Source organism: Aquarana catesbeiana, linkage group LG08, assembly GCF_042186555.1.
Source record: "Aquarana catesbeiana isolate 2022-GZ linkage group LG08, ASM4218655v1, whole genome shotgun sequence".
NCBI lineage: Eukaryota > Metazoa > Chordata > Amphibia > Anura > Ranidae > Aquarana > Aquarana catesbeiana.
Genome location: NC_133331.1, coordinates 270,174,829 through 270,315,163, shown reverse-complemented (window position 1 = coordinate 270,315,163; position 140,335 = coordinate 270,174,829). Strand labels below are relative to the sequence as shown.

General features: G+C 44.8%; 2 long non-coding RNA genes across 2 annotated transcripts; both read left to right on the top strand.

The window, feature by feature from the left end:
- The first annotated feature begins 19,568 nt into the window (after positions 1-19,568).
- Positions 19,569-86,563, top strand: LOC141106476 (uncharacterized). The gene is made up of 4 exons (XR_012235721.1): positions 19,569-19,797; positions 37,230-37,308; positions 73,995-74,077; positions 86,344-86,563. It is a non-coding gene; the product is annotated as an uncharacterized lncRNA (long non-coding RNA).
- Positions 86,564-115,766: 29,203 nt separating this feature from the next.
- On the top strand, positions 115,767-120,100 carry LOC141106479 (uncharacterized). The gene is made up of 3 exons (XR_012235724.1): positions 115,767-115,801; positions 116,650-116,728; positions 120,005-120,100. It is a non-coding gene; the product is annotated as an uncharacterized lncRNA (long non-coding RNA).
- The last annotated feature ends 20,235 nt before the right edge of the window (positions 120,101-140,335 follow it).

Sequence of the window (140,335 nt, the reverse complement as noted above, 5' to 3'; positions counted from 1 at the left end):
TAAAAATTAATCAGTCTTGGATCACCAGCTACCAAGCACCTACCTGATGCTGATGTAACTGATTGATTTTTTTTTAACGTGAGATCCCTTCAAGATTGCCTATGATGATGCTGAGTGACTATCCTGTTATGCTGAGTGACAATCCTCTTCCTCCTCAATTTTCATGCTGATAGCTTGTAAGAACATTTTTGGTTCTGGGCACCGCCACCAGTGGCCAAGGCCCAATTTTTCTTCCCCTGTTTAACAGGTGCGTGTAATTACAATTTTTGATGCAATACTTTGCAGCAGGGCTCATTTCTGCACTCCAACTATAGTATCTGTGAGGGGTTGCAGTGTTGTGGCACCAGCACCAGTGCCCAAGGCCCAATTTTTCAGCCCCCAAACAGGGGTGTATAATTACAATTTTTGATGCAATACTTTGCAGCAGGGCTCATTCCTGCTTTCCAACTATAGCATCTCTGAGGGGTTGCAGTGTTGTGGCAATTTTTCTGCCCCTGTTTAACAGGGGCGTGTAATTACAATTCTTGATCTAATATTTCACAGCAGGGCCCGTTCCTGCGCCCACCAAGAGTAACTGTGAGGGCTTTCAGTGTTGTGGCAACACCAACACTTGAGGCCCCAATTTCTGCAAAGTATATAGGGCAGGCCCATACTTTCAAACATCCAACTTACAAACGACTCCTGCTTGAAAATGGAAGGAGACAACAGGAAGTGAGATGAAATCTACCCCTAGGAAGGGAAATTCTCTCCTGTAAGAGTTAGTATGGGAAAAACGTGTCTCCTCTTCACTGATGCTTTATCACCAATCCTTGTTTCACTAAAAACCCCAAATTTTCCAAAAACATTTGTCATTGGGAGAGAAAGTGAGGTGAAATCTTCTGAAGAGGTGCACAGACAGCAAAACAAATGTTACAGGGGTGATAACCCTTCCCTATGTTTTCCAAAAAGCTTAAAAATAGATTTTTTTTTTGGCTGGAGCTACACTTTAAAAATGTACCAGTTCAAAATTACAAACAGATTCTAAAAAACAAACCTACAGTCCCTGTCTTGTTTGCACCGCCTGTATACTGCTGTTCAGAGTATATAGGGCCTGGGGGCACCACGCCTTTCCTTTTTTTAATTTGGGTGTGGGGTTCCCCTTAATATCCATACAAGACCCAAAGGGCCTTGTAATGGACTGGGGGGGGGGTACCCATGCCTTTTGTCTCACTGATTTTCATCCATATTGCTGGGACCCGACATTACATTAAAGCCGCAAACAGTTTTAAATGACTTTTATTCCTTTAAAAATGTCATTTTGTGCAGGGACTGTTCTAAGCACGGGAAACATGCGCCACTTTACAGGCATACTATAGACACCCCCCAGGTACGATATTTCCGGGAATATTTCACTTTTTTTTCACTTTAAGCATTATTAAAATCACTGCTCCGAAAAAACAGATGTTTTTAAAACTTCTTTTTTGCATTGATACATGTCCCCTGGTGCAGGACCCGGGTCCCCAAACCCTTCTTAGGACAATAACTTGCATATTAGCCTTTAAAATTAGCACTTTTGATTTCAAACGTTCGAGTCCCATAGACTTTAATGGGGTTCTAAAGTTTGCGCGAACTTTCGGTCCGTTCGCAGGTTCTTGTGCGAACCGAACCGGGGGTTGTTCGGCTCATCCCTATTCAACAGTATCCTCAATAAACGGATCCTCAACTTCCTGACACAACACGATGTCCTCAGCAGAAGTCAGGCAGGGTTCATGCCAAACCATCGCACCACAGACCACATTTACACCCTGCACAGCCTCATCAAGAACCATGTGCACAACACAAAACATGGAAAAATATTCGCTTTTTTTGGACTTTAAGAAGGCATTTGACTCCGTGTGGCACTCAGGCAGGGCCGGACTTACCATTGGGCTTGACTGGGCTCAAGCCGAGAGCCACCGAAAGCCAACGAAAGCCAACGAAATACACAGGACATCCCGCTCTGTATCTCGGCGGCGCCATTTTTAAACTGAAAGGCTGCAATGACAAGGTAGCAATGACACTGGAGCAAGGCTACACTGACAAATCTGCAAATGACACTGGGGCAAGGCTACACTGACAAGGCTACACTGATTGACACTGATAAGGCTGCATTGATGGGCATTTAAATGTAAGTTTTTTTCCTTAAACTTCCCTCCTTAAAGTTTTTTTCCTTAAAATTCCCTCCTAAACTTGGGGTGCTTGTTATACACCGATAAATAGGTAATTATCGTTTTATCCATTTTTATTGCTTTTATTAATCGTGGACCCAGGACGAATATCGGTACAGTATCCCCCACTTATACGCTTATATATTATCTACTTTTGTGAGTAGCCATTTGGCTGTTTTGTCTTGTCCAATTAAACAGAAGTTCTTTAATATTGCACAAAGTCTGGCACACCTTGTCATTTTCTATTTCTGTTTTATAGAGCTGTGCATGTGTATAGAAGGTAGGGCCCGAAAGTGACTCAAGCCCAGGGGCCCCCACCACCCTAAGTCCTGCCCTGCACCCAGGCCTGTTCCTCAAACTATTAGAGAGTAGAATAGGAGGGAAAACATATGAGGTTATCAAGAGTTTATACACTGAGAACAGCTGCAGTGTAAAGGTGAATGGGAAAAGAACCAAACACTTCCGGCAGGCCCAAGGAGTCAGACAGGGCTGCAGCCTAAGTCCAACCCTCTTCAACATCTACATCAATGAACTGGCTGCAGCTCTAGAATCCTCCGCAGCACCAGGACTGACTCTACATGACACTGAGGTGAAGTTCCTGCTGTATGGGGATGACCTCCTACTTCTGTCACCAACAGAGAAAGGCCTACAAGACAGCCTGGAAGTGCTGGAGAAATACAGTGCCACATGGGCACTACCAATCAACTCAAGTAAAACAAAAATCATGGTGTTTCAAAAGAAAAATACTAAACAAACAAAGAGCCCTTCCTTTACATTAAACAACTGCACTGTTGATGAAACTAACAGCTACACATACCTCGGCTTAGAAATTAACAAATCAGGAAGTTTCAAGCCAGCCATAGAGGCACTAAAAGACAAGGCCAAGAGCCTTCTATGCCATCAGGAGACAGCTGTACCACCTAAAACCACCAGTGAGGGTCTGGATCAGCCCTGATCTCCTGTAATCTCCTCACAGGCAGCGTCCATTGCATGGAGCAGGGACCTCTGATCTTGAGCCTGATGCTCATACACTCTCCACCTCCAAGCAGACAAAAACTCCTCAACAGGATTGCGGAAAGGAGAGTAAGGTGGTAGAAACACCATATCCATCCTTGGATGAGCAGTGAACCAGGCCCTGATAAGCGGGCCACGGTGGAAATTCACATTGTCCCATACAATTATATATTGTGGTAGGTGAGGCCCTATGAGACCTCTCTCATTTTCAGTGATCAAATCCAAATGAAGGCGGTCCAAGAAGATGAGGAGCTTCTGTGTATTGTATGGGCCAAGACTGGGGATCTGAGTGGCCACATCATTCTCAGAAATGGCAGCACACATAGTTATATTGCCCCCTCGCTGGCCTGGGACATCCACCCTGGCCCGGTGGCCAATAAAATTATGGCCACGTCTTTGGCCCTTGACCAGGTTGAAGCCAGCCTCATCCACATACACGAATATGTGAGAGGTCTTGTTTCCTTCCAATGCCATTATTCTCTACAATAGAGTAAAAAAAGAAAACATCAAATCAGTCATACAGAAGAGTCATACACTACAGTTACAGACAGTTACATAGGAATGTTCTATGTTCTACACAAGTTCAATATACTACTGGCCAGTATTCCAGTGGTTCCAAACTTGGGGTACATGTACCCTATGCAGAGGTACTACAGGGGGTATTTGACAGAAGGGGGAGGGGAAAATTATCAATGAGTAGACTTACTGAAATGTTACAGAAAAATCCACAGTATTAGATAGATTTACATGGGAGGCACTACTGTAATTGCAGCTCTTTGACCCTTTTCTTACTGTATTGTATGTTATATTCTTCAAAATAAGGATTATAATGATAATTGCATCATACAGTAAGCTGCAGTTTTTAGGCAAAATGTTTAAAAATCAGATACCTAAATCAAATACTTTCATACCTGGATTACCTGGATTCAGAAATCAGGTAAAGTGGGTACTGAAACCAATACATTTTGGGAACCATTGCTTACGGTAATTGTAAAAAGGTTATCTTGATGGACAACCAGTGACTGACTTACATGTACATACTGGTACCGCAGCTCTTTCACTCTGTCAGAGTTCCTCTCAAATGATACCCTGTAAATTTGCTTCATTGTCATCTGATGCTTTTTCAATATGCGGGCTATTGTGGAGATGCTTATAGAGTTGACATTTTGGAATATGGCATTGTCTTGTAGGATTGCAGTGTGGATCTGTCTCAATGTGATGGCATTATTTGCAAACATCATGTTACAGATCTCTTGTTCTTGTTGTTCATTGAGAATTTCCTCGGCCACCCGTGCCAGGTTGTCGTCCAATCCTAGACATAGAATTCAAAGGACAATACTCCATTCGTAATTTATACCTTATGTATTCCCTACAGAATGAGATACCAATGTAATCGTATTGTTGTTTTACTTACAGTAACTTTACCACAATTCTAATGCATCACTGCACAGTGACTGGAATATTACTGTAAACTGTATCATCAATATTGTAGAAAATAAACTATTCCATACTATTCCATAGTTCCAAGATACTGTAATACTGTAGGCCTATCTCTCACACACACACACACACACACACACACACACACTATATGAATACATAAATGAGTAAATAAACATATTTGTTGCTCTATGCACAGTGTCCTGTCCTATACATTATATAATGCCATCATTGACTGACTACATACCTGTTTTCCCTGTGAGAGGTTTGGATGATAGAGGAGACTGTAGATCGAGGCACATTAGGCTGTACTCGGCCACCTGCCTCCGCCATTGTGAGGCCATGGTTGATGACATGGTCTATAATTGTGGCCCAAATTTCATCAGGGACAGCATGGTGTCTTCATGCTCCTTGGCCTCTTCCCCCTATTCCACCACCATACACCCTTACTCCTCCTCTTCTTCTTCCTCTTCCTCGAGCAGGCAGTTGCCCTTGTTCATTTACTTGGCCAGGTGCCTCCATGTTCAGAAATTGTACTGGTCCTGCATGGTCAAGCTCTATATATACATGTTTGGCAGCATCTACAATCATGGACAGCACCTGACTGTCAATTGCTGTAGTCATTTTATCAAATGTTCCAAGAGATTCATATATGGTATTCATGGTATTATGTTCCTGAATAATTTTGACAATTGAACAGACTATTGTGCATGTGATGACTTAAACAATGAAATGACACTGACACGTTTTGGAAAGAACAACAATTAGACTGAGAATTGACAATCAGTTTAGATCAACAAGATCTATTCAATTGTGCTAAATGTAGGCTACTTGTACTTAATCATTTGAAACATGTACTGAGACATTTGCAATTTGATGAAATGAATGAGAAATTCAATTCAGTTGTGAACAATTGCCAAGTGGTTTGGAGATTTGTCCATGTTGTTTTCAGAATGTCATTTCTGTTTCAAGAAATGAACCAAAACAATGGAGAAAAACTGCAATAGCCGGCACTAGCGCTAGCACTTTTAAATTACTTTCTTTTCCTTTAGAAATGTCATTTTGCTCTCGGACTGTTATAAACATGGGAAACGTGCACTACTTTACAGGCATACTATGGACACCCCCCAAGTACGAAATTTAAAGGAATATTTAAAGGAAGTTAAAGGAATATTTCACTTATTATATTATATTATATTATATTATATTATATTATATTATATTATATTATATTATATTACTTATATTGTTTCACTTTAAGCATTATTAAAATCACTGCTCCCAAAAAAAATGGCGTTTTTTAAAAACTTTTTTTTGCATTGATACATGTCCCCTAGGGCAGGACCCAGGTCCCCAAACACTTTTTATGAAAATAACTTGCATATTACCCTATTAGCTATTAGCTATTAGCACTTTAGATTTCTCCCATAGACTTTTAAATGGTGTTCCGCGGCTTTTCAAATTTGCCGCGAACACCCCAAATTTTTTGCTGTTTGGCTAACGGGGCGAACAAACAATGTTCGAGTCAAACTCATGTTCGACTCAAACAGATAGCCCATCCCTAATACAGAGATAGAGAGAGAGATAGATAGATAGATAGATAGATAGATAGATAGATAGATAGATAGATAGATAGATAGATAGATAGATAGATAGAGATAGAGTGGGAGATAGATAGAGTGGGAGAGAGAGAGAGAGAGAGAGAGAGAGAGAGAGAGAGAGAAAATGGGAGATAGATAGAGTGGGAGATAGAGAGAGATAGAGAGAGACAGAGTGGGAGATAGATAGAGAGAGGGACATAGAGAGAGAGAGAGAAAGAGAGAGAGAGAGAGAGAGAGAGAGAGAGAGGTAGAGAGATAGAGAGATAGATAAAGAGAGATAGATAGAGAGATAGAGATTTATATATATATTTTTTAAACATAACATGTCTGAGCTCATCGTTACCCTGAGTGGAGAAGAGAAGATATATATATTATATATCATCATATATTGTCATCAATGTTATGAAATGAATAGTATGCCGTTTGAAATAAACTTTGCATTAAATATTTAATTTTGCATTTAATTTCAATGGTTCAAAAAAAGTCAGGCAAAATGGTCGGCCCTCGTGCATGTTCACTTCATGAAATCTGGCCCTCTTTGAAAAAAGTTTGGACACCCCTGCCTTAGAGCGAGGAACATTGGCATATGTCGATGACATCCTCATCAAAAGTACTGATATGACCAAGCACCTTACAGAACTCCAACATATCTTGGGCCAGTTAAGGACGGCCGGAGTAAAGTTATCCCTTCAGAAAGCACAGTGGTGTCGCACCCGGGTAAATTTCTTAGGCCATGAAGTTACCTCAGAAGGTTTAAATCTCCAGAAGAAAAAGGTTGAGGCAGTACTCAACTGTAAGGTCCCTACTAATCTTAAAGAATTAAGATAATTTCTAGGAATGCTTAACTGTTTGCGTAAGTTCATCGACAATTACGCCGATATTAGAAAACTGCTACTGCATCTGCTGAAGAAAGATGCTGAATGGTCATGGGGCAAGGAACAAGTAGACGCTGTGAAGGAACTGAAGGTACGACTCACACAGGCCCACTGCCTTGCGTATCCAGAAGGAGGTAAACCCTTTTTTCTTGAGACAGGGTACATCAGGTGAGTATGAGTTCCGTTCTTTACCAAAAACAAGAGAATGTCAGTAAGATTATCGTCTACACCAGTAAAACATTGTCCTCAGTAGAGATTACTTTTCTGACTGCGAAAAAGCTTTATTGTCCACTGTCTGGGCATTACAGAATTTCCGCAGTTATATTCAAGTTGAAAGAATTATTGTTGAGATAACAGCCTTTACAGTATTTACAGAGTGAACGTATCAGGGACGGAAATGTGTCTAATAGCCGCATCACTGCTTGCACTTTGTCCTTGCAAGGGTGGCCCCTGGAAATTCTATACAAACAGAACCACAAAAGTCCAGTCGCCCAGGGCCTTGCTGAGCTGCATGATTGTTCCACCCCCGATCGCTGCATGGGGACCACGGACGCTGACTTTTTAGAAGAACAACTGTTGTCTCCCTACAAGGTTTATGATGATGAATACTGTAAACAGTTGCCGTGTGTATATGTAGATGGCTGTGCTTATCATCATAAGGACAAACAACAGCTCCAACTAGTGGCTGGTATCGGGATTATATGGACCTAAGGTGTAGCCCCAATCTCTGTGGGATACAAGCTTGGGCCAAGAAGCAGCGAAGTTGCTGAACTCGCTGCACTCGTCTTAAAGAGTTCGCCATCATCACCAATTCAAACTTTGTCAGGAATGGTTTTGTTGAGTATCTTCCATAAACCATAAACCTGTCAAACATGGTAAGTTGTTTTGTTAAATGGGCCAATTGGTAAGGGAACACAAGATCACTCTGTATTTTAAGAAAACCAAAGGCCACTCCAAAGTCCTAGGTGAAGAAAAGGAATGATGAGGCTGATTCCCTAGCCAAAAAAGGGGCCCTAACAGGTGAGTTGCTAGGTATAGATAATCTCAGGTTCAGTACAGTTAGAAGCTGTCACTAGACAACAAGCTAGGATGACTGATGGTTCAAATGTATTGCAATGGTGTCATGAAAACCCCAGTGAAGATTTAATCACAGCCCAAAAAGAAGACCCAATAATTGGCTTATTTTATAACCATTTAGAACGCCCAAACCAGAATCCCCTTGGTCAAGAAAATTATACTTGCAAGGAAGACGTACGTATATTAATGGAATCCAAATTCCAGTTTATGCTGCATCAGAGATTGTTGATCTGCACCTCAAAAGGGGTATCCAACATTGGGTAGTCCCACTTAAATGCAGAGGTTTAATGCTACAGCATGCCCATGACGCTGGGCACCGCGGAGACAAGATCACCTATGAGATCCTTTGGGATTACACCTACTGGCCTCATATGCTGCGTGATGTGAAGGCTGCTTAATATGTCCTCAATTTCAACCAGCTTTGCCAACCCATAGGGCATCCCTTTAGAAAAGGGGGATCTGCATGCCTTGGTCAGACCTTCAAATGGATTTAATTGGACCTGTAACTAAATTGTCACGAGGGAATAGATATATGTTAACCGTGACATGTTTATTCACCAAGTATGTTGAGTGTATTGCAGCTCCAAATAACAGTTCCGACACGTGTGCTGCTCTATTGATCAATCATATTTTTTCATGCTTCGGCCTTCCCCAGAGAATAGAGTCTGATAGGGGTACACATTTCACTAGTGAAGTAATGACTAAACTGTGGAAAATATTAGGCGTAAAAAGGAAATTACACATCGCCTGTCGGCCCGCCTCTAGTGGTGGAGTAGAATGATACAATCAGACAATTGTAAACATACTCAAGAAATTTGTCAAGGAAACAGGCAAGGACTGGGATGTAAAGCTTCCCTTAGTCTTGAGAGCAACCCCTGAACACGGTCACGAAAATGTCACCCTTTGAACTCATGACCGGAAGGAGGATGGTCCTGCCCCAACACTTCTTGTACCACACCACTGACCATAATTTGGTCAATGCCACCACCACTCACCAATATATAGAAGATTTACGGAAACACTTACGAAATGTGTTCTCCTTCGCCCAGAGAAATATTGAAAGAGACTTGAAACTAGACATACTATGATCTTAAGACCACCAAGAAGGGGTATGGAATTGGGGACAAGGTATATCTCTACAATTTCGCAAGGAACCAGGTAAAGGAATGGAAATTCCTGCCATCCTGGAAAGGTCAATTTAACATTGTTGACAGGATCTCCCCTGTGGCATATAAATTGCATATTCCATGGAATGGTGAAATCAGTGAGAGATGGGTGCACATCAATCAATTACGTGCTTGGCATCCCGTCCCAATTACAGTTGTTGGAGGACTAACCCTCCTACCCCTCCTTGGTAATCGAAAGGTCATGATTGGCGACCTTTAAATTAAAGATCAATTAAAAAGGTTACCTCACCAGAATATCAATATCTTTCTATAGCTATGTGATACTCAAACTGTCTATTTCCTTGCAGTATGTGTGAGCACAATAAGGTCCCGAAAGCGGTAATGACCAGGCACTAAAAAGGGGGTCCTCTCCAAGTCAGGCCGGTCTTATCGCCCGACATGACCTTCCTCTAAAATCTTCATCCCCCAAAATAGACATGGAATCATCTGAAATGACTTACAGAAAAGGCCCCAGATTCCTACAAAGTTGCCACCTATCAGTAGAGGCTACAAACAAATTTCTGATCATCGCCATGTTATGGAATGAATTCCATGCACGTTTCCCTTACATACCTGGAATGCAAAGGGGGATTTTGTCATGGCCAGGAGACATTAAAAAAAATTCATAACTCATGAAACACTTAGCCAAGGAGTCGTCATTCCAGGAGAGCATCCCCCCCAACAGAAAAGGTTGATCAATATACAAACATTATGTCGAAACAAAGTCACCTGAACAATAGTGCCCTTTTCACAAAAACAAAAGATAATTACCAATTTTGTTCTCCTCTTGAAACCACTTAAGACAAGAATAGAGAGAAACTGGTTCTTCAGACAATCAACTCATTGGGAAGCAGAAACCAAAGATGTTTACCTGTCCTTGTTGGGTAGATAAAAGACCCACATGCTGACATACACCCTCTGGACGAACACAAATTTGGTAATAAGCGACCACTCCCCATCTCGTTGGACATTGCTGCTAGGACAAATCAAATATACATCCTTTCCTTTAAACAGTGGTGAGATACTGACCATATAATTATTGATAATATTTTCTCTTCCCAAAATCATAGGAATTGTATCTTACTGTATACATTGCATCTTATCCAATACTGTGTGAAGGGAAAATTATAGGAATCGTATTTTACTGTTTACATTTTATCTTATCCAATACTGTGTGAAGGGTAGTTTAGTATTTAATAATTGTCCCATGTTATTGGCCTTGTGTTGAAGCCGCTTGTGGGTGAAATCAAGATCAAACTGTATTACAACAAATTTGGTTACTGTGGTCCCAGGGAAATTATTTATCACCCCATTCAATCTGGTCGCTCTGTTAAATTATTATTTCCTTCAAATTGATAATATCTATCTGTTGACTATGTGAGACATACTTTGCATTCCTTCTGGCTGGAGAAATTCTGAGGAATGTTTTTCCAAGCGACAAGAGATATTGGGGGTCATTTACTATAGCACCAAAATATGATCCTGCAGTCCCAGAAAATAGCACCCAAATAAGGCCAATTAAGACTTCAACGCTCAGAAACTGAGCGCTAATGCAAATGGAAAGCAGCGCTATTGCGGGCAAAAATTCCTGTCAGATCACATATGCGGGAATAGTGGAAGTCAATGGGGCTAGAACCTGCAAAATCCAAAGTTCTCCCTGAAGGCTTATATGCAAGTTCTTTGCCATAAAAAGTGTATGGGGACCTGGAAAAAATGTTTTTAAAACGGCTGTTTTTTCAGGAGCAGTGATCTTAATAATGCTTAAAGTGAAACAATAAAAATGAAAAATTCCTTTAAATATCGTGCTTGGGGGGTGTCTATAGCATGCCTGTAAAGTAGCCCATCTTCCCCATGTTTATTACTGTACTGCAGCAAAATGATATTTCTAAAGGAAAACATTTAATGCAAAATTGCTCGCGGCTGCAATGAATTGCCGGTTCCCGGCAATATAGAGTTAAAATCAAAGAAAAAAATGTCCTAGGTTCACCCCACCAGTCCATACCAGGCCCTTCGAGTCTGGTATGGATATTGAGGGGAACCCTGCGCCAAAATTTGAAAAAAGAATGGCATAGGGCCCCCCCAAAATCCATACCAGACCCTTATCCGAGCACGCAACCTGGCAGGCCACAGGAAAAGAGGGGGGACGAGAGAGTGGGCCCCCCTCCTTAACCGTACCAGGCCACATGCCCTCAACATGGGGAGGGTGCTTTGGGGTCCCCCCAAAACACCTTGTCCCCATGTTGATGGGGACAAGGGCCTCATCCCCACAACCCTTGCCCAGGTGGTTGTGGGGGTATGCGGGCGGGGGCTTATCGGAATCTGGAAGTCCCCTCTATTAAGGGGGCCCCCAGATCCCGGCCCCCTAATGTGAATGGGTATCGGGTACATTGTACTCCTACCCATTCACCAAAAAAAAAGCAGTAAAATGTGACAAAAGACAATAGCCGGTGTCAGGAAATGTTCCATCCGCTGGTAATACCTGTTATTTGGCATGCAGTACTGAGGTCCACCAGCAGGTGTCTCCTGGCAGTTTGGAACTGTCAGGAGAGCTTTTCCCTGTTAATAGTATATCATCTTTGGGCCGCAGTACTGGTGTCCACCAGCGGATGGATCCTGGCAGTGTGGAGCAGACAGTACCTCCTACAATCAGGTGTCACTTGAGGCCAATCACAGGCCTATAAATACCCGGCAAACATTCACATGTTTGCCTTGATTTCTTCATTGCCTCCTGACCTGCTAGCGATCTGATCCTGTGCCCTGAACCTGATCCTGTCTCCTTGTCTCAGACCCTATCCTGTCCCACCTGTTACCTTGCATCCCTTCCTGCAGTCTGACCCATCCATCCTCTCCCTGTCCTGTGTTCCATACCCCATCTGCTGACCTCCCTGTGTATGACCTTGGCCTGGCTTACGTTTATGTCTCTGGAACATCCCCTGTCCATCTGCTGATCTGCTGTGTATGACCCTGGCCTGGCTTTTTGTTTATGATCCTGGTATTTCCCATTTATTGCACTTATCTGTCTGTTGTTATTTGTGGATCTCTGTCTGTTGGTTGGTTATTGCACTGTGTCATATTGGAGTTGGTTGTATTATATTACTCACTTTCTTTAATAAATTATTATATTTTCACGTATATACGTTTGGGTGTTCTCTGTCGCAGATCACATGGTTCTGGTCACACCTGTTCATGACAGTAAATCAAGGCAATCTCTGACCAGAAGTGACTGCGCAGAGGAACCATTGTAGTGCTATTAAAATGCAATCAGAAACAGTTGTTCTCCTTGCCTCACTGGTGTTGGAGGATAACAATTACTGTTGTCTGGTATTGAAAGAGTGGGCCAGGGATCAGCTCCTGGAGTGTATCCGTCTGGCCCATTCTCTGGTTGATCAGGGTAGATTACTGTTTGAAAACGTTCAGCCCCTGATACAGGTGTGTGCTGAGCTAGCCTTGTCTAGCAGTCCTAAAGGAAGTGATGATTTTTTTCCCCCCTTCAGTAGTGATCAGGTGGAGTCTCTGGTATGGCTGTTGGAGGATGATGCTGTATACTTTCTGGAGCATTATTCAGCTTGTCCTAAACAGGTGCTAGTGGATTGTATAGATTCGGTGCAGTCCCTGGTTAGACAGGCAGTATGTGAACCCACGTTTGTTCAACCTGTACTACAGGCATGGTCAGACTTATTATCTCCAGTAGGGATGAGCTTCGAGTTCGAGTCGAACTCATGTTCGACTCGAACATTGGCTGTTCGCAAGTTCGCCGAACAGCGAACAATTTGGGGTGTTCGCGGCAAATTCGAATGCCGCGGAACACCCTTTAAAAGTCTATGGGAGAAATCAAAAGTGCTAATTTTAAAGGCTAATATGCAAGTTATTGTCATAAAAAGTGTTTGGGGACCCAGGTCCTGCCCCAGGGGACATGGATCAATGCAAAAAAAAGTTTTAAAAACGGCCGTTTTTTCAGGAGCAGTGATTTTAATAATGCTTAAAGTCAAACAATAAAAGTGTAATATCCCTTTAAATTTCGTACCTGGGGGGTGTCTATAGTATGCCTGTAAAGGGGCGCATGTTTCCTGTGTTTAGAACAGTCTGACAGCAAAATGACATTTTGAAGGAAAAAACTCATTTAAAACTACCCGCGGCTATTGCATTGCCGACAATACACATAGAAGTTCATTGATAAAAACGGCATGGGAATTCCCCAAAGGGGAACCCCGAACCAAAATTTAAAAAAAAAATGACGTGGGAGTCCCCCTAAATTCCATACCAGGCCCTTCAGGTCTGATATGGATATTAAGGGGAACCCCGGCCAAAATTTAAAAAAAAAATGACGTGGGGTTCCCCCTAAATTCCATACCAGACCCTTCAGGTCTGGTATGGATTTTAAGGGGAACCCCGCGCTAAAAAAAAAAAAAAAACGGCGTGGGGTCCCCCCAAAAATCCATACCAGACCCTTATCCGAGCACACAACCTGGCAGGCCGCAGGAAAAGAGGGGGGATGAGAGTGCGGCCCCCCCCTCCTGAACCGTACCAGGCCACATGCCCTCAACATTGGGAAGGTGCTTTGGGGTAGCCCCCCAAAACACCTTGTCCCCATGTTGATGAGGACAAGGGCCTCATCCCCACAACCCTGGCCGGTGGTTGTGGGGGTCTGCGGGCGGGGGGCTTATCGGAATCTGGAAGCCCCCTTTAACAAGGGGACCCCCAGATCCCGCCCCCCCCGTGTGAAATGGTAAGGGGGTACTTACCCCTACCATTTCACTAAAAAACTGTCAAAAATGTTAAAAATGACAAGAGACAGTTTTTGACAATTCCTTTATTTAAATACTTCTTCTTTCTTCTATCTTCCTTCATCTTCTGGTTCTTCTGGTTCTTCTGGCTCTTCTGGTACTTCCTCCGGCGTTCTCGTCCAGCATCTCCTCCGCGGCGTCTTCTATCTTCTTCTCCTCGGGCCGCTCCGCACCCATGGCATGGGGGGAGGCTCCCGCTCTTCTCTTCTTCTTTTCTTCTCTTCTTCTCTTCTTCATTTTCTTCTCCGGGCCGCTCCGCACCCATGCTGGCATGGAGGGAGGCTCCCGCTGTGTGACGGCGCTCCTCGTCTGACAGTTCTTAAATAACGGGGGGCGGGGCCGCTCGGTGACCCCGCCCCCCTCTGACGCACGGTGACTTGACGGGACTTCCCTGTGACGTCACAGGGAATGCCACAAGGAAGTCCCGTCATGTCCTGTGCGTCAGAGGGGGGCGGGGTCACCGGGTAGCCTTTAAAATTAGAACTTTTGATTATTCATGTTTGTGTCCCATAGACTTTAACGGTGTTTGCGTGTTCGAACGAACTTTTTTCCTGTTCGCATGTTCTGGTGCGAACCGAACAGGGGGGTGTTCGGCTCATCCCTAATCTCCAGCTTCGGTCAGCTCTGCACAACCCAGACCTGTTATTAGACACCTGCCTGCCCAGGAGTCTTTTTTCCCTTCACCCATGGCAACCTCCGTTTCGGCCCAATATACCCTGCTTCCCACCAAATATCGATACCCTGTCCCTACCGGCTGCACCTATCCTGCATTCAACCCACCTGCCTCTTCTCAGCTGTCCACAAACCCACAGGAACTTCCTCCAGCTACTGTTACCTCTTCTCTGCCATATTCCAATCCTCCTTTCCAGTCTGCTGCACCCCTCACCTACAGAGCTTCAGTGGCTAAGCCAAAGAAAAAACAAAAGTTTTTTCCAACCAAGACGATCCTGCCAGTAACCCAACCTGCCTCCGCACCAGCTAATCCAACCCATACCATCATGCCAGTGTCCAATCCTGCCTCCCCGCCAGCTGATCTGTTCCAGCCTGATGTGTTCCTGTGTGCCGCCCAGCCTGATGTTCCGATGCCTGCTGTTGTGCCAGTACCTGCTGTTCTGTCTGTTGTGCCAGTACCTGCTGTTCTGCCTGATGTGCCAGTGTCTGTGCCTGCTGCCCAGTCTGAAGTTTCAGTACCAGCTGCCCGGTTTGAAGTTCCAGTACCTGCTATCCAGTCCGATGTACCTACTGTTCAGCCTATTGTGCCAGTACCTGCTGTTCTGCCTGATGTGCCAGCACCTGTGCCCACTGTCCAGTCTGAAGTTCCAGTACCAGCTGCCCAGTTTGAAGTTCCAGTACCTGCTATTCAGTCCGATGTACCTGCTGTTCAGCCTGTTGTGCCAGTACCTGCTGTTCCGCCTGATGTGCCAGCACCTGTGCCCACTGTCCAGTCTGAAGTTTCAGTACCGGCTGCCCGGTTTGAAGTTCCAGTACCTGCTATTCAGTCCACTGCACCTGCTGTTCTGCCTAATGTGCCAGCACCTGTGCCCTCTGTCCAGTCTGAAGTTCCAGTACCAGCTGCCCGGTTTGAAGTTCCAGTACCTGCTATCCAGTCCAATGTACCTGCTGTTTAGCCTGTTGTGCCAGTACCTGCTGTTCTGCCTGATGTGCCAGCACCTGTGCCCACTGTCCAATCTGAAGTTCCGGTACTGGCTGACCGGTTTGAAGTTACGGTACCTGCTATCCAGTCCGATGCACCTGCCGTTCAGCCTGTTGTGCCAGTACCTGCTGTTCTGCCTGATGTGCCAGCACCTGTGCCCACTGTCCAATCTGAAGTTCCAGTACCGGCTGACCGGTTTGAAGTTCCAGTACCTGCTATCCAGTCCGATGCACCTGCTGTTCAGCCTGTTGTGCCAGCACCTGCTGTTTTGCCTGATGTGCCAGTGCCTGCTGCCCAGTCAAAGTTCCAGTACCAGCTGCCCGGTTTGAAGTTCCAGTACCTGCTATCCAGTCCGATGTGCCTGCTGTTCAGCTTGTTGTGCCAGCACCTGCTGTTCTGCCTGATGTGCCTACTGCCCAGTCTGAAGTTCTAGTACCTGTTGCCTGGCCTGATGTCTCGGTGCCAGCCCTCCAGCCTGATGTCCCGGTGCCAGCCCTCCAGCCTGGTGTCTTGGTGCCAGCCCTCCAGCCTGGTGTCTTGGTGCCAGCCCTCCAGCCTGGTGTCTTGGTGCCAGCCCTCCAGCCTGGTGTCTTGGTGCCAGCCCTCCAGCCTGGTGTCTTGGTGCCAGCCCTCCAGCCTGGTGTCTTGGTGCCAGCCCTCCAGCCTGCTGTCCCGGTGCCAGCCCTCCAGCCTGCTGTCCCGGTGCTAGCCCTCCAGCCTGCTGTCCCGGTGCCAGCCCTCCAGCCTGATGTCCCGGTGCCAGCCCTCCAGCCTGATGTCTCAGTGCCAGCCCTCCAGCCTGATGTCTCGGTGCCAGCCCTCCAGCCTGATGTCTCGGTGCCAGCCCTCCAGCCTGATGTCTCTGTGCCAGCGTTCCAGCCGGAAGTACCAGTGCAAGCGTTCCAGCCGGAAGTACCAGTGCCTGCTCTCCAGCTTGATGAGCTCACTGCCCAGCTTGATGAGCCTGCTGCCCAGCTTGAAGTGCCCATGCCTGCTGCCCAGCTTGAAGTGCCCATGCCTGCTGCCCAGCTTGAAGTGCCCATGCCTGTTGTGCCACCACCTGTTGTTCTGCCTGTTGTGCCACCACCTGTTCTGCCTGTTGTGCCACCATCTGTTGTTCTGCTTGATGCCATAGACTATGGACAATTACAACCAATTGGAGCGTCCGGAGGCCGCTCCTTTGAGGGGGGGTACTGTCAGGAAATGTTCCATCCGCTGGTAATACCTGTTATTTGGCATGCAGTACTGAGGTCCACCAGCAGGTGTCTCCTGGCAGTTTGGAACTGTCAGGAGAGCTTTTCCCTGTTAATAGTATATCATCTTTGGGCCGCAGTACTGGCGTCCACCAGCGGATGGATCCTGGCAGTGTGGAGCAGACAGTACCTCCTACAATCAGGTGTCACTTGAGACCAATCACAGGCCTATAAATACCCGGCAAACATTCACATGTTTGCCTTGATTTCTTCATTGCCTCCTGACCTGCTAGCGATCTGATCCTGTGCCCTGAACCTGATCCTGTCTCCTTGTCTCAGACCCTATCCTGTCCCACCTGTTACCTTGCATCCCTGCCTGCAGTCTGACCCATCCATCCTCTCCCTGTCCTGTGTTCCATACCCCATCTGCTGACCTCCCTGTGTATGACCTTGGCCTGGCTTACGTTTATGTCTCTGGAACATCCCCTGTCCATCTGCTGATCTGCTGTGTATGACCCTGGCCTGGCTATTGTTTATGATCCTGGTATTTCCCATTTATTGCACTTATCTGTCTGTTGTTATTTGTGGGTCTCTGTCTGTGGTTGGTTATTGCACTGTGTCATATTAGAGTTGGTTGTATTATATTACTCACTTTCTTTAATAAATTATTATATTTTCACGTATGTACGTTTGGGTGTCCTCTGTCGCAGATCACACGGTTCTCGTCACACCTGTTCATATGACAGCCGGTTTTTGACAATTCCTTTATTAAAAATGTCTTCTTCTTTCCCCACTTCTTCCTCCGGTCTTCTCCATCTTCCTCTGGCTTCTTATTCCCCTGGTCTGTCCTCTGGTCTTTCTCCTCCGCCTCTCCCACTGAACATTCAAAAAACGAACCTCCTGAAATGCTGCGATGGGATGGATGATGTGACGCCGAGACCCTGCCTATTGTGACTTTACCACATGGGGCATGATGTGTCCGTGATGTCACAAGGGGGCGGGGTCTCCTGATGACCTCATCTGACGGCCACGCCCCATAGTCATATATGAAATGTGCGCTATGGAAGCGGACAGATCAGCTGGCCACAGCGTCGGAGGAGGTTCATATTCATAGCTGGTCGTGGTGGGGGTAGCGGCGGAGGAGAAAGACCAGAGCCAGAGGAAGATGGAAAAGGCCGGAGGAAGAAGCGGAGGAAGTTAAACAAGTAGAAGGCGCAAGAACTAAAACAATCTATATCCCTTAAATGTTTAGTAAATGTGCTATGTAGGCATAATATATGCACACAATGAAATCCCAAGTCCACAATCTGTATGATTGTATTAGAGGAAGCCCATGGGTCAAACGGAATAATAATATAAGTAGGAAGGGGAAGGAAGAAAATGGGGGGTTTAAGAGGGGAGATCATCCACGCTCATGGCAGCCATCCAGGGGGAACAGAAACCATGTTCCCAGTACATTGAGAAAACAAAAGAGGAAGAAGAGGCACCTCTGGGTGCAGATTTTGTACAGATTTTAATATAAAATGGTGAGATGGCAACTCACATTTTAGCAGTTAAAACAGGCATTGTATCGTCCCAAACAACGGGGATGTCATCAGTGGAGTCAGTCCCTTGTTATCCTATGGATGTAGGCTGTGCTTTCTTCTCGTACACCACTAGATGGAACTCGGTTGGCCGCGGTGGAATGTACATCAACACGAGGCTTGAAGTGCAAGCTGGTATCCAGGCGAAGAGAGATGACGTCACTGGGATGCGACGCGTTTCCTGAGTGTACAGGCCGTGAATGACATGAGGGCTGCGCTCTTTCTTCAAAGCTGATTGACAGGGACATGGTCGAGTGGGATATAAAGGGAGGGGAGTGGCTAGTATATAGGATGCACCGTGATTGGATACATCACATCAGACCAAACCCACAGAATATGGAAGGGGCAACGATGTATTAGATAACTTACAGAATTATGACATAAATAAAAGCAAAATAACGACACATTAAAAAACATATTAGGAAACGATCACAGGCTAAAAAACTAAGATAAACTGGATTTAAGCATGCAGCAAGTAGAAACAAATGTGACTATGCACATAAGTGGGAGGAAGAGGGAAACTAAAGGAAAGGGGGGGGGGGTTTGTGTGACTGGTCACTGCTATGCACATAGTGCAAGGAGGATGGCATAGAGATATATGCTGATGCATATTAATTATAGTATATTATTGTGAGGAAAATAAATGGAGTAGAGGAGAATGAATAGGGAAATTGTTACTATTAAATAATAATAAAAATAAAGGATAGATAGTGTGGGTATATGTACCGGATGGGAGTAAAGAGAGGTGGTGTGGACAAAGTGAAGAGTTAAAATTGTGGTAATGTGGGCAGATGAGGCATAGGAATGGTGAAACCCCCCTCCCCTCCGTTTCATTTCATGAAACACTCAGCCAAGGAGTCGTCATTCCAGGAGAGCGTTCTCCCCCCCAACAGAAAAGGTTGACCAATATACAAACATTATGTCGAAACAAAGTCACCTGAACAATAGTGCCCTTTTCACAAAAATAAAAGATAATTACCTATTTTGTTCTCCTCTTGAAACCACTTAAGACAAGAATAGAGAGAAACTGGTTCTTCAGACAATCAACTCATTGGGAAGCAGAAACCAAAGATGTTTACCTGTCCTTGTTGGGTAGATAAAAGACCCACATGCTGACATACACCCTCTGGACGTACACAAATGTGGTAATAAGCAACCACTCTCCATCTCGTTGGACATTGCTGCTAGGACAAATCGATTATACATCCTTACCTTCAAACAGTGGTGAGATACTGACCATATAATTATTGATAATATATTCTCTTCCCAAAATCATAGGAATTGTATCTTACTGTTGTAATGGAAATTTGTAAGTTCTGTATATAATTGTATTCTATTTTGTATGTATTGCACACTGCCCTCACTGTGCACACGGCACTAATAATGTTTTCAGTACGTGTTTACATTCTTTCGAGTCCTGATTAGAATTAGCCTGCCTATGTAATGCCCCTTGTTACCATAAACGTACAATTGTAATATTAATGTGATACCTACGTAATCATGTGTATAAAAACCTTCAATTGCGTCATAATAAAGAGAACAGTTATTTGGAAAGATGCTGAGCATATCATTTGTGTCTGTTCCCTACTGCAGTGGTTATTATTAATTTGGAACCACTAATCAATATGAGGATAGGAGTTGCCTATCATCAAAATGTCCAACTCACGTGGTGAGCTTTGCCTAGGAGGGGCTTTACAGGTGACCCTGAGAATCCGAAACGAGGAGCTTGAGACGATCCGGGAATTTCTGATAATCAGCCGGCTGAGGTGATCCTTTTTCTTACATTTGAGTTATCAGACTTCCTTGATCGGTAGGGCATTTTCGGAACAAAGGGTACCCATTTTACTCCCCTTAATCGAACTGTATTGATTGGTGGTTATATGTTATGTTATCACTGTCTACTGTCCATCGAGTGTTATAGATAAGAAAGGGAAGAACAGTGCTGTTCAGAGGTATATGTAGTACATCTGCTAAATAAAGTAGTTTAGAGGCAACAGGGTATAGGCACACGTAGAGAAGACCGGCCAGTCATTATGGGCATTAAATTAAGTAAGGGAATGAATGGTAAGAGACCCTCAAAAATGCCCAGCGCAAGAGGATCGCTATATATGAACCAGAGGTGCGGTTCCACCTATACTGAGCTCCTAGATTAATGGTTAAAGTGGACAGGGATCCACAATGGGTAACTGGGTTACCACCAAGGTCCACAGGGACTAAGAATCATGCAGAGTAAACAGCTAGAGAAACAGCTATCTATGTGAGCAGGATGGATCAAGGGTGACAATTAACACTAGACAGAAAGAGACATTTTCATGTTAAGTTGTGGGATGAATTTGGGGTCAGGCACTACAACTAGTAAAGTCAAGAAACAGAGTAATGAGAGTTAAAACAGAATACTTTATATGTTGTCAGAGAGGGAAGATGGTATGAGCACTGTTGCTGCCTGTCTGATCATAGAATCTAGATATAAAGGATATCTGAACAAATTAAGGAAAGCAGAATTTAAGCAGGGAAATATTAAAGAGTTAAAAGAAAGTGAGAGAATGATATGCATGTGTTGTGTACAAATTGGAAAAATGTAAGCGATTTAAGAGAGATATTTGTGTATGTGTGTGAATGCTGGGACCTTTAGTTCTATCGCTTGTGTGTGTCATGTACGCAGATGTGACCCCCTCCTTTGTGCTCTCCTGAGAGAATGTGGCTGGGATGAGAGGTCAGTGATAAGCTGGAAGGACACCATGCCAATTCCAGTTTTTTAGACAAAACATTTATAACAAAATGTGCCGGGTTAACAAATCTAATGATAAACAATGTGATCACAATTATTTTTTTAATCTGTTTTCCAAACATGGTAAAATAAAGGTTACATTTAACCGTGTATTACACAAATTGAATATCCTTTGATATTGGAAACAGTGCACTTAAAAAAGGTAAATTAAGTAAAATTAAGTAATAATGAGTATTCATTTCTAATATGAGTTTAACAATTTTATTGAAACTGGTTTAGACAACCTTTGGTTGGAAATGAAATCCAGGTTAATGGGGAAATTTGTAATGAATGGGATTAGTTTAGATTAAGATAACAATTTTGTAATTTTACATTTATACAATAAGCCCTTATTGAGAGAAAAAAAAGATTAAGATGAGGTTGTTATTTGGAATAAAGCTGCCATAATATTTAACAAAGCCAAGATGGATGGGATACATAAGAAGTTTTTCTACAAAAATGAAATTTTAAGGTTTTTGATAATAACTTGATGTGCGGTCCATGATGTAAGAGTTATAATCAATACAATTTAAATTCAACAGACCCATCACATCAAATCCACACACCCTGTTAGGATAGATGCCACCTGCAGTCAGTTGTTTTATAGTTTTTGATGCTTTCTGGTCCATCATACACAAGGATTGTTGGTCCTTTTGTTTTTATTTATTTTGATTTTTGAAATCCAAAGCAGAATGTGTGGATTGTGAAATGATGTGCCCCTTTTCCTTGTAAGTGCAGTGGCATAAGCAGAATAATATTTTGGATTTATGGACATCTCTCCATGACCACAGGGTATTGTTATAGTTTATTAAGATAAAGTTCAAGAAATAAAACAAACAAAATAAAAAATGAAAAGCAAAAAAAAAGGTAGAAAAATTAAAAATTAGGGTGTTGAAGAAAAAAGAAAAAAAAGGTCCATTGCTTGAATATTGAGAGAGTCCATGAATTCTTTATAATTCCTTGTTGTCTATTCAGGATTTCCCCCATAATTCTCCCCCACTAGCCAGCAATTTCAGACTGTGCTTCTGCTATTCACATGCAAGCAAGTATCTCCAGACAATATCTGAAAAACAAAAAGACTCTCCAACAAAACTCATTAGCAAGGTCCTTAAACGTTGTTTGAAGTTAAAACAAAGCACTATTTACACGTTTACAGTTTGAAGCTAATTCACCCCCACTGCTAGAGAAGTGTCATTCAAAAACAGATCTGGAGAATGTACATCTTCTGCATTTACGACACCCTGTACCCCCTTCAACTGCTGTAATAATTTATCACGTTCCCCTCTCATCTTGTCATACTCAATTTTCAGGTGGTCAAATTTTGTTTTAACTGAGAAAACGGTATCCAAGTCTTGGACCTTTTCTTATTATTATTTTGTTTAGCTCTGTTTTTCATATTAATATCACCTATATTTGACCCGGTGTCTCCTCTCTGGCTATTATCATAGGATATTATCTTCTGATCTTTATGTTCAGTATTTGTCCTAAACAATGTGGCTAAATCAATTTTGACAGCCTGCTCATTTGACTTTCTCCATAAATGGTCTGCTCTCAACAATATGTCTTTTAAATCATGAGGATTTGGGGTAACTAATAAAATATTTTGTTTGATATCTTCATGCAACGCATCTAGAAACATACTCATATGTATCAAGCCACCATGCTCAAATGCAAGATTATTACCGACCAATAATTTCATAATAGTTGCTATCCTGTGTGACAATTCATATGGAGATTCATTTTGCATCTGTTGGATCTTCCCATGAATAGTAACATCAGAACGTACACCATACAAAACACATAATAATTCCAGTAATATGTCCCTTGTCCTCAGAGGCTGAATACAGATCTGTTTAATTCTCATCCAAAGACCACTTCCTATAGAATGTTGCAAAACTCTTTCTAAGTCAGATGGTTTGAGATTGTACATATCTCTGACCTGCTGCACGTCACAAAACCATTTTAAAAATCTGTTTAAATCATGGTATGGAACCATTCCTATTTCTTTAAGAATTGCGTCTAATTCTTTTGGTTTCAAAGGCTTCATTACAAGCCGAACTTCACCTGTATTATTATTGTTATAAACTGTAGTGGTCCAAGTGGGGGCAGCTGGTAATAAATTATCAGATTTAATATGAGGTTCTGTTTCATTTGATAGAAAGTTTGTGTTTGTATTTTGCTGCAGATTGCGGAATCCAAGATTTGATGCATATCTGCATTCCTGAGATTTCTTTTCTAATTCCATAATTCTTAATTTTAATCTCTCATTTTACTCTGATAATTCATCACAACGTTTAGATTTCTCAAGCAAAGCTCCCCCAATGGTAACTGCATGCAATTTTAAATTTACTGTCTCGGTGTCTGATTGGTTTTGTAACCTCTCACAAACATTGTTGCTATTATCAACTGCACTCTGTAACTGGGTAATTTCCTCAACCTTACCATTCAAAGAACTTTCCATTGTTAAACAGCAAGATAATAAGCCCTGTATAGTACAACCTTTTCTTTTACTTTCTGAAATTTTGCTATCAAAAACATTTTTTTCTAAAAATTCCTTCATCATCGTCCACGTCTGCTTACATTTTTCTGGAATTTCATAAGGACCGCCATGGCGCTTAATACATTTTAATACCCATCTGTTAACTTTATCAGAACTGACACTAGCTTCACACTGAGTAAGAATTTTGACTATATTACTAATAATTTTTTTTAAAAAAGGAAATATTTTACTCACCGCATTAGTTACTCCTTCAGCTTCCAGTTCAGGTCTTCTGGTACACGACACAGTCCTTTTTTTGTTGTGGTTTCCAGTCTCCAGAGAATAATTCTGGGGTTCCCAACTTGTTTAACTTTGTAGATCAGACTCTCTTATGTCACAACCAGACATTAGAGTCACAGCACAGCTTTTGGTTCTTCATCAGACTTCTGTCCACCTTACAGGATTGTTGTCACCACCGACTTCTGTTACTAAGTCCGAAAATGCTCTTCTGGTCACTTGAACGGCACCAATGTAGTGATATAGTATGTGTAGTAGTATAGTAGTATCATGGGTATGATAATTAATAAGTACTCTTCCGCAGCAACCCAATTCTTCCAGAGAGATGCACTTTATTGACTTCCAACACAGAACAAAGTCCAAAGTCCACAGATGACAAAAAATCCGACAGAATATATTATTCAGGGTCCCATGTTCCTAGATTTGTGCCTTCTTAGTCATACACAGACAGACGATATTGACTATAGACTGAACACCATGTTGTTATATACACTAGACATTGAATGGCTGAGCAATTTGATTGGCCGTCTCCATTCAGGCCTTTGATATACTTTAGTCTTTCAGACAGACAACAACCCCCAGCCGTGAACAGCTGCAGTCATAAACCGCCCCAATTTGCACTCCCGCATATCAACATCAACAAGTCCCCTTAGATATGTGTAATTAGATTAGATTAACAGATACCACCTGAACACCCTTTGAAATGTTCAATTAGGTTAACAGGCAATACCTCACACCTAGGTAGACTTGCATAAGATAAACATATCAAAGGGACATCAGCTGTTATATTAAAATTGAGTCGGCTTGGACAAATCGACCATTGTCAACTGAATTCTAGGCCTGGTTAATATTGTGCTGTATGTGTACATACATATAATAATATAATGTCCCACATAAATCGGTGAACATATTACAACAGCAACCAGGTCTGGCTGTCTACTGTTAACTTAAAAATGACTTGCCCCTCGAGGAAGTTGGGTCACAAGTTCATGGGTCCCTTTTCGGTCAAGAGGAAGATCAATGATGTGACCTATGAGCTTGACTTACCCATTACTCTGAAGGTCCATCCGGACGTCCACGTGTCCTTGCTTAAACCTGTTACTCCCAATTCCTTCCCGGGTCATACATCTGGCCCGGCAGAATCCGTAATTATCAATAATGAGGAAGAGTTTGAGGTGGAAGCAATCCTGGACTGCAGGAAGAGACACAACCAAGTCCAGTACCTAATCAAGTGGAAGGGGTATGGACCAGAAGATAATTCTTGGGAACCAGAAAACAACCTGCACGCTGAAGAACTCTTAAGAGATTTTCGGAATACCCACGCGGATAGACTGGCCCCCAGCTAGGCATCCGGAGGCTGCCCTTAAGGAGGGGGCACTGTAAGAGAGGATCCCAGAGCAGGATTGTCGTTGGGCACTCTAGTGTGCGCCGCTTCACGCTGGCTCGTGGTGGCTCGCGCTGGCATGCCCAGACGCGCCGTTGTGCGGGTGCGTGCAGGCGTGCGCGGGCACGTGTGCGCGCACGGTGTTTGGCGCCAATCGCCCTATTTAATCTGCTGGTGCATTGTGCTCGGTGCTGTCCGATCTTCAGCTTCCTGTTCCTGTACTTCCTGTTTACCTGCCTGAACGTCTGATCTCCCTGTGACCCGGCTTGTCTATTGGATTCTCCCTTGCTATCCGCCTGCATCTGACCCCGGTTTGCCTTTGACTTTGAACCTGCCTGATCCCTTGTACCGTGCTGACGCCTGCTGCCAACCCTGCCTGTGACCTGGACTTTGAATCTGCCTGCTCCTCTGTACTGTGCTGACCACCTGCTGCCAACTCTGCTTGTGACCGGACCTGCCTGCCCTGCTCCTGCTCTGCACCAGTGAAACTGTGCTACAGCCTGCCAAGTACCTCCCATCTGCTTGCACCAGGATCTTGGGCCTCAGCTTCACAAGTCACTCGCCAGGCTCTCATACCATTCTGCGCTCCCGTGCCTTCTGTTTGCTCTATCAGGGGCCGGGAACCAGATACGTACGGGAGGCCTCCCCCTGCTATATCGGGTTTGTCAGTCAGGTACGTGAAAGTCTGACAGTTACCCAGTGCACAGTGAAAAAAAATTAACTTCCCTGTCCATGCCTGCTGGACCATGAGTCAGCAGTAATATGCACCTTACTGCTGACCGCCCTGTCCAACGAGGCCAAGACATTGCTTTCCACATGCTGGTAGAGGAATGGTCTTCCGTGAAAAGAAATGGCATTTGGGAACCTGCCACTGAGGTACCACACATTCCACAGGGAATGGGGGCAGAGTCTACCAGCTGAAAAGGCAGCAGTTGCAGTGCTAGCAATTTGGCCAAGCTAGTATTCATTCGCTGAGCATGTGGATGGCTGGGACCGAATTTCTTTCGATGGTTTAGCAACTGGGGTAGGGAAATTTGCCTGCTAAAATCTGATGTTGGTGTACCGCTAGCAGATTGGCCGCAAGTACTTGGGATACCTATTTCTATGCCTTCATTCCTCTCAGTGCAGGTTTCTGAGAGGACTGGAGGGTTAGTGGGGTTGGAGATCCCAGCTGATGAGGAGCAAGGAGAGGTCCGCCTTGTTCTTTGATGTGGGTCTTTTAAGTGCTGCTGCCATAGGAAGTCATCATATGTCTGGTCAAGCATGTGGTGCCCAAGCGGCTGCTGTTTTGGCCACTTCAGACATATGTTGCAAACAGCAACGGTTGCAAACAGCCCACACCAAATAACTTTTCAAAATATGCGGGGAGTCAGCAGCACCCTGCACCTGCTTAGCTCTGTGATAGGGTTGCTGCCCTTAACCACTTGCCTACAGGGCACTTTCACCCCCTTCCTGCCCAGACCAATTTTCAGCTTTCAGCGCTCTCACACTTTGAATGACAATTACTCAGTCATGCAACACTGTACCCAAATGAAATTTGCGTCCTTTTTTTCACACGAATAGAGCTTTCTTTTGGTGGTATTTAATCACTAGTGGGTTTTTTATTTTTTGTGCTATAAATAAAAAAAGACTGAAAATTTGGTGAACAAATGCCTTTTTCTTTATTTCTGTCATAAAATTTTGCAAATTAGTAATATTTCTTCATAAATTTTGGCCAAAATTTACACGACTACATATCTTTGGTAAAAATAACCCTAATTAGTGTATATTATTTGGTTTTTGTGAAAGTTATAGAGTCTACAAGCTATGGTGCAAATCATTCAAAATTGATCACACCTGATCACACCTGATGTACTGAAGACTTATCTAATTTCATGAGACACTAACAAGCCAGGGAAGTACAAATACCCACAAAATGACCCCATTTTGGAAAGCAGACATCCCAATGTATAATCTATGAGGCATAATGAGTGTTTTGAAAGGTTCATTTTTTTCCAGAAGTTTTTGGAAAATGTGGAAAAAAAATGAAAACGCATTTTTTTTCCCACAAAGTTGTCCATTTTTAAGATATTTCCAACACATTGCATGTACATAGCAAAAATGACACTCCAAAATACATTCTGCTACTCCTCCTGAGTACAGCGATACCACATGTGTGAGACTTTTACACAGCCTGGCCACACATAGAGGCCCGCCAGGCAAGTAGCACCTTCAGGCGTTCTACAAGCATAAATTACACATCTCATTTCTCAACCACCTATTACAGTTTTGAAGGCCCTGGAGCCCCAGGACAATGGAAACGCCCACAAAATGACCCCATTTTGGAAAGCAGACACCCCAATGTATAATCTATGAGGCATAATGAGTCTTTTGAACGGTTCATTTTTTTCCAGAAGTTTTTGGAAAATGTGGAAAAAAAATGAAAACGCATTTTTTTTCCACAAAGTGGTCCATTTTTAAGATATTTCTAACGCATAGCATGTACATAGCAAAAATGACACCCCAAAATACATTCTGCTACTCCTCCTGAGTATGGCGATACCACATGTGTGAGACTTTTACACAGCCTGGCCACATACAGAGGCCCGCCAGAGAAGTAGCACCTTCAGGCATTCTAGGAGCATAAAAACGCCCACAAAATGACCCCATTTTGGAAAGCAGACACCCCAATGTATAATCTATGAGGCATAATGAGGCCCACCATTGAAGTAGCACCTTCAGGCATTCTACAAGCATAAATTACACATCTAATTTCCTGACAACCTATTATTTTTGAAGGCCCTTATATTTCTAACACATTGCATTTACATACCAAAAATTAGACTCCAAAATAAATTCTATTGAGGAAAGGGTAAAAAAAAGTATTACCTGTGGTTTTAGTAGTGTCCCCAGAGGAGAGAATTGGTGCAGGCAGCAGGCAGCAGGCAGGGATGTGCTTAGCAACAATAGTAATTATCCAGGCAGCAGGCAGGAATATTGTCTATAGTCAGCACAAGGATATCGTCAGCACAGCCAAAGCATTTGTCCATAGAAATTGTCCAGGCACAGACAGCCAACATAATATTGGTCCTGGTACACCGTTACCTCCCTGCACTCATTATTGTACCGCTCTCCAGCCCTTCATAAACATACTGCCTCTTGCTACAGCTAATTATTTCCATAGTCCAGGTAGCAGGCAGAGGTGTGGTCAGTTTATGCTGCAGGCAGGGGGATGGCGGCAGTAAGTCAGCGGCAGGCTGAGGGCCGCAATCAGGTAAGACCTGTGCACAGGGGCACAGGGGTAGAGGCTTTGACCCACCCAAATCTCTATGAAGCCTCCGGACTCCAGACCCTAATCCGGAAATTACGAAACCCGGAGACAACAAAAAAAATTGTTTTCTCCATCCGGAAAAACATTTCTGGAGCCCCTCACATGTGAGACCCCTGTGTCCTACAGTAGCAGGGCAACAGATCAGTCCAAGCGGTAGGCAAAAGCAAAGTCCATAAAACAGGCCAGGGTCAGATGATGTGCAAGCAGTCGAAGTGGTAGGCAGAAGCGTAGTTGGTAAAACAGGCCATGGTCAGTTCACATGTAAGCAGTCCAAACATTAGGCAGAAGCATAGTTGGTAAAACAGGCCAGGGTCAGTTCATATGAAAGCAGTCCAAACAGTAGGCAGAAGCGTAGTTGGTAAAACAGGCCAGGGTCGGTTCACATGTAAGCAGTCCAAACGGTTGGCAGAGGCATAGTCAAAAAACAGGCCAGGGTCAGTTCACATAGAAGGCAGTGGAATGGTTATTTGAGGAAGCATGGGAAATGGTCAGCACAGATCATGAAAATGGGGAAGTGGTTAAGAATATGGGCTAATATTTAAGGGATGTGTGATATAGTCTGAAGCATTCACCAATGCAAAGGCCGGGTTCAAGGGCACACTGGGAACAATGGTAGCTGGTATCTCTTCGAAATCCTTTACTGCTGCATACTCGACATCTTTTTTGGCGTCTTCGGCCTGCTTCAGATGGGGGAATGTGGTCCGGGAAGTGGCGTTCATGCAGTCGGCTTACAGCATCAGAGTGAAGGTTTTCTGGGGGGGGGTCTTTGATGGTAGATGAGGGATGTGACAACTTCTTCAATGAATTTTAGGAAGTGGGCAGGGCTTTCGGTGGATTTGGTGTAAATTATGTAGGCATTATAAATGGCCAAATGAATTAAATAGAGTGCTACTTTCTTGTACCAGAAACGGGACCTCCTTATTGCTAAATAGGGCTGAAGCATTTGGTCGTTGAAATCCACCCCCTCCATGTACAGATTGTAATCTTGTACACATTTTGGCTTTACAATGGGACTTCGTCTTCTCTGAACTTCAACGGTAGTGTCGTCATGGATGGTGGACATCATGTACACATTCCTGGTATCCTTCCACCTCAAGGCCAGCACTTCGTTGCATCTCAGAGTTGTTCTTTCTCCCCTTCGCAATTTCTTATTTACTATGGCTTGTGGGAAGCCCTTTCTATTCTTTCTGGAGGTTCCACAGGCCAGGGTTTGTGCGAGGTATAGGTGTTTGAAAAGGGGCAGGCTGGTATAAAAGTTATCCAGGTATATGTGGTAACCTTTCTTCAGCAGTGGGTAGGCCAGGTCCCATACAATTTTACCAGTTGTGCCCATGTAGGCCGGGCACTCAGGGGGCTGGAGCTGGGAATCTCTTCCTTCGTATATGCGGAACGCATACAGATATCCCGTGACTCTCTCGCAAAGCTTATAAAATTTCACTCCGTATTTGGCCCTTTTGCTAGGAATGTATTGTTTTATTCCTAGCCGGCCAGAAAAGGGTACCAGGGACTCATCCACACATATATGCTTATCGGGGGACATAGTGTTCTGCAAATCGTTGGGAAAAGAAATTAAATGAGTGGGCGAAGTTTATATAATTTATCGTAATTTGGATGATTGCGGGGAGGGCACTGGGTGTTGTCATTAAAATGAAGGAAGCGCATTATCATTTTGTATCGGGACCTGGGCATTACAGAAGAGTAAATGGGCATGTGGTGAATGGGGTGGGTGAACCAATAGGCATGTCCTTCATTTTTTTTGTAAGCCCCATGTTTATGGTGAGGCCCATAAACATTTTGAACTCCTCCAGAGTCAAATCCTTCCACTCGAATGGACGGGCGTAAGAAGATTGGGGGTTGTTGGCAATATGCTGCTGGGCATATAAATTGGTCTGGTCCACGATGAGTTGCAGCAAAGTGTTGGGAAAAAATAAATTAAAACAATCAATTGCAGAAAAATTTTGGGTATTGGCCTGCACACCTGGTTGTGCCGTGAAAGGGGGAATTCTTGCTGATCCAGAGTCAGAAGGCAGCCATGTTGGATTGGCAAGACCTTCTGGGAGATATGTAGCGGCCCTGGCTCTTGGGGGACGTGGCACTCCAGTGCTGGTAGTTGAAGTTCCTGTGCTGGCATTTGGGCGTGATGCTGCGGAAGTGCTAGTACTGGGCATTTCTTGTGGCCTTTCACTGGCGGCAGCTCTAGGACTGGGCCTTTGGTTTTGGGGTCTATCGCTGGCAGCAGCGCTAGTACTGGGAATTTGATCCTGGGGTATATTGCTGGTGGCTGCCTGGTTTCCAGAGCGCCATGCTCTTTTAGGAGAGATCCATTCTTCCTCTGAATCGTTTGCCGATCCACTACTTTCGATCGGTTCAAATGCTGAATTTGATTCATAGGAATTGGCATTTGAATCTGATGAGAGCTCCCCGCTGCTCTCATTAGTCATGGAGAGGATCTGGAACGCCTCCTCACTTGTATAAAATCTTTTGGACATTTTTTCTGATGGGCTGTGTGACAGGTGAAAAATTACGGTTACTGATGGGCGACAGGTGATGGGTGACAGGTGACGGTCACTGATGGGTGACAGGTGACGGTCACTGATGGGTGACAGGTGATCAGTGACAGGTGACGGTCACTGATGGGCGACAGGTGATCGGTGACGTGCGACGGTCACTGGTGGGTGACAGGTGACAGGTAAGGGTTGACAGTCACTGATGGCAGTCTCTGATGGTGACTGGTGCACTTTATTGGACTGATAGGTGACAGATGAGGGTCACGGATGGGTCACTGACGACGGTCACTGATGGCAGTCACTGATGGGTGACAGGTGCACCGCTGACGGCAGTCTCTGACGGTGACAGGTGCACTTTGTGGGCACTGACGGGTGACAGGTGCACTTAGTGGGCACTGACGGGTGACAGGTGCACTTAGTGGGCACTGACGGGTGACAGGTGCACTTAGTGGGCTCTGACGGGTGACAGGTGCACTTTGTGGGCACTGATGGGTGACAGGTGCACTTTTATAAGTACTGATGTGGTGACTGTTGGGTGACAGCTGTAATTGGGGGGGGGGGCAATGTGACAGGTTCTCTTTGTGGTGTTGGTGCAGTACACTACAGAACACACATAGATCGGTCACTCACTGCTCCTGGCTCTTCTCTCCTCACACTGGAAACGGTGTGTGAGCAGAGAAGAGCCGGTGACAGCTAGTAACCGGTCTATGTTTACAGTTAGTGATCGGCTGTGAATGGATCACAGCCGATCACGTGGTAAACAGTCACCAGCCATTGGCTGTTTACCCTTGTTGGTGACGAGCAGTGTTCCTGGGAACACGCCGCCACCGACGTGACCACGCTGCGCGCTCCCATGCGCGGTCTAAAGCAGGAATACCCTTTGTGATCGGCCGTGACGTAATCGCGGCCGATCACATGGTGAACAGCCACGCCCAATGGCTGTTCACCCCTGTCGGTGACGCGCTGTGTCCCGGGGACACGGCGATACTGACAGAGCAGGGCTGCGCCTGCTTGCCCTCCTTTAGTGGCCTGTGAGCGTCGGCCTCTCCTTAGTGGCCTTCTGAACATGCTGTAAATTTTGTTTAGCAAAAAAACACTACACTGTATTGTGTACTGTGTACACCACCAGGAAGGTAGTAGCAACTGCACTAGGGGTGCACGGTACTGTGTACATTAACAGAAGTTTAATAACAACTATGGGTGCACTGTATGTATTGTGTACACCACTAGGAAAGTAGTAGCAACTGCACTAGGGGTGCACGGTACTGTGTACACCAACAGAAGTTTAACAACAACTATGGGTGCACTGTATGTATTGTGTACACCACCAGGAAAGTAGTAGCAACTGCACTATGGGTGCATGGTACTGTGTACACCAACAGAAGTTTAATAACATCTATGGGTGCACTGTATGTATTGTGTACACCACCAGGAAAGTAGTAGCAACTGCACTGGGGTGCATGGTACTGTGTACACCAACAGAAGTTTAAAAATAACTATGGGTGTACTGTATTGACCACCAGAAAAGTATGAGCAACTGCACTATGGGTCCACATCACTGTACACTGTACACCGCCTGAAGTATATTAGAAACAGTACACCAGAAAAGGCCTGCAGTGAGATATAGCTAAACTGTATGCAGTGGATAGTCTTGTGTATATATATATATATATATATATATATATATATATATATATATATATATATATAAAATCACCTGCCTGCCTGAAGTATATTAAAAACAGTACACCAGGAACGGACTGCAGTCAGATCTAGCTAAACTGGATACAGTGGAGATATATATATATATATATATATATATATATATATATATATATATATATATATATATATATATATATATATATATACGAGACTGACTGTACATATATATTAAATACACTGCAGCTAACTGAATATTCTGCCTGTCTGCTCAATCTAAATGACACTCTCTCTCTGACTTAGTCCCCCTGAGCCATGATTGGCAAAAGGCACCCTGCCGAACAGAAAGCTCATCCCTAGTTGCAGGGATATGCCTCATCGGAGGTTGAGAGGGAGGCCACAGCACAGCACACTCGGAACAGCACAAAAATAATTTTGTGCACCCTAAATGTCGGGCTGCTCCCCCACGCTATGCCACTGGCTGTAGATGCTCCCTATGTGGCTGCTGTCAGAAACCATGAAATCAGGCCGAGACAGAAGTACAGTTAAATCACATTTGTGTAATAATAAAAGTAAAAAGAACAAACGTATTCAAAACATAGCCAAAGTTTAGTAACCGGAATGTATAGACAGCCAAGCCAGAAGTCAGGGATCAATGTAGTGGAACAGAAAGCAGGATCTGGAGCCAGAAGTGATGTCAGCAAAGCAGGTCTTGAACAGGATCACAGGAGAATGTTTCTGTGATGTCCATCAAGGCAAAGGCAGAGCTCCTCTGGACTGGACGGCTTAAGTAGGCAGGACTGATGAGCAGGATATCATCAACAGCTGAGTAACTGTGGAGAGAGATGGGAGCTGGCAATTAGCCGACAGCTGAGGGCCAGCCCAGATAAGGAAGGGCTGAGCCCAGCCCTGACAACTGCCTAGTTCACCTAGAGGAAGCGCTGCCCTGTGAAAAGAGGAAAGCTCTTCCACAGGGAGTCAGTGTAGCACCAGGTCCTACATGCTTAGGCAAAACAACAAGGCAATGGTGTCTGCATTCAGTGTCTGTGTGATAATAGAATGGGCCAGTGCCCGCTCACCAGTCCCAATTAGGATGGGCTTTATGTTCAGGTCGAACATGAATTCGACTCGTACATTGGCTGTTCACTTGTTCGCCGAATAGCGAACAATTTGGGGTGTTCACGGTAAATTAGAGAGCCGAGGAACACCCTTTAAAAGTCTATGGGGGAAATCAAAAGTGCTCTTTTTAAAGGCTTATATGCAAGTTATTGTCATAAAAAGTATTTGGGGACCCGGGTCCTGCCCCAGGGGACATGTATTAATGCAAAAAAGTTTTAAAAACGGCCGTTTTTTCAGGAGCAGTGATTTTAATAATGCTTAAAGTGAAACAATAAAAGTGTAATATTCCTTTAAATTTCATACCTGGGGGGTGTCTATAGTATGCCTGTAAAGTGGCACATGTTTCCCGTGTTTAGAACAGTCCGAGTGCAAAATGACATTTCTAAAGGAAAAAAATTAATGAATTGTCGGTCTGGCAATACACATAAAAGTTCATTGATAAAAAGGGCATGCAATTTCCCCACAGGGGAACCCTGAACCAAAATTTTAAAAAAATGCGTGGAGGCCCCCCTAAATTCCATACCAGGCCCTTCAGATCTGGTATGGGTTTTAAGGGGAACCCCACGCCAAAATGTAAAAAAAAATGGCGTGGGGTCCCCCCAAAAGTCCATACCAGACCCTTATCCGAGCACGCAACCTGGCAGGCCGCAGGAAAAGAGGGGGGATGAGAGAGCGCCCCCCTCCTGAACCGTACCAGGCCACATGCCCTCAACATTGGGAGGGTGTTTTGGAGTAGCGCCCCCCCCAAAGCACCTTGTCCACATGTTGATGGGGAGAAGGGCCTCATCCCCACAACCTTTGCCCGGTGGTTGTGGGGGTCTGCAGGCGGGGGGCTTATCGGAATCTGGAAGCCCCCTTTAACAAGGGGAACCCCAGATCTCACCCCCCCTGCGTGAATTGGTAATGGGGTACAAATGTACACAGGGGTGTGCTCGTCCATGTCGCTGGAAAGATCGGGCTTTGGAGTCTACCACAGAGTATATCAGAAATCATCTGAAAGGAGGAGGGACATCCCAGACCCTTGGATAAGGATGGTGGAGCAACCGTAGTGGCCTTAAATACAAGTGCATTACCCCCGTGGGGGTGAGGGGATCTGGTGAGTGGGGATCCTAGAGGGGGAGCACAAAGTCACAAGTGGAATTCCTGGAAACACTTACAGTCACCATTTCTGTGTTAATCATCCTGCATGAAGATCTAATTTACCAGATGGACTATTAATATGCATCGGTGTATGAAGTTTCTTTTGTGCTAATAACCCCGAGTTGGGACCTAGTACATCTTATGAACTATCAGTATGCAGATGTATACCGACACCACTTTCTTTTTTCCTTAAATATGGTTTTTTAACAAGTGCCTATATATGATTTCACTTTGTATGCATTCACTAAAATTGGTACAAGCACATAATCACTTATGACTGTTAAGCAAGGTATTTATATGGAGTCCTATTAACCCTTATTCACTTTAGAGATATATATGTTGTGTTAAACTCACCAGTGTAAAAAATGTCAACTGAGTGGGGATAAGCTAACCTTATAGCGGATCACCTCACTCAAGTGACTAACAGCTATAAGCACTGCTCACGGACCTGCAGCTCACGGATCACTTTATGGTATAATTTATTATAATAATTTGCATTATACCACATTTGAGGTAGTATACACCGGTAACTGACCCTTTTTTACCCAAACTAGGGAGCGCCACCATCCCCTTCTCATTATAACCTTGTATCTATAGACCCCTCGGGGGAGCTATATCAGGGGAGGCAGCATACCTAGGTAGGTTCCTAAGCGCGGTCATCTACCCTATATATAATTAGCCAGCTCCTGGCTACATCGCTTTGCTGTTTTTTTTTGCCTTCCTCTGGATAAACTGTAGGTATAGGAATATATATATATATATATATATATATATATATATATATATTGTATGTTTTTTTTTTTTCCTTTTATTGGTTGAACTATATGGACGCGTGTCTGTTTTTAACCAGGCTAACTATGTAATTATGTAACTATATGTGCTGTAACTATGCATATATTTGGCAGTATGGCATTAAAACCCACTGCCTTGCTGTCACCTGTGTGTGTGTATAGCTCACATAAAATGGAAAACTTCTGAAAACCGGGCAAAATATAAATTAACATGGAAAGGCAAATAGTTTCTAAAAGCTACCAGCATGAAAAAACTATTCCAGAATTGCAGGATCTTGATGTGCAACAGTGTTTTCTCAGTATTTGCCTTTCCATGTTAATGAATACTTTGTCCAGATTTCAGAAGTAACAGGTGAGAGTGTGACTGTACAGTGTGGGACAGATTCAGCAGCAGATATCACTGGACTCTTATTTCTTCTTACCTGATTACTCCGTTTGCTCTATCTCATCTCTGTCTTCCTCAGGGGTGGCTGACCAGCAAGCAGCACTGGGGGACAACCCGTCTTTCTCTTCTCTTCTCACTCCCTGACTGGACTCTGGAGTGGATTCATATGTGGTGGGCTAATGGTAGTAGAATAGATGGGGTACTGGGGATTCAGTCATGCCAGTCCCTATTGGCTGAAACAGAGGGATGGAGGCAGCACAACTGCATTATTCCTGTGTCCCTCCTCATGCTGGGCCTAGGGTTGGTAAGTCTGAATGCTACCCTGAGCCCTGCCACTGCTGGGAACAGAAATGGGAAAACTTTTTATTCAGTGAGAGTCTTCTAAAAGAGGGGTCTGTCCCCAGAACCCGGTCACTTTCTGGGACCAAGTAAACTTTATTGCAACAGCAAGTCATATACAAAGTTGGGTGTTAATGTGCCGGTCACTTTCTTTTACGCAAAACTGATTGAACACTTAAACAGGAATAACTAACTGTCCAAAATGACTCCATGCTACTGTATATAAAGCAAAGCAAAAATTTGGGCTGGAATTCCTCTTAAATTGATTTTAGATTAAAACTGTCTAAATATGAGCTCTAGAGGTTACTAAACTGCTGAATGGGTGCTGATAATTGTCCTACCTAGAGGCTAGAAGAAAAATATTTTAATAAATATATGTGGTATCAGGTATGTGTTCCTAAGAAAGATGTGACCGCTAAATTTAATTTTAATTAAAACTTCTCTTTACTAAACTTCTTTTTCTTTTATTATATAAGCCAACCCCGTTACTTGTAGAGTAGACCTCCACTGAAGTCTTCCAGCTGTCTACATTCTCATAACCAACTGAACCACCCGGTAAGTATATGCTGGAATGTTGTTATCGTATTTTTATTCTTAATTTAATTATTGATAAGTAGGGATGGGCCGAACACCCCCCGGTTTGGTTTGCATCCAGAACATGCAAACAGAACAAAAGTTTGCACAAACATTCGAACACCGTTAACCACTTCAGCCCCGGAAGGATTTACCCCCTTCCTGACCAGAGCACTTTTTACAATTTGGCACTGCGTCGCTTTAACTGCTAATTGTGCGGTCATGCAATGCTGTACCCAAACAAAATTTGCGTTATTTTCCTCCCACAAATAGAGCTTTCTTTTAATGGTATTTGATCACCTCTGCGGTTTTTATTTTTTTCGCTATAAATGGAAAAAGACCGAAAATTTTGAAAAAAAAAATGATATTTTCTACTTTTTGTTATAAAAAAAATCCAGTAAACTCAATTTTAGTCATACATTTAGGCCAAAATGTATTCGGCTACATGTCTTTGGTAAAAAAAAATGCCAATAAGCGTATATTTATTGGTTTGCGCAAAAGTTATAGCGTCTACAAACTAGGGTACATTTTCTGGAATTTACACAGCTTTTAGTACATTTTTGATTTCACTCCTCACTACCTATCACAGTTTTGAAGGCCATAAAATGCCCAGATGGCACAAACCCCCCCCCCCCCCCAAATGACCTCATTTTGGAAAGTAGACACCCCAAGCTATTTGTTGAGTGGCATGTTGAGTCCATGGAATATTTTATATTTTGACACTAGTTGCGGGAACGTGACAATTTTTTTTTTTTTTTTGCACAAAGTTGTCACTAAATGATATATTGCTCACACAGGCCATGGGCATATGTGGAATTACACCCCAAAATACATTTAGCTGCTTCTCCTGAGTATGGGGATACCACATGTGTGGGACTTTTTGGGAGCCTAGCTGCGTACGGGGCCCCGAAATCCAATCACCGCCTTCAGGATTACAAAGGGCGTAAATTTTTGATTTCACTCTTCACTGCCTATCACAGTTTCGGAGGCCATGGAATGCCCAGGTGGCACAAACCCCCCCAAATGACCCCATTTTGGAAAGTAGACACCTCAAGCTATTTGCTGAGAGGCATGGTGAGTATTTTGCAGCTATCATTTGTTTTTGAAAATGAAGAAAGATAAGAAAAAACTTTTTTTTTTTCTTTTTTCATTTTTGAAAACTTTGTGACAAAAAGTGAGGTCTGCAAAATACTCACTATACCTCTCAGCAAATAGCTTGGGGTGTCGACTTTCCAAAATGGGGTCATTTGGGGGGGTTTTGAACTGTCCTGGCATTTTATGCACAACATTTAGAAGCTTATGTCACACATCACCCACTTTTCTAACCACTTGAAGACAAAGCCCTTTCTGACACTTTTGGTTTACATGAAAACATTTTTTTTTTTGCAAGAAAATTACTTTGAACCCCCAAACATTATATATATATTTTTTTAAAGCAAACACAGATTAAAATGGTAGGTGTTGCATTTTTTTTTTCACACAGTATTTGTGCAGCGATTTTTCAAACGCTTTTTTTTGGGAAAAAACACACTTTTTTAAATTTTAATGCACTAAAACACACTATATTGCCCAAATATTTGATGAAATAAAAAAGATGATCTTAGGCCGAGTACATGGATACCAAACATGACATGCTTTAAAATTGCACACAAACGTGCAGTGGCGACAAACTAAATACATTTTTAAAAGCCTTTAAAAGCCTTTACAGGTTACCACTTTAGATTTACAGAGGAGGTCTACTACTAAAATTACTGCCCTCGATATGACCTTCGCGGTGATACCTCACATGCATGGTGCAATTGCTGTTTACATTTGACGCCAGATCAACGCTTGCGTTCGCCTTAGCGCGAGAGCAGGGGTGGACAGGGGTGCTTTTTATTTTTTTTTTTCTTTATTATTTTTTTGCTTTTTTATCTTATTTCTAAACTGTTCCTTTCATTTTTTTAAATCATTTTTATTGTTATCTCAGGGAATGTAAATATCCCCTATGATAGCAATAGGTAGTGACAGGTACTCTTTTTTGAAAAAATTGGGTCTATTAGACTCTAGATCTCTCCTCTGCCCTCAAAGCATCTGACCACACCAAGATCGGTGTGATAAAATGCTTTCCCAATTTCCCAATGGCGCTGTTTACATCCGGCGAAATCCAAGTCATGAAATACTCGTAGCTTCCGGTTTCTTAGGCCATAGAAATGTTTGGAGCCACTCTGGTCTCTGATCTGCTCTATGGTCAGCTGGCTGAATCACCGGCTGCATTCTCAGGTTCCTTGTTGAGACAGGAGAGCCAGAGAAAAACATGGAAGATGGTGGGGGGGGGGCATTCCCTCCCACTGCTTGTAAAAGCAGTCTAGAGGATAATTAGCCGCTAGGATTGCTTTTACATGAAAGCCGACCGCTGGCTGAAAAGAATGATACCAAGATGATACCTGAACCTGCAGGCATCATTCTGGTATAACCACTCAAAGTCGTGAATGGCGTACTTGAAGACAAAAAAGTTAACAATAAAACACAGTAAACGGTAAAGTATAAAAAATTGCATACCTGAAAAGCAAACATGATAAAACATAATAACAATAAAACATTGCAGAATAGAATACAGTAAAAAAGAGCAGAACAATAGAGAGAGAATAAAGAGAGAGAGAACAATGAAACGACAACCATTTTTTTTTATTTTATATTTTTTTGGGGTTTTTTTTTTTTTTTACACTTTTTTTTGTAACTAACTTTTATAACTGTAACTGGTTCCAGGTTCGGGTCTCTCAAAATGTGATGGCATCTTGGGAGACCCTGTGAAAGTATGCCTAGTCTGTGCAGTGCTGTACGCTACGCTAATACTCAACTAGTGAATGGTAGCGTTCAAAACATTCACCAATGCAAAGACCAGGATTGTCAGGACAGGAGGGACAATAATAGCAGGTGTCACTCCTATATCCGCGCTTGCTGCAGACACAACATCTTTTTTGGGGGGGTTCGTTGGGTAGGGGTACTCGGGAGGACATAAAGAAAATGCCTCTCATACAGCCGACTGCATTTGGTTGGGGATGTGAATGGGGGAAGTATGGGCGCTGCATAGGGATGAGCCGAACACCCCCCTGTTCGGTTCGTACCAGAACATGCGAACAGGAAAAAAGTTCGCTCGAAACACGCGAACACCGTTAAAGTCTATGGGACACGAACATGAATAATCAAAAGTGCTAATTTTAAAGGCTTATATGCAAGTTATTGTCATAAAAAGTGTTTGGGGACCCGGGTCCTGCCCCAGGGGACATGGATCAATGCAAAAAAAAGTTTTAAAAAATGCAGTTTTTTCAGGAGCAGTGATTTTAATAATGCTTAAAGTCAAACAATAAAAGTGTAATTTCCCTTTAAATTTCGTAGCTGGGGGGTGTCTATAGTATGCCTGTAAAGGGGCGCATGTTTCCCGTGTTTAGAACAGTCTGACAGCAAAATGACATTTGGAAGGAAAAAACCCATTTAAAACTACCCGCGGCTATTGCATTGCCGTCAATACACATAGAAGTTCATTGATAAAAACGGCATGGGAATTCCCCACAGGGAAACCCCGAACCAAAATTAAAAAAAAAAATGACGTGGGAGTCCCCCTAAATTCCACACCAGGCCCTTCAGGTCTGGTATGGATATTAAGGGGAACCCCGGGCAAAATTAAAAAAAAAAATGACGTGGGGTCCCCCCAAAAATCCATACCAGACCCTTATCCGAGCACGCAACCTGGCAGGCCGCAGGAAAAGAGGGGGGGACGAGAACCGTACCAGGCCACATGCCCTCAACATTGGGAGGGTGCTTTGGGGTAGCCCCCCAAAACACCTTGTCCCCATGTTGATGAGGACAAGGGCCTCATCCCCACAACCCTGGCCGGTGGTTGTGGGGGTCTGCGGGCGGGGGGCTTATCGGAATCTGGAAGCCCCCTTTAACAAGGGGACCCTCAGATCCCGGCCCCCCCTGTGTGAAATGGTAAGGGGGTACTTTACCCCTACCATTTCCCTAAAAAACTGTCAAAAATGTTAAAAATGACAAGAGACAGTTTTTGACAATTCCTTTATTTAAATGCTTCTTCTTTCTTCTATCTTCCTTCATCTTCTTCTTCTTCTGGTTCTTCTGGCTCTTCTGGTTCTTCCTCCGGCGTTCTCATCCAGCATCTCCTCCGCGGCGTCTTCTATCTTCTTCTCCTCGGGCTGCTCCGCACCCATGGCATGGGGGGAGGCTCCCGCTCTTCTCTTCATCTTCTTCTTCATCCTCTTCTCTTCTTCCTTCTTCTCTTCTTCTCTTCTTCATTTTCTTCTCAGGGCCGCTCCGCATCCATGCTGGCATGGAGGGAGGCTCCTGCTGTGTGACGGCGTCTCCTCTTCTGACGGTTCTTAAATAACGGGGGGCGGGGCCACCCGGTGACCCCGCCCCCCTCCGACACATGACGGGACATGACAGGACTTCCCTGTGGCATTCCTCCATCGAAGCTCATCCCTACCTTAGGGTTATAAAATGCCAGCATGGACGCGGAGCGGCCCGGAGAAGAAAATGAAGAAGAGAAGAAGAGAAGAAGGAAGAAGAGAAGAGGATGAAGAAGAAGATGAAGAGAAGAGCGGGAGCCTCCCCCCATGCCATGGGTGTGGAGCGGCCCGAGGAGAAGAAGATAGAAGATGCCGTGGAGGAGATGCTGGACGAGAACGCCGGAGGAAGAACCAGAAGAGCCAGAAGAACCAGAAGAAGATGAAGGAAGATAGAAGAAAGAAGAAGCATTTAAATAAAGGAATTGTCAAAAACTGTCTCTTGTCATTTTTAACATTTTTGACAGTTTTTTTAGTGAAATGGTAGGGGTAAGTACCCCCTTACCATTTCAAACGGGGGGGCGGGATCTGGGGGTCCCCTTGTTAAATGGCTTCCAGATTCCGATAAGCCCCCCGCCCGCAGACCCCCACAACCACCGGCCAGGGTTGTGGGGATGAGGCCCTTGTTGTCCTCATCAACATGGGGTCAAGGTGTTTTGGGGGGCTACCCCAAAGCACCCTCCCAATGTTGAGGGCATGTGGCCTGGTACGGTTCAGGAGGGGGGGTGCACTCTCGTCCCCCCCTCTTTTCCTGCGGCCTGCCAGGTTGCTTGCTCGGATAAGGGTCTGGTATGGATATTTGGGGGGACCCCACGCCGTTTTTTTTTTTTTTTTTTGCGTGGGGTTCCCCTAAAATCCATACCAGACCTGAAGGGCCTGGTATGGAATTTAGGGGGACTCCCACGTCATTTTTTTTTTTTAATTTTGGTTCGGGGTTTCCCTGTGGGGAATTCCCATGCCGTTTTTATCAATGAACTTCTATGTGTATTGTCGGCAATGCAATAGCCGCGGGTAGTTTTAAATGGGTTTTTTCCTTCCAAATGTCATTTTGCTGTCAGACTGTTCTAAACACGGGAAACATGCGCCCCTTTACAGGCATACTATAGACACCCCCCAGCTACGAAATTTAAAGGGATATTACACTTTTATTGTTTGACTTTAAGCATTATTAAAATCACTGCTCCTGAAAAAACGGCCGTTTTTAAAACTTTTTTTTGCATTGATCCATGTCCCCTGGGGCAGGACCCAGGTCCCCAACACCCCAAATTGTTCGCTGTTCGGCGAACTTGCGAACAGCCAATGTTCGAGTCGAACATGAGTTCGACTCGAACTCGAAGCTCATCCCTAGCGCTGCAGAAGTGGTGGATTCCCAATTATTAGGATTGGCGAATGCAGCAGGAAGGGCATTATGGGCATGACGGGCCTGTGTTTGTCTTCTTCTTGGTGGGAGCGAGACACTACTTGTGCTTGCCACCTCACCAGCTTGAACTGCACTTATGGGACTCGCCACGTCACCAAGTGTTACTGCAGTGCTGGTTTGACTACGACCGTGCGTACTAAGCCGCTGGTGCTTGCCAGTTCCCCAAAACGCTACCAAAAAACTGTTAGCGATCGCAGGGATCAGGCCTGACTCTGCGAACACTGCAGTTATGTGTTTAGCGTTTTGTAAGTGACAGTGATCGATTGATACTGCACTTGGGTGGGCTGGGCTGGGCCGGGCGGAGGGGCAAAACACAGGTGCTAGCAGGTATCTGGGCTGATCCCGCTAACACTGCGTTTTAGGGAACCCTAAACTGCTGGGGACGCTAGTATAGATCTGATTGGATCAGATATTGATCCATTCAGATACTATACCACTAAGGGAGGCGTATGCTACGTGCGTGGGTGTTAGCGGTACTGGCGCTAACCTGACGCTGCCTGGGGCGACGCATATCACCGCCCGGCAATCAGGGGGCTAAACCTTTATTCGGTAATAAACGGCGGGTGCCCTGACACTATAAAAAATAAACTAACTAACCAGCGTCACCCGTAACACTTATACAGTGATCACTGGTGAAAGGGTTAACTATGGGGCAATCAAGGGGTTAAAAAAACTATAAAACTCTGACGGCCAACCTAAATATTTACCTCCCTAACTAGCGTCACCAGTGACACTAATACAGCGATCAGAAAAATGATCGCTTAGTGACACTGGCGATGGGGGGTGATCAAGGGGTTAAAACATTAGGGGGGTTAGGGGGGGTACCCTAGACCTAAAGGGGGCTAATACTAACTGCCCTAGCACACTAACTGTCACAAACTGACACCAATGCAGTAATCAGAAAAAAAAACTGCTTGGTGTCAGTGTGACGGGGGAGGGGTGGAGGGGTGATTAGGGGGTGATCGGGGGGTGTAATGTGTGCCTGGCATGTTCTACTGTGTGTGTGTTGTGCACTCACTCGGATGTCTTCTCTCCTCGGCGCCGGAACAGAAAATACCGAGCCGAGGAGAGATGACATCACTTCCTCTGCTGCTGTTTACTATACAGAAGCAGAGGAATGATTCTATTGGCTGGGAGCGATCAGGAGGGGGCCACGAATGGATGGCCTCCCCCTCACATCCGACCGCCGTTTGGACCCCCTGCCCGCGGGAGGCAAATCACGTACAGGTACGTGATTCTGCATGCCCGTGCCATTCTGCCGACGTATATCGTCGTGAGGCGGTCGGCAACTGGTTAAAGTCTATGGGACTCGAACGTGAGAAATCAAAAGTGCAAATTTTAAAGGCTAATATGCAAGTTATTGTCCTAAAAAGGGTTTGGGGACCCGGGTCCTGCCCCAGGGAACATGTATCAATGCAAAAGAAAGTTTTAAAAAATGGCATTTTTCCGGGAGTAGTGATTTTAATGATGCTTAAAGTGAAAAAATAAAAGTGAAATATCGTACCTGGGGGGTGTCTATAGTATGCCTGTAAAGTGGCGCGTGTTTCCCGTGCTTAGAACAGTCACTGCACAAAATTACATTTTTAAAGGAATAAAAGTCATTTAAAACTGCTTGCGGCTTTAATGTAATGTTGGGTCCCGGCAATATGGATGAAAATCAGTGAGACAAACGGCATGGGTACCCCCCCCCCGTCCATTACCAGGCCCTTTGAGTCTTGTATGGATATTAAGGGGAACCCCGCACCCAAATTAAAAAAAGAAAAGGCGTTGGGCCCCCAGGCCCTATATCAGGGATCCTCAAACTACGGCCCTCCAGCTGTTGCAGAACTACACGTCCCATGAGGCATTGTAAAACTCTGACATTCACAGACATGACTAGGCATAATAGGAATTGTAGTTCCTGAACAACTGGAGGGCCGTAGTTTGAAGACCCCTGCCCTATATACTCTGAACAGCAGTATACAGGCGGTGCAAACAAGACAGGGACTGTAGGTTTGTTCTTATGTAGAATCTGTTTGTAATTTGGAACAGGTACATTTTGTAAGTGTAGCTCCAGCCAAAAAATCTATTTTAAAGCTTTTTGGAAAACATAGGGAAGGGTTATCACCCCTGTAATATTTGTTTTGCTGTCTGTGCCCCTGTTCAGAAGATTTCACCTTACTTTCTGTCCCAATCACAATTGGATTTTGAAAATGTGGGGTTTTTAAGGGAAACAAGGATTGGTGATAAATCAGTGGAGGAGACACCTTTTTTCCCATATTAACTCTTACAGGAGAGAATTTCCCTTCCTAGGGGTAGATTTCCTATCACTTCCTGTTGTCTCCCTCCGTTTGTAAGTAGGAGTCATTTGTAAGTTGGATTTTTGAAAGTAGGGGCCTGCCCTATATACTCTGCAAAAATTGGGGCCTTAGGTGTTGGTGTTGCCACAACACTTTAAGCCCTCACAGTTACTCTTGGTGGGCATTGGAACGGGCCCTGCTGTGAAATATTATATCAAGAATTGTAATTACATGCCCCTGTTGAAGCGGGTCAGAAAAATTGGGCCTTTGGTGAAGGTGTGGAGGTGTTGCCACAACACTGTAAACCCTCACAGTTACTCTTGGTGGGCGCTGGAACGGGCCCTGCTGTGAAATATATCAAGAATTGTATTTACATGCCCCTGTTGAACAGGGTCAGAAAAATGGGGCCTTTGGTGGTGGTGTTGCCACAACACTGTAAGCTCTCACAGTTACTCTTGGTGGGTGCTGGAATGGGCCCTGCTGTGAAATATTATATCAAGAATTGTAATTACATGCTCCTGTTGAACAGGGTCAGAAAAATTAGGCTTTAGGCACTGGTGCTGGTGCCACAACACTGCAACGCCTCACAGATACTTTAGTTGAGTGCAGGAACGAGCCCTGCTGCAAAATATTACAGCAAAAATTGTAATTACACGACCTTGTTAAACAGGAGCAGAAAAATTGGGCTTTAGGCACTGGTGCTGGTGCCACAACACTGTAACCCCTCACAAATAACCCTTCACAGATTATGTTGTTAAACGCAGGAACGGGCCCTGCTGCAAAATATTAGATTTAAAAATTGTAATTACGTGCCCCTGTTAAATAGGGGCAGAAAAATTGGGCTTTAGGCAATGGTGCTGGTCCCACAACACTGCAACACCTCACAGATACTCTAGTTGAGTGCAGGAATGAGCCCTGCTGCAAAATATTACAGCAAAAATTGTAATTACACGCCCCTGTTAAACAGGAGCAGAAAAATTTGGCTTTAGGCACTGGTGCTGGTGCCGCAACACTGTAACCCCTCACAGATTCTGTTGTTGAGCGCAGGAACAAGCCCTCCTGCAAAATATTAGATTTAAAAATTGTAATTACGCGCCCCTGTTAACCACTTCAATACCCAGCCATAGTCAAATGACATCCACAGATGGGATCTCCCATCCTGGGTGGACGTCATATGACGGCCTCGGCTTTCCGCCGCTACTGCGGGCCCCCGGGGGCCCGCAGAGCGGCGATCACGTTACCATTGTGTCCCTCAGGACACATCCCTTCCCCGATAGGGGTATTGAAGCGGCGGGCGGCAGCGGGCAGCAGCTGATGTCGGAGCGTCGGTAACGGCAATGCAGAGCGGGATTGGGAAGCGGCGCGTATTGTCGGTAATGGCGCACAGAGCGGTGATCGGGGCTGAGGCTTTTCCCCTGGATACAGCTCAGCCCCGATCACTGTAGCCAAGGACATGGCTCTTCACCACATGATCGGCTGTGTCCAATCACAGCCGGTCAGTAATGTAAACAGAAACACTGTGTGTGTAACTGCTGTTGCTGGGCTCTTCTCCTCACACACCGATCCAGTGTGAGGAGAAAAGATTAGCTAACAGTTAGTTACCTATTATGCATGTACTACTGTGCCCAGATTGCCCCCCCCTAAAAAAAGAGTACCTGTCATCAGGAGTACCTGTCATCTAGAGTAGCTGTCATCTAGAGTACCTGTCCATCAGGAGTACCCGCCACCTCACCACCTGCCACCAGAGTACCCGCCACCTCACCACCTGCCACCAGAGTACCCGCCACCTCATCACCTGCCACCAGAGTACCCGCCACCTCATAACCTGCCACCAGAGTACCTGCCACCAGAGTACCCGCCACCTCACCACCAGAGTACCTGCCACCAGAGTACCTGCCACCAGAGTACCCACCACCTCATCACCTGCCACCAGAGTACCCGCCACCTCATCACCTGCCACCAGAGTACCCGCCACCTCATCACCTGCCACCAGAGTACCTGCCACCAGAGTACTTGCCACCAGAGTACCCGCCACCTCACCACCTGCCACCAGAGTACCTGCCACCTCACCACCTGCCACCAGAGTACATACAACCAGTCAGCCACTATGTCCAGAAAGGTGTACACCCCAGAAGAGGCATACCAAATACTGAGTCTGACCGATGAGAGCAATGGGGAGCTCTCACTGCTCAGTTCATATTCTGGTTCTGGTTCGGAATATGAGCCCCCCGAAGGCAGCACATCAGGATCCGAATCAGAGGAGGAAGCAGTCCGTCCAAAAAGACGACGGTCTGAACACCAGGCAGCTACCAGCAGTGCCAGCGGTGGTAGACCCCAGGAAGAGGGGCCCAGTACAAGTGCTGCTAGACCCCAGGAGGAAAGGCCCAGCACAAGTGCACGCCAAAGAAGTAGGGCCCAAACCCATCTTCCAGATTCCTTGGCAAACCCATTGTGGCTGCCTTCTACCACAGGGTCAGCCACGTTCCCCCTTTTACAGCACAGCTGGGTGTGCAGGTCAACACTGCAGGTTTTTCACAAATGGATTTTTTAAATGGATTTTTCCCTAACGAATTGATTCAAGACATCATGGACCAAACTAATCTCTTTGCCCAACAATTCATTAAAACCAACCCCAGCTCCAGCTATGCCCGCCCTTTTGAATGGAGGGCCCTAACGGTAGTGAAGCTAAAATTGTTTTTAGGCCTAACCCTCAACATGGGGCTTACAAAAAAAAAAATGAAATTCATAAGTATTGGTCGACCAAACCCATCCACCATATGCCAGTTTTTTCATCAGCCATGTCCATGTCCCGATATGAAATCATAATGCGCTTCTTGCATTTTAGTGACAACTCACAGTGCCCCCCCCGAAATCACCCAAACTTTGACAAACTATATTAAGTTCGCCCCCTAATTAATTTTTTTTCTCAGAAGTTTGACGAAGTTTATGTCCCTGACAAAAATATATCTGTGGACGAATCCCTGGTGCATTTCACAGGCTGGCTGGGAATCAAGCAATATATCCCCAGTAAGAGGGCGAGGTACGCTTGAAGCTTAACAAGCTTTGTGAAAGCGCCACCGGTTATGTGCACTTATTCCCCATGTACGAAGGCAAAGATTCCCAGCTCCAGCCCCCTGAGTGTCCCTCGTACATGGGAATAAGTGGGAAAATTGTTTGGGAGTTGGCATTCCCACTCCTCCAAAAGGGGTACCATATTTATTTATTTTTTAAACAATAGATTTTTATTGGTGTTTTTTCAAGAATATACATATTACACGCATATTATAAATTTCTCATTTGTACATATTGTTCGACATTAAGGATCTTACTACATTAGTAGAGTAAAAAGGATAAACTGGTAGAGTTACTAAGAAATATTCTCTTCTAAGCTTTATGTAGTGGTCAAGCCTGTCACCCCTTGTGGGTTCACACTGTGAGCAGACTTTCTGCTGAAGTTTTCAAAGGTAGCCTCGAGAGGACCTTACTGAGGGTCCACTCAAACATACTGTCACGTAAGTTCCCTTTAGGCTATGTCATTAACCAATAATAAACTTTGAATGACTTAATTATAACAAGTTAGACATCATCTATCCCATATAGTGAGGTAAAAAGTGTATTAGTTCTATGTTGTGTGCTGCATAAAAGACCATATATGACCATACCCAATATTGGGTTGTACCGCTAGACGTTTTGTGATTGTATTTCAGTAGTAGAAAAGTTGGAGTGATTGTCACAAATGTGAGGAGGCATATTTAGAAGATCTTCAAGTTTCCCAATGTTTGTGGAAACTCGCGGCCCTTCTTTCCGTATATGCTAGCATTTTTTCCATAGTATATTGAGCATTTACTCTAGCTATGACTTCTTCAATTTTGGGAGGTGATGTAGAGCGCCACTCTTTGGCTATTGATATACGTGCGGCAAACAAGATGTGGGTCACTACTTTCCTCATCAAAGGGGGAAAATTTTCGATACCTAAGCTTAGAAGAGCAAGAGCAGGGTTGATGGCATAATCAGAGTTGGTAACGTTTCTAATTAGTGACTGGATTTTTTGCCAGAAAGGTTGTATAGCTGCACAGTTCCAGAATATATGGTGGAGGTTACCAATAGCTTGGCAGTTTCTCCAACATAGAGGTGTGATACTAAGGTTCATTTTATTTAACCTAAACGGAGTAATGTACCATCTATGTAAGAGCTTTTGTGCATTATCCCAGTGATCCACGCATGCTGAGGATTTGTGATTATATTTTATCGCTTCATGCCATTGGGACATAGAGAATTCTTTTTGTAATTCATATTCCCATTTCACCATGCTGGGGATTTTGGATTGTAAGTAGAGGGGGGTGGTGAATTTGTAAAAAAGCGATATCCCCTTACGGTTATTAGAAGTTTTACTTAAGAGGAAGTCCCACAAGATCTGTGGTATGGCTATCTGTCGTGTTGGGTTTTTGCTCGTGTTGTGGTGTATTTGATATGTTCTATATCTATCTACCATACTCTGTTGAGACGGAGCAGGTGTGGTGAAGTTGTCTCCTGAAGATTTCCATGCTTGGACTGAGAAGTTTGGGATTAGGTATTCGTAGGATGCTAGTGGTGTGTTTAGTTTCCTAATTGGGGTGTCTGTAAAATGATTATGCACTAAGGAGGACCAGGCATCTATTGTTGCTCGTATAGTTGAGTAAGGTGGGGTGTTTGGTTTGCAATGTATACAGGCATCTATAGCCAACGCAGGGAGGTCATGGCCTGGTGTAACGGTGTGTTCAATAGTTGACCAGCGGTTATCTGTTTGACAGGAGAACCAGTACCGCATTTGGTCCAATATTGCAGCTTTATAGTATATCTGTGCATTAGGTAATCCTACTCCCCCTAGATGTTTAGGTTTATAGAGGTGGGCCAATGCTATTCTTGTTTTCCCCTCCCCCCCAAATGTATTTTTTCAGACACTTCTCTAGTTGTGTAAAAAATTTCTGGGGAATTGGTATGGGCAGTGATCTAAAATAATATAGGAGTTTAGGTAATATTTGCATTTGGTATGCAGCTATCCTCCCCAACCAGGTAAGGTGTAGTTTATTGATTTGATTTAGTTCCTCTTCAATTTTAGTTAATAATGGAGGGAAGTTTTGTGAATAAATTTTGGAGGAAGCGGAAGTCAGCTGCACACCAAGATAAGTAATGAAAGGAGGGTCCCAGTTGCAGGGAAATATATTTTTCAACCTGGTTTTATATTCTTTTGATACGTTAAGCGAAAGTGCGTAACATTTGGTTGTATTAACTTTGTAAAGGAAGACTTGCCCGATCTTATGTAATATTGTGTTGATGATGGGTAAAGAAGTTGTTGGATTTGATAGCGAGAGGATTATGTCGTCAGAAAACAGTTCTATTTTATGGCTATCAGAGCCAACTTTGATGCCTTCTATTTTGTCGCTGGATCTAATAGATTCTGCCAGTGGTTCTATGATCAAGGAAAAGATAATTGGGGACAATGGGCATCCTTGACGGTTACCATTAGATAGTGTAAAGGGGTCAGAGAGCAGGCTAGAGGAGAAGACCCTTGCAGATGGGTCAGAATACAGGGACATAATTGCTGAATGTATCAGTCCTGAGAGACCAAACTTGAGTAAGGTCCTGGACAGGTATCCCCAATGGACCCTGTCGAAGGCCTTTTCTGCGTCTAGTGCCAAAAAGATGCTGGACTGCTTATTGATTTCCGCTATGCGCAGGAGATCTAGCATCCTCCTCGTCCCATCTGGTGCCTGTTTGCCCTTTACAAAACCGACCTGGTCAAGTCCTATGAGGGAGGGGGTTATTTCCATAAGTCTATTTGCTACAATTTTAGCGTATATCTTTAAATCTGAATTCAGTAGGGAAATAGGCCTGAAGTTTTGTGGGTCCGATACGTCTTTACCAGGTTTAGGTATAGTGATAATTATAGCTTGGAGCATCTCATTCCCGAAGGAACCAACAGAAGCTGCTATATTAAAAATTTTGACGAGAGCAGAGAAAGCCTTGTAATATTCAGCGGAAAATCCGTCTGCTCCTGGTGATTTGTGCATGGGTAATGAGTGAATAACTGCTTCAACCTCTGTGAGTGTGATGGGCGCATTTATTTTTTGTAGGGAAATTTTGTCTATTGAGGGCTGGTAAGTGAGTGGGTCTGCTTTGAGATCGTATAGGGATTCATAATAGTCCTTAAATGCATTGGCAATATCTTTGGGATTTTGGTACACGACTTTGGTACTGTGATGTCTGAGATTCTTGAGGTGAACGTGCCTGTTTTTTTTTAAGCTGGGAAGCTAGGATTTTACCTGCCCTGTTATTTTGGGAAATAGGAGACTTTTAGTTTTTTTAAAAAGGTATCATAATCTGCTCTAATTTCCTGTCTTACTTCTTCACGGCAGCTATTGAGACTTTTGAGTATTTCACTTGAGGAGGTAGCAGGATTCTTGTGCTGTGCTTCTCCGCTATCTTCTCAAGTAGTTGTGTCATGCGCTGCTGTTTTTTTTTCTTTTCCCTAGAGGCTATCTGTATGAGGGCGCTTCTAACGAATGCTTTGTGTGCACACCAGGTGGTCATAGGGGAGCATTCTCCATTATTATTGAATTGAAAGAATTCCGCAATTTTTGCTGCAATTTCGTCTCTGAGTTTGGGGTGTGATAGAAGAAATGTATTGTTACGCCACAGTGGCTTGTGGGAGATCTTGTTGGCATCCACAATCTCAATAGTCACTGGAGCGTGGTCCGACCATGTGATATTGTGGATGTCAGCTTTCTGGACATTTTGCAACGTGTACAGGTCTGTGAGAAAAAAATCAATTCTAGAATAGCTCTTATGTACAGCTGAATAAAATGTGTAGTCTCTCTAGGTGGATCTAAGACAGCGCCAGGGGTCATAAAGCCTTTCCTCATGGCACAGCGAGTCTAGAGAAGGCCGTCGCTTAGAGGCCACGAGGACACATCTAACTCTGTGTTCATAATCAAGTTAAAATTGCCACATATTAATAAGTTGCCTTTTTGCACCTTCTTAGCCATACTTACAACCTTGCGAATAAACCTTAGTGTTCTAACATTAGGTGCATACAAGTTTACTATAGTATAGGTGACATGGTCCAGTTCTGCAATTACTATCAGAAAGCTACCTTGGGGATCAATATGTTCCTGTAAGAGAGAGAAGGTTAGTGTGTCCTTAAACGCAATCATTACTCCATTCTTCTTTGTCGTATTCTTGGCCATAAATACGTGCGGAAACTTGGGATGTGTACATTTCGGGGAGTTACCACTGGTGAAATGAGTTTCCTGTACACATAGAATGTCACATTTCGCTTCCAAGGCTGATTTCCAGAGGGCTCTTCTTTTGTAGGGGCTATTTAAGCCTCTCACATTATATGACATCAATTTAAGATTCATTCTTGTGGAAAGTTGCGTAGCAGTGCCATCTAGTGGTAGTTCCAGGCATTGGGGTTGATATGTTAGTTATGGTCAGTATGCATGCAGTATGCATGGGATCTGAGGAAATAGTGTCCTTATAACTTTATAAGTGAACATTTTAACTGAACAAAATTGAACTGTTGATAAATGGCGAGATGTAGGTCGCATGAATTGCGGATAGTAGGTTACGGGAATCATCTTGTAACTAAAGTAGGGGAATTCAACAGGGTAAACCCGTTAATAGCCGAACATCGGTTGTTTGATCATAAAGTACAACTTCCTAGGAAGCTGCAAATCACCTTGACTAGCAGGTTGACAGGTTGTGAGAGGAGAGCACTCACTAAGAAAAATAGCATCAAGTGGTATGTACGTAAGCAGCATAGGTGTGCACAGCCTAATGCATTAGGGTGTGCACCCTTAAGCTCAAACATACATGCATGTGTATGCATCTACATATATATGACCCCGACACATTGATCTCCCTGCTGGCACAGTAAAAGAGAAAAGGATAAACACTTCTCTTATGGCAGAGCCGGTAAGAGGGAGATCTTTCCCATGTTCCTGTTGCTACACAGAACGATAACAATAATGCGCATGGGGGGATTAGGGTGTGCCTGGGCACACCCGGCACACCCTGTGCGCACACCTATGGTAAGCAGGTTGCTACTTGTGTTTCTTGGATGGATGTTGATTGTTGCTTCTGTTATATTGCGGGTTAGGGTCCTCTGGTACTGCATCTGCGGGAAGTAAGCGCCATTTACGGAGGAGGTCCAGGCCCTTTTCTAGCAATGTTATCACATGTGATTCATTGTTCATGTCTACCAGAAGTTTAGCAGGGAAGCCCCATTTGTAGAGGATCTTATGGTTGCGCAGAATCTTGGTGATGGGTACCAAGTTGTGCCTGGCTGACAGGGTGGCTTGCGACAGGTCTGCATAAAGTGTGATACCAGCATATGGGTCAGGGAGGGAAGGATGTTGTCTTGCGTATCGCATAAGTTGATCCTTAATGTGGTAGAAATTAATTCTTGCTATCACATCCCTAGGTATTTGTTCAGGCAGGAAGGATGGTTTTGGCAGCCTGTGAGCCCTGTCAATAGTGATATCTTCTGGGCTTAGAGATGGAAGTACGGTCATCATGAGCTTTTGCAGGTAGGTAGTGATCTCTGCGGGTTTGACGGTCTCGGGGACCCCCCTAAATTTGATATTGTTCCTTCGGGCCCTATCTTCAATATCCGCCATTTGGAGACGCATGGTTCTGATTTCTTCTTCTACCTCAAAGTGAGCATCTACCAGCTCATTGTGTGCTAGAGTAAACTCCTCCATTTTATTCTCTACATATTCCACTCTGTTGCTGACAGCTGATATTTCCTTTTTTGTGTTCCTCATAAAGGCTGCCATATCAGATTGAAGGGCTCCCCTCAGAGTTTGCAGCATCTCCTTCATTGTAGTATCAATAATAGGCTGCCCTGAGGTAGGGAATGCATCTAGCTGCTCTGCATGTGTGGAGGATTCCTCCATTTCTTCCCCTGCTGCTCCTGCCTCATCTCCAGTCTCCCCTCCTTCCCCAAGCCTCCTCTTTTGTTTTACAGGGCTACAGAATGGGGAGGATGGCAAGGGATTGTCATTGTTATGCGACTCACCCGAGGATGGCAATGGATTGCTGGATGCCTGTGTTGTGGAGCCTGACGAACAGCTCCCGGCGCCAGCGCCATCTTGGAAATCTCAGCCCCCTGCAGAACGGAAGAAATCAGTTAGTTTTTGGGGTCCCTCTCTCTCCTTCCTTTTGTACATCGTGCCCGCTGTGTGCCCCTTGCTCTCCTCTTTCAGATGATGTGTTTTTTGGCTAGGTTAGGTGCGCTGTGAGCCTCTAAAATCACCCGGTGTGACAGAGCTCTCCTCTCACACGTCCCTGAGCTCTGGCTGCCGGCTCCGCCCCCAGGGGTACCATATTTATATGGACAATTATTATACTACTTTGCCCTTTCTCCACCACCTATATCTCAAACAAACTTTGGCCTGTGGTACAGCAAGAAAAAAACGAAAGGGCTTCCCACAGCGTCTTGTCACCACAAACATTCAAAGGGGGAATCGACAAGCTTGAGGAACGAAGAAGTGTTGGCTGTGAAGTGGAGGGATAGAAAAGATCTGTACATCATGTCCACCATCCACGATGACACCTCGGTGGAACTTCACAGAAGACGCAGTACCGTTCGCAAGCCTACCTGTATCACTGAGTACAATAAATACATGAGGGGGGGTGGATTTAAACGATCAGTTGTTGCAGCCCTATCTTTCAACAAGAAAATCCCTATTCAGGTACAAAAAAGTCGCAATTTACTTTTTTCAATTGGCCCTTTTAAATTCTTTCATAATCTACCAAAAATCAACAGAAACACCACCTTCATAAAGTTTATTGAAGACATTGTCACTGCCCTGATTTATCAGCAAGTATCCCCCCCCCAGGAAGCATTTGCTCCGACTCTGTCAGCAGACTACACGAGCGCCATTTCCCGGACCATATTCCACCAACAGGATCCGAAAGACGGCGCCAAAAAAAATGTCGGGTGTGCACCAAAAAAAGGAATTAGGAAAGATACCAGCTTCCATTGTACCGACTGTCCCTCCCAACCTGGCCTTTGCATCGGAGAATGCTTCAGGTGATATCACACTCTGGAAAATTATTAGTCCATATTTCTAATACTACAAAATATTTTACAGCGCACACATACAAGAATGACATTTCCTGCAGGGCTAGTTAAAAACACCTGAACATATTCAAAAAATACGGGGGTTTGGTCACACTATATGGTCATATAGTGCTAAGCCCACTTACTGCGACAAAGTACCCTGAATTAGTGGGTCCTACACTAGTAATAGAATGGAAGATCCTTTGTCTCAACCTTGGGAGCTGAACTCCTCTATGTGGGAGAACTGAAGGGGATACATCCTAAACACTGGTGGCCACTAGATAGGAGGTAATGAGGAGGGGGAGGGGTGCTCCAGCCCAAAAGACCTGGTCAGATCCTTTGTCTCAACCATGGGAGCTGAACTCCTCTATGTGTTAGAACTGAAGGGGATACATCCTAAACACTGGTGGCCACTAAATAGGAGGTAATGAGGAGGGGGAGGGGTGCTCCAGCCCAAAAGACCTGGTCAGGGCCTATTATAATATACAAGAACATATTTGGGGGGCACACCATACAATGCGTTTAAATTCAAGATGGTGCTGCTATAAGGCCCTGACCAGGTCTTTTGGGCTGGAGCACCCCTCCCCCTCCTCATTACCTCCTATTTAGTGGCCACCAGTGCATAGGATGTATCCCCTTCAGTTCTCCCACATAGAGGAGTTCAGCTCCCATGGTTGAGACAAAGGATCTTCCATTCTATTACTAGTGTAGGACAGTGGCGTTGTTAGGTGGGTGCGGGGGGTGCGGGCCGCACCGGGTGACACCCGCCAGAGGGGTGACACCCGTAGGTAGCGGCACACACCGCTACACTGCCCGCTGCAGCTTGTGCTGTGTCCCTCAGCAAGGCGGACTGAAGCCGCCTCCCCCTCCTCTCTGTTTACTTCACACAGGAGGAGGAGGAGCCCGAGGGACACACACGGCTGTGTGTATCATCCGCGCTGTTCTGAGGTCTGTAAACTTTATGCATACAGTATGTGGGTGGACATGTGCAGGGGGATTCTATACTAATGGGGGGCTCTGCACTGAGGGGGATTCTATACTAATGGGGGCTCTGCACTGAGGGGGATTCTATACTAATAGGGGGCTCTGCACTGAGGGGGATTTTATACTAATGGGGGCTCTGCACTGAGGGGGATTCTATACTAATGGGGGGCTCTGCACTGAGGGGGATTCTATACTAATGGGGGCTCTGCAATGAGGGGGATTCTATACTAATGGGGGGCGCTGCACTGAGGGGGATTCTATACTAATGGGGGGCCCTGCACTGAGGGGGATTCTATACTAATGGGGGCTCTGCACTGAGGGGGATTCTATACTAATGGGGGGCTCTGCACTGAGGGGGATTCTATACTAATGGGGGCTCTGCACTGAGGGGGATTCTATACTAATGGGGGGCGCTGCACTGATGGGGATTCTATACTAATGGGGGCTCTGCACTGGGGGGATTCTATACTAATGGGGGGCTCTGCACTGAGAGGGATTCTATACTAATGGGGGCTCTGCACTGAGGGGGATTCTATACTAATAGGGGGCTCTGCACTGAGGGGGATTCTATACTAATGTTTACTTCACACAGGAGGAGGAGGAGCCCGAGGGACACACACGGCTGTGTGTATCATCCGCGCTGTTCTGAGGTCTGTAAACTTTATGCATACAGTATGTGGGTGGACATGTGCAGGGGGATTCTATACTAATGGGGGGCTCTGCACTGAGGGGGATTCTATACTAATGGGGGCTCTGCACTGAGGGGGATTCTATACTAATAGGGGGCTCTGCACTGAGGGGGATTCTATACTAATGGGGGCTCTGCACTGGGGGGGATTCTATACTAATGGGGGGCTCTGCACTGAGGGGGATTCTATACTAATGGGGGCTCTGCACTGAGGGGGATTCTATACTAATGGGGGCTCTGCACTGAGGGGGATTCTATACTAATGGGGGGCGCTGCACTGAGGGGGATTCTATACTAATGGGGGGCTCTGCACTGGGGGGATTCTATACTAATGGGGGCTCTGCACTGAGGGGGATTCTATACTAATGGGGGCTCTGCACTGAGGGGGATTCTATACTAATGGGGGCTCTGCACTGAGGGGGATTCTATACTAATGGGGGCGCTGCACTGAGGGGGATTCTATACTAATGGGGGCTCTGCACTGAGGGGGATTCTATACTAATGGGGGCTCTGCACTGAGGGGGATTCTATACTAATGGGGGCTCTGCACTGAGGGGGATTCTATACTAATGGGGGGCGCTGCACTGAGGGGGATTCTATACTAATGGGGGGCTCTGCACTGAGGGGGATTCTATACTAATGGGGGCTCTGCACTGAGGGGGATTCTATACTAATGGGGGGCTCTGCACTGAGGGGGATTCTATACTAATGGGGGCTGTGCACTGAGGGGGATTCTATACTAATGGGGGCTCTGCACTGAGGGGGATTCTATACTAATGGTGGGCGCTGCACTGAGGGGGATTCTATACTAATGGGGGGCGCTGCACTGAGGGGGATTCTATACTAATGGGGGGCTCTGCACTGGGGGATCCTATACTAATGGGGGCTCTGCACTGGGGGGATTCTATACTAATGGGGGGCTCTGCACTGAGGGGGATTCTATACTAATGGGGGCTCTGCACTGGGGGGATTCTATACTAATGGGGGGCTCTGCACTGAGGGGGATTCTATACAAATGGGGGGCTCTGCACTGAGGGGGATTCTATACTAATGGGGGCGCTGCACTGAGGGGGATTCTATACTAATGGGGGGCTCTGCACTGAGGGGGATTCTATACTAATGGGGGCTCTGCACTGAGGGGGATTCTATACTAATGGGGGGCTCTGCACTGAGGGGGATTCTATACTAATGGGGGGCGCTGCACTGAGGGGGATTCTATACTAATGGGGGGCTCTGCACTGAGGGGGATTCTATACTAATGGGGGCTCTGCACTGAGAGGGATTCTATACTAATGGGGGGCTCTGCACTGAGGGGGATTCTATACTAATGGGGGGCTCTGCACTGAGGGGGATGTCTATACTAATGGGGGGCTCTGCACTGAGGGGGATTCTATACTAATGGGGGCTCTGCACTGAGGGGGATTCTATACTAATGGGGGCTCTGCACTGAGGGGGATTCTATACTAATGGGGGGCTCTGCACTGAGGGGGATTCTATACTAATGGGGGGGGCGCTGCACTTATGGGGATTCTATATTAATGGGGGGCTCTGCACTGAGGGGGATTCTATACTAATGGGGGGCTCTGCACTGAGGGGGATTCTATACTAATGGGGGGCTCTGCACTGAGGGGGATTCTATACTAATGGGGGGCTCTGCACTGAGGGGGATGTCTATACTAATGGGGGGCTCTGCACTGAGGGGGATGTCTATACTAATGGGGGCTCTGCACTGAGGGGGATTCTATACAAATGGGGGGCTCTGCACTGAGGGGGAATCTATACTAATGGGGGGTCTGCACTGAGGGGGGATTCTATACTAAAGGGGGGCTCTGCACTGAGGGGGATTCTATACTAATGGGGGCTCTGCACTGGGGGGATTCTATACTAATGGGGGGCTCTGCACTGAGGGGGATTCTATACAAATGGGGGGCTCTGCACTGAGGGGGATTCTATACTAATGGGGGCGCTGCACTGAGGGGGATTCTATACTAATGGGGGGCTCTGCACTGAGGGGGATTCTATACTAATGGGGGCTCTGCACTGAGGGGGATTCTATACTAATGGGGGGCTCTGCACTGAGGGGGATTCTATACTAATGGGGGGCGCTGCACTGAGGGGGATTCTATACTAATGGGGGGCTCTGCACTGAGGGGGATTCTATACTAATGGGGGCTCTGCACTGAGAGGGATTCTATACTAATGGGGGGCTCTGCACTGAGGGGGATTCTATACTAATGGGGGGCTCTGCACTGAGGGGGATGTCTATACTAATGGGGGGCTCTGCACTGAGGGGGATTCTATACTAATGGGGGCTCTGCACCGAGGGGGATTCTATACTAATGGGGGCTCTGCACTGAGGGGGATTCTATACTAATGGGGGGCTCTGCACTGAGGGGGATTCTATACTAATGGGGGGGCGCTGCACTTATGGGGATTCTATATTAATGGGGGGCTCTGCACTGAGGGGGATTCTATACTAATGGGGGGCTCTGCACTGAGGGGGATTCTATACTAATGGGGGGCTCTGCACTGAGGGGGATGTCTATACTAATGGGGGGCTCTGCACTGAGGGGGGTGTCTATACTAATGGGGGCTCTGCACTGAGGGGGATTCTATACAAATGGGGGGCTCTGCACTGAGGGGGAATCTATACCAATGGGGGGTCTGCACTGAGGGGGGATTCTATACTAATGGGGGGCTCTGCACTGAGGGGGATTCTATACTAATGGGGGGCTCTGCACTGAGGGGGATTCTATACTAATGGGGGGCTCTGCGCTGAGGGGGATGTCTATACTAATGGGGGGCTCTGCACTGAGGGGGATGTCTATACTAATGGGGGCTCTGCACTGAGGGGGATTCTATACAAATGGGGGGGCTCTGCACTGAGGGGGAATCTATACTAATGGGGGGTCTGCACTGAGGGGGGATTCTATACTAATGGGGGGCTCTGCACTGAGGGGGGGATTTTATACTGATGGGGGAGTCTGCACTGACGGGGGATTCTATACTGATGGGGGTCAGCACTGGGGGGGGTGTATGTACTGATGGGGCGGTCTGCACTGAGGTGGGAGGTTGATACTGATGGAGGGGGGTCTGCAGACTCTGTACTGAGGGAGGGTTTCTGTACTGATGGGAGGTCTGTACTGAGGGAGGGGGTCAGTACTTAGTGGGGGGTCTATACTGAGGAAAGGGGGTCTGCACTGAGCGGGGGTCTGTACTGATGGAGGGGGTCTGTACTGAGGGAGGGGAGTCTGTACTTAGTGGGGGGGTCTATATTGATGGAAGGGGGTCTGTACTGAGGGAGGGGGGCTATATTGATGGAGTGGGGTCTGTAGTTAGTGGAGGGATGTCTGTACTGAGGTAGTTGGTGGAGGGGGGTGACACCAATTTTTTTGGCACCGGGTGACACCAACCCTAGTGACGCCACTGGTGTAGGACCCACTAATTTGGGGTACTTTGTCGCAGTAAGTGGGCTTAGCACTATATGACCATATAGTGTGACCAAACCCCCGTATTTTTTGAATATGTTCAGGTGTTTTTAACTAGCCCTGCAGGAAATGTCATTCTTGTATGTGTGCGCTGTAAAATATTTTGTACTGTTTGTAGGTCTTATAGCAGCACCATCTTGAATTTAAACGCATTGTATGGTGTGCCCCCCAAATATGTTCTTGCATATCTCTAATACTGCCATTTCCCCATTTTTAATTTCTGTCCTGAATATTTCCATTCCTCAACCAACCAAATCATTGCCTTCTATATGAACCAACCCTGGCCTGTTTCTCGACTATGCCTCTGCCTACCGTCTGCATTGTTTTTCCGCCATGTTTTTGCCTTTCATGTGAACTGACCCTGGACTGTATCGACTATGCCTCTGCCTACCGTCTATTTCTGCCTTTTACCTGCACTGACCTTGGCCTGTTGACCATGTTTTTGTCTGCCACTTGGATTGATCTTTCACCCTGCTACACAGGGGTCTCACATATGTGAGGGGCTCCAGAATAGTGTTCGGAGTTCAGAAAAACAGTTTTTGGTTTTCTGTGTTCCCATAACAGGGTCTGGTTGCCCGGAGGCTTCAAAGCGATTTGGGTGGGAGAAGCCTCTACCCCTGTCTTCATTCTTTCCTGACCGATGCCCTAAGCTTGATGGTACTGCCTGCTCCCTGGACAAATACTCTGGCTGTGCTGACCATACCTCTGTCTGCTGCATGTACTAACTATGGCTGGCTATCGCAGTAAGCGGCATTGGAGGGCTACAAAGAGATATAAACAAGGCCTGGGGAATGCCCAGGAAAAAATTCCAAGCCTACTTACCACCAGCTCGCAGACAACCAAATTAACCTGTCTAACAGTATGCTTTAAAAACAGGAGTTTAGTCCGCACGCATTTGCAAACGCATGCGTAAGCCACAGAGCCTCGTCACGGCACCCTGATATCTGTGGTCCTAACACTAAAATATGAGTGTCCCCACAGTGGAGGCACATGCATTCTGATGGATAAATGAGAGCAGGTGGACTGAAGGGCAGCCCATCCCTTTTTAAAGGTACAGGAGCACACCAGACACCCAGCAAATAGCACAATGGCTGCAAAGGTGCTGGTGCATTGCTGGACCAATATACACACCAAGGTGATCTAAAAAAACTTGCCACCACCCTCATTTATAGCTGGCTATCACAGTAAGCGGCATTGGAGGGCTACAAACAGATATAAACAAGGCCTGGGGAATGCCCAGGAAAAAATTCCAAGCCTACTTACCACCAGCTCGCAGACAACCAAATTAACCTGTCTAACAGTATGCGTTATATCTGTTTGTAGCCCTCCAATGCCGCTTACTGCGATAGCCAGCTATAAATGAGGGTGGTGGCAAGTTTTTTGAGATCACCTTGGTGTGTGTGTATTGGTCCAGCAACGCACCAGCACCTTTGCAGCCATTGTGCTATTTGCTGGGTGTCTGGTGTGCTCCTGTACCTTTAAGAAGGGATGGGCTGCCCTTCAGTCCACCTGCTCTCATTTATCCATCAGAATGCATGTGCATCCACTGTGGGGACACTCATATTTTAGTGTTAGGACCACAGATATCAGGGTGCCGTGACGAGGCTCTGTGGCTTACGCATGCATTTGCAAATGCGTGCGGACTAAACCCCTGTTTTTAACGCATACTGTTAGACAGGTTAATTTGGTTGTCTGCGAGCTGGTGGTAAGTAGGCTTGGAATTTTTTCCTGGGCATTCCCCAGGCCTTGTTTATATATGTGCTAACTATGGACAGTATTCCTGCCTGCTGCATGAACGATCCTTTGATCCTTTTGCTGCTGCTGACCACATCCCTGCCTGCTATCTGGACTAATGCTTTGGCTGTGCTGACATCTCTACCTGTACTGACTATTCCTGCCTGCTGCCTGTTTTGCTGTCGCTGTCCACGTTCCTGCCTGCTGCCTGGACCGATGCTCTTCTCTGTGGACCACTGCACTACTAAAACTGCAGGTAATCTTTTCTTTACCCTTTACTCAGCAGAATGTATTTTGGTTTGTAATTGGTATGTACAGTACATGCTATGTGTTAGAAATATGAAGGGCCTTCAACAATGTGATAGGTTGGCAGGAATTTGTGTGTAATGTATGCTCCTAGAACAACTGACAGTGCTACTTGGATGTTGGGCCTCTGTATGTGGCCAGACTATGTAAAAGTCTCACACATGTTGTATCACCATACTCAGGAGGAGTAGCAGAATGTATTTTGGGGTGTTATTTTTGCTATGTAAATGCTATGTGTTGGAAATATCTTATAAACGGACAACTTTGTGTAAAAAAAAATGCGTTTTCATTTTTTTCCACATTTTCCAAAAACTTCTGGAAAAAAATGAACCGTTCAAAAGACTCATTATGCCTCATGGATTATACGTTAGGGTGTTAGCTTTCCAAAATGGGGTCATTTTGTGGGCCTTTCCATTGTCCTGGTGCTCCAGGACCTTCAAAAGTGTAATAGGTGGGTGAGAAATTAGATGTGTAATTTATGCTCCTAGAACACCTGAAGGTGCTACTTCAATGTTAGGCCTCTGTATGTGGTCAGGCTGTGTAAAAGTCTCACACATGTGGTATCATTTTACTCAGGAGGAGTGGCAGAATGTATTTCGGGGGTGTTATTTTTGCTATGTAAATGCTATGTGTTGGAAATATCTTATAAACGGACAACTTTGTGTAAAAAAAAATGCGTTTTCATTTTTTTCCACATTTTCCAAAAACGTCTGGAAAATAATGAACCGTTCAAAAGACTAATTATGCCTCATAGATTATACGTTGGGGTGTTAGCTTTCCAAAATGGGGTCATTTTGTGGGCGTTTCTATTGTCCTGGTGCTCCAGAGCCTTCAAAATTGTAATAGGTGGTTGAGAAATGAGATGTGTAATTTATGCATGTAGAACGCCTGACAGTGCTACTTCAATGTTGGGCCTCTGTATGTGGCCAGGCTATGTAAAAGTCTCACACATGTGGTATCGCCATACTCCGGAGGAGAAGCAGAATCTATTTTGGGGTGTTAGTTTTGCTATGTACATGCTATGTGTTGGAAATATCTTATAAATGGACAACTTTGTATTAAAAAAATGCGTTTTCATTTTTTTCCCACATATTCCAAAAACTACTGGAAAAAAATGAACCGTTCAAAAGACTCATTATGCCTCATAGATTATACTTTGGTCTGTTAGCTTTCCAAAATGGGGTCATTTTGTGGGCGTTTTCATTGACCTGGTGCTCCAGGGCCTTCAAAAATGTGATAGGTTGTCATCAAATGAGATGTGCAATTTATGCTCGTAAAACGCCTGACGGTGCTAGTTGGATGTTAGACCTCTGTATGTGGCCAGGCTGTGTAAAAGTCTCACACATGTGGTATCACTATACTCAGGAGGAGTAGCAGAATGTATTTTGGGGTGTCATTGCAAGTATGCATGTGCTGTGTGAGAGAAATAACTTGTTATTATGACAATTTTGTGCAAAAAAAAAAAAAAATTTCCAAGAATTGTGGGATAAAATGACAACTTCAAAAAACTCACCATGCCTCTTACTAAATACCTTGGAATGTCTGCTTTCCAAAAAGGGGTAATTTGGGGGGTATTTGTACTTTCCTGGCTTGTTAGGACCTCAAGAAATGAGATACAGTACATCAGGTGTGATCAGATGTGATCATTTTTCAATGATTTGCACCATAGCTTGTAGACTCTATAACTTTCACAGAGACCAAATAATATACACTAATTTGGGTTATTTTTACTAAAGATATGTAGCAGTATACATTTTGGCCCAAATTTATGAAGAAAAATTACTTATTTGCAAAATTTTACAATAGAAACTAAAAAAAAGTGTTTTTTTTTTCCAAAATTTCTCTCTTTTTTCGCTTATATTGCAAAAAATAAAAAAAAAAAAGGCAGTGATTAAATACCACCAAAAGAAAGCTATGTTTGTGAGGGAAAAAAATGATAAAAATTTGGTTTGGGTACAGTGTAGCATGACTGAGTAATTGTCATTCAAAATGTGAGAACGCTGAAAGCTAAAAATTGGTCTGGGAAGAAAGGGTGTATAAAAGCCCTGTATTAAAGTGGTTAAACAGGGGCAGAAAAATTGGGCTTTAGGCACTGGTGCCCAGAACCATAAATGTTCTTAGAAGCTATCGACATGAACATTGAGGAGAAATACGATAGTCACTCGGCATAAAAGGATAGTCAGTCAGCATCAGCATAGGCGGTCTTCAAGGGATCTCACATTTATAAAAAAATTACATCAGCATCAGGTGCTTGGTAGCTGGTGATCCAAGACTGATTCATTTTTATGAAGGTGAGCTGATCAACCGACTCGGTGGACAGACGCACTCTGTAATCAGTTACAAAGCCTTCAGTGGCACTGATTGTGCGTTCCGAAAGAACGCTGGATGCTGGACAGGCCAGTAGCTCAATTGCAAACTGTGCAAGCTCTGGCCAGTGATCCATCCTCAAGACCCAGTAACCCAGTGGATTTTCGTCTGGAAAGGTCTCCAAGTCTGATCTTGCCCCTAGGTATTCCTGCACCATGTACAACAGACGCTGGCAATGGTTGCTGGAACCGATCATACCTTGGGGCTGCGGACTAAAAAATTGTCTGAACGCATCAGTCAGACGGCCACCTTCTCCACCACTCCTTCTGTGACTGACCGAAGCCTCAGCAACAGGTTCAGGAATTTGTACCCTCCCAGGCTCTGGAAATGCGTTGCACAAACCTTTCTGCAAGGCCTCCCAAAGATGTTTCATCCTCTGCTCCCTCTGCGACGGCTGGATAAGTTCCGCAACCTTACCCTTGTAACGTGGCTCAGGAAGAGTTGCCAGCCAGTAGTGATTCCTCTCCTTGATCACACGAATCCGAGGGTCCTTTCGCAGGCTTTGCAGGATCAGGGAGGCCATGCAGCGTAGGTTTGCTGAGGCATTCGATCCAGAGTCCTCTGGGTAACTAAGGACAACCTCACCGGCAGCCACCTCCTCCCTGTCATGTACAAGTCCATGGGTTTCTGGGGACTGTAAACGATCCCTTGAAGACTGATGCTGATGCTGAGTGCTAGGCTCCACCTCGATGCTGACATAATCCTCATCCGCTTCCTCCTCTTCCTGTGAGATCAGCGGGCCTGCAGAAATACTGTCTGGATAAAGGGGGCCTTGAGAGGTAAGGAAGTCCTCCTCTTCCTCCCTCTGTTCTGCCTTAAGTGCCCTGTCCATTATTCCACGCAGCGTGTGCTCCAACAGGTAGACAAGAGGGACAGTATCACTAATGCATGCACTGTCACTGCTCACCATCCTCGTGGCCTCCTCAAATGGTGACAGGACAGTGCATGCATTCTTGATCATGAGCCACTGGTGTGGCAAAAAAAAAGCTCCCCTGACCCTGTGCAGGTTCAATAGTCGCACAGGTACTCGTTGATGGCCCTCTGCTGCATGTGCAGCTGCTGCAGCATTGCCAACGTTGAGTTCCACCTGGTGGGCATGTCACAGATGTGGTGGTTCTTGGGCAGGTTGCAATCCTTTTGAAGGTCAGCCAGCCGAGCACTGGCATTATATGACCGGCAAAATTGCCCACAGACTTTCCTGGCCTGCTTCAGGATATCCTGTAAGCCCGGGTACCTGCACAAGAACCACTGCACCACCAAATTAAGGATGTGAGCCAAACAGGGCACATGGGTGAAGTGTCCCTGTTGGAGGGCTGAGAGGAGGTTGGTGCCATTGTCGCAAACCACCATCCCTGGCTGATCCTGGCATAGCGTCAACCACCTCTGAGCCTGCCCCTGCAGAGCTGACAGAATCGCTGCCCCAGTATGGCTTCTGTCCCCCAAGCAGGCCAACTCAAGCACCGCATGACATCTTTTTGCCTGGGTGCTTGCGTAGCCTCTAGAACGCCTACGAAGCACCGCTGGTTCTAAGGACAAATCTGCACAGGAAGAGGACATAGAGGAAGAAGAAGAAGATAAGGGGGTGGAGGAGATAGGTGTGACAGAATCACCACTACCAGCATTTTGGAGATGTGGTGGCAAAACAAGCTCCAACAATACTGCACCCTGTCCTGCATCCTTCCTAGCTGCCAGCAGGGTTACCCAGTGCGCCATGAAAGAAAGGTAACGTCCATGCCTGCTGGACCATGAGTCAGCGGTAATATGCACCTTACCACTGACCGCCCTGTCCAACGAGGCCAAGACATTGCCTTCCACATGTCGGTAGAGAGGCGGAATTGCCTTACAAGAAAAAAATTGGCGTTTGGGAACCTGCTACTGAGGTACCGCACATTCCACAAATTCTCGAAAGGGGGCAGAGTCTACCAACTGAAAAGGCAACAGTTGGAGTGCTAGCAATTTAGCCAAACTAGCATTCAGATGCTGAGCATGTGGATGGCTGGGACCACATTTCTTTCGCCGGTTTAGCAACTGGGGTAGGGAAATTTGCCTGCTACAATCGGATGTTGGTGTAGTGATAGCAGATTGCCCGCAAGTACTTGGCACACCTAATTCTACACCTTCATTCCTGTCAGTGCTGGTTTATGAGAGGACTTAAGATATAGTGGAGTTGGAGATCTCAGCTGATGAGGAGCAAGTAGAGGTCTGCCTTGTTCTTTGGTGTGGGTCTTTTAAGTACTGTTGCCAACGGACTGCATGGGAGCTCAACATATGTCTGGTCAAGCATGTGGTGCCCAAGCGGCTGCTCTTTTAGCCACGCTTGATACACTTCAGACATATGTTGCAAACAGCAACAGTGCGATCTGCTGCACACATCTCAAAAAAGGCCCACACCAAAGAACTTTTGGAAAAATGTGCAGAGTCAGCAGCGCCCTGCACATGCAGATCTCTGTGGTATGATGCAGTCGGTTGGCTGCCCTTAAGCTGGCCCCTGGAGGGCATCCTGCCTCATTGGAGATTTGCCTCTTCCTCCTCCTCTCTTCTATCAGGCACCCATGTAGAGTTAGTGACCTCATCATCCCCTCCCTCCTCGCCACTGGAGCAAACCTGGCAGTATGATGCAGTGGGGGAACATGACTGCTAGTTTCTTGTCCTTCTTGGGCACCCCCTCTTCTCTCTGGGCTTACGTTACTGCCTTCATCCTCAACCTGGGTACCATCATCAGAGCCTTCAATACGCTGCGCATCCTCCTGCAGCATGTACCCTACACTGTGGTTGAACAGTTCGGGGGACTGCTCAGGGCATGATGGTGGGGCTAGGGAAGGAGTGACTGATGACATTGAGCCAATGGAAGAGGCCGCTCTGGCAGCTGAATTGGCAGACAAAGTACCCTGAGCCTGGGTGGCAGAGGATGAGGACGGCTTGGTCATCCACTCTACCAACTCTTCTACATGTTGTGGCTCAACGCGGCCAGCTCCCGAAAAAAAGGACAAGCGTGCCCCATGGCCACATGCTGAGGATGCACTGTGTCTATGACCAGCACTGTTTGCTGTAGACACAGAGCCTGCTTGCCCTCTTTTAGTGGCCTGTGAGCATCTGCCTCTCCTTGATGGCCTTCCAGACATACTGCACAATTAGATTAACAAAACAACGCCTGAAGTTTACTAAAAACAGTACACCAGGAATGGCCTACAGTAAGGTATAGGCTTGGCTAGACTACAATGCAGTGGATATTTATTTTATGAACTGCAGCTCAGTGAGTCACCTGCGTGGCTGAAAGTGTCTTTGAACATGCACTCAGGGAATGGCCTACAGTCAGGTATAGGCTTGGCTGGAATACAATGCAGTGGATATATATTAAATAAATGAACTGCAGCTCAGTGAGTCACCTGCCTGGCTGAAAGTGTCTTTGAACACGCACTCAGGGAATGGCGTACAGTCAGGTATAGGCTTGGCTGGAATACAATGCAGTGGATATATATTATATGAACTGCAGCTCAGTGAGTCACCTGCCTGATTGAAAGTGTCTTTGAAAATGCACTCAGGCAATGGCCAAGTCAGGTATAGGCTTGGCTAGAATAAAAAAAAAAAAAAAAAAAAAAAAAAAAATATATATATATATATATATATATATATATATATATATATATATATATATATATATATATATATATATATATATATATATATACCAGCCTGGCCAGCCTGTATAGATAGATATATATATATATATAAAATGAACTGCAGCTTAGTGAGTCAGTGTGTGTGTGTGTGTGTATATATATATATATATATATATATATATATATATATATATATATATATATAAAACCGGGCTGCATATATATACACAATACACTGCAGCTATCTAACTGTCTCGCCTGCCTGCCTGAAGTATATTAGCAACAGAACTCCAGGAATTGCCTGCCTGCTGAAACTAAATGAAATGACAGGCTCTCTGTCTTAACAAACGCCACCAACACACTACACGAGGCTGACATGCGGGCGGCCTTATATAGTGTGGGGCGTGTACTTAACCCCTTGAGCCATAATTGGCCACAGGCACCCTGCCTATGGCCAACTATGGCTCTCTTCGCTGACGGCACTGTGATTGGCCAAAACATGCGGATCATAGTGCATGCTTGGCCAATCATCAGACAGCAATGCATTGTGATGAGGCAGTGCATTATTGGGCCGTGACGCACCGCTCGAATTTGGCATGAATGGCCCATAATGTTCAAAATCCAGCGAACAAGCGAACAGCCGATGTTCGTGTCGAACTCATGTTTGACTCGAACAGGCAACCCGTCCCTAAGGAAAGAAACCTTGTTTTTCAAATTTCAGGTAAAATTTAAATCACCCCTGTTTTAATTTTTATTTTAAATAATGGCAAGGTACCTCATATAATTTGCTTCATTATGGATTATTTTGCACAACTACATTTTTTAGGTCATTTCTTTAACCTTAAACTGCATTTGAGGAATCCATTGTTTCGCTATAATGGTTGCTAAATGGGTATGGTCAACCAAAAGTGTAAAAAACCTTTTTTTAAGAAAAAATGATTACCTATCATGTCTGTATGTCTTTTTCTTTATATATGTAGCACCCTCTACCTAAAGGTAGGTGCTAGAGTAGTGCTTTTACAGCTCAGGGCCCAAGTGTAGGTAAATTTAGCTAGGTCCGTGCATTAGGCTGGATCTGGTTGTTGTAATTTGGAACTGGGAGTGATCAGTATAGTGGGGGGTGTGTCCACCTACACTCTGACTCAGAGATGCCTCCCCTGCTTTCAGAGGTATTATTCTGGAAGAGAGGCTGGACTTGAGATCTGAGTGGCACGCAGCTCATGTGAGGAGCCCTGACCAATCATTTACCTGCATTGGCAGGGGGCAGGCCTCTCATATAAGTTGGGGTCACATGCTTCCAGGGAGGTGTTTGGAGTTACAGGAAGACAGCATGGATTAACAGGTGCTGTTCCGGGCATCCCCATGCGGGGATGCACCATGCGCTGAGGAGGAATGGAGGAACCATCGGGAAGGAAGACTAAGATAAAGATCTCCATCTTAAAGGAGCGTTGAGGTACTGTGACCAGGGAACACAGGGCTTGGATGCTAGAGGAGATCTAGGAAGAGGAAGTAGCAGTGAAGCGGTGGAAGTAGATCAGCTTTCTGTGACTGGGGACACAGGATTTTGATAGAAAGGAGAAGGTCAGTATAACAAAAGAAGAAGAAGCTGGAGAGAGTAGAGTATCATGTTGTGGCAGAGGAACACAGCAGCGATGGTTCTGTATTAATAGAAGCCATGGTCCATTCACTGTCATGTGTCAGGTCAACGTGTGGGGATACTGGGATATCTTCGGCCTGGTTAGCATGATGACAGTGCCTTCCAAAGACTTTGTAGGTGCTTAACTCTCTGGGACATAAGGAAGAGGTGGTGTGAGCTTCTGGCCTTTTAATTGTCAAGGACAATCTCACCATAGTCTACAACAAGAAGTTATTCAGAGTGATTTCTGTTGTTCAAATGGAAGGGAGAAAATAGGATATTGAGGCTCTTGTAGTAAGGATTTGCACAGAAGAAAGGAGAGTATTTAGTGTTCTTGCAAGGCCACGGCCATTCAACATCTATTTACTAAAGCAATGCATCAAGGTATCAAGGCATCTCATGCTATCCTTTCCTCATCAAAGTTCTAATACTGAAATAAATATGACAGAAAACCCAAAATGACTTATTTTCCTGTTTCAATGGATTGTGGGGAGCATGGTAACAGGGGTGATTGGCGGATTGCTATAACCAAATCAGCAGATGCATTTATGTGACATACTTTAGTATATCCATGGGAACCACCGCTTTATAAGCCCATTTCTTTTATATATTCTCCTTTATTACTAACCAGCTGGTGTTCTCTATGGTTTGAGACCGTATATATATATAGAGAAAACTGGGCAACTGTAGGCCCATTTATATAAAAACACATTTATGTTCTAAGAACATTTCAGACAAAAGATCACACGTGTTACACGAGTTCTGCCAACATGTTTTGCGGTATTCGCCACTTCTTCAGGACTTTATTATCCATGTGTGAATCAAAACATCTATTGTATTGGATGTGTTCAAGCAAGGGGGAGACCATAATCAAACACTTCACCTTGCAGATGTAGTGCATAGGCAGGACCCAATCATCACATATATTATCTGAGTGGAAAAGTGACATTACAGAGCATATTCGAACATTAAGGAGCTGGACTTAGGGCAAAATCTGTATAAGCCACCAACAAAGACAAAGCCACCTGATGTAGATAGCATTCAATCCAATGTCATCAAATCTGTTATGCAAGAGAGGTCAGTGTAAACCCTCGAGGCACCAGGGATCTCTGCAGAGGATGTCTGGGTCTCCCGAGAGCCCATTACTCCAGCCTCTAGACTTTTTTTTATACCAATGTTCTTAGTGATTTATTATGATGTAGATCTACACATGTGGACTCTTATAGGCTATCTGGGCTGTATTTAGCTTAATTGTTGAAATTCAGACAGCGCTTAGTCAAATAGCTTTTTAAAAGAAACATGTCATATACTTGTTAACTCATATTACTTTAATCCCCATTTAATGTTCTTGTGCATTCAGTATATTCTCTGCCTTGTGAATATTTCAGTAAGAAAGTCTTTTTTAAAAAGAAAAAAAAAGCACAATTGTCTCTTCTTTCCCTGGTTAGCTTGGGTTTTGGGCTCTAAAGTTCGTTCAATGCTCGTAGTGGGGTCCCGTAATAAGTACCTGTTGGTAGGATGATTAGTGGTTCTTTGGTTAAATTTATTTTTGGTACTTCTTAAACTACCTTTAAGGATGAGAACTGTTTAAAGATAAAATGTACTTATTTACTTGTATCAAAATCAAAAATGTGTTTAACAGTAAATTTTACTGAGTAAGTAAATAAAAAAAATATATAAAACCTAAGGAACATAAAGGTATAGTAGAAACAATTTTTTTTTGTTTAAGTCAGTTTTGTGTGTGCAGATATGTGGAAATGTGTGTCCGAGTGTTAAAAACTATTTTAGTATACAGCAGATATATTTAGCACATGGGGGGTTATTTACAAAAGGCAAATCCACTTTGCACTACAAGTGCAAACTACAAGTGCAAAGTGCACTTGAAATTGCACTGAAAGTGCACTTGCAGTTGCTGTAAATCTGAGGGGTAGATCTGAAATGAGGGGAAGCTCTGCTGATTTTATCATCCAATCATGTGCAAGCTAAAATACTGTTTTTTATTTTCCTTGCATGTCCCCCTTGGATCCACAGCGACTGCACTTCCAAGTGAACTTTCAGTGCAATTTCAAATGCACTTTGCACTTGTAGTTTGCACTTGTAGTGCAAAGTGGATTTGCCTTTCATAAATAACCCCCATGGTGTAGTTCAAATCTTTCTTACCAGCCAACCAGTAGAAGAGGGGGATGGGATATTGCTCTTCATTACATAGCAAAACCTAAAACCAGCCATAGACGGCTCGAATCTTGTCCAGTTTACCAGGAACCAACGGAGATTCCAACCATGTATGGACAGGCTGAATGTACCCAAGTTGATCAATCGATTAAATCAACCAGCCTGCCATATTTTACATGTGATTATTGCTAGCAGCTGTTATAGCCACTATCAATAATAACTGTGTTCTCCCAGCAGGGATGACTTCCCACGCTCCTCTGCCGGGAGAACACAATGGCTCAGTGGGAGGGATTCCCCTGTCAACACTCTCTGTGTCAACACCTGTGGTTGCAGAAAAGAAATTCTCTCCATTTATGGCCAGCCTAACATACTTTCACTGAATTCCAATATCAATCATTATCCTTTGATTCAAATATTTTATATATTCTAATATAGTTATACACAAGAGATTATTATTTCATCGTGTGTGCCCCTTATTAGGAGATAGTACAGAAGAAAGATAGCATTCATAAGTCATATTCCTTATAATGAACAATTATTTTCACATAATCTTAATAGTCTCATTCTCCTTCTCTCCAAACCTAGAATAAATTAATATCACAGGGACAATTATCTGGGGACTCTTCCCATTCCTACAAGAAAAACCCTAAAGAAACCATTAGGCTTCATGTACACTAGCAGCTCCTAAACTTGAGTTTAGGAGCTTTTGGGTTTTTTGCCAAAGTTCCTAAACTCAACTCCATAAAAGCCTATGTGTCAATGTATATATAGGCTTTTACTAGAGTTTAGGAGCTGCTGCAGGTAGGGGAGCTACAACATCCCTCAACCTCCCTCACCTGAACGCAGAAGAATTACTTTCAGGATAGGAATGTTTTGACCGCTGGCTACGGGAAAACACAAATCGTGGCAAAACCAAAATAAAATTGCGGCAAAATTGTGTTGCAATTTTTCTGCACTTTGCGTTTTCCTGTGGCCAGCAGTCAAAGTAGGCAGTGTGTATATGAAGCCTAAGTCTAGTCAGTAAAGCAGATTCATATACAGTAAAATTAATTTCACTCTAATATCCTTTGGCACTGCTTGGGTGAGAGTGAGTAGACAAGGCAAACGATATCCCTGTTTATGATAGAAAGCCCTGGAAATCATAGATAATGGAGATTGGAATGTCAGTTTTTGTGAACCAGCTCCAATGGCATCTAAGAACCTGATGTGATATTCCTTTTGTGTGATTGAGGAGTAAGATAGACCCCTTAATCATTGTTTTAATTCTGAGTAGCCAGATCCAGTGAGGTCTGGGAAGGATCAAGCAAATCCATAAAAAAAAAAAAAAAAACTCAACCAGCTAATAATGAATTCCAGGTGTATGTGATCCATTTTGATGGATTAGAGCAAATGAACATTGGATCTTTTATAATATTGGAACATTTTTTTATTTGTACCTAACATTAGGGTGCTTCATGTTGTTTTTTTTAACATGTTTTCGATTGTGTCTTCTTTTTCTTTCCATGTATCCAAATTATCCACAGAGCCCAAAGATGTTCACCTTGAAGAAATCCCTGTTACTCCTTTTCTTCCTTGGGACCATCAACTTATCTCTCTGTGAGGAAGAGTAAGTATGCATAAGACTTGTTTAAATAAAAGTATAGACTTTAAAAGTTGAAAAGTGATTCTAAAGCCTAAGTATGTATTCAGGGCTGTTGTTAGAAATTACGGGGCCCCGTACAGCCTACCTGACAGGCACCCCCTTCCCCGAACATATCAAAATGATATTTTCATTAAAAATACACAAAAATCATTATTAGTGGACACAAACATAACATAATTCCTGCTAAATGTAAAAGTTAAAACTGTATTGAGTTAATATAAGATTTCAGTGATGAAACTGTTGGAAAGGATTTGTGTGGGGAGATGTGGTAAGAAGATAAGGAGGGTCAGAAGAAGGCTGAGTGTGCGGGGTCGGAGTGCTGCACTGTGTCCTACTGGCCAGAGGCAGTTTTAAGCTTTGTGAACCCTTAAGCAAAACTTAAACATGAGGCCCCACTCACGCCAAAAATGGGAAAAATAATTAAAGCGATAGAAATGAACTTGTATATATTAAGAGCCTTAAATCCTATGAACTATAAATTCACAGTTTGTAGAATTTTCTCTAACCAATTACTCTTCAATCAAATATCTTTAAATATACTATATATATATATATTACACGCACACAAATAGATAAAATTTGTGCAGCTGCTACTAGCAATGTGTTTAAGGTATAACAAAAGTCAAAAACCATATTTCTGAAGGTCAGGTTATTATAACCCAGCACAGAGTTCTCCCTTACATCAGAGTCTGCAGGATTCCTCCTTACAGTGCAAGGGGAACTTTGATGTAAAGGGGAATGCTGCAGATCATGATGTAGGGGCAATGCTGCAGATTTAGGTGTAAAGGGGAACGCTGATGTAAGGGGGGCTCTGGTGATCAGAGCTCAGTAAGACGGTCCTCTCTGGGCTCCAGCTTGGTGGCTCTGGTTTCATACTATATTATCCTCTCCACAGTCCACACATGTCTGACTACTCCCATGATGCCCGTCCTAGCAGTGCTCCCGCTATTGACTCCTCTGTAGGCTTCTCCCCAGAGACTCTAGACATGATACAGGAGATGGCCAGAGACTGTGTGGTAATAATACAAGAGATGGTTAAAGACTGTGTAGACATGATACAGGAGATGGTCAGACTGTAGACATGATACAGGAGATGGTCAGAGACTGCAGACATGATACAGGAGATGGTCAGAGACTGCAGACATGATACAGGAGATGGTCAGAGACTGCAGACATGATACAGGAGATTGTCAGAGACTGCAGACATGATACAGGAGATGGTCAGAGACTGCAGTCATGATACAAGAGGTGGTCAGAGACTGCAGACATAATACTAGAGATGGGCAAAGACTGCAGACATGAAACTAGAGATGGTCAGAGACTGTGTGGCCATAATACAAGAGATGGTCAGAGATTGTGCAGACATGATACAAGAGATGGTCAGAGACTGTAGACATAATACTTGAGATGATCAGAGACTGCAGACATGATACAAGAGACGGTCTTATCATGGTAATGACAAGCCACAGCCAGGGTGCAGACAGACGATCCCTCTTTACACTTTCTATTTCGCTCTCCAATCCAACATCCCAAAAAACAAACATGCACATAGAGTTATCTAAAAAAATATTTAATAATGTAAGCATAAAGATCTGGTTCACACTCGCTGACTACTCCAAGCTCACTGATTGGTTGCTAGAGGTTACTGCACATCCTTCCCACTCACTGATTGTTTGCTAGAGGTTACAGCACATCATTACCTCTCACTGGGTGATAGTGCAACTGTTAGGGTACAGTTGGTTGGAAGACAGGATGCAGTTTGGGGTGATGGTGGCAGCATTGGTGGGAGAGGCTGAAATCATATCTCCCCTATAATAATTGGGAGTAGGGTCTTAGGATGCCAGAGGTGGGGTACAGGAGGGGTGAGGATGATAATGACACGAGGCAGGGTGGTAAGATGCCAAAGGTGGGGTAGAGAGGGATTATAGGGATGTTGATGACAATGAGTGGGGTGGTAGCACGTCAGCAGAGGGGGATGATGATGACAGTGGGTGAGGTTGTCGGAAGCTGGCAGAGGGGATGAAGATAAGGATGATGATGATGGGGTAGGGTGGTTGGATGCAAGAGGTGGGGTACAGGGGGATGATGGGAATGTTGATGACAGAGGGCAGGGAAGTAGGATGTCATAGGTGGGGTATGGGATGATGATGATAGTGGGTGGAGTGATAGGAAGCTGGCAATGGGGTACAGGTGGAATGATGATGACGGGGGTGGGGTGGTAGGAAGCTGGAAGTGGGGTACATGAGGATAAGGATGACAAGGTGGGGTGGTAGGAAGCTGGCGGAGGGGTGCAGGAGGGAGGAAGATGACAGGGGGTGGGGTGGATGGATGCCAGGCAGAGGGAGATTATGGTGAGGATGGAGATGATAGTGACAGGGAGTGGGGTGGTGGAATGCCAGGAACAGGGGGATTGTGATGAGGATGGAGATGATGGTGATAGGGGGTGGGGGTGGTGTAATGCCAGGAACAGTGGGTTTAGGATGAGGATGGAGATATTGATGACAGGGGGTGAGGTGGTGGGGTACCAGGGACGGGGCGATGATGAGCATGGAGATAATGGTGACAGGGGTGGGGTGATGGGATGCCAGGAACAGGGGGATTAGGATGAGGATGGAGATGATGGTGACAGGGGGAGGGGTGGTAGGATGCCATGAACAGGGGGATTATGATGAGAATGGAGATGATGATGACATTGGGTGGGGTGGTGGGATGCCAGGAACAACGGGATTAGGGGGAGGATGGAGATGATGGTGACAGGGGTTGGGGTGGTGGGATGCCAGAAACAGGGGGATGATGAGGATGGAGATGATGGTGACAGGGGTGGGATGATGGGATGCCAGGAACAGGGGGATTAGGATGAAGATGGAGATGATGGTGACAGGGGGTGGGGTGGTGGGATGCCAGGAACAGGGGGTTGATGAGGACGGAGATGATGGTGACAGGGAGTGGACTGGTGGGATGCCAGGTACAGGGGGATTAGCATGAGGGTGGAGATGATGGCGACAGGAGGTGGGGTGGCGGGATGCCAGGAACAGGGGGATGATGAGGAGGATAATAAAGTCACAGGCAGATGGCAGCCTTGAATTTTGGAGCGCCCTTGCTTGTTATCACTGTCAGTGTCAGGCAGCAGGACTGTCCTGCAATACCTATTTTTTTTAGGTTTGACTGTAGTGTCCCTTTGATAAAATATTACTTTCATACAAATGCAATCTTATGCAAGCCAGAAAAGCTGGACTGTAACAGGCCAGTAGGACAAGCCTCGTCCACTGTACTACAGAAGGGAGGAACAAAAGACCATTACCCCCCCCGGCTACTTCCCAGGTGGACACTTTGTGCAAGGCATACACTGACCATTGTCATCCTGGTACTCATGATTGCCAGGCAGCGGCCCCAGCTCTGTCAGGTCCATCCTGGAGAGGAGAGCAGGGAGCTGCTCGGTCGCTACAGCTGCGGGCATTATTCCCTGGCCAGGGAAAACTATCTGCAGACACCACGGGTCCTGCGTTAAGGACGGCTCTGGGATTCTGGGAACACACGACCGGAGGGGACATTCCCTGCCACTGCTACACAAGTGTTAGGCAGATTAGGCGGCCGCGAGGCCCTTGGGAGCGTGAGGCCTTGGGCGACCGCCTAATATGCCTAATTAGAGAGCCGCCTCTGCTACTGGTGGTGTGATATTTTCACACAATCAGTGTTACAAAATAACTGAGTAGAAAGGTCAATGAAAATATAGATGTGATATTTGAATCCATACATTTTGGTTCCAAACAATCCTAGAAGTGTACAAGGGGAGAGTGGAGTCACTGACATGAGAGAATAATTTGGGATGTCCTGAGAGATTCCTGATATCATTGAAGGGACAAGGTGGGGTAAGGGTGTGGCAGAAAGGGCATAACAATTAAAGGTAAGGGAGAAAGGGAAAGAGGGGAGGAGGGTGGAGGAAGGGTGGGAATGAAAACACGGTAAGTGGATTCCAAGAGCATACCACCATTCAGAGGCCCAAAAGGTCCAGATTAAAGGCCCAGCTTGTTCTCAGCTGCATAAGAGCTGGGGGGAGGAGAAGCAGCAGCACACTGAACTCTCCAGTAAATGGATGTGCATGGGGGGGTGTCAGGACAAGTCTCATCATTGGAGGAGAGCAGGCTGAGTTCAAAGCATAAGTATAGAACTGACCACGCTGTGTTCTCCTGCTTAGTGTGGTCAGTTTTTAATAGGGAAGCAAGGGGACTAGCAGGAGCACCAGGGATTTCACGTAAAGGAAGCAATACAAAGAGAACAGGATACTTTCTCATACCGGTACATGGTACAGCGGGCACATATCAGAAATATGAAGTGTTGGGGTAACAAACGCTTTAACCACTTGGTGTACATCAGGCTCATAGAAGACGATCTGTGGACACGCGCACGCTCCCATTGGCCAGCGGGGGGAGCCAATCAGCGGGTCAGCCACCCGCGGTCGTTCCCCGCAGTGACAGAACGGGTATCTGCTTTTGTAAACAAGACAAATCACTGTACTGACAGGATATCACACAGATACTGTCTGTCTGCTATGAAGGAAGACGGATATGTGTGTTGTCCCAGTGAGCCCTTCCCCCATCCAATTAGAACACACAGTGAGTGAACACAGTTAACCCCTCGATCCTCCGTGATGTTAACCCCTTCCCTGCCAATTTCATTAGTACGATGTCAGTGCATATTTTTAGCACTGATTACTGTAGTAATGTTACTGGTTCCCAAAATAATGTCAAAAATGACCGTTAGGTGTCTGATCTGTCCGCCACAATGTCGCAGTCCCGTTAGAATTCACTGATCGCCGCCATTACTAAAAAAAAAAAAAAAATAATAAAATGCCATAAATCTATCCCCTATTTTGTAGACATGGTAACTTTTGCGCAAACCAATCAATATACAGTTATTGGGATTTTTTTTTTACCAAAAATATGTAGAAGAATACAAATTGGCCTAAATTGATGAATACATTTTTTTTTTACTTTTTTTTGGAAATATTTTATAGTAGAAAGTAAAAATTTTTTTTTTTTTTTTTTAGAATTGTCGCTCTTTTTTGTTTATAGTGCAAAAAATAAAAAACGCAATCAAATACCACCAAAAGAAAGCCCTATTTGTGGGGGAAAAAAGGACATTAATTTTGTTTGGGTACAACGTTGCACGACCACGCCATTGTCAGTTAAAGTAACGCAGTGCCGTATCGCAAAAAAATGACCTGGTCATTAAGGGGGTAAATCCTTCCGGGGCTGAAGTGGTTAAATCCTACTGGAACATAACACATGGCCCAGGGATATGACAAATATGTGTCCATTGTATCAGTCAGTCTGGCTTCTATTTTCTTTTTCCTGCAGCATGACTAAGTTGACTCTGAATTTTGTTTCAACCAAAAAAGTGTAGACAATTTCCAGGCTTTATCAGTCACTTAGCTGTCGTAAAACAAACAAGTAATTGGAATTGTATCTTGGAAAGGCCTGGAGGCTTAAGGTTTAAAGCAGTATTAAACCCAATACCAAAAATGTATTATATTGCAAGTTATAAATTCTTGGATGTGGTGGCTGCATTAGTTTTATTTTCTAGGCTTTCTTTGTTTTATTTTCACCTGGTGATCTGGCCAGTAAGTCTGTTGTTTTTCAGCAGAACAAGCAGTCCCTCAGATGAATCAATTAGAGGGCTGAGACAAACCATTTAACACTGACAGGGGTGCTTACAATGATCCACTTTTATTTAGGTAAAACCTTTATCCCAAAATGAAAGAAACTGTTGCTGTAACTGCTTTTACTTCAATGTATTTTTAGTGTATCTAAATCTGCTAGTACCCTCCCCCCCAGACTAACAATAGTGCTGTCTAAAGGTTTCTCTGTTGCTCATACTGTTGCTAATACTGAAGGTGTGTTACTGGCGAGATTGCAAGGGGAAAACAGGGGGAATAAAGCTTAAAAAGAAATTAAAACGAATGCAGCCACCACAACTAATAATTGGTAAACTGCAATATATTACATTTTGGCCATACGCTGGAAGAAAGTTTTCGTTTTTGGTTGGTTTGATTTCCTAATGATTAGTGGGGTTATATTGATGATTGTTTTTTTACCGTAACAATGAGAAAATTTGTTGTCAATTTCCTTTGCATTACATTTTTTAAAAAATGTTTACAATTATACACCATGCAACATTCATTAAAACATACAATTATTCTTCACTTATGTAACAATAAAGGATCTTGATTATTATCTGTTAGTTTCCTTATTCCCTTCCTTCATATCTTAATACTACTGCTTTAAGTTTTCCTATTACCATCATATACTTCTATTATCTTCACAATCCTTTCACCCTCCATACAAAAAAAAAAAAAAAAGCTCGCACCTCCTACATCTCCCCCTCCCCCCTCTCCTACCCCCATACCCCTTTAAGGGCCATCTGTTCCCTTCCACTTATAGATATTCTATCATTCTTGTTGAGGACCGAAACTCTTCCCATTTTTGCCATATCTCTGGCATTTGATTTTTTATAAATCCTTCTTCCCTTATCTGTTTTTCCAAGTATTGTATTTCGTTCATTTCACATAACCATTCTGACAATGTTGAACTATTTGTTTCTCTCCACTTTCATGCTATTAGTGTTCTAGCTGCCGTTGTCATATGGTGAAGAATATCTGTTTTGATTACCTTTGTTGAGTCTGACGTGAGAGAAAATAACAAGATATTTATGCTTGGACTCATTTCCTCTCCCAACACTTTCTGATAGATGATTAAACCAGAGAAAAGGGAATATAGGGATTATGACGGTGCCAGGAAGAACACAATATGTTCCAATATTAAAATAGGTAATTTTTATTAATACACAAAAGTTGTAAACAATAAACAATAGAATCACAAAGACATGGTGTGCATGAATGCTAAAAACATATCTGTAGCGAGCTTCACGTCACTTGGCCTCATGGATGTAACGGCCAATGCAGTAGGTAGGTATTTTAAGTACCCGACATGTTTCGCCAGTATTGGCTTCTTCAGGGATAGGTTATTAATACCTAGAGTGCTACAGTAATTCTATGAGAGAAATATGACAATCAGTAAATGTAGTGGGACAAATGATACATCGAATACAGGAAAAATATCAAAAATCCAAATATATACATGTTTGCGAGCTGTCAGTGTAGACTAACCCCCACCACCAATCAAAGAGCACCAAGGGGACCTTCTCACATATACAACATCGGGTAGCCAGAAACCCCCCCACCCCAAAACAACCACCCAACCAGACATTCTACAGATGGAAATGAGGTACCTGCAAGTCACCAAGGGGGTGCCACACACTTCCAGGGCTAAGCCTCCAGCAAAGATCACAGTAGGTAGCTGCAGGGGGCAATAGGAAGGACCTGGCCAGATGTATGTCTAGAGAGGTATAATTGTTTGCAATGAGTTCATTATCATAATTTTTCTTTCTAAGGGGGTCATATGGCTCTCATTAGTTAATAGATTAAAGAGATTGTATAGGACTAACATAGTCTCCAATTAATTTACTTACAAAGAAACACTCTTTAAAATGAGTAACAGGACACCGATAGATCCTAGAGAGGAACTCTAAACAACAACAGGAAACGTATCTCTATAAGTTAAATAAACGGGAGAGAATTTTGTGGCATTTATGAAATTATCTGAGGGGAAGTGTGATTGCGAAATGCACTTTAGCTGATCAGTGAATGAATTACACCAACAAAGGACGAAGTAAGTTAACACTTACCACTAAGTAGATATAGAGTGAGATGCTGGGCAAAGAAAAAGCCTACAGCCAGTAATAGCACTAAATGAAATAAGCTGGAAAGCAAAAAATAGTGTCAGCAAAAGGTAAATCTATTTATGCCCCAAACATAGATGGTCCATAAAGATGCCTACCGGGTCAGATAGCAGTCACTACGTCGGTGTCCTGTAACATCCCTGGCGTGTGTGTTGGCCTGGGATGCCGGCGTTCTTATGCTCCCCACACACGTGCGGCGTCTGACGTCACCGCACGTGTGAGCGGACAAAAGAGGCCACAGCGCATGCGCCAACCGCATATCCATCCAGGCCTACAAGGTCCAGAGGGCATTGCGGTGGTGTCCATGGTGATGTACACAACATCACAGACAAGACGTGGTACCGAACGCCGCATAAGGCAGCATGATACCTGGAAGGAGGCATTAATTTCCAGTGCGCCGTGGCTGGGGCGGGTAGAGGAGAATCCAAAGCCCTTGAGTGTCCATACAGCTGAATGTGTCCCTGACAGGGGGCTAAAGGCACCAGATCGGGTGCACATCCCCCACAGCGGAGTGCAGGGGCTCAAAGGCAGTAGAGAAACCAGAAGGGGAGCTGGAAGGGGGAGGGGAAGAGGGAAAAGGGAGGAAAGAGAGAAAGGGGACAGAGGGGGGGGGTTTAAAGGAGGGGAAGGGGAGAGGAGGGGGGAAAAAAGAAAAAAGAAAAAGAAAAAAGAGGGGAAAAAGAAAAAGAAAAGCTTAGGCATCCGAAGGTACGGGGATGCCAACCGAGGCACACAGAGGGAGGAGGTGGAGGTGGGTGAGAACAGTCCAAGGATATATATAAAACCCCAAAGAGGCGCCTGCACACATGGCATGAAAAATGGGACAGAATACAGGAAGAAAAGGTAGAGAGGGGTTGAATCCTTGGTATGTGCCCACACAGGTCACTCTGACAGCTCGCAAAGACAACATTTAAATGATAATACGGAAAATTCATAGATTACAAATCAAACAATTAAGGTCAGAGTATATATTTACAGTGATATACATGTCATGGTAAGAGAGAAAATATGTCTTAATTATACATATATAGTATGTAGTCATGTATCCAATGGTGAAAAATTGAATGAAAAGGGAAAGGGGAACTGTATCCTAATCCAACATGGGTATCTCATGCGTAGGAAGGGCCAAAGGGAGGAGAGTAAAGGAACATGAGCAAAATGATAAGAGATATGTATTAAGATACAGTAGGACTTGAAAAAAGACTTTAATTGAAAGATCCATAAAGAAAAATATTATGGTCCACCCCCGAAGGGGGTTTTTTATAAAAAGGGTTTAAAACTAATATTTTCATTAAGCCCAGGATATGTGGTAGCATCCAAAATGTGTATCCACTTGGTTTCCAATTGTAATGCCGCGTACACACGGTCGGACTTTTCATCTACAAAAGTCCAACGGACGCCGACGAACTAAAGCTGGCTGGTAATCCGATCGTGTGTGGGCTTCTCCGGACTTTCAGCAGACTTTTTCAGCCTCAAATCCGACGGACTTTAGATTTGAAACATGCTTCAAATCTTTACGTCGTAACTACGACGGACCCCGAAATCCGCTCGTCTGTGTGCTAGTCCGACGGACAAAAACCCATGCTAGGGCAGCTATTGGCTACTGGCTATGAACTTCCTTATTTTAGTCCGGTGTACGTCATCACGTACGAATCCGTCGGACTTTTGTGTGGTCGTGTGTAGGCAAGTCCGTTCGTTAGAAAGTCTGCTGCAAGTCCGCCGAAAGTCCGCCGGAAGTCCGCCGGAAGTCTGTCGGACAGGCTGTCGGACTTTTGTAGACGAAAAGTCCGACCGTGTGTACGCGGCATAAGAGTTTCTGATCAATGTCTCCACCCCTCACATGTGCAGGGATGTGTTCCAATGCTGTAAATCCTACAACATGGGGATTGGAATCATGGTACTGTGCTATATGTCGATTGATAGAAGTAGAAGTCTTACCCTTCAGTAAAGGTTTGATATGATCTCGAATCCTAACGCAAAATTGGCGTTTAGTTTTGCCTACATAGTAGCTGCCACAAAGGCATGTGGCAAGATATACTACACCGATAGTTTGACACGTGATCTTGTGTTTGATTTTGTATGTTTGGCCATTGGGAAGCGGTTTCTCGCATGTATCATAAATGAACTCACATATGTCGCAGTGGCCACATGGGAATGTGCCATACACAGTTGAAAGACACTCTAGTTTAGGTGTATGATGACTCGCCGTGACTTTGTCCCACCATGTCTTTGTGATTCTATTGTTTATTGTTTACAACTTTTGTGTATTAATAAAAATTACCTATTTTAATATTGGAACATATTGTGTTCTTCCTGGCACCGTCATGATCCCTATATTCCCTTTTCTCTGGTTTAATCATTAAATCTTGGGATGAGGTGCTGTATTATATTGAGGATCGCCCAGCTACATAGTAAACTTTCTGATAGATCTCAAATACCTTATTCCAAAAACTCCTCAACACATGACATCCATACCATATATGATCCATAGTCCCCCTTCCTGCCTTACATCTCCAACAAATCTCTGTATTTCCTTTGTTTGTTTATTATATTCAAAGCTACTGGACTCTAATACCATCTCAATGCAATTTTGTAATTTCTCTCTTGATATTTGATTGCTGTACAAGTTTTATGTATTATTCCGAACATTTTTTCTCATTCTTCCTCTGATATTGGTTTACCTATTTCCTCTTCCCATTGTTTCATTCCTGTTAATTCTCTAAGAGATCCGGAAGGGAGTAATAGATCGTATATCTTGGGTAATTTTTTAGTTGTTTTTTGTTCTTCAGCTAGTATTTGTTCAAATTTGGTTATTGGTCTATGTATTAAAGGTATTTTGTTCAATACATGTATTTAATTGATGGTATTGTAACCATTTATTTTTATATTCAGGTCCCAAATCTTGCAGTTTTGGTATTTTACCATCCACTAGGATCTGTACCACCCTTACGTTCTCCAATATATTCCATTTGAAATATTTTGTGGTTTCTAAAGCTGGCGGAAATTCTGGATTGGAGAACAGTGGGGTCATAGGTCCTATCATGGTGGAGAGTTTCCCTTTTTTTATTACAGCATCCCATATTTTTAATGTAACTCTTACAAATATCGTTAGTTCTTTTTTTTTTTTTTTTGGTCTTAAATGGGGTTTTATCCAAGGCAAGGATTTTGGTTGTGATCCTATAACTTCTCCTAGATTAACCCATTGTTTATTTTCCGTGTTATGGTGCCAATCAATAATTCTAGTTAATGATGCTGCTTGTAAATATTTTGAAAAGTCCAGTAGTGCTAGACCTCCATTTTTTTTAGTTCTAATTGAAATTTTTCTTTTTATTCGGGGGGTTTTTTGAGCCTAGGTGAAGCTTACTACTGTTTTTCTTAATTCCAGCATTAATTTTCTTGGAGGAACTAGGGGTACTGTTTGAAAAATATATAGTAGTTTTGGTAATAAATCCATTTTTACTATATTGATTCTTCCCATCCATGAATATGTTATTTTATCATATTTTTGTAATAATTTAATTACTTTTCAGATTGTCGCACTATAATTCAAATCTTGCAATTGATTCAAATTATTCGGGATATATATTTCCAGATATTTAATCACTTTGTGTTTCCATTTAGATGGGAAATCTTTTTGCAAACGTGTGTGTGTTTTTTCTGTTAACGAAACGTTCAACATCTCAGATTTATCATAATTAACTTTGAAGTTACTTAATTCCCCGAATCGTTTAAATTCTTTTTATTAAATTTGGAATTGTTATAATAGGGTTAGTTATATATATTAATAAATCATCAGCGTATACAGCTCTTATATTCTTTGTCTTTAACTTTTATCCCTTGAATACCTTTATTTTCTCTTATGGCAGTAATGAGATGTTCCATTACCATTATATATAACAAAGGAGATAGGGGACATCCCAGTCGAGTTGAGAAAATTTGAAGGATCAGAATGGAAAATTTTATTTGAATGAGTGAAATTGTAACTGTGAATGTGATTTTCATTTGGGAAAAAAACGCACATTGTATTGTGCATGTTCTAATACATTTGGGATTCCATTCAAGTAGCAAAGTCTGGATTGATTTTTAAGGGCATTATAACAATATTAGCTGACTCAATGAGCTGGTGAATGATTTTTCAAAATTTCCATATAAATGAATTCCTCCTGGTGTATGGGCAGCTTTAGCTGTGTCCACTTACTGATGGGAAAGCTCTGTGCCGTAGTATGAAACACATCAGAATGTTCCTGCTGGTTATTCAATAAGAGATTCAAATTTGTGGCATCCCGCTGTGCCGTATTCCTTTACCATGCTACTGCGGTCATAGAATAGTAGTCAACGTGGCCTAAAATTACACATTTGTAGTCCCAGTGAAATACAGTTTTTGTGTAATAATCAATGTTGTTTTATTTACCGATAACTATGTCTTCTCCCAGGAGAAATGCCGAAGAAGGAAGTAGAGATGATCCAGATGAAAGGGATGTTGAAGTGAAAATTCCAAGGTTACCAGTTATTGTAATTTTGCCATCACTATATTGTGTAATATGCAGAACATGTTGAAACTTTAGAAACTTGAATTGGAAATCATCTGATGTTGAATATCATTTAGCTAACTGCACACCAGATGTCTTATAAAAAATAAACATGTCGCATATACTGAGTTTTCTTTTCTTTTTATTGATTGATGAACCCACCTTAGTTGGGGAAAATAATGTTCATAGTGCACTTTCCTTGCAATGTATTCATTTATGGATCCTCCACTTTATCCAATCAAGATAAAAGCATACAGAATGGATCACACTTACTTTTTATACTTTCACTTTCTTTCTACTAATATGTATAAATCATTTTCCATCCAGCAATCCACCATCAGTAATGCTCCCTTTATAGTCAAAACACAACAATCCAGCGCTCAATGGGTTAGAAAAAGCAAACAGTCCCACAGCAGATAAAAAGTACTAATAAATGAATTTATTAAATCCTTGAAGTAATAAAAACCAGTCCTGTGTAAAAACAAAGGAAATGGAAAGGGAAGCTTTCCATGTCACCAAGAGTCCACTGAGTAGTGAGGAGCCGATAATGTCCGGATTGAGTCAGTTCTCTTACAGCCAAAATGAGGAGGGCGGCCGCCAATACCCCTGCTGTGTTGCAGCCCAAGATGAAACACGTTCGCCGGTGTGTGGATAGTGATCCGACGTGTGGGGAGAGGAGAGGGGAGCAGCGTTACAGCGGGAAGGTGAAAAGAAACCTCCTTTCCATATATGTCAGTGACGTCAGTCCAGCTGAGACACTGACATGGGTGAGGGAGAAAGCCACGATGCTGCAATGGGATAGCCGTCAGTCTCTCCTCTATACACGGGCACGTCACAAGCTAAACGTTGCAGGGGAAGTATGTAACACACTGCTAATAGTCAGAGCTAGGTTGATGAACTGAGATGACACTCAAAGCTGACACTCAAAGCTGCCAAGGTTCATCTGAGATGGTTGTCATGAATGGTGATAGTAAACGGGACATGGTGACTCGCAAGCGTTATTTAGGTTGCCTTGATGACGCGTTTTGCGTGCGTGTGCTTTATCACAATCAAGGAAATAGGCAACTGGAAGATTTAAATAGTCGGAGGGGGCGGGAGGTTACCCGAGCAAAGGGGCAGAGTAATTCAGATCACTATCATTAACCCCTCATTGCTCAGTAGATGTGCAATAAAATAAACACAATATACATATAATTAATCCTATTACTACATGCCATGCAATAAAAATCTATTCAAATAAGTAAAACTAAATAAAAATAAAAGATAAGAGAAAAAATCCAAGAATGTAAAGATTTACAACTAAATCAAAATAATAATATTAATAATAATGATAAGAAAAAAATGTAGTATTATATTCAAGTATACATAATTCATTATTAAAAAGACAGTCCCTACACGGCACAATTAAATCAACACCAATATATGCGAGGAATGTACAGGTATGACAAAAATACACCCGGGGGGGGGCAGGAAGAGAAAGGGGGGAGAGAGGGGAGGGTTCTGGAAAAGTAAAAAAAGATAAAGAGGGTGAAAGTTGACGAAGGGGGGGCAGGAAGGGAGGGTAGAGGGGGATCTGGAAAAGGAAAAAGGTAAAGAGGGCGGAGGGGAGGGGGGGTGGTAGACAATTGGGATTAGACAAAACTACACGTTTCCAATTCTTCGTTTAACCCTTTAGGGGCAAGTGAATCGAACATATATACCCAAAACACTTCCCTCTTGCATAAAAGGGAAAATCTCTCATTTGCACTTAGTGTACCTTTGGGGATGGTTTCTATAATGAAAACTTCCAGACATTTAATATCTTTGTTATGTAATTGATGAAAATGCCACGGAACACTGTGTTCATCACTACCCTTCTTGATGAATCTACAGTGATCGCCGATTCTTGCGCGTAATGCACGTATAGTGCGCCCCACATAAAAAAGACACCGTAGGACGTATATCACAAAATCAGTAGAGCATGTGATGAACTGTTTTATTATATAATCTTTACCTAAATTAGTGATCATTTTCCCATGGACAATAAATTGGCAGGTAAGACATCCTCTTTTTTTACACTGAAAGATGCCTGTCCTGTCATCAAAATATGACCTAATATCTAGAAAGGATCTGGTAGATTTGTTAAATATTTTACTAGGTGCTAGTAGATTTTTTATAGTTTGAGCTCTACAGAAAGTTACTTGAGGAGCCTTTGGCAATTCTGGGGCCAGACGCTGATCTAATAATAGAATATTATAGTTTTTTTATTATTTTAGAAACCGGCTCGAACTTGTCATTAAAAGTTGACACAAATCTAACAGTAAGGTTATTATTTGACTCTCCTTTCATCACCTTCTTTCTAGAGGGAGGAATTCATGTGGGACAAAAATGCATCTTTAATTAACTCTTGTGGGTATTCCTTTTCTTCAAAATTTTTAGTCAACAGGGTTCCCCTGTTCAACATAATCCCCCACCTTCGAACAGTTCCTTCTCAGTCTATTGAACTGTCCACTAGGAATATTGAGTTTCCATGTAGGATGGTGGCAACCATTATTTATTAAAGCTTTCAAACATTACAGCTGATCAACAAGACAAATTGCATTATCTGCAGATTATACACATTACTACTTTACAATACCTCTCTCTAATTTCAGATAATTTCCAGGATACCAATTTACCATTCCTAACACAACAAACAGACAACAGACAAAAAGGGAAACAAAAAAAGGAAACCCCCCACTCACTCCCCTCTCCTCCACCCCTCCCCACCATCACTATCGGTCCTCCCTTAACTATAAGGCATCCTGTCCATCCCGCTTCTGCTCACGAATTATAACTTAGATCATTACTATGATATTCTAGGGGGGGGCCAAAGAGAAAAAGGCCAATCCTGGAGCTGTTAACCAGGGTCCCCATAACTTGGCTAGTATATCTATTCTACGCCTGTTCTTATACACTTATTGTTCCATTAATATTTTTGCAGTTACCTCAGAACACCATTCCTCGAATACTGGTCTATTAGAAGACATCCATTTTCTAGCAATTATCTTACGAGCTATGAATAGTGATCTGCCAATTGGTATTAACTTGTCCCATGGATATAGCTCTTCATTAACACAGCCCAGTAGACAAGTCTTTGGTTCCATTTCTATATTGATATTATAAGCCTCATTAATTGTGGACACCACCTCTCGCCAATATCTAACCAGCTTGGGACAGTTCCACAACATATGGATCAGATCAGCCGGGGCCTGCTTACACCTCAGACAATCCGGGGTTTCCTTCCTCCTCCACTTATATCATTTTTCCGGGGTGCCTATATGTCCTATATATAATGAACAATTGAGATAGGCATTGTATATGTGATATGGATACCAATGGGGCCCTCTTCAAAATATTTTGCCATTCATCCTCTGTTATACCCCCCAGGTCTGTCTCCCAGCCCTTTCTACCTGGAGTATTCTTAAAATATTGATATTTCATCATAAGTTGGTTATAAGCTAATGTAATTAGACCTTTCTGTTTCTCCTTAGCCTCCTTAGCCCCCGCCAATAAAGATATCAATGGCATAGATCTTGTATTTATCCCGACACCCTTAAACTGCGAGTTAGCTGCATGACGCAGTTGTAAATATTTATAGAAGTTATTATGATGTAGTTGGTACGACTCCTGTAACTCCTGAAATGAATGCATAACATTTTGAACATAAAGCTGTGAGATATATTGTATTCCTTTAGAACGTCAGTGCTCAAACCCTTCCAGTTTACATAACTCTTTATAATGCCTGTTCCCCCAAATTGGTGAAAATTCTGATACCCCTACATATTCCATTATATGTCCCATTTCTTGCCATATTTTATTCATAAGGACCAATGTTGGTCTAGATTGAATACTCGCAAATGATCCCGATTCTAATGGGGCTATAAGATTATAATACGAGCCGTGACTCAGAAGCACAGCTTGTATGGGGTCTCTCCAATCTTCCTTGGTACGCTGAAAGATAAACAGTTTAATCCTAGGGCTTTTTCCTTTCCACAATAACTTTCGGAACCAGAAGTCTATTTTCCTAAACCATTTTAAAGGAATCCATATGGGTGAGTTGTGTAACACATACAACAGTTGGGGAGCCCAAATCATCTCTATAAGGTTTGCTCTACCCTCCACTGATAAAGGCAACATAGACCAGGCCAAATTCTTTTGTTTAAATTTGTTCAAAATAGGGTTCAAATTATATTGTAGGTAGTCCTTCACCCTTAGGGATATCCATATTCCTAGATATTTAAAGGATGTCACAACTTTTATTTGCTGAACCTCACTTGATATACTTAAATTGGGATCATCTATTGGAAATAAAACTGATTTGTCTCAGTTAATGATAAATCCTGAAAATGAGCCAACATTTTTTATACAGGTCATTACAGAGATCAAGGAATTATCCGTATCTCCCAAAAACAGCAGAGCATCATCCGCATAAAGTGATATTTTTTCAGTTTGTGCCCCTCTAATAAATCCACCGATATCCTCAGACTGCCGGATTGCTTCTGCTAACGAGGGATGAGCTTCGAGGACAAGGGCCTCATCCCCACAACCCTGGCCGGTGGTTGTGGGGGTCTGCGAGCGGGGGGCTTATCGGAATCTAACAAGGGGACCCCCAGATCCCGCCCCCCTCCCGTGTGAAATGGTAAGGTGGTACTTTACACCTACCATTTCACTAAAAAACTGTCAAAAATGTTAAAAATGACAAGAGACAGTTTTTGACAATTACTTTATTTAAATGCTTCTTCTTTCTTCTATCTTCCTTCATCTTCTTCTTCTGGTTCTTCTGGCTCTTCTGGTTCTTCCTCCGGTGTTCTCGTCCAGCATCTCCTCCGCTGCGTCTTCTATCTTCTTCTCCTCGGGCCGCTCCGCACCCATGGCATGGGGGGAGGCTCCTGTTCTTCTCTTCATCTTCTTCTCTTCTTCATCTTCTTCTTCATCTTCTTCTCTTCTTCTCTTCTTCATTTTCTTCTCCGGGCCGCTCCGCACCCATGCTGGCATGGAGGGAGGCTCCCGCTGTGTGACGCGTCTCCTCTTCTGACGGTTCTTAAATAACGGGGGGCGGGGCCACCCAGTGACCCCACCCCCCTCCGACACACGGGACATGACAGGACTTCCCTGTGGCATTCCCCCATCGAAGCTCATCCCTACCTTAGGGTTATAAAAGGCCTGGGGCACCCAGGGATGGGAAGGATTGTGCCTAACAGAGGAAGTGGTTTAGAGTGGAATAATTAAAGAGAATCTGTGTCTGGACACTGTATACACTGCAAATATATGATATGCAACATTGTACACACAAAATGCTCCTAATCATTGTGCCATAAATGACAGTCTCACAGATACATAGATGGGCCTTGCTCCTGCAAGCTTACTATATAAGAGGGAAGGGCTGGTGAAACAAAAGTAGGGACTGGGAGGGATGAACTGATGAGGGGAGTAGAAGATTCGGTTGTTAGCTGGAGGCAGAATAGACCTCCCTGAAGAGGTATGTTTTCAGGGATCACCTGAAGTAAATAGAGTAGGAGATAACCGGAAAGATTGGGGTAGTGAGTTCCAGAGGATGGGAGAGACTCTGTATAAGTCCTGGAGATGAGAGGAGACAAGGGAGCTAGAGAGCAGAAGGTCTTGGGAGGAGCGGAGAGGACAGATTTGGTGATATTTGGAGATAAGATTGGTGATGTAACTTGGGGCAGAATTGTAAATGGCTTTGTATGTTATTGTTAGTGTTTTGAATTTTATTCGTTGGGCAATGGGAAGCCAGTGGAGGGATTGGCAGAGAGGAGTGGCAGAAACTGCATGGTTGGTAAGGTGGATGAATATGGCAGTGACATGTACATAATATAACTGAATACTAAGATTAAGTAAAATTGATCCGGGAAATATCCGATTGCCTATTGGAAGATCAGGAAGGAATCTTTTCCTCTGCTGGAGCAAATTGGATCATGCTGTAGCACTACCCCCATGAGGGCTGCTTACCCAGTCTTCACCCCACTGGTGGCCCTGACCCTGCAAGTCTTCCGACACCTCTGACACTCTGGGTTCAGACATTTTTGGTGATAATCAAGGTAATTAGAGACACACACACAATTTAAGTGAAATAGTTGAGCTTTGTTTACTGAAAAGTTAGAAACATGGGATTCCAGTAACATAAACTTAGCCCTTGCAAAGTTTTACTATAGCACACATATGTCAAACACAAGGCCCGTGAGACAAATCCAGGCCACCTGCGCTTATAATGTAGCCCTCGCACCCAGTTTTGCAGGCTGAATGTGGTGGAACTCCATTCTCCCACTCGCGCACTGTTGCTCCCCGCTGTCACTTGTAAACAGGGCTGGACTGGGAATAAAAACCAGCCCTGGAAATAATTTCATACCATCCCCATAGCATTATTATACCAGCCCAACAGCATAACATCATTATTTTCGTGTTCATAAAAGGAAAAAACATGCATTTTAAAGCACATTTGAAAAGTGTGCCCATCAATGCAGCCTGATCAGTGCCTATCAATGCAGCCTCACCAATGCCTATCAATGCAGCCTCACCAGTGCCTATCAATGCAGCCTCGTCAGTGCCCATCAATGCAGCCTGATCAGTGCCCACCAGTGCAGCCTTACCTGTGCCCACCAATGCAGCCTGATCAGTTCCCATCAGCTCAGCCTTATCTGTGCTTATCATTGCAGCCTAATCAGTGCCCATCAGTTCAGCCTCACCAGTGTCCATCAGCGCTGCTTGGCAAGTACCCGAAGTCCTGCCTCCTGGACCAGCTCATATGATGGACATCACACTTCCTGGCACTGGACCAGTGTGACGTCCATCATAGGAGTCGGACCAGGAGGTGGGACTTCATATGACACTGCAGCTGCGCTGGGAAAGTGGGAGATCTCCACTCTGTGTAATCCGGTGGCGCTCAACTCCCTTCCCTTCAGGGGCAGCCCATGCACCCGCCGCAAAGCGATTTCCCAGTAGGCCCCGCTATCCCGGTAGGCCAGTCCAGCCCTGCTTGTAAACACAGAAGTCTTCTGTGTTTACAATTGAAGGCTGTGCTCCCATTGGCTCCCAGAACTAACAGATCCCTGCTTGCACTCATGTCCCCCACACTCCACTTGAGCTTCTGTCAGTATACCACTTCCTCCCAGTCTGAATCTAGATATCAGATATTCCAACCACTCACAAGCACAAAGGAAGATGAGACTTGTTTAGCTGTTGACATGGACTCATTTATTAGAACCAAAATTACAAGTCTTTCCCCCCCTCCTGCTCATATTAACAATACAACTGTAACCTAATTAACCTAATTAACATGAGCTAGTTTACTAAATCATTTACCCAGACTAGGTGACTCAGACACATGACCTTTGGGCAGACTTGTGGTCACAGAGCTTCACACAGTAGTATAAACACAATAGCAGGAGCTAATTACAATTAACAATACAAACAGTGATCTGCCCCCCCCTCCTCGGCCTAGTAGGCAACAAACCCAGTTCTAGAGGCCAATGTGATCAGCTCTCTCAACTAACATGTGGAGTTAAGAATCAAACAAACCAAGAATAGTCTTTACATATATGCTTCGAAATATTGTGGATAAATATTACTGTCCCATTTTAAGCAATCCAAGACATACCCTCCCAGTCACCATTCCCAATATGGCATACACAGGGTTCCCAGAGCCTGTGTGTCCTGGGGGACAAGGACCCGAATCCAAAATAACACTACCTCAAGGGTCCCTAGGCATGCAGCCCACAAAGCGCACCGTTCCCCCAAATTCCAGGGCCCATAATCGGTACGCAAGAGGCTGGCATTCAGTCCTCTCCAAAAGCCTCTGTCCTGGGTGAGTCTGTCACATTTCTCTCCATCAAAGGTTGACTAACAAGGTCCCAGACCCCCACCTGGTCTCGATATGCGTTAGACAGGCAGAGTGGACTCACATAGTCAGTCCGCATGGTCTCCATTCTTGGCTGCAAGGAATAGTTGACACGAGTAGGTGTGGGGCAGAGGTCATTTACTCTCTGTCCGGATGCCAGTGCTTCAGCTGGGTGGTTTGTAACATTCCTGGGCTCGGTCTGCTGCTGGGCAAAGGGGCCAATCACCCCAGCTTCCTGAAGCTGTAGAGACACTGTAGGTGCTAGGCAGAGGCCAGCGGCGCTCTGCCCTGTTGCCAATCACCCCAGCTTCACTACATCAGCTTGTTGCCGGAGAGAGGGGCCGACTGTCCTGGCTCCCTGGATCTCCACAGTTGTTGCTGTTGCTGGGCAGAGGTTGGTAGCACTCTGCCCTGTTGCCAGCACTTCTGCTGGGGACTCAACACCCTCTGCTCCGGCTAACCGTTGGGGCAGGAGGCTGCATTCCTCCACTTCCAAACTGTGTAGCTGCCATTGCTGAGTAGGGATGAGCTGAACACCCCCCGGTTCGGTTCGCACCAGAACATGTGAACGGACCGAAAATTCGCACGAATGTTAGAACCCCATTGACGTCTATGGGACTCGAACGTTCGAAAATCAAAAGTGCTAATTTTAAAGGCTAATTTGCATGGTATTGTCCTAAAAGGGGTTTCGGGACCGGGTCCTGCCCCAGGGGACATGTATCAATGCAAAAAAAACTTTTAAAAACGGCCGTTTTTTCGGGAGCAGTGATTTTAATGACGCTGAAAGTAAAAAACAAAGTGAAATATTCCTTTAAATATCGTACCTGGGGGGTGTTTATAGTATGCCTGTAAAGTGGCGCGTGTTTCCCGTGCATAGAACAGTCCCTGCACAAAATGACATTTTTAAAGGAAAAAAAGTAATTTAAAACTGCTTGCGGCTTTAACGTAATGTCGGGTCCTGGCAATATGGATGAAAATCAGTGAGACAAACGGAATGGGTACCCTCCAGTCCATTACCAGGCCCTTTGGGTCCAGTATGGATATTAAGGGGAACCCCGCACCCAAATTAAAATAAGGAAAGGTGTGGGGCCACCAGGCCCTTTATACTCTGAACAGCAGTATACAGGCGGTGCAAACAAGACAGGGACTGTAGGTTTGTTGTTAAGTAGAATCTGTTTGTAATTTTGAACTGGTACATTTTTAAAGTGTAGCTTCAGCCAAAAAAATCGTTTTTTAAGCATTTTGGAAAACATAGGGAAGGGTTATCACCCCTGTGACATTTGTTTTGCTGTCTGTGCTCCTCTTCAGAAGATTTCACCTCACTTTTTGTCCCAATGACAAATGTTTTTTGAAAATTTGGGGGTTTTAGTGAAACAAGGATTGGTTATAAAGCATCAGTGGAAAAGAGAAAAGATTGTCCCATAGTAACTCTTACAGGAGAGAATTTCCCTTCCTATGGGGTAGATTTCATTTCACTTTCTGTTGTCTCCTTCCGTTTGCAAGTAGGAGTCGTTTGTAATTTGGATGTTTGAAAGTAGGGGCCTGCCCTATATACTCAGCAGAAATTTGGGCCTTAGGTGTTGTTGTGGCCTCAACACTGTAAGCCCTCACAGGGCCCTGCTGTGAAATATTAGATCAAGAATTGTAATTACATGTTTGACGGGATGCCCCTGTTGAACAGGCCGAGAAAAATTGGGCCTTTGGTGATGGTGGTGGTGGTGCTGGTGCCACAACACTGTCCTCACAGTTACTCTTAGTGCGTGCTGGAACGGGCCCTGCTGTGAAATATTAGAAAAAGAATTGTAATTACATGCCCCTGTTAAACAGGGGCTGAAAAATTGGGCCTTTGTTGGTGGTGTTGGTGCCACAACACTGTAAGTCCTCACAGTTAATCTTGGTGGGCGCAGAAACGTGCCCTGCTGTGAAATATTCAATCAAGAATTATAATTACATGTCCCTGTTGAACAGGGCCAGAAAAATTGGGCCTTTGGTGGTGGTGGTGCTGGTGGCACAACACTGTAAGTCCTCACAGTTAATCTTGGTGGGTGCAGAAACAGGCCCTGCTGTGAAATATTAGATCAAGAATTCTAATTACATGTCCCTGTTGAACAGGGGCTGAAAAATTGGGCCTTTGTTGGTGGTGTTGGTGCCACAACACTGTAAGTCCTCACAGTTAATCTTGGTGGGCGTAGAAACGTGCCCCGCTGTGAAATATTCAATCAAGAATTATAATTACGTGTCCCTGTTGAACAGGGCCAGAAAAATTGGGCCTTTGGTGGTGGTGGTGCTGGTGGCACAACACTGTAAGTCCTCACAGTTAATCTTGGTGGGCGCAGAAACAGGCCCTGCTGTGAAATATTAGATCAAGAATTCTAATTACATGTCCCTGTTGGACAGGGGCTGAAAAATTGGGCCTTAGGCACTGGTGCTGGTGCCACAACACTGCAACTCCTCACAGATACTCTAGTTGGAACGCAGGAACAAGCCCTGCTGCAAAAGAATTGCATCAAAAATTGTAATTACAAACCCCTGTTAAACAGGGGTTGAAAAATTGGGCCTTAGGCACTGGTGCTGGTGCCACAACACTGCAACCCCTCACAGGTACTCTAGTTGGAACGCAGGAATGAGCCCTGCTGCAAAGTATTGCATCAAAAATTGTAATTACATGCCCCTGTTAAACAGGGACTGAAAAATTGGGCCTTAGGCACTGGTGCTGGTGCCACAACACTGCAACCCCTCACAGGTACTCTAGTTGGAACGCAGGAATGAGCCCTGCTGCAAAGTATTGCATCAAAAATTGTAATTACATGCCCTTGTTAAACAGGGGCTTAAAAATTGGGCCTTAGGCACTGGTGGCGGCGTCCAGAACCAAATATGTTCTTACAAGCTATCAGCATGATCATTGAGGAGGAAGAGGATAATTACTCAGCATAAAAGGATAGTCACTCATAGGCAGTCTTTGAAGGGATCTGAGATTTCAAAAAAAATTATTCGGTTACATCAGCATCAGGTGCTTGGTAGCTGGTGGTGATCCAAGACTGATTCATTTTTATGAAGGTCAGTCGATCGACAGACGCACCCTGTGATCGGTTACAAAGCCTCCAGCAGCACTGAATGTGCATTCCGAAAGAACGCTGGATGCAGGACATGCCAGTAGCTCAATTGCATACTGTGCAAGCTCTGGCCAGTGATCCATCCTCAAGACCCAGTAACCCAGAGGATTTTCGGTGGGAAAAGTGTCCAAGTCAGATCTTGCCCCTAGGTATTCCTGCACCATGTAAAACAGATGCTGGCGATGGTTGCTGGAACCGATCATACCTTGGGGCTGCGGACTAAAAAATTGTCTGAACGCATCGGTCAGACGGCCACCTTCTCCACCGCTCCTTCTTTGACTGACCGAACCCTCAGCAACACGTTGTCCAGAAACAGGAGTTTGTAACCTCCCAGTCTCTGGGAACGCGTTGCACAGACCTTTCTGCAAGGCCTCCCGAAGATGTTTCATCCTCTGCTCCCTCTGCGACAGCAAGATAAGGTCTGCAACCTTACCCTTGTAATGTGGATCAAGGAGGGTTGCCAGCCAGTATTGGTCCTTCTCCTTGATACCACGAATACGAGGATCCTTACGCAGGCTTTGCAGGATCAGGGAGGCCATGCAGCGTAGGTTTGCTGAGGCATTCGGTCCGGAGTCCTCTGGGTCACTAAGGACGACATGGTCCGCAGCCACCTCCTCCCAGCCACATACAAGTCCATGTGTTTCTTGGGACTGATCTCTTAAAGTCAGCTGCTGATGCTGAGTGCCAGGCTCCACCTCCATACTGACACAATCTTCCTCCTCTTCCTCCTCCTCCTCCTCGTCCTCTTCCTGTGTGATCGGCGGGCACGCAGGAACACTGTCTGGATAAAGGGGGCCTTGAGAGCTAAGGAAGTCCTCCTCTTCCTGCCTCTGTTCTGCCTCAAGTGCCCTGTCCATTATTCCATGCAGCGTGTGCTCCAACAGGTGGACAAAGGGGGACAGTGTCACTGATGCATGCGCTGTCACTGCTCACCAAACTCATTGCTTCCTCAAATGGTGACAGGACAGTGCATGAATCCCTGATCATGGCCCACTGGCGTGGGAAAAAAAAACAAACCCCCCTGACCCTGTCCTGGTGCCATAGTCGCACAGGTACTCATTGATGGCCCTCTGCTGCGTGTGCAGCCGCTGCAGCATGGCCAACGTTGAGTTCCACTTGGTGGGCATGTCACAGATTAGGCGGTTCTTGGGCAGGTTAAACTCCTTTTAAACTAAACTAAACTCCTTGCATAGCCCCTTGAATGCCTACAGAGCACCGCTGGTTCTGAGGACAAAGCACAGGAAGAGGCAGGAAGAAGAAGAGGAGGGGGTGGAGGAGAGAGGTGTGTCCCAATCATTAGTAGTGGCATTTTGGAGGTGTGGTGGCGGAACAACCTCCAACACTACTGCACCTTGTCCTGCATCCTTCCCAGCTGCCAGCAGAGTGACCCAATGCGCTGTGAAACTTAGGTAACGTCCCTGTCCATGCCTGCTGGACCATGAGTCAGCGGTAATATGCACCTTACCGCTGACCGCCCTGTCCAGCGAGGCATGGACATTGCCTTCCACATGCCGGTAGAGAGCCGGAATCGCCTTCCGTGAGAAAAAGTGGCGTTTGGGTACCTGCCACTGAGGAACCGCACATTCCACAAACTCACGGAGGGGGGCAGAGTCTACCAACTGAAAAGGCAACAGTTGAAGTGCTAGCAATTTTGCCAAGCTAGCATTCAACCACTGGGCATGTGGATGGCTGGGAGCAAACTTTTTTCAGCGGTGCAGCAGCTGGGGCAGGGAAATTTGCCTGGTACAATCTGATGTCGGTGTACCGAAAGCAGATTGCCCACAAGTACTTGGCTGTGACACACCTAATTCTACACCTTCATTCCTCTCAGTGCAGGTCTCAGAGAGGACTGGAGGTATAGTGGGGTTGGAGATCTCAGCTGATGAGGAGCAAGGAGAGGTCCTCTTTGTTCTTTGGTGTGGGTATTTTAGATATGCTTGCCAATGAACTGCATGGCAGGTCAACATACGTCTGGTCAAGCATGTGGTGCCCAGATGTTTTGGCCACGCGAGATACGCTTGAGACATATGTTGCAAATAGCAGCGGTGCGATCTGATGCATTCATCTCAAAAACGCCCACACCAAAGAACTTTTGGAATAATGCGCAGAGACAGCAGCGCCCTGCACATGCGGAGCTTTGCGGTGTGATGCAGTCAGTGTGCTGCCCTTAGGCTGGCCCCTGGAGGGCATCCTGCCTCATTGGTGATGTGCCTCCTCCATCTCCTCCTCCTCCTCTCTCCTATCAGGCACCCACGTTGAGTCAGTGACCTCATCATCCCCTCCCTCCTCATCACTGGAGCAAACCTGGCAGTATGCTGCAGCAGGGGGAGCATGACTGCCAGATTGCTGTCCTTCTTGGGCACACCCTCTGTCTATGCTCACGTTACTGCCTTCATCTAGCTCAGTATCATCATCAGAGCCTTCTAAACGCTGGGCATCCTCCTGGAGCATGTACCCAACACTATGTTCAAACAGTTCGAGGGACTCCTCAGGAGGACATGGTGGAGCTAGGGAAGGAGTCACTGATGCCATTGAGCCGAGGGAAGAGGCCGCGTTGGCAGCTGCTTTGCCAGACAAAGTACCCTGAGCATGGGTGAGGGAGGATGAGGAGGATGAGGACGGTTTGGTCATCCACTCGACCAAGTCTTCCGCATGTTGTGGCTCAACACGGCCAGCTACCGAAAAAAAGGCCAAGCGTGTCCCACGGCCACGTGCTGATGAGGATGCACCATCTCCATGACCAGCACCATTGCCTTTAGACACAGAGCCTGATTGCCCTCTTTTACTGGCTTGTGACTGTCTGCCTCTCCTTGTTGGCCTTCCAGACATACTAATGGCCTGTAGCTGCACTAAGCTGGGATATATATATATATATATATATATATATACTGATACTGCAGCTAGCAAAATCAAATGCCTGCTTACAGTATGAGAACACCACCAACCTTCTACAGGTAGCTTTAGCTGAACACTGTGCAGAGGTCGCACTACACTAACGTGTAAATAATTTAGCTGCCTGCGGTAGTGATAGGATCAGGAAAACACCACCAACCTTCTACAGGTAGCTTTAGCTGAACAGTGCAGAGGTTGCACTACACTAACATGTAAATACTTTAGCTGCCTGCGGTAGTGATAGGATCAGGAAAACACCACCAGCCTTCTACAGGTAGCTTTAGCTGAACACTGTGCAGAGGTCGCACTAAAATAACTTGTAGCTTTAGCTGAACACTGTGCAGAGGTCGCACTACACTAACTTGTAGTTTTAGCTGAACACTGTGAGGAGGACGCACTACACTAACTTGTAGCTTTAGCTGAACACTGTGAGGAGGACGCACTACACTAACTTGTAGCTTTAGCTGAACACTGTGAGGAGGACGCACTACACTAACTTGTAGCTTTAGCTGAACACTGTGCAGAGGTCACACTAAACTAACCTGTAGCTTTAGCTGAACACTGTGAGGAGGACGCACTACACTAACTTGTAGCTTTAGCTGAACACTGTGAGGAGGACGCACTAAACTAACTTGTAGCTTTAGATGAACACTGTGAGGAGGACGCACTACACTAACTTGTAGCTTTAGCTGAACACTGTGCAGAGGTCACACTAAACTAACCTGTAGCTTTAGCTGAACACTGTGAGGAGGATGCACTACACTAACTTGTAGCTTTGCTGAACACTGTGAGGAGGACGCACTACACTAACTTGTAGCTTTAGATGAACACTGTTCAGAGGAAGCACTACACTAACTTGTAGCTTTAGATGAACACTGTTCAGAGGTCATACTACACTAACTTGTAGTTTTAGCTGAACACTGTTCAGACCACGCACTACACTAACTTGGAACTTTAGCTGAACACTGTGCAGAGGTCGCACTAAAATAACTTGTAGTTTTAGCTGAACACTGTGAGGAGGAAGCATTACACTAACTTGTAGCTTTAGCTGAACACTGTGCAGAGGTCACACTAAACTAACCTGTAGCTTTAGCTGAACACTGTGAGGAGGACGCACTACACTAACTTGTAGCTTTAGCTGATCACTGTGAGGAGGACGCACTACACTAACTTGTAGCTTTAGATGAACACTGTTCAGAGGACGCACTACACTAACTTGTAGCTTTAGCTGAACACTGTGCAGAGGTCACACTAAACTAACCTGTAGCTTTAGCTGAACACTGTGAGGAGGACGCACTACACTAACTTGTAGCTTTAGCTGAACACTGTGAGGAGGACGCACTACACTAACTTGTAGCTTTAGATGAACACTGTGAGGAGGACGCACTACACTAACTTGTAGCTTTAGCTGAACACTGTGCAGAGGTCACACTAAACTAACCTGTAGCTTTAGCTGAACACTGTGAGGAGGATGCACTACACTAACTTGTAGCTTTAGCTGATCACTGTGAGGAGGACGCACTACACTAACTTGTAGCTTTAGCTGAACACTGTGCAGAGGTCACACTAAAATAACTTGTAGCTTTAGCTGAACACTGTGCAGAGGTCGCACTACACTAACTTGTAGTTTTAGCTGAACACCGTGAGGAGGACGCACTACACTAACTTGTAGCTTTAGCTGAACACTGTGAGGAGGAAACACTACACTAACTTGTATCTTTAGCTGAACACTGTGTAGAGGTCACACTAAACTAACCTGTAGCTTTAGCTGAACACTGTGAGGAGGACGCACTACACTAACTTGTAGCTTTAGCTGAACACTGTACAGAAGTCACACTAAACTAACTTGTAGCTTTAGCTGAACACTATGAGGAAGACGCACTACACTAACTGTAAATAGTCTAGCTGCCTGACTATGGTACTAATAGGATCAAAAGAACACCAGCAATTTTCTTCAGGTAGCTGTAAATACTGTAACAAGACAAGCCTGCCTGTCAGTAGGAAGATAACAGGAACGGATCTAGCTAAACCGAATACAGTGTATATATATATATATATATATATATATATATATATTAGGGATGAGCCGAACACCCCCCGGTTCGGTTCGCACCAGAACCTGCGAACGGACCGAAAGTTCGCACGAACGTTAGAAGCCCATTGACGTCTATGGGACTCGAACGTTCGAAATCAAAAGTGCTCATTTTAAAGGCTAATTTGCATGGTATTGTCCTAAAAAGGGTTTGGGGACCCGGGTCCTACCCCAGGGGACATGTATCAATGCAAAAAAAACTTTTAAAAACGGCCGTTTTTTCGGGAGCAGTGATTTTAATGATGCTTAAAGTAAAAAAAAAAAAGTGAAATATTCCTTTAAATATCGTACCTGGGGGGTGTCTATAGTATGCCTGTAAAGTGACGCGTGTTTCCCATGTTTAGAACAGTCCCTGCACCAAATGTCATTTTTAAAGGAAAAAATCTCATTTAAAACTGCTTGCGGGTTTAATGTCATGTCGGGTCATGGCAATATGGATGAAAATCAGTGAGACAAACGGCATGGGTACCCCCCAGTCCATTACCAGGCCCTTTGGGTCTTGTATGGATATTAAGGGGAACCCCGCACCCAAATTAAAATAAGGAAAGGTGTGGGGCCACCAGGCCCTATATACTCTGAACAGCAGTATACAGGCGGTGCAAACAAGACAGGGACTGTAGGTTTGTTGTTAAGTAGAATCTGTTTGTAATTTTGAACATTTTTAACGTGTTTAGCTCCAGCCAAAAAATCTTTTCTAAGCTTTTTGGAAAACATAGGGAAGGGTTATCACCCCTGTGACATTTGTTTTGCTGTCTTTCCTCCTCTTCAGAAGATTTCACCTCACTTTTTTGTCCCAATGAAAAATGTTTTTTGAAAATTTGGGTTTTTTTGTGGAACAAGGATTGGAAAGCATCAGTGGAAAGGAGAAATTGTTTTCCCATATTAACTCTTACAGGAGAGAATTTCCCTTCCTAGGGGTAGATTTCATCTCACTTCCTGTTGTCTCCTTCCGTTTGCAAGTAGGAGTCGTTTGTAAGTTAGATGTTTGAAAGTAGGGTCCTGCCCTATATACTCAGCAGAAATTTGGGCCTTAGGTGTTGCTGTGGCCACAACACTGTAAGCCCTCACAGGGCCCTGCTGTGAAATATTAGATCAAGAATTGTAATTACATGCCCCTGTTGAACAGGAGCTGAAAAATTAGGCCTTAGGCACTGGTGCTGGTGCCACAACACTGCAACCCCTCACAGACACTCTAGTTGGAACGCAGGAACGAGCCCTGCTGCAAAGTATTGCTTCAAAAATTGTAATTACACGCCCCTGTTAGACAGGGGCAGAAAAATTGGGCCTTAGGCACTGGTGCTGGTGCCACAACACTGCAACCCCTCACAGACACTCTAGTTGGAACGCAGGAACGAGCCCTGCTGCAAAGTATTGCATCAAAAATTGTATTTACACGCCCCTGTTAGACAGGGGCAGAAAAATTGGGCCTTAGGCACTGGTGCTGGTGCCACAACACTGCAACCCCTCACAGACACTCTAGTTGGAATGCAGGAACGAGCCCTGCTGCAAAGTATTACATCAAAAATTGTAATTACACGCCCCTGTTAAACAGGGGCTGAAAAATTGTGCCTTAGGCACTGGTGGTGGCGCCCAGAACCAAAAATGTTCTTACAAGCTATCAGCGTGATGATTGAGGAGGAAGAGGATAATTACTCAGGGATAGTCACTCAGCATCAGCATAGGCAGTCTTTGAAGGGATCTGAGATTTCAAAAAAAATTATTCGGTTACATCAGCATCAGGTGCTTGGTAGCTGGTGGTGATCCAAGACTCATTCATTTTTATGAAGGTCAGCCGATCGACCGAGTCGGTGGACAGACGCACCCTGTGATCGGTTACCACGCCTCCAGCAGCACTGAATGTGCGTTCCGAAAGAACGCTGGATGCAGGACAGGCCAGTAGCTCAATTGCATACTGTGCAAGCTCTGGCCAGTGATCCATCCTCAAGACCCAGTAACCCAGAGGATTTTCGGTGGGAAAGGTGTCCAAGTCTGATCTTGCCCCTAGGTATTCCTGCACCATGTAAAACAGACGCTGGCGATGGTTGCTGGAACCGATCATACCTTGGGGCTGCGGACCAAAAAATTGTCTGAACGCATCGGTCAGACGGCCACCTTCTCCACCACTCCTTCTTTGACTGACCGAAGCCTCAGCAACACGTTGTCCAGAAACAGGAGTTTGTAACCTCCCAGTCTCTGGGAACGCGTTGCACAGACCTTTCTGCAAGGCCTCCCGAAGATGTTTCATCCTCTGCTCCCTCTGCGATGGCAAGATAAGGTCCGCAACCTTACCCTTGTAACGTGGATCAAGGAGGGTTGCCAGCCAGTATTGGTCCTTCTCCTTGATACCACGAATACGAGGATCCTTACGCAGGCTTTGCAGGATCAGGGAGGCCATGCAGCGTAGGTTTGCTGAGGCATTCGGTCCGGAGTCCTCTGGGTCACTAAGAACGACATGGTCCGCAGCCACCTCCTCCCAGCCACGTACAAGTCCATGTGTTTCTTGGGACTGATCCCTTAAAGACTGCTGCTGATGCTGAGTGCCAGGCTCCACCTCCATACTGACACAATCTTCCTCCTCCTCCTCTTCCTCCTCGTCCTCTTCCTGTGTGATCGGCGGGCACGCAGGAACACTGTCTGGATAAAGGGGGCCTTGAGAGCTAAGGAAGTCCTCCTCTTCCTGCCTCTGTTCTGCCTCAAGTGCCCTGTCCATTATTCCGCGCAGCGTGTGCTCCAACAGGTGGACAAGGGGGACAGTGTCACTGATGCATGCACTGTCACTGCTCACCATCCTCGTGGCCTCCTCGAATGGTGACAGGACAGTGCATGCATCCCTGATCATGGCCCACTGGCGTGGGGAAAAAAAACCAAGCTCCCCTGACCCTGTCCTGGTGCCATAGTCGCACAGGTACTCATTGATGGCCCTCTGCTGCGTGTGCAGCCGCTGCAGCATGGCCAACGTTGAGTTCCACCTGGTGGGCATGTCACAGATTAGGCGGTTCTTGGGCAGGTTAAACTCCTTTTGGAGGTCCGTCAGCCGAGCACTGGCATTATATGACCGGCGGAAATGCACACAGACTTTCCTGGCCTGCCTCGGGACATCCTGTAAGCCCGGGTACCTGCCCAAGAACCGCTGCACCACCAAGTTAAGGACGTGAGCCAAACAGGGCACATGGGTCATTTGTCCCTGTCGGAGGGCAGAGAGGAGGTTGGTGCCATTGTCGCAAACCACCATTCCTGCCTTAAGTTGGCGTGGCGTCAACCACCTCTGAACCTGCCCCTGCAGAGCTGACAGAACCTCTGCCCCAGTGTGGCTCCTGTCCCCCAAGCACACCAGCTCAAGCAGCGCATGGCATCTTTTGGCCTGCGTACTTGCGTAGCCCCTTGAACGCCTACGGAGCACCGCTGGTTCCGAGGAAGAGGCCATGGAGGAAGAAGAAGAGGAGGGGGTGGAGGAGAGAGGTGTGTCACAATCAGCATTTTGGAGGCGTGGTGGCGGAACAACCTCCAACACTACTGCACCTTGTCCTGCATCCTTCCCAGCTGCCAGCAGAGTCACCCAATGCGCCGTGAAACTTAGGTAACGTCCCTGTCCATGCCTGCTGGACCATGAGTCAGTGGTAATATGCACCTTACCGCTGACCACCCTGTCCAGCGAGGCATGGACATTGCCTTCCACATGCCGGTAGAGAGCCGGAATCGCCTTCCGTGAGAAAAAGTGGCGTTTGGGTACCTGCCACTGAGGAACCGCACATTCCACAAACTCACGGAAGGGGGCAGAGTCTACCAACTGAAAAGGCAGCAGTTGAAGTGCTAGCAATTTTGCCAAGCTAGCATTCAACCGCTGGGCATGTGGATGGCTGGGAGCAAACTTCTTTCGGCGGTGCAGCAGCTGGGGCAGGGAAATTTGCCTGGTACAATCTGACGTCGGTGTACCAAAAGCAGATTGCCCACAAGTACTTGGCTGTGACACACCTAATTCTACACCTTCATTCCTCTCACTGCAGGTCTCAGAGAGGACTGAAGGTCTAGTGGGGTTGGAAATCTCAGCTGATGAGGAGCAAGGAGAGATCCTCTTTGTTCTTTGGTGTGGGTCTTTTAGATACGCTTGCCAACGAACTGCATGGCAGGTCAACATATGTCTGGTCAAGCATGTGGTACCCAAGCGGGAGATGTTTTGGCCACGCGAGATACGCTTGAGACATATGTTGCAAATAGCAGCGGTGCGATCTGATGCACTCGTCTCAAAAAAGGCCCACACCAAAGAACTTTTTGAATAACGCGCAGAGACTGCAGCGCCCTGCACATGTGGAGCTTTGGGGTGTGATGCAGTCAATGTGCTGCCCTTAGGCTGGCCCCTGGAGGGCATCCTGCCTCGTTGGTGATGTGCCGCCACCTCCTCCTCCTCCTCCTCCTCCTCTCTCCTATCAGGCACCCACGTTGAGTCAGTGACCTCATCATCCCCTCCCTCCTCATCACTGGAGCAAACCTGGCAGTATGCTGCAGCAGGGGGAGCATGACTGCCAGATTGCTGTCCTTCTTGGGCACCCCCTCTGTCCGTGCTCATGTTACTGCCTTCATCAAGCTCAGTATCGTCATCAGAGCCTTCCAAACGCTGGGCATCCTCCTGGAGCATGTACCCAACACTGTGGTCAAACAGTTCGAGGGAATCCTCATGAGGACATGGTGGAGCTAGGGAAGGAGTCACTGATGACATTGAGCTGAGGGAAGAGGCCGCTGCTTTGCCAGACAAAGCACCCTGGGCATGGGTGAGAGAGGATGAGGAGGATGAGGACGGCTTGGTCATCCACTCGACCAAGTCTTCCGCATGTTGCGGCTCAACACAGCCAGCTGCCGAAAAAAAGGCCAAGCGTGTCCCATGGCCACGTGCTGATGAGGATGCACCGTCTCCACGACCAGCACTAGACACAGAGCCTGCTTGCCCTCTCTTATTGGCTTGTGACTGTCTGCCTCTCCTTCTTGGCCTTCCAGACATACTAATGGCCTGTAGCTGCACTAAGCTGGGATAGAACACCTGTAATTTTCTTCAAGTAGCTTTATATACTGTAACCAGACAAGCCTGCCTGTCAGTAGGAAGATAACAGGAACGGATCTAGCTGAACACTGTGAGCAGGACGCACTGTACTAAATGTAAATAGTCTAGCTGCCTGACCGTGGTACTAATAGGATCAAATAGAACACCTGTAATTTTCTTCAGGTAGCTTTATATACTGTAACCAGACAAGCCTGCCTGTCAGTAGGAAGATAACAGGAACGGATCTAGCTGTACACTGTGAGCAGGACGCACTGTACTAAATGTAAATAGTCTAGCTGCCTGACCGTGGTACTAATAGGATCAAATAGAACACCTGTAATTTTCTTCAGGTAGCTTTTTATACTGTAACCAGACAAGCCTGCCTGTCAGTAGGAAGATAACAGGAACGGATCTAGCTGAACACTGTGAGCAGGACGCACTGTACTAAATGTAAATAGTCTAGCTGCCTGACCGTGGTACTAATAGGATCAAATAGAACACCTGTAATTTTCTTCAGGTAGCTTTATATACTGTAACCAGACAAGCCTGCCTGTCAGTAGGAATTTAACAGGAACGGATCTAGCTGAACACTGTGAGCAGGACGCACTGCACTAAATGTAAATAGTCTAGAAGATAACAGGAACGGATCTAGCTGAACACTGTGAGCAGGACGCACTGCACTAAATGTAAATAGTCTAGAAGATAACAGGAACGGATCTAGCTGAACACTGTGAGCAGGACGCACTGCACTAAATGTAAATAGTCTAGAAGATAACAGGAACGGATCTAGCTGAACACTGTGAGCAGGACGCACTGCACTAAATGTAAATAGTCTAGAAGATAACAGGAACGGATCTAGCTGAACACTGTGAGCAGGACGCACTGCACTAAATGTAAATAGCAGGAACGGCTCTAGCTGAACACTGTGAGCAGGACGCACTGCACTAAATGTAAATAGCAGGAACGGATCTAGCTGAACACTGTGAGCAGGACGCACTGCACTAAATGTAAATAGTCTAGAAGATAACAGGAACGGATCTAGCTGAACACTGTGAGCAGGACGCACTGCACTAAATGTAAATAGCGGGAACGGATCTAGCTGAACACTGTGAGCAGGACGCACTGCACTAAATGTAAATAGCAGGAACGGATCTAGCTGAACACTGTGAGCAGGACGCACTGCACTAAATGTAAATAGCAGGAACGGATCTAGCTGAACACTGTGAGCAGGACGCACTGCACTAAATGTAAATAACAGGAACGGATCTAGCTGAACACTGTGAGCAGGACGCACTGCACTAAATGTAAATAGCAGGAACGGATCTAGCTGAACACTGTGAGCAGGACGCACTGCACTAAATGTAAATAGCAGGAACGGATCTAGCTGAACACTGTGAGCAGGACGCACTGCACTAAATGTAAATTGCAGGAACGGATCTAGCTGAACACTGTGAGCAGGACGCACTGCACTAAATGTAAATAGTCTAGAAGATAACAGGAACGGATCTAGCTGAACACTGTGAGCAGGACGCACTGCACTAAATGTAAATAGCAGGAACGGATCTAGCTGAACACTGTGAGCAGGACGCACTGCATTAAATGTAAATAGTCTAGATAGAAGATAACAGGAACGGATCTAGCTAAACTGAATACAGTGTATATATATATATGCAACACCTGGGATGCATATATATACACAATACACTGTAAGTGCAGCTAACTGACTGACTGTTCTGCCTAATCTATCTAACTCAAATCAAATGACACTGTCTCTCTCTCTCTCTATCTCTCAGCACACCGGAACACACACTACACAGGGCCGCCGTGCAGGCGGCCTTATATAGTGTGGGGTGTGTACTAAATCCCCTGAGCCATAATTGGCCAAAGCCACCCTGGCTTTGGCCAATTACAGCTCTCTCTACTGACGGCGCTGTGATTGGCCAAGCATGCGGGTCATAGTGCATGCTTGGCCAATCATCAGCCAGCAATGCACTGCGATGCCGCAGTGAATTATGGGCCGTGACGCGCCACACGAATTTAGCGCGAACGGCCCATAACGTTCGCAATTCGGCGAACGATCGAACAGCCGATGTTCGAGTCGAACATGGGTTTGACTCGAACACGAAGCTCATCCCTAATATATATATATATATATATACACAACACCTGGGATGCATATATATACACAATACACTGTAAGTGCAGCTAACTGACTGATTGTCCTGCCTAATCTATCTAACTCAAATGAAATTACACTGTCTCTGTCTATCTCTCAGCATGCCGGAACACACTACACAGGGCCGCCGTGCAGGTGGCCTTATATAGTGTGGGGCGTGTTCTAAACCCCCTGAGCCATAATTGGCCAAAACCACCCTGGCTTTGGCCAATTACAGCTCTCTCTACTGACGGCGCTGTGATTGGCCAAGCATGCAGGTCATAGTGCATGCTTGGCCAATCATCAGCCAGCAATGCACTGCGATGCCACAGTAAATTATGGGCCTTGACGCGCCACACGAATTTGAGGCGAACGGCCCATATCGTTCGCAATTCGACAAACGGTCGAACAGACGATGTTCGAGTCGAACATGGGTTTGACTCGAACACGAAGCTCATCCCTATTGGGGAGGTGAGCTGGCTTCTTCCTGTTCCATTCCCTCATCTGGCTGCTGGGACGACATGTCTCTGGTACTGTCTTCCAGGTGCATGGATCTTTGCTGGGGAGGAAAGACAACTTCCTCCACCCTGGCCAACTGTTGGGGAGGGACGAAGAACACCTCTCCCTTCTCCCCCTGTATCTGCTGCTGGGAAGTGATTGCCACCTTCTCACCCTGAGCCTCCGAAACTGCCACAGGTGTGAGGCAGAGGTCTTGGACCCTCTGTCTGGTGACCAGCGCTTCAGCTGGGGAAGTTCCTTGTAACGTCACAGATACTGCTGTTGGTGCTAGGCAGAGCACAGTGAAGTTTGGCCCTAATACCAGCTCTTCTGCTGGAGACTTATCAGATTGTTCTTCCTCAGCAAAAAAGTCTATGAAATCCCTTGCCTCTGCAACTGGTATCTGGAGATAGAGGTTCACCATCTCTTGTCCGTGGAACCCATAAGATGCTATCGTGGCTGAGCAGAGTACAGTGAAGTTTGGCCCTAATACCAGCTCTTTTGCTGGGGTCTCACCAGATTGTTCTTCCTTAGCAGAAAAGTCTATCAAATCCCCTGTCTCTGCAACTGGTGTCCAGGGATAAAGGTTCACCACCTCCTGTCCATGGAACTCAGAAGATGCTATCATTGCTGGGCAGAGGTTAGCAGAGCTCTGCCCTGTTGTCAGCTTTGTGGATGGCAATCTCCAGATTTTCCACTGCCGATTCTCTGGCATGCTGCTGGACAGGCACATTCCTCCATCCAAGATCATCCCATGCAGAAACAGGATCATCAAGGTCAGTCAGCACTTGCTGCATCCGCCATAAGACCTCCGCATCCATAGCTGCGGGGACAGGTTGGCAAAGCACACTGTTACTCTGCCACATTGCTGACTCTTCAGCCAGGATTTCAGAGTTTTCAACTGGTATTTCCTGATAGTCCCAGTCAAAGGCAGCCCAGCCCTGGCGCTGAGCAGAGTCAAGCAGCTGTCTGTAGGCGATCTCCAACTCCCATTCCTGAACGGCCAGAAACTCTGTATCTTCCAGTGCCCAGTGCACGTCCGAGATGTTCAGTAGCCCTTCTCTGTAATCCATGATTTCGTCCAACCGCCACTCCAAATCACTCCCAAAGTTAGGGTCCCCTGTCAGCTTCACATACAACAGTTCCAGGCTGCCGTAGCCAAAGCCTTCCGTTGGGCTGTCATCCTCTATCCAAGGGTATGCTTGAAACTTTTCCCTGGTGACGCTGCTCACAGGCTAGCGCTTCCTTCCAGAGTTCGCAGCAGATAGAATCAAACCATCCCAGTAGGACCTGTTCCGATACTGGTCCTCTGTGCTGTATCTGCATCTCTCGCAACCTCCTTCTAAATTCCTTTTCCATGGCGGCTGGTATCTGTACCTCTCCCCTCCTCTCCTGCTATCCGGACCTTGGATCCAGGTGGTTGTTTGGATGTCCCAGACTGCAGAAAGTGTCCTGCTACTTGCCACCAATGTAACTGAACGTCCCCCACATTCCGCTTGAGTGCTTCCATCAGTATACCACTTCCTCCTAGTCTAAATCTAGATATCAAATATTCCAACCGCTCACAAGCACAAAGCAAGACGAGACTAGTTTAGCTGCTGACATGGACTCATTTATTAGAACCAAAATTACAAGTCTTTATATACCGTTAAAGAGGAGGTTCCCCCCTCCTGCTCATATTACTCTAACAATACAACTGTAACCTAATTAGCCTAATTAACATGAGCTAGTTTACTAAATCATTTACCCAGACTAGGTGTCTCAGAGACATGACCTTTGGGCAGACTTGTGGTCGCCGAGCTTCACACAGTAGTATAAACACAATAGCAGGAGGTAATTACAATTAACAATACAGACAGTAATTCCCCCCCCCCCCTCAGCCTAGTAGGCAACAAACTATAGTATGAGTAGACTGTCCGACTCCTACCAAGTTCTAGAGGCCAATGTGATCAGCTCTCTCAACTAACATGTGGAGTTCAGAATCAAACAAACCAAGAATAGTCTTTACATATATCCTGGGAGATATTGTGGATAAATATTACTGTCCCATTTTAAGCAATCCAATACATACCCTCCCAGTCACCATTTCCAATATGGCATAGACAGGGTTCCCAGAGTCTCTGTGTCCTGGGGGACAAGGACCCGAATCCAAAGTAACACCACCTAAAGGGTTCCTAGACATGCAGCTCACAAAGCGCACCGTTCCTCCAAATGCCAGGGCCCATAATCGGTAGGCAAGAGGCTGGCATTCAGTCCCCTCCAAAAGCCTCTGTCCCGAGTGAGTCTGTCACAGGTAGCACACCCCAGATATAACCATACTGCTGATGCGGTCCACAATGCAAATTGAGTTGGACACCCCTGCTCTAGCAGGTAATACTAATGATATAGGACAGTAGAACAAAACAGTAACTCATTGCAGGATATAAAGACTACTCAAAAAACACTCTGTTTAGTTAGAGACCTGTGGGAACAGGCAGGAGAAGGGCAGAGGAATGACTTTTCTAATGTCAAACCGCTCCCTCCTGTGCCTCAACACCACAGGTAAGATAAAGCAGAAAGTTACAACACTGTTCTTACATCAATTAAACTATGAAACCGTGGAGTACCTAAACCCGCTCAATTACAAGATAGAGTCCTGGGTTAAAATAGTTGTCTTTGCAGCACTGACTGCTTTAATCCCTTAGTGATGGGGTGGGGATTTGTTGTAGTCTCTCAGAGGAAGGAAACCCTTTTGTCTTCAGCTAGCTCTTTAATGAACTACTTGAAATATCCTGGTAATTAGGAGGAGGTGAAGTAGCCTGGTGATGCCTTAATAGGCCATGTGTAGTGAAATGCACTTTTGGTGTCCCCAGGGCCAGTGCTAGACTATTTTGCGCCCTTGGCAAGACCAGCTATTTGCAACCCTCCAACTAAAAAATTAAAACTTCTACATTTTTACAAACAGTAGAAAATATTAAAACATCTAAACATGAAACTGTTAAATTGGTCAAAATAAGTGCCATAAGATGCTAAAGAGACAGCCCAGTCCAGCAAAACACAAAAACAAATAAACAGCCCAGCAAAGAAACATCCACATACAGCAAAGAGACATTCCCATATAGCAAAGAGACATTCAAATCCAGAAAAGAGACAGCCCAATCAAAGAGACAGCCCAATCCAGCAAAGAGACATCCCCATTTAGCAAAGGGACAGTCAAATCCAGCAACGAGACATCCTCATTTAGCAAGGAGAGTGTGACTGGTGGGAGGGCAGTGTGATAGGTGTGGGGGCAGTGTGACAGGTGGGGGGGAGTGTGGAGTGTGATAGGATGGGGGGATTGTGACAGCTGGGGAGCAATGTGACAGGTGGGGGGCAGTGTGAAAGGTGGTGGGGGCATGCGTGACATGTGGGGGAGAGTGTGACAGGTGGGGGGGGGGGCAGTGTGGCAGGTGGGGGGCAGTGTGACTACACTGACTTACCTGACCACTACAATGACCTGCCTGACCACTACACTGACCTACCTGACACCAACAATGATCTACCTGACACCTAAAATGACCTGACACCTACACTGACATACCTGATTCCTGCTAATTGTGGCTGGAAAGTCCTGTACATCTGCAGCCCTCAGTACAGCCCTGCTCACACAAATCTCCCCATTCCCCAGTACAATGTACATCAGTGGATTCCCTCACCTCTCAATGTATTCCACCATCAGGCTCTCCCCAGCACCAGACAGACAGTATTCCTTTGCGGTCCTGCTACCCAGCAGCTCCTTGGTGTCCCCTGCTGGCCGGGAGGTCCACCAACTGCCATTGTACCTCTTCTATGATCATCTGCACCATGCACCTCCCCTTCCCCTCCGCTCTTCTCACACAACAGGCTGTACCAGAGAGGCAGGCTGGCTGGACCAGAGGAATCCCAGGCAGGGGAGGGAGAATATGGTGCTGCAAAGGAACACAGGTTGCAGGGATATGCCTCATCTGAGGTTTAGAGGGAGGTCACAGTACAGCACACTCGGAACAGCACAAAAATAATTTTGTGCCCCCTAAATATTCAGCTGCCCCCCCACGCTACTCCACTGGCTGTAGATGCGCCCTAGGTGGCTGCTGGCAGAAACCATGAAATCAGGCCAAAACAAAAGTACAGTTAAATCACACTTGTTTAATAATAAAAGTAAAAAGAACAAACGTAGTCAAAACATAGCCAAAGTTCAGTAAACGAAAGGGATAGTCAGCCAAGCCAGAAGTCAGGGATCAATGTAGTGGAACGGAAAGCAGGATCTGGAGCCAGAAGGGATGTCAGCAAAACAGGTCTTCAACAGGATCGCAGGAGAACGTTTCTGTAATGTCGACCAAGGCGAAGGCAGAGCCCCTCTGGATTGGATGGCTTAAGTAGGCAGGACTTACGAGCAAGATATCATCAACAACTGAGTAACTGTGGAGAGAGATGGGAGCTAGCAATTAGCCAACAGCTGAGTGGCCAGCCCAGAGAAGGAAGAGCTGAGCCCGGCCCTGACAACTGCCTAGTTCACCTAGTGGCAGCACTGGGCCTGGGTGTCTGGTGAAAATAGGAACGCTGTTGCTGCTCCACAAAGAGTCAGTGTAGCACCAGGTCCTACATGCTTAGGCAAAAGAACAAGGCAATGGTGTCTGCATTCAGTGTCTCTGTGGTAATAGAATGGGCCAGTGCTGCTCACCAGTCCCAATAACTCTTGGTAAGGGAAGTCTTTATGATAGGCCTCGGTAGAGCCCTGCTCAAGGGATAATGTGGTCCAGCGTAACACTGTGCTTCATCTCAGCTGGATCTGGCATGCACGTGTGAAGAGCGGCCTCCAGGCTGCCACTGAACAGCCAGAAGTAGCTGGTAGTTGATGCTCCTTCACCCGCACGTGATGACTCTCTCTCTCACCCTCTAGCACAGGCTGCGACTCAGCCACAGCACACACTGACACAGAGTCACTTGCTCGCAGTTCCAGGCCAGGATCCCAAGAGCGAGATCCCGCCCACACGCAGGCCTTTTTTTTTTACCTCTCCTAGCATCCTCTTCTTCCTCCGCAGCCGACTGGTATTTGTAGTTCAAAACAGACCAGCTAAATGCAAATATTGGCTCCCTGGACTACACATCCCAAGATGCTTTGCTTTACTTTTAGAACTCTATCTTCAGGATTTGACAGCACAGAGTCCAGGACGAACACTAGGAGAGAACAGCTTCACAGCAGCAATGCTTCACAGTGTCTCCTGACAATGCAGGCAACATTAGCCAGCTCCTGGCTACTTGCTGGGTTTTTTGCCTTCCTCTGGATAAACTGTAGGTATAGGATTATATTTATATATATATATATATATATATATATATATATATATATATATATATATATATATATTGTATGTGTTTTTCCCCTTTTATTGGTTGAACTAGATGGACTGGTGTCTTTTTTCAACCAGACTAACTAGGTAATTATGTAATATATATACTGTAATTATGCACATATGTGGCAGTATGCCATTAAAACCCACTGCCTTGCTGTCACCTATATGTGTGCAGCTAACATAAAATGGATAAACTTCTGAAAACCGGGCAAAATATAAATTAACACGGAAAGGCAAATAGTTTCTAAAAGCTGCCAGCATGAAAAATTGCAGGATCTTGATGTGCAACAGTGTTTTCTCAGTATTTGCCTTTCCATGTAATGAATACTTTGTCCAGATTTCAGAAGTGACAGGTGAGAGTGTGACTGTACAGTGTGGGACAGATTCAGCGGCAGATACTACTGGACTCTTATTTCTTCTTACCTGATTACTCCATTTCCTCCATCTCATCTCTGTCTTCCTCAGGGGCGGCTGGCCAGCAAGCAGCACTGGGGGCCAACCCATCTTTCTCTTCTCTTCTCACTCCCTGGCTGGACTCTGGAGTGGATTCATATGTGGTGGGTTAATGGTAGTAGAATAGATGGGGTACTGGGGGTTCAGTCATGCCAGTCCCTATTGGTTGAAGCAGAGGGATGGAGGCAGCACAACTGCATTATTCCTGTGTCCCTCCTCATGCTGGGCCTAGGGTTGGTAAGTATGAATGCTACCCTGAGCCCTGCCACTGCTGGGAACAGAAATGGGAAAACTTTTTATCCAAGGAGAGTCTTCTGAAAGAGGGGTCTGTCCCCAGAATCCAATCACTTTCTGGGACCAAGAAAACTTTATTGCAACAGCAAGTCACATACAAAGTTGGGTTTTAATGTGCCGGTCACTTTCCTTTAAGCAAAACTGGTTGAACACTTAAACAGGAATAACTAACTGTCCAAAATGACTCCATGCTACTGTATATAAGGCAAAGCATACATTTGGGCTGGAATTCCTCTTAAATTGATTTTAGATTAAAACTGTCTAAATATGAGCTCTGGAGGTTACTAAACTGCTGAATGGGTGCTGATATTTGTCCTACCTGGAGGATAGAAGACAAATATTTTAATAAATACATGTGGTATCAGGTATGTGTTCCTAAGAAAAATGTGACTGCTAAATGTAATTTTATTTAAAACTTCTGTTTACTCAACTTCCTTTTCTTTTATTATATAAGCCAACCCCGTTCTTTGTAGAGTAGACCTCCACCGAAGTCTTCCAGCTGTCTACATTCTCATAACCAACTGAACCACCCGGTAAGTATATGCTGGAATGTTGTTATCTTATTTTTATTCTTAATTTAATTATTGATAAGGAAAGAAACCTTGTTTTCAAATTTCAGGTCAAATTTAAATTACTCCTGTTTTATTTTGATTTTAAATGATGGCAAGGTTCCTCATATCATTTTCTTCATTATTGCTTTTTTTTAGGTAATTTATTTTTCCACGTTTCTTTAACCTTTAACTGCGTTTGAGGAATCCATTGTTTCGCTATACTAGTTGCTAAATGGGTATGGTCAACCAAAAGTGTAAAACACCTTTTCTTAAAGAAAGAATGATTGCCTATCATGTCTGTATGACTTTATATATATATATATATATATATATATATATATATATATATATATATATATATATATATATATATATATATATAGTGTGTGTGTGAGAGAGAGAGAGAGAGAGAGAGAGAGTCCAACGGTCTCAAACCAAAAGAGAATATATAAAAGAAATGTGCTTTTAAGGTGGTGGTGCCCACAGATATATTAAGTTATGTCACATAAATGCATCAATCATTTTTATACAGATATAAAAAGTTTATCATTTAGTACATATAATATTTTATATCAAAAAGAGAAAACAGGGCAACTGTAGGCCCATATATATATATAAAAACACATTTACGTTTTAAGAACATATCAGACAAAATATCACACGTGTTACATGGGTTCTGCCAAAATGTTTCGTGGTATACGCCGCTTCTTCAGGGCTTTATTATCTGTGTGTGAATCAAAACATCTAGAGTATTGGATGTTGGAGCTAGGGGGATACCATAACCGAACACTTCACCTTGCTGATGTAGTGCATAGGCAGGACCCAATCATCACATATATTATCTGAGTGGAAAATTGACAGCATAGAGCATATTCGAAGATTAAGGTGCAGGACTCAGGGCAAAAGCCAAAATCTGTATAAGCCACCAACAAAGACAAAGCCACCTGGTGTAGATAGCATTCAATCCAACGTCATCAAATCCGTTATGCAAAAGAGGTCAGTGCAAACCCTCGAGGCACCAGGGATCTCTGCAGGGGATGTCTGGGTCTCCCGAGAGCCCATTACTCCAGCCTCTAGACTTTTATTTATACCAATGTTCTTAGTGATTTATTATGATGTAGATCTACACATGTGGACTCTTGTAGGCTCTCTAGGCTGTATTTAGCTTAATTGTTAAAATTCAGACAACGCTTAGTCAAATAGCTTTTTAATAGAAACATATCATATACTTGTTAAATCATATTACTGTAATCCCCATGTATTGTTCTTGTGCATTCAGTATATTCTCTGACTTGTGAATAATTCAGTTAGAAAGTCTTTTATAAAAAAAAAAAAAAAAAAAGCACAAATGTCTCTTCTTTTCCTGGTTAGATTGGGTTTTTGGCTCTAAAGTTCCTTCACAGCTCGTAGTGGGGTCCCGTAATAAATACCTGTTGGTATGCTGATTAGTGGTGCTTTGGTTACATTTATTTTTGGTACTTCTTAAACTACCTTTAAGGATGGGAAATGTTTAAAGATAAAAGGCACTTATTTAATTGTATCAAAATCAAAAATGTGTTTAACAGTAAATTTTACTTAGTAAGAAAATAAAAAAAATATATAAAACCTACGGAACATAAATAGTAGAAACAAAGATTTTTTGTGTAAGTCAGTTTTATGTGTGCAGATATGTGGAAATGTGTGTCAGAGTGTTAAAAACAATTTTAGTATAGAGCAGATATATTTAGCACATGGTGTAGTTCAAATCTTTCTTACCAGCCAACCAGTAGAAGAGGGGGATGGGATATTGCTCTTCAGTACATAGCAAAACCCAAAACCAGCCCTAGACGGTTCAAATCTTGTCCAGTTTACCAGGAACCAACCGAGATTCCAGCCATGTATGGACAGGCTGAATGTACCCAAGTTGACCAATCGATTAACTTGTGTACAACCAGCCTGCCAGATTTTACATGTGATTATTGCTAGCAGCTGTTTAAGCCACTATCAATAATAACTGTGTTCTCCCAGCAGGGGTGACTTCCCACGCTCCTTCACCGGGAGAACACAATGGCTCAGTGGGAGGGATTCCCCTGTCAACACTCTCTGTGTCAACACCTGTGGTTGCAGAAAAGAAATTTGCTCAATTTATGGCCAGCCTAACATACTTTCACTGAATTTCAATATCAATCATTTGATTCAAATATTTTTATATATTCTAATATAGTTATACACCAGATATTATTATTTCATTGTGTGTGCCCTTATTAGGAAATTGTACAGTAGAAAGATTGCATTCATAAGTCATATTCCTTATAATGAACAATTATTTTCACATAATCCTAATAGTCTCATTTCCTTCTCTCCAAACCTAGAATAAATTAATATCACAGGGACAATTATCTGGGGACTCATCCCATTCCTACAAGAAAAACCCTAAAGAAACAATTAGGCTTCATGTACACTAGCAGCTCCTAAACTTGAGTTTAGGAGCTTATGGCGTTTTTTGCCAAAGCTCCTAAACTCAACTCCATAAAAGCCTATGTGTCAATGTACACATAGACTTTTACCAGAGTTTAGGAGCTGCTGTGGTTAGGGGAGCTACAACCTCCCTCAACCTCCCTCACCTGAACGCAGATGAATTACTTTCAGGATAATAGGAATGTTTTGACCGCCGGCCACGGGAAAACACAAACCATGGCAAAATCGCAATAAAACTGTGGCAAAATTGTGTCGCAATTTTGCTGCGTTTTGCATTTTCCCATGGCCAGCAGTCAAAGTAGGCAGTGTGTATATGAAGCCTAAGTCTAGTTAGTAAAGCAGATTCATATACAGTTAAATTAATTTCACTCTAATATCCTTTGGCACTGCTTGGGTGAGGGCCAGAGTGGGTAGACAAGGTGAGACAAAAGTTATCCCTGTTTATGATAGAAAGCCCTGGAAATCATAGATAATGGGGATTGGAATGCCGTTTTTTGTGAACCAGCCCCAATGGCGTCTAAGAACCTGCTGTGATATTCCTTTTGTGGGATTGAGGAATAAGATAGACCCCTTAATCATTGTTTTAATTATGAGTAGCCAGATCCAGTAAAGTCTGGGAAGCATCAAGCAAATCCATTAAAAAAAAAATATGATGGATTAGAGCAAATGAACATTGGACCTTTTATAATATTGGAACAATTTTTTTATTTGAACCTAACATCAGGGTGTTCCATGTTATTTTTTTAACATGTTTTCACTTTTGTTTTCTTTTTCTTTCCCATGTATCCAAATTATCCGCAGAGCCCAAAGATGTTCACCTTGAAAAAATCCCTGTTACTCCTTTTCTTCCTTGGGACCATCAACTTATCTCTCTGTGAGGAAGAGTAATACCCCGTACACACGGTCGGATTTTCCAGTGGACATTTTCCATCGGATTTTCCGACACACAAAGTTGGAGAGCAGGAGATAACATTTTCCGACAACAAAATCCGATCGCGTCAATTCCGACCGTGTGTGGCCTGTTCCGACGCACAAAGTGCCACGCATGCTCAGAAGAAATTCCAAGACGGAACAGCTCGTTCTGGTAAACTTAGCGTTCGGAATGGATACAGCACTTTCGTCACGCTGCAATGTTAAAAATGGTTTAATACAGCGCACTCTCTTCTTCTTTATAATGTGACAAGAATTAAGTAGTTTTGCTGCTCATATTCACACACACTTCACACAAAGTTTTATTTTTGTTTTTTTATTGGGATTCCCTGAATATATTGTTATTAGTTGTCACATCTGACAGAATTTTTTTTTTATTTAATTTTTTTTGGGATTTTAAGCCTTTTTTTTTTTTAATGTTTGAATTTTTTCAAAGGCTGATCTTTGTTCAATGTTATTTTTATTTTTACTCCAGAATATTTTTGTGTGTGTTTTGTGTGTCAAGTTACCCCAACACCATTGATATCTTTTATTATTTAATCTCAAGGAGATTGTTTGTTGTTGGTGTCCTTTGTTCATTTCACATTGTATATTTGAAATGTACCTGAATCCTCACAAACCAACTGTCCCTTTTGAAGTAAAACACATAGGAGAGTATAATTCAAAAAAAAAAATCCTTTATTAAGGGCTCAGAACCAAACAAAGAGGGAGGCAACACTGGATCAACAGGAGAAATTAGCGAAGCCTGGGACCCCCACGGCAGACATCAATTCTTGAACATCAAAATTGGTGGCCTGAGGAGTCCATATGTAAGGGAGGGCAGTCTGGTCCAGAATTCGCAGAGATCCAGATAGCAGCAGATGACATCTGTGTCCCCAGGCTGTGGTACCACAAGAGGCTGCATTTTTTGGCCGACCAGACTGGATCCAGGGTCCTCACTTTCTGGTCTTCCTTTCACGCTTCCTTCCGGGCTGTGGCTGTGCAGTTGGAGATGTGGCAGGAGGAGGAGTAGGACCTGGAGGAGGACTGAGAGGACCTGGAGGAGAGGGAGGACGAGGAGGAGGACCTGCAGGAGGAGGAGGAGGACCATCGCAAAGGTGTGTCTGAGCTGTCATTTGGCCCCTCATACCTTTGTTAAGAGCCTCCAATATGAGGGCCTCACACATGACTTGTTGGCCCTCCTCCATCCTTTGCATTTTATATGCAATGACAGCAGCAATGTCCTCCTCCACGGTCTGTCGTGCTCCCAGGACCTCTGTAGCCCTCCAAAAGAGTCCTCCGGTAGCCTCCTCTAGGGCACTCCTCCTACTGCCACTTTCTCTTTTCAGGGGGGTGGAGGGACCTGCAGATCAGCCAGCCGGCTCGGCCACCTCCTGGCTGAGACTTCCCTGTGTATGAAAAAGGGACATGGTTGTAATGTTTTGCTTCATCAATCACAATCCTAAATTAGTACTCCAAACTAACATCTAGTTAACATCATTGATTGGACAAGCAGAAATATTTAGAGGAATGCTATACCTGGCTCAATCTGGGCTCCTCCACATGTTGCCTGGAAGGCCCAGGTTGGGCGTCAGAAGCCTCAGCCGGGGGAAAGGAAGCGTGGAAGGAACACTGGAGAGGGATGGCCTGGGTTCAGTCTGGCCTGCCAGAAAGTGCAGCCTGTCATAGTACAACATCCTGGGGACATAGATGTCATCTGCTGCTCCGGATCTCTGTGAATCCAGGACTTTCTTGTGCTCCCTTAGATATGTGCTCCTCAGGCCACCAATTAAGATCTTCAAATAGGTGATGTCTGCCGTGGGGATCACCTGCTTCACAATTTCACACAATTGCACCAGTGCTGCCTTCCTCTTTGCTTGGTTCTTGTAATGGGGGTGTTTAATCTCCCACAGACAGGGCAGCTCCCTTAAGATATCTATGAATACTGACATGAAGTCATTGTCTTTCACTAAGATATCCATGTTCACTGCAAGACACAACACAAGACAAAGCCTAATGTCAGACAAAACTCTCCTAATCTTGTTACTATATAGGCTTCAATGTAGAAGCAGTATAGGCACAAGTTTGTCTCTTACCTTCGTTCTTACGATCGGCGCGTCCAATGCTCCTTCATCCGCTCACGGATCGTACGTAATACGCACGCGTGTTACGCTTTATACACACTGCGCATGCGTGTAACTCCGCCCGCCCCTGACGTTCTTTCTAGTCTATTCCCCGCCCCTTTTCGTTCGGCGCAGTGGGGGAAGAGCACATGGCGGAGTCACAGCAGGTGCGTGCTAATTGCAGGAACGAAGAGGAGGAGGAGGAAAGCCTGGATCTGGACACGTCCCGATCCAGAAGGAGACGCTTTAAGGCCACAAATATGTCCTTTGGGGAGATGTTGGAGATGGTCGACATCATGAAGAAGTCCGACTATGACGGAAAGTATGGGCCTTACCCCAACCCCAATATCAGAAAGGCCAAGATCATGGCGAAAGTGATCAAAAGCCTGCAGAAGAAGTTCGGGGTACAACGATCGAAAGATCAGCTCAGGAAGCGGTGGTCGGACCTGAAATTGAGAGAGCCAGAGCAGTACCGAAAGATCTGGAGAGTGCTGCAAAAAAGTAAATAGTTGTGCTGTGTTCCTATTCTTTCTGTCTTTATTGCGTTCGTGCTGCTCCATATGCTTTTCTTAATTGTACAGTTTAAAAGGGCAACTTTAATGTTCATGGGCCCATTATTCGTTCGTATCAAACATTTTTCTTTCGGCCTCCAAAACACCATTGTTTAGGCCATATGCATTTTCCCACATTTTTTTTGGTCCTACTTGGATGCCAAATAGTTGTTTGTGTAGATGGGTTTGTAACTAGAATGAAATGCCAACTAGATTGTGTGTAAGGAGAGGACACTGAGCAGCTGTTTTCACATCTGGACACTGGAGCACTAGTGTGGGACACAAGAACACCATTTTTATTAGGGGGCCACACAGGTGCTCCAGTGTATACTATAGGGGGGTCTCCATCTGTGAAGCTTGTACTAAACAGGTAAAGTATTGCAGCTTGACAAATAAAAAAAAAATACATCTTGGAACTCGGCTAAAATAGACAATTGTACCCCACTTCCAAGCAATGTTTCCTATTTCTAGTTCTGCCATCAAATATCTGTGTGCTAATTATACCATTTTTGTTTTACATAGGGGAGAAAAGACTCGGAGGACACCCCTCATCCGAGAAGACCACAGACCCTCCACCTCTGGAAGAAGGGGAACTAACACCAACCCAAGAAGAGCAGGAGGAAGAAGAAGATGTGGTGGAGATTGGCACCACAACAGGTGAGTGTCTGCGACCACAGGCTCAGGTAAAAGAGATGGATGGTGGCAGATTTTTGAGACTTGTTTTTGTTTACTTTCTCTCTTTTTAGGTGATCGTGATGTGAGGGATCCAGAACGTTTCACATCAGAAAGTGCCCAGATCCTGATCGGGGAGATCATGGGGTGTAATGTCGAACTGCAAAACATACAGCAAAAAATTAATGATGTTATTAAAAAAAATAATAACATCATTGATGTTTTGGGGCGAATTTAAAACCCCACAAAATCACTTTTTGGATTGTGGTCCAATCTTTTAAATATTTTTGCAATGTTTTGAAAAGCCAAATTTGGAGGATGCACACAGTGTGCCAACATGTGCTATCTGCAACCCCTTCCTCAATTATAAAGTAGTGTTGAGGAAGGGCTTGCTCCCCTAAAACACGTCCCTTGATCCCCCCTGATGGCAGATAGCACATGTTGACATTCGTAAATTGGTGTGCATCTTCCAAATTTGGCTTTTCCAGGGGTGATTTCCCCCCATCTGAACGCTATATCAAACCCAGTTCCTAAATACTGATGTCTGATATAGCCTTCAGGTTTTACCTAATGTGAACTTTGTAAGTTCAAGTTTTTTGGCTTTCTTGTTGGTTTTACACAGGCCTGTTTTATCTGAAATGGACATTTCGATTTTTGATAATGCTACTGCAAAAATTGTTATACAACAAACATGTTGGTTTGTTTTAAAAACCTTTGGTAAATGCACATGTGATTGTGCAGGTATAAAAAAAGTTGCTTACTCAAGAATGTGTGGATTATTGTCTCAACACTACAATACAACACTTTTGGGGTGATGTAATTGCTGTTTTCAGCAAAAATGGGTGTTATTTCCTAAGGGCAAATCCTCTTTGCACTACAAGTGCAGTTTCAGTGCAGTTGCAAGTGCACTTGTAGTGAAGTGTGTTTTTGCATTTAGGAAATAACAGCCAACAGTGCTTTGTATAAGGTTACACAATCACAACATTTTCTGGACTCAACACATTTCTGTCAGGGTCAGCTAAAACAAACACAAGCAGTAAATGTCCACCAAGAATTTCTTTTTTTTTTTATTATAAAAAGGCTTCACAGATTTTCTGGCATATTGATAGCCCCCTACCCGCAAAGAACTCCAGGTAGCGTAACCGGACATCACGGGCACTCAGGGAGGGCAAGCTAGGACGGCCACTTTCAAGCGCCGTCAGTGTGGTTTGATGTAGGATTCCGGCCTCAGGCCCAACTGAGCCAGCATAGTTGGCCGAATGTTTCCTTAAAAAGTTATGGAGAACACAGCACGCCAGTATAATATGGTTCAGTTTATACTCCGCCATATGGATGGGTGTCAGAAATAGTCGGAACCGGCTGGCCAGGATTCCAAATGTGTTCTCCACCACTCTTCGGGCTCTGGCCAGCCGGTAATTAAAAACCCTCTGTTCCGGGGTGAGGGTCCTCATTGGGAATGGCCGCATCAGGTGGTCCCCCAGTGCAAACGCTTCATCAGCAACGAACACAAATGGGAGCCCTTCAATATTGTCCTCTGGAGCTGGCAAGTCCAAGCTGCCATTCTGGAGACGCCTGTAAAACTCCGTCTGGGCGATGACTCCACCATCAGACATCCAGCCATTCTTCCCCACGTCCACATACAGGAAGTCGTAATTAGCCGACACCACCGCCAACATCACTATACTATTGAACCCCTTGTAATTATAATAGTATGACCCCGAGTTGGGTGGTGGGATGATGTGGACGTGTTTCCCATCAATTGCCCCTCCGCAGTTAGGAAAGTCCCACCGCTGGGCAAAGTGGGAGGCCACAGTCTGCCATTCCTGTGGCGTGGAAGGAAACTGTTGAGGAAAAAACAATAAACATTACTATTTTTTCACAGAAACATGGAAAGCAGATTAGGCACAAACATTATGTGGCAACCTCCAGATAGCATTTAGTAAGGGGAATTTAACAAGGCCAAAGTATAAGGTACACCTATCATATTCCCCCCCCCCCTCTCATGGGCCATTTCTAACATTATAGGGGGGGGAATCTTGGACAGGTAACCCTCTTCACTTCATTGAGAGCTGAATGCCTAAATAATGGGTATTACTTGGAACAGCCCCTCCTTAGTTACGCTATTGGCAGACCACTGGATAGGTAAGAAGTGTCATAATACAAAGATATAAATACACATTGTACACATTTGAGGACATTTGGACATTCTGCTATTACCTATCAAGATAATAATAGAATACAAAAACTTGAAACAGTACCATTGGAAAGTATACAGGCAGGCCCTTGCACTACATGCTTTGGGCAATTCATCCATAAATCTGACCAGTAAAGAGGTGGGTATAGTGTGTATGGGTTTGGCAAAGTCAGCAGATAGATGATTGAGGATACATAGGGAATTGGGATCAGCTGACTTAGCAGTTGGGGGAGGGAGGGTTACTAAAAATTATTTGGGGACACCAACAAAAAAAAGCCTCTGGCACTCTGCCTGAATTTAAATCAAAAATAACATTTCAAAACATTTTAGGGGGTGTTTGGGGTAAAGCACTACTATAGAGCTGATAAAATACATTGTTAAGTGACTACATGAGGTGAATATAGGCCAGGAGACACCATGCTGGGGAGGTTAGTGAAGGGCAAATATGTATGAAGGACCTAAAATAATAATTACCTAAAAATCCAGCATGCATGAGAACAAAGGGGACATTCACAGCATATTACAATCATGGTAATTAGGGAATGAGGAAAGAAATACAATATATTAGCAAACATTAAATACAATAAAATGTGATATAAAAGGATACAAATCTTACCTTCATATACTCCTTCTGCAGGACCTGTATGATGGCAGAACAGGTCTCTGGGATGATGATACCCAGAGCCTGGGGGGAGATGCCTGTCGAGAACTTCAAGTCCTGCAGGCTTCTCCCTGTCGCCAAATACCGCAGGGTAGTGACCAGCCTCTGCTCCGGAGTGATGGCTTGCCTCATGCAGGTATCATGCCTGCTGATATAGGGGGTCAGCGAAGCCAACAAACGGTGAAACACGGGGTCCGTCATCCTGAGAAAGTTCCTGAAATCATCAGGATTATTCTCACGGATCTCACGGAGCAAAGGCACATGAGAGAACTGATCACGCTGAAGCAACCAATTCTTGGTCCATGAACTCCTCCCCACCCTGTTCATGGACTGGACTTGTATCAAGGTCAGGACCCCAACACCAAGCCCCCGCACAGCATGAACTCTACGAGGAGTACGCATACGAAACATGGCTAGAAAACGGTCGGCTGCTCAGAACGAAGTAACAGAACGCACTGAAGAGCAGCAAGGCCTGTGAAGAGCGACCTGAAAAACAGTAACGAACGAACAAGAATACAATGACTAAGTCACGCGGAACTTGCTTGCACGCACTGAAGAGCAGATACAAACCCACAAGCACAAACTGAACGGCAGAAAACGATCTGAAAGCCACGAGTCTGAAAAAGCGCGAATCGTCTCTCACCAAACTTTTACTAACACGAGATTAGCAAAAGGAGCACAAAGGGTGCCACGCTTGGTTCTGAACCGGCCTTGTCTAGTCTCGTCGTACGTGGTGTACGTGACCGCGTGGTTGGCGATCGGAAATTCTGACAACTTTGTGCGACCGTGTGTGGACAAGAAAAGTTTGAGCCAACATCCGTCGGAAAAAATCCTAGGATTTTGTTGTCGGAATGTCCGAACAAAGTCCGACCGTGTGTACGCCCTATAAGTATGCATAATACTTTTTAAATAAAAGTATAGACTTTAAAAGTTGAAAAGTGATTCTAAAGTCTAAGTATGTATTCAAGGCTGTTGTTAGAAATCACTGGGCCCCGTACAGCCTCCCTGACGGGGCACCCCCTTCCCCGAACATATCAAAATGATATTTTCATTAAAAATACACAAAAATAATTATTAATGGACACAAGCATAACATAATTCCTGCTAAATGTAAAAGATAAAACTGTATTAAGTTATTAAAAAGTTCTGTGTAAATAAGGTATTTACATTCATGTAAGTGCTGTGGCCTGTACAGTGGCCTGTATGGAGTAAATTGCTGTTTTTTTTGGCAATGTGGCTATTGCTGTGTGCAGGAAGCTTAAATTACACTATGGGGATGCAGCAGCTGTACGAACACAGCCTCAGGTCATAATTTGACAGGCATGTGAATGCAGGTGCATGGCCCCCAACCATTGACAGCATGCCTTCAGGGCCACTCACCCACACCTTCACACTTATCAAAGTAGAACTTGCAGCTGTGTTCATACAGTCACTGTAATAGAGTTACAGATGGATCCCGATGCACAAACAAAATGCTCATTTGCACTGTGTGGGTCATAGAACCCATGTGAATAAGCCCTTAATTTTTAAATTATTTTTTACATTTTTTTATTTTTTTTTTAATTTTTAAAAATAATTTTTTACATGTTTTTAATTTTTTTTTTTTTTTACAATTTTAAAAATATTTTTTTATAATTCGTGAATTTTTTTACATTTTTTTATTCAACTTATTTATTTTCTACAATGCCGTTGGAGGCTTTTGGTGAGATATCAGGGGTCTGAACAGACATCTCACCTTTGAGACAAAGAAAGGAATTGAGGACATAGATTCTTCAGTTCCTTTCTCTGTAGCCTCAGCTGCACTAAAAATGAATGAACAGGAGACAGAGGCTCCTATCCATTCATAAACTGAAGCATAGTAAAGTGAGCATAACAAGGAAAGCGATCAGTGAGTGGGAAGTGATTACAGAAGGATGCCCTGTGTCTGTGTCTCTCCTTGCAGCAGCTGAAAGCCAACGGGGGCAGGGAAACCAGCTTTCAGCTGCCGCAGACAACCGCACAGGGCATCCTTCTGTAATTGCCGCTCTATCCTGCTGCACCGATCCCACCTACTGTCCGGGGCCCCATGTGTGCCCGGGCCCCCTACAGGAGGACTGGTGGTCCCCCCTATCAGCAGCCCTGTATGTATTCTCTGCATTAGATGGATATTTTTATTGCATTTTAATTTTTATTTTCACTAGTAATGGTGGCGATCAGCGATTTTTAGAGGAACTGCAACAAATTGGACACTAAGTGACACTTTTTGGAGACCAGTGACACCAATACAGTGATCAGTGCTAGAAAAATACACTGTCACTGTATAAATGACACTGGCAGGGAAGGGGTTAACATCAGGGGTGGTCAAAGGGTTAAGTGTGCCAGTAGGGAGTGCTTCCTAACTATGTGGGGGATATACTGAAAGGAGGAAGAGAGACATCTGTGTTTCTGATTAGCAGGAACACAAGATCTTTCTCTCCCTCTGTCACAGAATAGCTGTATGCCTTGTTTACATAGGCAGACCGCTGTTATGCCTCTCCTACGAATGATCGCGGGTGGCAGGCAGCCATCGCGGCCCCTGGACCCGCTGATTCGCTCCTGCTGTGTCCAATCACAGTGGGAGCAGGTCTCCGGCCGCGCGTGTACGAGACCCAGGAAGAGGAAACATTGTACAGGTACGTTGTTTTACACAGCCGGGCCGCCCTGCCGCAGTATATTAACCGGAGGCGGTCCGGAAGCTGTTATCTCTTTAACTCTGGGAAAACAGCTAAGCATATAGGTGAAATACATATATAACATAGTTTTACATAGTAATTTTTTTTTTAAATCTGTTTATTCAGTGCCTCTTTAAATATGTTGTTTTGGAGTATAAAGGTTGAAGGTGGAGAGGTCAAACCCACAAATCAAACCCAGGTCAAACCCACAAATCCAGTTGCTTTACGGTGTACGGATGGGATAGAAATATATTGATAAACCTCTGGTCAAGAGGGAGATTTCAGTGATGAGACTAATTAGGAGAAAGGTGTATGTGGGGAGGTGAACCGGTGGGTTTGGGCAGATGTTGGGAAGGATTTGTGTGGGGAGATGTGGTAAGAAGATAAGGAGGGTCAGAAGAAGGCTGAGTGTGCGGGGTCGGAGTGGACTTAGTTTGCAGGCACTGTGCTGTACTGTGTCCTACTGGCCAGAGGCGGCTCTAGGCTTTGTGAGCCCTTAAGCAAATCTTAGTCATGAGGCCCCACTCACGCCCAAAATGGGAAAAATAATTAAAGCGATAGAAATTAACATTATAAATTGTGTATATCAAGAGCCTTAAATCCTATGAACTATGAATTCACAGTTTGTAGAATATATATATATATATATATATATATATATATATATATATATATATATATATATATTACACGCACACAAATATAGATAAAATTTGTGCAGCTGCTACTAGCAATGTGTTAGACTGCAAGGTCAGAGACTGCAGACATTTTACAGGAGATGGTCAGAGACTGCAGACATGATACTAGAGATGGTCAGACATGATACAAGAGACAGTCTTATTATGGTAATGACAACTCACAGCCAGGGTGCAGACAGACAATCCCTCTATACACTTTCTATTGCGCTCTCCACCCCAACATCCCAAAAAACAAACATGCACATAGAGTTATCTAAAAAAATCTTTAATAATGTAAGCATAAAGATCTGGTTCACACTCACTGACTGCTCCAAGCTCACTGATTGGTTACTAGAGCTTACTGCACATCATTCCCGCTCACTGATTGTTTGCTAGAGATTACAGCAAATCATTACCTCTCACTGGGTGACAGGGCAGTATTGTGGTGTGTGCAACTGTTAGGGTACAGTTGGTTGGAAGACAGGATGCAGTTTGGGGTGATGGTGGCAGCATTGGTGTGAGAGGCTGAAATCATATCTCCCCTATAATAATTGGGAGTAGGGTCTTAGGATGCCAGAGGTGGGGTACAGGAGGGGTGAGGATGATAATGACAGGAGGCAGGGTGGTAGGATGCCAAAGGTGGCATAGAGAGGGATTATGGGGATGTTAATGACAATGAGTGGGGTGGTAGGACGTCAGAAGAGGGGGATGATGATGACAGTGGGTGGGGTTGTAGGAAGCTGGCAGTGGGGTACAGAGGGGATGAAGATAAGGATGATGATGATGGGGTAGGGTGGTTGGATGGGGTACAGGGGGATGATGGGAATGTTGATGACAGAGGACAGGGTGGTAGGATGTCAGAGGTGGGGTATGGGATGATGATGATTATAGTGGGTGAAGTGATAGGAAGCTGCCAATGGGGTACAGGTGGAATGATGATGACAGGGGTAGGGTGGTAGAAAGCTGGAAGTGGGGTACAGGAGGATAAGGATGACAAGGTGGGGTGGTAGGAAACTGGCAGGGGGGTGCAGGGGGGAGGAAGATGACAGGGAGTGGGGTGGGTGGATGCCAGGCAGAGGGAGATTATGATGAGGATGGAGATGATAGTGACAGGGGGTGGGGTGGTGGAATGCCAGGAACAGGGGGATTATGATGAGGATGGAGATGATTGTGACAGGGGGTGGGGTGGTGGGATGCCAGGAACAGGGGGATGATGAGGAGGATAAGGTCACAGGCAGCTGGCAGCCATGAATTTTGGAGCGCCCTTGCTTGCTATCACTATCAGTGTCAGGCAGCAGGACTGTCATGCAAAATGTAGTTTTTTTTAGGTTTGACTGTAGTGTCCCTTTGATAAAATTTTACTTTTATACAAATGCAATCTTATGCAAGCCAGAAAAGCTGGACTGTAAAAGGCTGGTAGGACAAGCCTTGTCCTCTGTACTACAGAAAAAAGGAACAAAAGACTATTACCCCCCCCCCCGGCTACTTCCCAGTTGGACACTTTGTGGAAGGCATACACTGACCCTTGTCATCCTGGTACTCTGGCCGACTGGCTCCTCGATGATTGCCAGGCGGCGGCCCCAGCTCTGGCAGGTCCATCCTGGAGAGGAGAGCAGGGAGCTGCAGGCATTATTCCCTGGCCAGGGAAAACTATCCGCAGGCACCACGGGTCCTGCGTTAAGGACGGCCCTGGGATTCTGGGAACACCGGGGGGGACATTCCCTGCCACTGCTACACAAGTGTTAGGCAGATTAGGCGGCCGCGAGGCCCCTGGGAGTGTGAGGCCTTGGGCGACCGCCTAATATGCCTAATTAGAGAGCCGCCTCTGCTACTGGCGCTGTGATATTTTCACACAATCAGTGTTACAAAATAACATTATCTGAGTAGAAAGGTCAGTGACAATATAGATGTGATATTTGAATCCATACATTTTTGGTTCCAAACAATCCTAGAAGTATACAAGGGGAGAGTGGAGTCGCTGACATGAGAGAATAATTTGGGATGTCCAGAGAGATTCCTGATATCATTGAAGGGACAAGGTGGGGTAAGGGTGTGGCAGAAAGGGCATAACAATTAAAGGTAAGGGAGGAAGGGAAAGAGGGGAGGAGGGTAGAGGAAGGGTGAAAATGAGAACAGGGTGGATTCCAAGGACATACCACCATTCAGAGGCCCAAAAGGTCCAGCTTAAAGGCCCAGCTTGTTCTCAGCTGCATAAGAGCTGGGGGGAGGAGAAGCAGCAGCACACTGAACTCTCCAGTAAATGGATGTGCATGGGGCGGGTGTCAGGACAAGTCTGGTCATTGGAGGAGAGCAGGCTAAATTCCCAGCATAAGTAGAGACCTGACCACGCTGTGTTCTCCTGCTTAGTGTGGTCAGTTTTTAATAGGGAAGCAAGGGGACTAGCAGGAACACCAGGGATTTCACGCAAAGGACGCAATACAAAGAAAACAGGATACTTTCTCATACAGGTACATGGTACAGCGGGCACATATCAGAAATATGAAGTGTTGGGGTAACAAACGCTTTAACTACTTGGTGTACATTAGGCTCATAGACGGCGATCTGTGGACACGTGCACGCTCCCATTGGCCAGTGGGGGAGCCAATCAGCAGGTCAGCCACCCCGCAGTGACAAAACGGGGATCTGCTTGTGTAAACAAGGCAAATCACCATTCTGACACGGGAGATCACACAGATCCTGTCTGTCTGCTATGAAGGAAGACGGATATGTGTGTTGTTCCAGTGAGCCCTTCCCCCATACAATTAGAACACACAGTGAGGGAACACGGTTAACCCCTCGATCGTGATGTTAACCCCTTCCCCGCCATTTTCATTAATACGATGTCAGTGCATATTTTTAGCACTGATTACTGTAGTAATGTCACTGGTTCCCAAAAAAGTGTCAAAAATGTCCGTTAGGTGTCCAATCTGTCCGCCGCAATGTTGCAGTCCTGTTACAATTCACTGATCACCGCCATTACTAAAAAAATAAATCAATAATAAAATGCCAAAAATCTATCCCCTGTTTTGTAGACGTGGTAACTTTTGCGCAAACCAATCAATATATGCTTATTGGGATTTTTTTACCAAGAATATGTAGAAGAATACAAATTGGCCTAAATGGATGAATACATTTTTTTTTTTACTTTTTTGGAAATGTTTTATAGTAGAAAGTAATTTTTTTTTTTTTTAAATTGTCGCACTTTTTTGTTTATAGCTTAAAAAATAAAACCCGCAGAGGTGATCAAATACCACCAAAAGAAAGCCCCATTTGTGGGGGAAAAAAGGACATCAATTTTGTTTGGGTACAACATCGCATGACCGCGCAATTGTCAGTTAAAGTAACGTAGTGCCGTATCACAAAAAATGGCCTGGTCATTAAGGGGGTAAATCCTTCCGGGGCTGAAGTGGTTAAATCCTACTGGAACATAACATGTGGCCCAGGGAAATGACAAATATGTGTCCATTATATCAGTCAGTCTGGCTTCTATTTTTTTTTCCTGCAGAATGACTAAGTTGACTCTGAATTTTGCTTCAACCAAAATCTGTAGACAATTTCCAGGCTTTATCAGTCACTTAGCTGTCATAAAACAAACAAGTAATTGGAATTGGATCTTGGAAAGGCCTGGAGGCTTAAGGTTTAAAGCGGTATTAAACCCAATACCAAAAATGTATTATATTGCAAGTTATAAATTCTTGAAAGTGGTGGCTGCATTAGTTTTATTTTCTAGGCTTTCTTTGTTTTATTTTCACCTGGTGATCTGGCCAGTAAGTCTGTTGTTTTTCAACAGAACAAGCAGTCCTTCAGAAGAATCAGTTAGAGGGCTGAGACAAACCATTTAACACTGACAGGGGTGCTTACAATGATCCGCTTTTATTTAGGTAAAACCTTTATCCCAAAATGAAAGAAACTGTTGCTGTAACTGCTTTTACTTCAATGTATTTTTAGTGTATCTAAATCTGCTAGTACCCTCCCCCCAGACTGATAATAGTGCTGTCCAAAGGTTTCTCTGTTGCTCCTTCATCCAGAGTGTAGGCTCCTTAATACTGAAGGTGTGTTACTGGTGAGATCGCAAGGGGAAAACAGGGGGAATAAAGCTTAAAAAGAAATGAAAACGAATGCAGCCACCACAACTAATAATTGGTAAACTGCAATAAATTACATTTTTGGCCATACGCTGGAAGAAAGTTTTCGTTGTTGGTTGGTTTGATTTCCTAATGATTAGTGGGGTTATATTGATGATTGTTTTTTTACCGTAACAATGAGAAAATTTGAAGGAACAGAATGGAAAATTTTGTTTGAGTGAAATTGTAACTGTGAATGTGATTTTCATTTGGGAAAAAAACGCACGTTGTATTGTACATGTTCTAATACATTTGGGATTCCATTCAAGTAGCAAAGTCTGGATTGATTTTTAAGGGCATTAGAACAATATTAGATGACCCGATAAGCTGGTAAAAGAATTTTCAAAATTTCCATATAAATGAATTCCTCCTGGTGTATGGGCAGCTTTAGCTGTGTCCACTTACTGATGGGAAAGCTCTGTGCCGTAGTATGAAACACATCAGAATGTTCCCGCTGGTTATTCAATAAGAGATTCAAGTTTGTGGCATCCCGCTGTGCCGTATTCCTTCACCATGTTACTGTGGTCATAGAATAGTAGTCAACGTGGCCTAAAATTACACATTTGTGGTCCCAGTGAAATACAGTTTTTGTGTAATAATCAATGTTGTTTTATTTACCGATAACTATGTCTTCTCCCAGGAGAAATGCCGAAGAAGAAAGAAGAGACAATCCAGATGAAAGGGATGTTGAAGTGGAAAAACGATTTTTTCCAATTATTGCACGCCTAGCCGCTAAGGTCATTCCGTCACTTGTTTGTGCAGTAACCAAAAAATGTTGAAACTTTGGAAACTTGAATTGGAAATCATCTGATGTAGAATATCATTTAGCTAATTGCACACCAGATGTCTTCTAAAAAATGAACATGCATATATTGAGTTTTCTTCATTTTTATTGATTGATGAACCCACCTTAGTTGGGGGAAATAATGTTCTTAGCGCACTTTCCTGGCAATGTAATCATTTATCGACATTCAGTTGGATTCAGCAGTCCCACTGATTCAGATAGATCCTCCACTCAATCAAGATAAAAACATACAGAATGGATCACACTTGCTTTTTATACTTTCACTTTCTTTCTACTAATATTTATAAATCATTTTCCAGTCCGCAATCCACCATCAGTAACGCTCATCAGTAGTGCTCCTTTTATATCATTGCAGCAAAGCTAATATTGCTATTCCCATGTAAGATTAGCTGTAGGGTTTCTCTATTTTTAGAGCCCTATCATCCACTGTCCATTAAACATAGCAGCACACTATGTATTAAGCTTCCAGCTACCAACATGTTGGCTGATGCAGTTAGCCTGCCCACCACTAGATGGCTCTGTTCCCATTATAGTATGGTAAGGGAAGAGTTGTAATTGGGTGCTGGCTCCCTTCTAGGAAAGCCCCTCTAGTGATGTCATGGTTGTAGTGAGTACCAATATAAATGTCAGTGTAGATGGGGCCCAAGGTAGATGGGACATGGGTATGGGATACCCTTGTAGTCCTGGCAGAGTTGAACTAAAGGGCCCATTTCAGGGCTGAAGTCCCAGGTGAGGTGATACAGAACATGGGAGGAATAGCTTTAGTCACCCTGTCTCCCCTGACTTTCCTCTGTGGGTCCTGTAGTGGATTCTTAAGGCCTTAGAGATTTAGACAGAGTCCTCTTTTATGAATGCTGGTGGAAGTCTGGGAATGAGTGTGCCATCTGGGATTGTGCTCGGCTGGACAGAGCTATAGAAGGAAATGTAATTGTGAAAACAGCACTTAGTGTAGTGCAACCAGTTCAATTAAAAGAGAGCAGCAGCACTCACCAGATATTGGAATACAAATATTGAAACATATAAGTCCAAAAAAAGTGTTCTGCTGCCCCTTTAAATCACATGACTTAACCTAATGCAATCGTAATACATGTGTTTATAAAAAAAAAAACAAGTGTCCAAACAAATGACCAAATCAGTGATTTCAATAATATATACATATGTATAAGAATAAACAACAATCATGGGATCCACAGTCTAAAAAGTCCATAAATTCTGTAAACAAATTTTAAGCAGCTTGTTTTGTCTTCAGTAGAAAAAAACCTCCAGTGCCTCCACCACCTTTCCATGATTATATTGATTACCAGAAGCTTAGACCCGGGATTATAGGAGGCCTGACAGAGTGTTGTGATACCATTCTAGCAATGGCAACCTGGATAGATCTCTCACCCTCCAGTTCTCTAGTAGAGTTGGGCCGAACATCCTCTGGTTCAGTTCACGCCAAAACTCTCCAACTTTGCAAAAGTTCAGGCCTGAACCATAATAAAGTCTATGGGACTCGAACTTGAAAAATCAAGAGTCCCAATTTTGAAGGCTTATATGCAAGTTATTGGTCATAAAAAGGGTATGGGGCCGGGTACTGCCCTCTGGAACATGTATCCCCGTGGCATCAAAGGGGGCGGGGTCACCCATTTACATCACCGGGTGGCCCCGCTCACTCATCTATATAACAGCTGTCACCAATGGGAAGCGTTACTCGGTGGGAGCCTCCCATTGAGGCGGAACTGTTGCAGCTTTTTTTTTTTTTTCGGGCGGTGTGGATTTACATCGCGGGGCATTTTTTTTTTAATAAAGGACTTGTCCCAAGCTGTCTCTTGTCTTTTTTTTACCATTTTTGACACTTTTTTATGTGAAATGGTAGGGGTACAATGTAATAAGGCTCTGGTATGGATTTTGGGGGGACCCCTAAGCCATTTTATTTAAATTTAGGCACAGGGTTCCCCTTAAAATCCATACCAGACCTGAAGGGCCTGGTATGGATTTTGGGGGGACCCCCACACAATTTTTTTTTACATCTTTGGTTCGGGGTTCCCTTAATTTTCATACCAGACCCAAAGGGCCTGGTAATGAATGGGGGGGGAGACCCATGACATTTTTTTCGATGGGTTTTATCTATATTACCGAGAGCCGACAATTCGTGACAGCTGCAATCAGTTTTAAATGACTTTTTTCCTTTAAAAATGTCATTTTGCAGTGGTACTGTTCTAAAAACGGGAAAACTGCACCACTTTACAGGCATGCTATAGACACCCCCCGGGTACGATATTTAAAGTAATATTTCATTTTTATTGTTTCACTTTACACATTATTAAAATTACTGCTCCCGAAAAAACATCAGTTTTTAAAACTTTTTTTGCATTGATACATGTCCCCTGGGGCAGGACCCAGGTCCCCAAACACTTTTTATGACAATAACTTTCATATATGCCTTTAAAATTAGCACTTTTGATTTTTCATGTTTGTGTCCCATAGACTTTAACAGTGTTCGTGTGTTCTTCCAAATTTTTTGAATATTCTGGTGCGAAACGAACCGGAAGGGGGTGTTCGGCTCATCCTTAATATAAACACAGTTATTGACTCTACAGGGAAGTTTTATAATTTCTGCGTCATTTAAAAAGTACAACACTCCCATTAACGGATGTTTCAGTACATTGGGGGTGATTTACTAAGATGAATGCGCTGCGCTGGTTCACACCTTAGTTGGTGCGCCGGAAAAATTATTGATTGAACGTGTGCATAGTTGCCAACATTGTAAAAAAAAAATGTGGGACACTTTTGTGGCTGTAGGCGGAGCTGTCCAATAATTAGGGGGCGGGGCATTCGTCAGCAGGCGTGACCTAGCAAAAATAGACAAGTGCGGTGCGCGAAGCGCGGCACGGCGAAAAGTGGGTGTGGTTTACGCGCAATTGTGGGCGTGGCTTAAATGGGCGTGGCTCTAGAGGGTGTGGTTAGAATCTGAAATGAATGAGGGATGGAGAGGGGGAGAGAGGGGGAGAGAGAGGGAAATGACGGGACAGCAGCCCCAGATCCTACACAATAGAAATATGTGTATTCTAGAAAGTTTAACAATCAGCAGATAAAGATACTCCAAACACCTGGTGTTAGCACTTCAATCATCCCGGCACCATGGTTGTTATGGTGTCAGGATGATTGAAGCACATTATTTCTATTATTACATTGTAATATAAAATGAAATCATTCAACTCACCATAATGCAGAATCAGTGGGATCCCTGAGCATGTCACCAGCCACGTCGCCTGCCACCAGCCGTCCGTCCTTGCTTCAGATGTCCGAGCAGAGTCCGTCCTTGCATCAGATGTCCCCAGCGGAGCCCCCCCTCACACCAGGAGTCCCTGGCGGAGCCCCCCCTCCCACCAGGAGTCCCCGGCGGAGCCCCCCCTCACACCAGGAGTCCCTGGCAGAGCCCCCCCTCACATCAGGAGTCCCCGGCGGAGCCCCCCCTCACATCAGGAGTCCCCGGCGGAGCCCCCCCTCACATCAGGTGTCCCCGGTGGAGCCCCCCCTCACATCAGGAGTCCCCGGCGGAGCCCCCCCCACATCAGGTGTCCCCGGCGGAGCCCCCCCTCACATCAGGTGTCCCCGGTGGAGCCCCCCCTCACATCAGGAGTCCCTGGCGGAGCCCCCCCTCACATCAGGGGTCCTCGGCGGAGCCCCCCCTCACATCAGGTGTCCCCAGCGGAGCTCCCCCTCACATCAGGAGTCCCCGGCGGAGCCCCCCTTACATCAGGAGTGCCCGGCGGAGCCCCCCTCACATCAGGAGTCCCCGGCGGAGCTCCCCCTCACATCAGGAGTCCCCGGCGGAGCTCCCCCTCACATCAGGAGTCCTCGGCGGAGCTCCCCCTCACATCAGGAGTCCCCGGCGGAGCCCCCCTCACATCAGGAGTCCCCGGCGGAGCCCCCCTCACATCAGGAGTCCCCGGTGGAGCTCCCCCTCACATCAGGGGTCCCCGGCAGAGTCCCCCTCACAATCAGGAGTCCCCCCTTACATCAGGAGTCCCCGGCGGAGCCCCCCTTACATCAGGAGTCCCCGGCGGAGCCCCCCTCACATCAGGTGTCCCCGCCGGAGCTCCCCCTCACATTAGGAGTTCCCTGTGCCCCCCCTCACATCAGGTGTCCCCAGTGCCCCCCCCTCACATCAGGTGTCCCCAGTGCCCCCCCCACATCAGGTGTCCCCAGTGCCCCCCCCACTCACATCAGGTGTCCCCAGTGCCCCCCCACTCACATCAGGTGTCCCCAGTGCCCACCCCTCACATCAGGTGTCCCCAGTGCCCCCCCCACTCACATCAGGTGTCCCCAGTGCCCCCCCACTCACATCAGGTGTCCCCAGTGCCCCCCCACTCACATCAGGTGTCCCCAGTGCCCCCCCACTCACATCAGGTGTCCCCAGTGCCCCCCCCACTCACATCAGGTGTCCCCAGTGCCCCCCCCACTCACATCAGGTGTCCCACAGCGGTGCGCGCGCTCCCCCCACCTCAGCGGTGTGTCCACAGCATGGCTAGAACCCCCGCCCCTTTCCATATCAGACTGGCAGCGGGGCGGGGGGTAGGCGGGCCGAGGCGGAGCGGGGCGAGGCGGTGGGCGGCGACGCAGAAGCTTCGTCTAGCCCCCCCAGCCGTCTTCCTGAACTTCCACAAAATGGCGGCCGGCGGAGACAATGTCTCTGCCGGCCGCCGACCTCTAGCGGCGGCAGCGGCGGCGGCGGTTTCGAAAACGGGAAACACGATTTTTCGGGACATTTCCTGGGACACCACAAATTCAGGAATGAAGTCCAAGTCCCGGGAATGTCCCGGGAAATCCGGGACAGTTGGCAGCTATGCGTGTGAACCGGCACACGCAGACGATAATAAATATGTAAACTGCAACTGGTGCTAGGGAAACTGCAGTTTTCTCATTGATAATAGCGCACGCCCAATACATTTGGTAAATTTCATCTCATTGGATGTGTCTTGTTAGGCAATTAGTAGGTGTTCTCAGTGAATTAACCCTTTTGATGCTAATCTCATTCCTATTACTTCTAATATATCTTTGAAATGTGTTTTTTTCTATTTTTACCCAAATCTTTCAATGCATTACAAAGAACAGAGAAGTGTTTCTAAACCCAATAAATTCATATTTTCTGATCTTGATCTTTAAAGGTGACCATACACTACAATCAGTTAGATCTTAAAAAAAATTGATTTAGTGCAAGAGCCTGAATGATTTCATATAATTTGAATTAATTGTTCAAGTGCATCTTCCTATTACCTATTTTGCCAAAATATCGAGTTGTACAGAGATTGGCCAATCAGATTGCATAGTGCATGACCATCTTAAGTGCTAAATTTGGAATGTAGATGTGCCATGACCCACTTGTATTTTCCAAACAATATTTCTTGGGCATTATATAAGGCACATGAAAAACCACCTTTTTTCAAAATATGCTAAAGTGATCAGGAATCTTCAAACTAAGGCTCTCCAACTGTTGCGGAACTACACATCCCATTAGGCATTGTAAAACTCTGACATTCACAGACATGACTAGGCATGATGGGAATTGTAGTTCGTGGACAACTGGAGGGCCATAGTTTGAAAACCCCTGTGATAGACCCTTATTAAGCCTCCAGAATTGGGAGTGTGGCATCTACCAAACTTCTCTCTGCTGGTGGACACAAGAACCTACATCAATAGATTTATATTTGGGCAGCACAGGGGTTTAGCGGTTAGCACTT